Below are 144179 nucleotides of genomic sequence, written 5' to 3' on the forward strand. Positions count from 1 at the left end.
GTAAAGCTGTGGGTACCGGGCGTGAGTCGTGCTTCGGTAGCTCAGTTGGTAGAGCACTTGCCCGCGAAAGGCAAAGGTCCCGAGTTCGAGTCTCGGTTGGGCACACAGTTCAAAAATGGTTCAAATGGCTCTGAGCACTATGGGACTCAACTGCTGAGGTCATTAGTCCCCTAGAACTTAGAACTAGTTAAACCTAACTAACCTAAGGACATCACAAACATCCATGCCCGAGGCAGGATTCGAACCTGCGACCGTAGCGGTCTTGCGGTTCCAGACTGCAGCGCCTTTAACCGCACGGCCACTTCGGCCGGCTGGGCACACAGTTTTAATCTGCCAGGAAGTTTCACTCCTAGCAGTGTCGAAACCAGGTTAATTTGTTAATAATAGTGACCGAATGCTGATTTTCTTTCAATTGGAAAAGAGAATAAAGTTAAGAAAATCACGCCCGATGCTCAAGGTCATTCATAAACAGCGAAATTTTAATAATCGATAAACATTTCTCTTTCATTACTTTGTGAGGACTGTGGGCAAGAAGGATTTTAGAAAAGCTTTGAAATTATACGTAAGGTTTGTTGGAAGTCGCCAACGTCCTTGCCGTAGTGTTAACGCCGGTGTCCGTCAGATCACCGCAGTTAAACGCTGTCGGGTTGGGCTAGCAGTTGGATGGGTGACCATCCGGTCTGCCGAGCGCTGTAGGCAAGCGGGGTGCACTCAGCCCTTTTGAGGCAAACTGAGGAGCTACTTGATTGAGAATTAGTGGCTGCGGTCTCGGAAACTGACATTCGGCCGGGACCACATGCCCCTCCATATCCGCCCAGTGACGCCTATGGGCTAAGGATGACACGACGTCCGGTCGGTACCGTTGGGCCTTCGTGGCCTGTTCGGGAGGAGTTTTAGTTTTTTGTTGGAAGTCTCTAAGTGCTTTTATTCTTAAATACTGAATCAGTACCTCAGCACCGTGACTTAGATTTCCTCAAAAGATGTACACAAATTCTAAGTTAAACTTATTGTGTTAAACTGTCAAAGTATGACTATACTTCTTAACGAGTAGATTATGGCAGCAGTTCAAATCTTTAAATACTATCAGTATTTACGAGGAGGTGCTGAAAACCAACGCCTCAAAATTTTTTATGTGAAAGCTTTTAAAACTTTTTTCAAACAAAATAAATTTTATTAACGTTCTGCTTTTTATTCTTCATGTCTACACATCGGGTCATTGCACATTGTCATCAGTAATACACTGGTGTCCAAAATTACAGCAACAAACAGTTATTTCCCCGACCTGTGTCTAATACACGATATGCAGACTGTCAACCAGATGTCCGTACAATAGTATTCAAACGAAAGACTGCATACAGGTCAACGGACAACCATGTCAACGATGACGTCAGTGCACTTATGAAACGAGGTAGTGTTTGCCGGGTAGTCCTACATCCATATTCGCTGTGTACACAGTCACAGACGGTGCAGTATGGCACAGAGAAGATGCCTAGCAGACTCTCTGCAGTAGAAGGCCGTACAAAGAAAGGAAGCCGGACAGTTGCAAGCTGATGTGGCCCGATGTCTTAACGTGATCATTTGTCTTGTTCCTCGGATGTGGCAACAGTTTATAGAGGCCGGAAGAATATCGCAAAGACCAAGGTAGGGCCGACCACGTGTGATTTCCGAACAGAGACCCGTTATTAGGCTGTAAGGATACGATAGTACTGCCTTAGCACTGCACGGCAACTGACCTGTGAGCCTGCAGCATTCACTGGACATGTTGTATCGAGACAAACGGAGCGCAGAAGGCTTCGGCAGTGCTGCCTTAATTGTCGGAGACCGGCTGTGTATTTTCTTCGGACGCGTATTCACAGAAGGGAACGTCTGGAGTGGAGTCATCAACATGTCACATGGACGGTCGAACACTATTGTTTTCACAGATGAGCCTCGATTTAGTTTGGAGAGTGATTCTCGATGCATTCGCATCTGGAGGCAACGTGGAACACGATTCCGGAATCGAAACACTGTGGAAAGAGCCCGATAGCAAGGAGGATCCCTAATGGTGTGGTCAGGGATTATGTTCATCACTCGAACCACTCTTCATGAATCTGTACGGGTGAATCGGTAAGGTTTAACTGCTGTCAGGTAACGTGACAGGCTCTTGGGACCTCGTTTGCGGTTGTTGCGATGTGCCGTGGGCGCAGACTTCATACTGATGGACTATGATGCTCGACCTCATAGAGTATAGGTGGTTGATGTTTTCTTGGAAACGGAAGATATCGCACGCATGGCGTGGTCTGCTCGCTCTCACCATTTGAATCCCATAGGGAGATAGTTTGCATCACGTCAACATCCGCTAACCAATCTCCAAGACTGCGAACAACTCTGTAGGAAGAATGGGCTTTACTTCGTCAACAGGAGACTGATGATATCATTCACAGCATACCCCGTCGTCGTGAGGCCTGAATTGAGAGATGAACCAGTTGTCGGAATATATGTGCAAATCGGTTAAGCTGGAAAAAGCGAAGGGTATTTTTGTATGCCGTTATGCATTTTGCAGTTGTTAACGTTTTGTGTTCTTTACATTGTTTCTACTTTACTATCACTTGTTTAAATAGTTTTGTAGAAAAATAAACCCAACGTTCCAAAATTTCCGTTTGTTGCTTTAATTTTGGACACCAGTGTATATTCTCCCTCACTATTTACAACAGTATGCCAACACTGGGGTAATTTTTAGACTCTGCGACTGTAGAATTAACATGGTCTTTAGGCGAATAACTCGGTGAGCCATGCTCGAAGCACATTTCCATCCGGAAAAGAAGTTCCTTGAAGGTTGTTCGACAGAGAGCCGGAAAAGTGAAAATCTGAGGGCGGAAGACGATGATGATGATGATGATTATTAGTGTTTTAGGGCGCACAACAGCGAGGTTATCAGCGCCCGTTCCCAAAAGTTCAATTCAGAGCCGAATTGTGAGAGAATGGGTATTGTTCAAATTGCAAGATTGGACACAGCACATCAAAACTGGGAGATAAAACTAAAAATAAAATAGCAGTACAAACAGGTAAAAATAATTAACGGTGGCTGAGTGACCACTTACAAAGAATGGGTGACCCAACCACTGGACAGCACATTAAGACTTCAATCCCAATATTTTGGGAAGAAGGCCAGACATCACACAAAAACGTAAAACTCTACCGACACTCGCCTCATTATTAGTTAAAAGAGAGGGTAGGTCTGGTGGGAAACTGAAATCTTCCCTCAAACCCGCATATAAAACACACTCAGTTAAAATATGTCGTATCGACAGCTCTGTCCCACATGTCTGACATGTTGGTGGCTCCTCACGACGTAACAGAAAACCTTGTGTCAAAGGACAATGTCCTATTCTAAGCCGTGTAAGGGCTACTTCCTCAGCGCGTCGTTGTCGGAAGGAGGTGAGCCACGGTCGGACAGAGTCCTTCACCGCTCGCAACTTATTATCCCTCGCGTCCAGCCACTGACCCTCCCACCAACGCATGACCTTCCGAGTCACGAAAGACGTAATGGCCTGCAGGGGGACGGAACAGCGAGCAGGAGGTGGGATGGAGCAAGCCTTCTTGGCAGCCGCATCTGCAAGTTCATTTCCAGGAACCCCTATGTGCCCTGGAACCCAGCAGAAAATTACATCCTTACCCTGCTGTTGCAAGAGCAGGAGTGCGTCCTGCACCTCTTGCACCATCCGATCTGCTGGGTACATCTGTTCAAGAGCGTGTAGAGCACTTAGGGATTCGGAGCAGATGATGAATTTCGTGCCACGATGTCGGCGCATATGCTGTAATGCTTGCAGAATGGCAAACAGTTCTGCATAGTAAACTGAGAACTGCTCTGGGAGCCCTATCCGATGGACAGTATCGGGAAACACAGCAGAGCAGCCCATAAAATCCCCCTGTTTAGACCCATCCGTGTAAACAGTAATAAAATCGGAATGACGAGACAAGGTGAATAAGATGGGTGCGGAATGTCTTCCTAACCTAATTCTTGCATAATGTTTTTTGTCAGTTTAGGAGAATGTATGCGGACATTATCGTGCAGTAACATCACTTCACGTAATCTTTCTGGCCGTCGTTCTTGGGTTGCGTCTGCAAGACGTCCCAGTTGTTCACAGTAAATGTCAACAGTGTTGGTTATACCTCGGGGAAGCAATTCCTAGCACAGCACACCGTCGCTGTTCCATCAGATACATAATATTTTCTTTTGCGCATGCGTGCAGGTCCTTGTACAGGTAATTGGTCCTTTGTTTCGTCGCAGCCATTCCTTTCTCATCAAAAATGGTTCAAATGGCTCTAAGCACCATGCGACTTAACTTCTGAGGTAATCAGTCGCCTAGAACTTAGAACTAATTAAACCTAACTAACCTAAGGACATCACACACATCCATGCCCGAGGCAGGATTCGAACCTGCGACCGTAGCGGTCGCTCGGCTCCAGACTGTAGTGCCTAGAACCGCATGGCCACTCCGGCCGGCCATGTCTTATCCTTTTGTTAGTATAAAGATGACATTTATCGTCACTAGTAACGGGACATGATAGGAATGGTCGGTGTTGTTCACCAGCCAATTAACGAGCAAACAGATATGCACTTGTGGCCATACAATGATTTTTGTGATTCTGATTTAGAGCAGGTGGCACTCATTCGACTTATTTTCGAGCCTTCCCCATTGCATGCAAATGTTTCACAATGGTATAATGGTAAGAGCGCATCACCTTTGCTAGTTCCTGAGTAATATGACGTCGATAATTGTAGATTAATGTCTTCCTGAACGGGGACAGTCACTAGTGTAAAAACGATTATTTAGGAAACGAGAAAACAATTTTCTTACCTTGCACTAACCAATGGCAATATCTCCAAACAGGGCGCAAATTTTTCTGGATGTCTCCCCTGCTGTCCCCCCTCTACTGAACTCAAGCAGAAGAATATGTCGGAAATGTTTCGATTTTTCCAGCTTGCACTCCATTTTCTAGATTCATCAGCTCCACTCACTATTTTCGGATGAAAAAATGACAATCTGTAAACTCAAATAGCAACAGTGGACTACAAATGAAAAATGACAATCGATAAATTAACCCATAGCAACGGGAATTCAAAACAAAAACGCTACGAACTTATGCACCAATCTAAACATTGCTGCTCTCTGCCTCTAGAGGAATCCGAATTGTAGCTTGTAACTCGGCAGTGTGTGAGAAACAGCATGCTGTATTCGAGTTTCGAATTCGAAGGATTCGTCCTAACACTGGGCACCCTCTTCTTCAGCATCACAAAGCCAGACCACACCCGAGCGCTTCGACATCGGCAAAAATTCGACGCCTTCACTGTCACCTACCATCCTCCATTCAATCCTGAATAGGCCACATCCGATTTTATTCTGTTTCCAAAGAATCTTCGAGAACGCCACACGGGTAGTGAAGGAGCAGTGCAAGCAAAGGTGAGGTTGTGGCTCCGTCAACGAGGTCAAACATTCTACAGTGACGGAATAGTCGAACTGGTCTCTGGTTGGGAAAAATGTATTCGTCTCGAGGGTAACTTTGTTGAAAAAGGCATATGTAGACACGAAGAGAAAAAGTGTAGAATGTTAATTAGGTTTTCTTGATGTAAGTATACCGTATTTACAACTGACTGAGGGAACCACAAGTAGAACCCTTACCATTTAAGGAGCATAAATTAACTGCTATGCCAGTCATTTAACACAAATAAACTACTGAATGTCTGTTACTATAGGCTATCCGTCTTGAGCTGGCTGCAATTTAATTTAAATGGATTACACCAGACTCGTTTCTCTTCTATTTGTAAAGCATCTCTCGTGGTTATTCTGCAAATTGGGTACGTTCGTTTGTACACTTTTGGTTATTTTAGTTTAAAAACAGAATTTTGTTTATAAAGTTGGTGTGTAAGTTACTTACGCTGTTTCTTTAAATATTCTGCTTGTTCCCTCCTTGCTACAAACACCGTAAAGTAACTTGCACACCCACTTTATAAACAAAACCTCTTTTTAGCCTAAAACATCCAAAAATGTACAAACGTATGTTTCCTATTTGGAGAATAACCATGGAAGATGCTTTATAGATAAAAGTGAAACTTTTCTGATGTAATTCTTTTCAATCAAACTGCAATCAGGTCAAGACGGATAACCTATAGTGACAGATTGTAACAGCCGCTGCAGAAGATTGCCACGGAAACAAACGTACTATTGAACGTCTACGAAAAAGCGCAAGCACTGTCCTATAATAATCATCCTATAATATTCTATAATATCTTCAAGAAGAATATAATAATTCCAATCTCAAAGAAAGCAGGTGTTGACAGATGTGAAAATTACCGAACTATCCGTTTAATATTTCAAATAACTTCCGGGAATTCAGCCAGGTAACACTTTCAGCGACCGCCGATATTTCGGCGGGAGAACACCCCGCCATTTTCAAGGCAAACTGCAACGGACAGGCGGCGTGCATGCAAATTTAATACCTCGGTTCTGCGACAGAAGCAGGAAAGATAACACACACACTGAACACTAGTGCCACCAAAGATGACCAAAGTCAGAGCTATCGATAGTGAGACTATGAATTCACAGGTGAGGCAGCACTGACTCTGTTCCTCTGTTTTTTGACAAGGGAGAGAGCCGGATTCCAAACAGAGTTTAAACAGAAACCTCCATCCCTGTTAACGAGGTTGCTCGCTAGTTTAATCTCAACTGCCTCCTTAATGACACTGTCCCTATAGCTGGACGTGCATGCCAATATCTCGGTGTTATTATATAACATGGGGTGACCAGTATCCAAGCAATGTTCGGCAATAGCAGATCTATTTGGCTGCTGTAATCGTGTGTGCCGTTTATGCTCAGTACATCTGTCCTCCACGGTCCTGATAGTTTGACCAATATATGCCATACCGCAGCTACAGGGAATACGATACACACCTGCCTTACGCAGGTGTGTATCGTATTCCCTGTAGCTGCGGTATGGCATATATTGGTCAAACTATCAGGACCGTGGAGGACAGATGTACTGAGCATAAACGGCACACACGATTACAGCAGCCAAATAGATCTGCTATTGCCGAACATTGCTTGGATACTGGTCACCCCATGTTATATAATAACACCGAGATATTGGCATGCACGTCCAGCTATTGGGACAGTGTCATTAAGGAGGCAGTTGAGATTAAACTAGCGAGCAACCTCGTTAACAGGGATGGAGGTTTCTGTTTAAACTCTGTTTGGAATCCGGCTCTCTCCCTTGTCAAAAAACAGAGGAACAGAGTCAGTGCTGCCTCACCTGTGAATTCATAGTCTCACTATCGATAGCTCTGACTTTGGTCATCTTTGGTGGCACTAGTGTTCAGTGTGTGTGTTATCTTTCCTGCTTCTGTCGCAGAACCGAGGTATTAAATTTGCATGCACGCCGCCTGTCCGTTGCAGTTTGCCTTGAAAATGGCGGGGTGTTCTCCCGCCGAAATATCGGCGGTCGCTGAAAGTGTTACCTGGCTGAATTCCCGGAAGTTATTTGAAAGTTGTATACGCCAGGAGAAACTCAGGTCTCATATCCGTTTAATAAGTCACAGCTGCAAAATACTAACACGAATTCTTTACAGACGAATGGAAAAACTGGTAGAAGCGGACCTCGGGGAAGATCAGTTTGGATTCCGTAGAAATATTGGAACACGTGAGGCAATACTGACCTTAAGACTTAACTTAGAAGAAAGTTTAAGGAAAGGCAAACCTACGCATCTAGCATTTTTAGACTTAGAGAAAGATTTTGACAATGTTGACTGGAATACTCTCTTCCAAATTCTAAAGGTGGCAGGGGTAAAATACAGGGAGCGAAAGACTATTTACAATTTGTACAGAAACCAGATGGCAGTTATAAGAGTCGATGTGCATGAAAGGGATGCAGTGGTTGGGAAGGGAGTGAGACAGGGTTGTAGCTGCTCCCCGATGTTATTCAATCTGTATATTGAGCAAGCAGTAAAGGAAACAAAAGAAAAATTAGGAGTAGGTATTTAAATCCATGGACAAGAAATAAAAACTTTGCGGTTCGCCGCTGACATTTTAATTCTGTCAGAGACAGCAAAGGACTTGGAAGAGCAGTTGAACGGAATGGACATTGTCTTGAAAGGAGAATATAAGATGAACATCAACAAAAGCAAAACGAGGATCACGGAATGTAGTCGAATTAAGTCGGGTGATGCTGAGGGAATTAGATTAGGAAATGAGACACTTAAAGTAGTAAAGGAGTTTTTCTATTTGGGGAGCTAAATAACTGATGATGGTCGAAGTAGAGAGGAAATAAAATGTAGACTGGCAATGGCAAGGAAAGCGTTTCTGAAGAAGAGAAATTTGTTAACATCGAGTATAGATTTAAGTGTCAGGAAGTCGTTTCTGAAAGTATTTGTATGGAGTGTAGCCATGTATGGAAGTGAAACATGCACGATAAATAGTTTGGACAAGAAGAGAATAGAAGCTTTTGAAATGTGGTGCTACAGAAGAATGCTGAAGATTAGATGGGTAGATCACATAACTAATGAGGAGGTATTGAATAGAATTGGGGAGAAGAGGAGTTTGTGGCACAACTTGACTAGAAGAAGGGATCGGTTGGTAGGAGATGTTCTGAGGCATCAAGGGATCACAAATTTAGCATTGAAGGGCAGCTTGGGGGGTAAAAACCGTAGAGGGAGACCAAGAGGTGAATACACTAAGCAGATTCAGAAGGATGTAGGTTGCAGTAGGTACTGGGAGATGAAGAAACTTGCACAGGATAGGGTAGCATGGAGAGCTGCATCAAACCAGTCTCAGGACTGAAGACCACAACAACAACAACAATAATCTATCCGTTAAAGCAGCTAGGCCGTTTAATAGTGGTCAAAAAAGAACAAGAGCTTTATATACTAACCCCCTCGTTCAAAATCTATGTCAGAAATTAATTGTTGAAGACACAACACCAAAAATGGAATGAGCTAAGGAATGGATGTGCCGTACAGCAGCACTGCAGCAGTCACTTCAGATATACTGCTGGCGTCATGTTCAGCACATCTGCAACACGCGACATGCCTGACGCAAGTGATCTTCGAACTCGTCGTCTCCGGTCAGGGTCGCGCAACCTGTGGCTGCGGCAGCCAATCGGGAACCACCGCTACTTCACTTCACTGAAGTCTTTGCTACAATTTGTATGTCAACTGTAAGTCGGAAAAAAGTAAAATGTCTCTTCAAACGACTAGCTGAAAGATATTACCTGTTAGCACTGAGCCTTGTAAACCTTTTTGTTGCAATTGGTCCAAGCACTCCAGAGTTATTCTTTGTCATCTTTTTACCTATATCAACATTCTTAGGGGTAAATGCCATCTGGAGAATCAGCGTTCATTGCAGGAACCTGGAACATTGTGTATTTGGCACAGTTGTTTCCAATAGTTTTTCATTGTTAGCTGCTTCACATTCCAATTGTTCTCCTAACAGTGTTAAGGCTGTCATACACAAATAGCACATTTTTCTAGAGAGTAAGTTGTATGGTCAGATTTAGTCAAAACTGTTCAATGTGTCAACGACTGCTGTTTATGTCACCTAGCAGTTCACATCTCAGTAACCTCTATAAATTTGTCTCATCTAAAAAAAGCTTATTGCAAATTTAATTGGAAAGATGAAAATCATGGTATCACCACCAATGTTGCAATGTAGCTTTATTTTTCTTTGCCAAGAATGTAAGTAACCATAAAGTAGTGTCCTATCAAATTTACAACATCAGTGTATTGTCACATTTATGATACCAATGTCTTGTCACATCTTCGTAGTAAGGACACTATGCACAGTTCAAGTGCCAGCTTGTGATTCGTTCATTTCGTATTTATGCAGTTACTAGTGTACTTTCGGCACCAAGAGAGAAAGCTTCACGGCATCGGCTACGGCAGGTGAGTTGGGCATTTAACTCTATAGTGCTACTTTACTTGGTCACCAACGCTGCTATGGCGATTGCCTCGCACCACTTCAACTGGCTCTTTCTCTTAACTGAAATGCTTCGCTACTTTGCAAGTTATAACTATACCTCTGTGAGTGTCAGAGCACAGTTGTTATTAGTTTTATAAACAGTGGACCTACAGTGTCATGATTTGCCGCGAAATTGTACTTCACAGTACGCTAACCTACTTCCTCATCCAGTCGGCCGTGGCAACGCTTTTCTGCCGCTCGTAGTTTGGCCAGAAGGTTCGGTTGCAGCGTATGAGAGGACGCGACAGAACTACGAGGCAGCACGACACGCAAGAGCTTACCCGGCTGATCCAAATACTGACGACATCAGCTGGAGATCGCCGCCTCGGTTGATGAAGTGGACAAGCGTGAATCACACCGCCGACACCAGGTACCAGTGCGATGGCCAAGATTGCCCTTATGATCAAAGTAGAATGGGATATGTCAACCAACGGGACAGGGAGGTACCACTACTTGTTCAGCCACAGTCACAAGCCTCAGGGCTAGCCCCGAACGAGCCATATGGCGGTGACAGTCCTGCTGTGCTTGTATGGGTTTGCTTTGGATGTATCACAGCAGACCAAAGCTGTCGTCGCGGGTCACTGTAGAAGGAGGCCAGAGGGTTGATTGGTGGGCAGCACCGAGACACGTGTTGCAGCCAGCAACGTCGCTTGCCGCAGAGCTGGACAGCGTGCAGCCTGTAACATCATAACGGTCAATACAAGGCAAGGCCAAGCCTCCGTGTTTCATCGCCAACCGGTAGGGTGGACCGTGTCCCCTCGCTGTGGCCACAGAAGACGGCAACCACATCCAGTGATGGGGAACAGTAGAGATCTGTTATGGCTGTAGTGTGCTGCGCACTAGGAATGTGCTTTGGTCGTCTACAGTGGTTGGAGGGCAGCTGACATGTTCTCAGGACGATGTTACTGTGCGACGTTACTAAACTTATGGAAAGCAGCCAGTGCCTAGGCCATGTATTCGAGTATGACACTTCCACTACAGGTGTGTTGTAGTTCGGCTGGAGATCGCCGCCTCGGTTGATGAAGTGGACAAGCGTGAATCACACCGCCGACACCAGGTACCAGTGCGATGGCCAAGATTGCCCTTATGATCAAAGTAGAATGGGATATGTCAACCAACGGGACAGGGAGGTACCACTACTTGTTCAGCCACAGTCACAAGCCTCAGGGCTAGCCCCGAACGAGCCATATGGCGGTGACAGTCCTGCTGTGCTTGTATGGGTTTGCTTTGGATGTATCACAGCAGACCAAAGCTGTCGTCGCGGGTCACTGTAGAAGGAGGCCAGAGGGTTGATTGGTGGGCAGCACCGAGACACGTGTTGCAGCCAGCAACGTCGCTTGCCGCAGAGCTGGACAGCGTGCAGCCTGTTACATCATAACGGTCAATACAAGGCAAGGCCAAGCCATCGTGTTTCATCGCCAACCGGTAGGGTGGACCGTGTCCCCTCGCTGTGGCCACAGAAGACGGCAACCACATCCAGTGATGGGGAACAGTAGAGATCTGTTATGGCTGTAGTGTGCTGCGCACTAGGAATGTGCTTTGGTCGTCTACAGTGGTTGGAGGGCAGCTGACATGTTCTCAGGACGATGTTACTGTGCGACGTTACTAAACTTATGGAAAGCAGCCAGTGCCTAGGCCATGTATTCGAGTATGACACTTCCACTACAGGTGTGTTGTAGTTCGGCTGGAGATCGCCGCCTCGGTTGATGAAGTGGACAAGCGTGAATCACACCGCCGACACCAGGTACCAGTGCGATGGCCAAGATTGCCCTTATGATCAAAGTAGAATGGGATATGTCAACCAACGGGACAGGGAGGTACCACTACTTGTTCAGCCACAGTCACAAGCCTCAGGGCTAGCCCCGAACGAGCCATATGGCGGTGACAGTCCTGCTGTGCTTGTATGGGATTGCTTTGGATGTATCACAGCAGACCAAAGCTGTCGTCGCGGGCCACTGTAGAAGGAGGCCAGAGGGTTGATTGGTGGGCAGCACCGAGACACGTGTTGCAGCCAGCAACGTCGCTTGCCGCAGAGCTGGACAGCGTGCAGCCTGTAACATCATAACGGTCAATACAAGGCAAGGCCAAGCCTTCGTGTTTCATCGCCAACCGGTAGGGTGGACCGTGTCCCCTCGCTGTGGCCACAGAAGACGGCAACCACATCCAGTGATGGGGAACAGTAGAGATCTGTTATGGCTGTAGTGTGCTGCGCACTAGGAATGTGCTTTGGTCGTCTACAGTGGTTGGAGGGCAGCTGACATGTTCTCAGGACGATGTTACTGTGCGACGTTACTAAACTTATGGAAAGCAGCCAGTGCCTAGGCCATGTATTCGAGTATGACACTTCCACTACAGGTGTGTTGTAGTTCGGCTGGAGATCGCCGCCTCGGTTGATGAAGTGGACAAGCGTGAATCACACCGCCGACACCAGGTACCAGTGCGATGGCCAAGATTGCCCTTATGAGCAAAGTTTAATGGGATATGTCAACCAACAGGACAGGGAGGTACCACTACTTGTTCAGCCACAGTCACAAGCCTCAGGGCTAGCCCCGAACGAGCCATATGGCGGTGACAGTCCTGCTGTGCTTGTATGGGTTTGCTTTGGGTGTGGCACAGCAGACTAAAGCTGTCGTCGCGGGCCACTGTAGAAGGAGGCCAGAGGGTTGATTGGTGGGCAGCACCGAGACACGTGTTGCAGCCAGCAACGTCGCTTGCCGCAGAGCTGGACAGCGTGCAGCCTGTTACATCATAACGGTCAATACAAGGCAAGGCCAAGCCTTCGTGTTTCATCGCCAACCGGTAGGGTGGACCGTGTCCCCTCGCTGTGGCCACAGAAGACGGCAACCACATCCAGTGATGGGGAACAGTAGAGATCTGTTATGGCTGTAGTGTGCTGCGCACTAGGAATGTGCTTTGGTCGTCTACAGTGGTTGGAGGGCAGCTGACATGTTCTCAGGACGATGTTACTGTGCGACGTTACTAAACTTATGGAAAGCAGCCAGTGCCTAGGCCATGTATTCGAGTATGACACTTCCACTACAGGTGTGTTGTAGTTCGGCTGGAGATCGCCGCCTCGGTTGATGAAGTGGACAAGCGTGAATCACACCGCCGACACCAGGTACCAGTGCGATGGCCAAGATTGCCCTTATGATCAAAGTAGAATGGGATATGTCAACCAACGGGACAGGGAGGTACCACTACTTGTTCAGCCACAGTCACAAGCCTCAGGGCTAGCCCCGAACGAGCCATATGGCGGTGACAGTCCTGCTGTGCTTGTATGGGTTTGCTTTGGATGTATCACAGCAGACTAAAGCTGTCGTCGCGGGCCACTGTAGAAGGAGGCCAGAGGGTTGATTGGTGGGCAGCACCGAGACACGTGTTGCAGCCAGCAACGTCGCTTGCCGCAGAGCTGGACAGCGTGCAGCCTGTTAACATCATAACGGTCAATACAAGGCAAGGCCAAGCCTCCGTGTTTCATCGCCAACCGGGAGGGTGGACCGTGTCTCCTCGCTGTGGCCACAGAAGACGGCAACCACATCCAGTGATGGGGTACAGTGGAGATCTGTTATGGCTGTAGTGTGCTGCGCACTAGGAATGTGCTTTGGTCGTCTACAGTGGTTGGAGGGCAGCTGACATGTTCTCAGGACGATGTTACTGTGCGACGTTACTAAACTTATGGAAAGCAGCCAGTGCCTAGGCCATGTATTCGAGTATGACACTTCCACTACAGGTGTGTTGTAGTTCGGCTGGAGATCGCCGCCTCGGTTGATGAAGTGGACAAGCGTGAATCACACCGCCGACACCAGGTACCAGTGCGATGGCCAAGATTGCCCTTATGATCAAAGTAGAATGGGATATGTCAACCAACGGGACAGGGAGGTACCACTACTTGTTCAGCCACAGTCACAAGCCTCAGGGCTAGCCCCGAACGAGCCATATGGCGGTGACAGTCCTGCTGTGCTTGTATGGGTTTGCTTTGGATGTATCACAGCAGACTAAAGCTGTCGTCGCGGGCCACTGTAGAAGGAGGCCAGAGGGTTGATTGGTGGGCAGCACCGAGACACGTGTTGCAGCCAGCAACGTCGCTTGCCGCAGAGCTGGACAGCGTGCAGCCTGTTAACATCATAACGGTCAATACAAGGCAAGGCCAAGCCTCCGTGTTTCATCGCCAACCGGGAGGGTGGACCGTGTCTCCTCGCTGTGGCCACAGAAGACGGCAACCACATCCAGTGATGGGGAACAGTGGAGATCTGTTATGGCTGTAGTGTGCTGCGCACTAGGAATGTGCTTTGGTCGTCTACAGTGGTTGGAGGGCAGCTGACATGTTCTCAGGACGATGTTACTGTGCGACGTTACTAAACTTATGGAAAGCAGCCAGTGCCTAGGCCATGTATTCGAGTATGACACTTCCACTACAGGTGTGTTGTAGTTCGGCTGGAGATCGCCGCCTCGGTTGATGAAGTGGACAAGCGTGAATCACACCGCCGACACCAGGTACCAGTGCGATGGCCAAGATTGCCCTTATGATCAAAGTAGAATGGGATATGTCAACCAACGGGACAGGGAGGTACCACTACTTGTTCAGCCACAGTCACAAGCCTCAGGGCTAGCCCCGAACGAGCCATATGGCGGTGACAGTCCTGCTGTGCTTGTATGGGTTTGCTTTGGATGTATCACAGCAGACTAAAGCTGTCGTCGCGGGCCACTGTAGAAGGAGGCCAGAGGGTTGATTGGTGGGCAGCACCGAGACACGTGTTGCAGCCAGCAACGTCGCTTGCCGCAGAGCTGGACAGCGTGCAGCCTGTTAACATCATAACGGTCAATACAAGGCAAGGCCAAGCCTCCGTGTTTCATCGCCAACCGGGAGGGAGGACCGTGTCTCCTCGCTGTGGCCACAGAAGACGGCAACCACATCCAGTGATGGGGAACAGTGGAGATCTGTTATGGCTGTAGTGTGCTGCGCACTAGGAATGTGCTTTGGTCGTCTACAGTGGTTGGAGGGCAGCTGACATGTTCTCAGGACGATGTTACTGTGCGACGTTACCAAACCTATGGAAAGCAGCCACTGCCTAGGCCATGTATTCGAGTATGACACTTCCACTACAGGTGTGTTGTAGTTCGGCGTAGCCGTGAGTGTGCTGGAGTGTACATTCTGTATTGTGTTGTACTCCTACACCGAGGACGTATTCAGGAACGTACAGAGTTCTGTAATGTGTTTTGTAATCATGCTGACGGCGTGTTCAATTTTTGTGCATCGCTGTATGTTTTCTCAATTTCATGTTTATTTTTCTTATCTAGAGACTAGGACCTAGCCACCGATTGAATTTTGAACAGAAATTATCGCCAATGACGGGCGAAGACTTCCAGTACGAAGTCAGCCTCGTTCTGCCAACATTGTCAAATAGGGCGGAGGAAAGGACAGAGATTCGAGGCCCTCTCTTACTCTTGCGGTGGGAAATTGCCTCTAAAAGGCATGAGTCAGCAGTGAGCAACAGCATTAGGATGCAGAGGGCAATGGAAACCACTGCATCCAAAGGAAGTTTGGGCTGTAACTGAAAAAAAATGTATCATGAAGAACTCTCGATTGGCAAAAGATACCGGAAAAGTCCAGCATTCGGATAACCGGGGGGGGGGGGGGGGGGGGGAATTGCAAAAGGGTTGCTGGCCATGGGAAAGACGTGGAATAACCAACTAGAGGTTAACATTATACAAGTCGGAGAGCTGAATGTCAGAAATGTGAACGTAGGCTACGTACTGTGGGGTCAGTGAAGTGAAATGGAAAGAAAATGTGGATTTTTTTCCGTCACCTCCTCCATCTGCGCTGTTCGATGCTGTTGCGCATTGTGATCCACAAAAATGAAGTCACGGCCGAATGCACATCTGATATAAAGTACACAGTATGAGGAAGGAGTGTAATGTTACAAAGGCGTTGATCAGTGAGTGTAACAAGTTCAAAGATTTGGAGGTCAGTACACCAATGCGTTCCTATAACATAACACATCGGCCACTAAAACTTTATAACAAAGAAAGAAATAAGTATGTGTTAGACCACCTGGAGCTGTTCTAAATCTGAAAAGCTGATACGAACTTGGTAAACAGCCGCATTAGCTTAGACAACAACTATATTGCTCTTAGAAGAACCAACGCAGATCCGTTGTATTTGTGAAACTCCTGTCGATAAATTAGAAGTGGCCGCCGCCTGCAATGACTTACTTCGGCATGTCACCTACTTCAGGCGGGATCCTGCCTCTTGTAGCGGCTCAATCATCCCACGTTGTTCGCCCGGCCTGCCAAGAAAATGTGCTCAGCCTCCAGGGAGTCGTATCGCAGGTGGAACCGCGCCAGTGTGGCAGACGCGTAGCCTGCGGTACGTGCCCAGACGTCCGAACAGGCGACTGCCGGCCCGTAAACATTCGCACGGAATTCTGACGCTACTGTTAAGGGGCAAGCAGTGGACGCCTCGCTGTACTTTGCGAGAAAACGTGTCACGATCGTCATACAAACATCATCACTGTCAAGAGCTCTGTTACTATTGCAAACTAACGCACTCGCGTCAGTAGTGACACATGTGGCGCCCTTCTATAAGAACTTGCAGGATTAAAGTACTTAACACTGCTACAAAGTATCGTTGTGTGTACTTGTAAATCAGCCTCGGTGTTACCGTGCTGTCCTCACTATCCCATATTTGTGTAATTCAGTATTCAGCAACACTTATATTGGCGTAACTGTGCAGTTCATAACTTGCCGTGCCCAAGTAATGGAAGTTGTAAGAGATGCTGGAAGTGATCCCCTTGAACTTGAAGTCACAGTTGCACACACTCTGCACGTTCTTGAAGACGTTGTGCAGAACATCGGGAATGATGTTCCGAATGTGACGTGTCAGTGCAGCTTAGAGTCCTTGTATTGTGTGCGGATTGCCTTCATAGAAATTTCCCTTCAACGTACCCAATAGAAACTAATCCGGTGGGGCCAAGTCGGGTGCACTAGAGGCCAGTCCTCGAGAAATGATGCGGTCACCGAAGATGTTCTCAAAAAAGTTCATCGCCATGTGTAGTGTCCTGAAAGAAGATTGTCCTAACGATGCGTTAACAAGTCACGGTGCACCAAACACCAACCTTTTGATTATGCAGTGGGGACCATTTAAATTCATGCGGATTCTCCGTAGTCCACACAAGACTACTCTGCCTGTTCACGTAACCAGAGAGGTGAAACAATGCCTCATCCGTGAAACACATTGTGTCAAAAATCCCCTCACCACGGTCCTGCAGGGAGGGCAGAAACCAGTCGCAAAAGTTCACACGCGCCGGGCGAATCGGTGTCTCTCTGTTTATGAACGACCGACATTTTGTACAGATACATGGACAGTGGCTTCCGGAGAATCTGGTGAGCGGAACCCAAGAACACGTGGGCTTGGTGAGCCTGTCTCTAAACGATTTCTTAGGACTTTGCAGCATCATGTCTTACACCTCCACTACCTTCTCTTCGGATGTGGATGTGGATGGCCTGCCAGTTTTTGGGGCATTATGAACGCTTCCTGTCTTTCGAAACTCAGTGGTGAGGTTCTGTATAGCCTTGCGGTTAGGCATCTTCACTCCTGGGAACTTTGCTGCCATTGGGGCCTCTATGCTGAGGTAAATTTGTCTCCATTGCTGAACACATGCTCCACAAGAAACACTCTTTGTTCAGTCGTCAGCATGATGACCTGGATCACAATGATGTTACGCAAAGCGTTGGTCTCCAGTCAAACCGGATCTGCGAACAAATACAAATACTTGGTAAAATATGGTTCAAATATGTTAAACAATGAAGAACGTTGTATTAATAATTGACAATCACATCAATCATTAGTTAGCACATCACAACATGGTACTGCATAGTTACTTTCTGAACACCCGGTGTAAGCAGTCTCTAATCTTGTGCATGCTACATCTATTCTGTTACAGCGCTGTTCACAATACAGCCTCCAACGTCGCAGTATGCAGCTGCACGAGAGATGAGGGCTCCTTACTTTTAATGCAGCGTTATTTAAGCAACATTTCTCAAAGTAATCAATAGTCAATAGTCAAATGACCTGAATCTGGAATTTAAAAACCAAAAGTTCTTTCTGTTGCAATAAATAACTAAATATTTTCACAGTTTTCTAGAAGAATTTACTTTTGTCACTTTATAAGTTTTCATGTGAAGAGAGAGATTGCTCTACTTAATGTGAAGTTACAGGACTGTACCGAAAAGAGGTTATGTCAACTGCAGAACAAGCATGTAGCTGCTTTTCAGATTACCCTTATTGCTCCTTACTCAATACCAGAAGAAACACTAAACCCGGATTCCTTGCTCCAATTTTCTCGCCTTTATTACGGCCCCAGGCGAGGCGTAAGCCTTTGTGTCGTGCAGTCATCACGGGTACACAAGTAGGACTTCAGCCCCGAAAGCCCTTATCGATTATGTTGCGTTGAATTGTTCGCATGCTGACACTTGTTGATGGTCCAGCATTGAAATCTGCAGCTATTTGCAGAGGGGTTGCACTCCTGTGACGTTGAGAGATTCGCTTTAGCTATCGTTGGTCCCGTTCTAGCTGGATCTTTTTCCGGCCGCACAGGTGTCGGAGATTTGACTGTTTTATCGTATTCCTGATATTCACGGTCCACTCGTGAAGCGGTCGTACGTTAAAATCCCCACTTCATCACTATCCCGGGGTGAGATGCTGTGTCCCATCGCTCGTGCACCGACTGCAACACCAAGTTCAGACTCACTTAAACCTTCATACCTGCCGTTGCAGCAGCAATAAACGATCTAACAACTGCGCCAGACACTTGCTGTCTTATGTAGCAGCACCGTATTCTGTCTGTTTACATATCTCTGTATTTGAATACGCATGCATATACCAATTTCAATGGCTCTCAATGTAGTCCACATTAAGAGCCACTAGGTCCTCCGTCACGCCTATCCTGAATGGCCTCGTTGATGTCGGTGTATTTCAGAACAGCCCCTCGACGGGGAGAAAATTCTGGGGGAAGAAATCCCCAGCTGCAGTAAATTTTAATGTCAGTATCGAAGTTGTAAATGAGACGAATTTAACATTGTTTCACTCTTCAAAATCCGTTTAGTAGTTTCGGAGGAATTAGAACATTGACAACATCGAATTTATCTGTTTACAAGATGGAGCTGATAGGTGTGTAATGAAGAGGTTCACCCTGCTACACCGAGCTTTCACGTCAACCCGATACGGATGTACAGCTTGACGCAGGTACAGGGTGTTTCAAAAATGACCGGTATATTTGAAACGGCAATAAAAACTAAACGAGCAGCGATAGAAATACACCGTTTGTTGCAATATGCTTGGGACAACAGTACATTTTCAGGCAGACAAACTTTCGAAATTACAGTAGTTACAATTTTCAACAACAGATGGCGCTGCGGTCTGGGAAACTCTATAGTACGATATTTTCCACATAACCACCATGCGTAGCAATAATATGGCGTAGTCTCTGAATGAAATTACCCGAAACCTTTGACAACGTGTCTGGCGGAATGGCTTCACATGCAGATGAGATGTACTGATTCAGCTGTTCAATTGTTTCTGGATTCTGGCGGTACACCTGGTCTTTCAAGTGTCCCCACAGAAAGAAGTCACAGGGGTTCATGTCTGGCGAATAGGGAGGCCAATCCACGCCGCCTCCTGTATGTTTCGGATAGCTCAAAGCAATCACACGATCATAGAAATATTCATTCAGGAAATTAAAGACGTCGGCCGTGCGATGTGGCCGGGCACCATCTTGCATAAACCACGAGGTGTTCGCAGTGTCGTCTAAGGCAGTTTGTACCGCCACAAATTCACGAAGAATGTCCAGATAGCGTGATGCAGTAATCGTTTCGGATCTGAAAAGACATGGCGGCCCAGACCAGAACTTTTTGAGGATGCAGGGACGATGGGACTGCAACATGGGGCTTTTCGGTTCCCCATATGCGCCAGTTCTGTTTATTGACGAAGCCGTCCAGGTAAAAATAAGCTTCGTCAGTAAACCAAATGCTGCCCACATGAATATCGCCGTCATCAATCCTGTGCACTATATCGTTAGCGAATGTCTCTCGTGCAGCAATGGTAGCGGCGCTGAGGGGTTGCCGCGTTTGAATTTTGTATGGATAGAGGTGTAAACTCTGGCGCATGAGACGATACGTGGACGTTGGCGTCATTTGGACCGCAGCTGCAACACGGCGAACGGAAACCCGAGGCCGCTGTTGGTCATCTGCTGCACTAGCTGCGCGTTGCCCTCTGTGGTTGCCGTACGCGGTCGCCCTACCTTTCCAGCACGTTCATCCGTCACGTTCCCAGTCCGTTGAAATTTTTCAAACAGATCCTTTATTGTATCGCTTTTCGGTCCTTTGGTTACATTAAACCTCCGTTGAAAACTTCGTCTTGTTGCAACAACACTGTGTTCTAGGCGGTGGAATTCCAACACCAGAAAAATCCTCGGTTCTAAGGAATAAACCATGTTGTCTACAGCACACTTGCACGTTGTGAACAGCACACGCTTACAGCAGAAAGACGACGTACAGAATGGCGCACCCACAGACTGCGTTGTCTTCTATATCTTTCACATCACTTGCAGCGCCATCTGTTGTTGAAAATTGTAACTACTGTAATTTCTAAAGTTTGTCTGCCTCAAAATGTACTGTTGTCCCAAGCATATTGCAACAAACGGTGTATTTCTATCGCTGCTCGTTTAGTTTTTATTGCCGTTTCAAATATACCGGTCATTTTTGAAACACCCTGTATTAGCGTCAACTTAAAAAAGCGGAGTAGTAGAGGAAGATTTAATTTTGGCTGATACTAATCACTGGAGCTCGGATTTACATGCACTTTGAAGTATAAATTCATGCATGCATCTATGCACTTTATATATGATACGTAAGCTCTAACACTATTAAAGAGTGCATAAAAAATAAAATTTGCCATTCACCATCAACTATTTTGTCTTCTTCTCAATTCTGATATATATATACACATATATATATATATATATATATATATATATATATATATATATATATATATATATATATACGAGTTCACCCAAAAGTATGTTAACATTTGAAAATGCACCAACTCATGGTACAAAGCAGGAACAAAACTAGAACGTAAATCTGGTGCCTGAAGTGACACGCGCTTTTATTGAAAGAAAAACCGAGTGGAAAAACTGGCCAACAGATGACGATGGACAGCAGCACGTAACTGACGCCGCCTGGGAATAGTGGGAGGAGCGAGGTACCCCAGTATGTTACCGAACCCCTTTATCCATAGTCTCGCTCATAAACACCTGCTGGTAGGTACGGCTTTTATGCAGGATGGCGCTCAATCCCGTATTCATAAACGTGTGATTGATATCTTGCGCACATAGTTTGATGAAGATCGGTTGCTGAGCCGCCACATAGGTCATGCTAGACCTCCCGGGTCACGGTACCTCAATGCTTGTCTGTAGTGATTGTATGGTTACCCGAAATCGCAGGTCTACTGCGATCATCTGACCTCATTAGGGATGCTAAAAGACAACATCCAACGGCAATTTCTTGCCATACCTCCTGATATGCTGCACAGCATTGTCCCTCGACTACAGGTATTATTGATGACTGACTACCGACATGCTGAGCATTTATTATAAAGAACATTGTTTTTTAAAAAAAAAATCAATTATTATGCTAATTATAGCATTTATATCAAATGAAGGGCCCTCTGTTGGTCATTTGATGCACGTCTCTGGTTTCATTAGAACCCCATGTAATTTCAAGCATTTATATCAGTTTTCTCATCTCAACCTACATGGTTCCGTGAAGTACTGAACTTTCAAATGTTGTCGGACTTTTGGTCACACCTGATTTAAGCATTAGGTTCTTTTTGTTGCAATAAATAACTAAATATTTTCACAGTTTTCTGTCACTTAATATGTTTTCATGTGACGAGAAAGATTGCTCTACTTCATGTGGCTTTACAGAACAGAACCGAAAAGGGGTTATGTCAACTGAAGAATAAGCATGTAGCTGCTTTTCAGATTACTCTTTTAGCACCTTACTCACTTACAGAAGAAACACTAAACTAGGATTCCTCGCTCCAATTTTCTCGTTTCCATTACGAAGTTATTTTTCTATTTCTCTTCGTATGTCTCTGGTGACATTGCGAGGTGCCGGGGCTAGCAGTGTATTTATCACTAAATTCTACTAGAATCCACATATGTAAATAATGCTCTAAGCCCCCCCTATTCTAACTCCAACTTTTGCTGTTGCACAAGGATAAAAAAAATACGCGAACTGACTCTAATCAACCCTGCCAGTGGAGTAGAAGAGAGTTTGGCACCTGCAATAATTTAATTTGATAAATAAGTTAAATAAACAAAGGTTTCATTAGCATAGTGAGGAATGATAGGGTTGCTCTATCGATTAACAGAATGAAAGTTCTGTCCAAAATAACAATATGATTTATTACGACTAAGCACAAAATAATAAACAAAGACACATGAATTCTAATTTATGATACATTAAATTGGCTCAAATTGGAAACACAAACAAACGCTGTGAAGGTGAAGTTGTCCCTAAACTAGATCGTGAGGTTTAAGACGAAGTGGTATGTGGAGCCAATTCCTTGCCACTCAAATCTCAAGAGAGACACACAGCTAACCCAACAGTAATTGCTGCTACTCAAGACAGAACAAAGTTAGAAAAGGATGAACAGGCGCGCTCTGCTGAGCTCTGATTATCACCTAGGAAAATCCCTATCTGCCGGTGCTGCGGACATACATTACCAAACTGTCTTCTTAACTGCCCGAAACACGATCTGGCGTCCCGCAGGCGAGGGCTGGTTGCTTCGACGTCCTCGACCGAAAAACGACTGCCGACTGCCTACAAGAGCACCCATACAGGCCGAACACCGAACATTCCCGCCCCCACGACAGTGGCCGTGGTTAAACGTTCCAATCAGCAACTCGAAAACCGGCGGAAATTCCACTCCATTGCCGGAGCACTACCATTCCACCAATGGAGATTCTTGGCGCCAATTTCTGTGCTGATTTTGCTACGTCACGGCGCTATGCCCTGAGCAAACCAATCACCGTTACTATTTTGCAGAAAGTGCGGGAATTTTCCCGCCACAACTGCCTGGGTACACAAGTCATTCCCACGCCTCGCTGGTAGCCCGCCAGAAAGTGTTTTCGCTAAGTTTCTCCGAAGTAACGGAACCTCTAGCTCAGCCGCTACTTCACACCCCAGCGGGCGTGTCTCTTGACAATGTCGGCGTCTGCAAAGCATTCACTCGACTGCCTCACACACGTCGGCTTAACCCGCCTGTCACCGGACCACCCGGGTGACGAGAGACGCTGCGTGGGAAGTCCGCGTGTGAAGGAATAGCGACTTCCCACCGCATGCAATTAGAGAGGAGAATCGTAAGATAGAAATATGAGAGGGGGCTCATGCCACCTCTCAACATATGCTTCGTATACTTTCGGGGCAGATGCTACATGCACCCCATTTTCTTCCAGATGTGTGATTTTAGATAATAGTTTACTAAAATAGTTCTTAATAAAGGCTAATTTACACTGGAGACTCTTCTAATTGGATGCACTAGCTGCAGTAGTGATACTTGTTGCTTCGTTTTTGTCCATCACAGGGAGAATCTTTTCACATCCTCTAAATGATCACTGTAATATAGGTCTGTCCATGTTCCCCAACCGTCGAGGATTAGCTCTTAGAGTAAAGGAGTATCTTGCGTCATATGAATAAATAATTTCACTCTTTATGACGCCTTCAAAAATATTTTTCTTCGGAGTAAATTACGCCATTTACTTGTGGAAAATTGGCTCGAATTTTCACTGCCAGCCGGTGAAGAGCTTATGCTAAACAAATCTTAAGAACTACCTTAGGTGAACATATTTCAAAACTCTTGGTGACCTTAATCACCTATTCTGCTGCATCTGTAACTCGAAACAAAGCTTTGTTCGTATATCGTAATGTCAGCGTTAGAATTATCATGCTCAAAACAAAGTTTGTTGCTGCATAAAGAACTAATACCTTTTTCCTAATTCTGTTTGTCTGCTATTTTAAATATGTAAACTACTAATAGTCTGCTTTACTTTCCTACCTAGAGGCATTGGAAGATCAGGTCGTGTCGTCGGTGTGCTACTGAAACCTGTTTTGAAATGATAAGTAACAATAACTTCATTGTGTTTTATTTCGAAAAATTTCATCTAACCCTTTTGGCTACTAAACGATGAAACCTCTCTAGGCATGTGTCAGTCTGTTAAATTAGTTGGAACTGATCAGCTTGGTGACGTAACGACCGTGCGCCATAAGAGCGTTATCGTTTATATTATAAAGTACGTTATGGGTACGTGCAGTTTGTAATTTTAACGAAATCCGATCATCATTTCTATAATTACAGAAATCATTCCCTTGCACTGAAACCTATCACGAAACACGGTTTTGTGTCACCAATATCCCCCACTTTTTAACGACGGCTTCTGAGCCAGAGAGGCAGATGCTTTAGTTTCACAAAGAGAACTGGTATTTAATTAATTTAAAGTGTTACACGCAACTGGGGAATTTTCATTCTTTTCAACTCATTAATTGTAAACCCTACGTGAAGTATTTTCATTATTCTCTAGTTGTCTTCAAGGTTTTATTTCCTTCCTTCAAAACATTTAAAAAAAATCCATCGCTGTCGGAAGGAGGTAACATTACAAACTATGAACAAAATATTTCCTCATTTTTTTAGTGGCACACAAAACACGTTATGCAGCACAAAGAACGCTAGCAATGGTTGAATGGTTTTTCTCTTCTAGTAGCCTCGGGACAATGAGATGTGGTGTTCCTGATTCAGGTTCAGTCATTTTTCCCACTACGACGTTGGCAAAAAATCTCCCACACGCGTCGGATATTTCATCTACATACCACAGCAAGTTTGAGTCGCTGATATCATCTATTATTTCTTGTATTACCTGAAAAGAATTATTTGATTGAATATTAATAAAGTTCATGAGTGTAATTTGGAGGTCTCACTTTTTGATGGAGCATGTTTAAATAAATATATAAAAAAAGTTGCTTGATCTTAAGCCATACTGAATTATGCTCTGTGGCACTAGAGGCCGCAGATAGTTTTATGTTTCCATTTTCAATATTTTTGTCTAGTGCATTTGAAAGGTTTAAACAATTGACAAGTTTGTTTGAATCTCAAAACATTGGAGGGGGTCGGGGTAGTTGACGCAAAAAATAATTTCATTGAATAAATTTTAAAATTCACCTCTTCACAAACTTTGCAAAGATAGTTTTTCTTTTTTGTTGATTCGTCAGGATTATTTCGTTCGAATATTTTTCCAGGAACATTCGAAATTCAAAATAATTTAACTTAATCAAAGGGATGTTGACTGAAGCTGCTGCTTTGCAAATATCTTTCGAAAAATTATCATTTCCACTTCTGTTCGCAGAATCTGCTGCTGGTAAGGTTGTTTGGACCTTAAAGACATTCTTGTTGATTGTGTTTCTAAGAGCAGTTGTTTATAAACGTGTAATCTGGAAATATTTGTCGCAGGGCACCAATAACAGTGGTATAAACATAATATGAGTGTATTTAGTTAAATAAACACGAATCGAGCAGTGATCCAGAAAGTTTAGAATAAATTTCCTTATTGCCTAACAGTGTGCGCGACTGCTACGGTCGCAGGTTCGAATCCTGCCTCGGGCATGGATGTGTGTGATCTCCTTAGGTTAGTTAGGTTTAAGTAGTTCTAAGTTCTAGGGGACTGATTACCGGCTATTGTAATAGACGTTTACACCCTTTGGTGCAGGGATTTCTCGATAGACTGAAGAGATTTCTTCTGTACCATTTCACATGTTACAACAACTCGTTGTTTCAAATCCTCTTAAGGCGTCATAGTTTAGAATATAACTCATCATTAACGCACAAAACGCAGAAAAAATGTTCACTGGAATAAAATCAGGTGAAAGTGCTGCTCATTCGATGAGGCTTTCGGGTTCCCTACAGAGACTAGCAAAGAGCTGGGTGAGCGCTTTCGTAGCCGACATCAAACTTCCAGCCTGCCATCGATCGTGCTAGTACACACACGTCTATGTATTTGGAGAGCTATGTATTTCTAGGACCAGCGGTAGTGTTCAAAGTAAAGCTGTTCATATCTCTTCGCCATCAAAGTATCTTCAATGAAGTAAGCATCAATAAGATTCGATAAAATAATCCAGCATCAAACATTCACACTCATCTGCCTCTGAAGTTCAGTCTCCCTGGATAATCGAGGATTGTGACGCTCAGTAATGCATTACACTCAACTTTGCATGGTTTGTAAACGTAACTTTACACTTGGAGAGAGTTCTTTGAAGAATGAACCTCTCCTACTGTTGCACATTAGAAACGAGCTATAGAATTCCATACGCCTTTTGCAAACTCGCTGGTTAAGTGACACATACGTTGAGGGGACAGTGCTCATGGGACAGCGATACGCACGTGTACACATGGTGGCAGTAGCGCGCAAACAACGTATAAAAGGGCATTGCTTTGGTGGAGCTGTCATTTGTACCCAGGAGGGTCGTGTGAAAAGCTCCCAAACTCGATTATGACACGGCGACGGGAATTAACAGACTCTGAACGCGGAATGGTAGACACATGGGACATTCAGGTTTGGAAATCGTTAGAAAATTCTATATTCCGAGATCCACACTGTTAGGTTTAAATGGCTCTGAGCACTGTGGGACTTAACATCTGTGGTCATCAGTCCCCTAGAACTTAGAACCACTTAAACCTAACTAACCTAAGGAGATCACACACATCCATGCCCGAGGCAGGATTCGAACCTGCGACCGTAGCAGTCGCGCGCACTGTTAGGCGTGTTTTGAAAATCCCATTACCTCGCACCACGCAACGCAGTGGTCAACGGCCTTCAATTAACGATCGAGAGCTGTGGCGTTTCCGTAGAGGTGTCAGGGCTGGCAGACAACTAAGACTGCATGAAATAACAGCAGAAATCAATGTGGGACGTACGGCGAACGTACCCGTTATTACAGTGCGATAAAAGCTGGCGTTAATGGCCTATGGCAGAAGGCGACCGACACAAGTGCCTTTACCAACAGCACGACATCGCCTTCAGCACTTCTCCTGGCCTTAGACTTATTGAAAATCGTGTCTCGGCTTAAGTTGGTAAGAGCTGAATGTAGGGCTCGAGTGCTGCGCAGAACCCACGAAGCCAAGGACCTAAATTGCCTGTGCGGCCGATCCCGGCGGAGGTTCGAGTCCTCCCTCGGGCAAGGGTGTGTGTGTTTTTCCTTAGGATAATTTAGTTTAAGTAGTGTGTAAGCTTATGGACTGATGAACTTAGCATTTAAGTCCCATAAGATTTCACACACATTTGAACATATTTGAACCTAAGTTGCAACAAGGCACTTTGCATGCTGGTGAACGCTCCATAACGATATGGACTTTGTTTGCACGGAATGTACTGGGCTCTCTGGTCCAACAGAACAGATCATTGACTGGAATGATTACGTTTGGCTACTTGGAGACCATCTGCAGCCATTGGTGGACTTCATGATCTCAAACATGTAAACGAGCCGCAGTTGTTCACGTTTGGTATGAACAACATTCTCGAGAGTTCCAGCGAATGATTCGACCATCCAGATCGCCGGACATGAATCATATTCATTATTTATGGGCTGTAATCGAGAGGTCAGATCGTGCGGAAGCTTCTGCATTGCCAACACTTCCGCAGTTATGGTCGGGTATAGCGCCAGTATGGCTCCGTATTATTGTAGGAGACATCCCACGAGTTGTTCATGCCACGTCGAGATGTCACACTTCGCCGGACAGAAGAATGTACGACACGATGATAAGAGGTTAACATGACTTTTGTTATCTCAGTGTAATATTAATGGCTGCAGTTCACGCGCAAAATGCGAACAACCCTGTACTGAGTTATTTCACTGATAATTTCTCCACAGTTGCAAAATACTAACACGAATTCTTTACAGACGATTGGAAAAACTAGTAGAAGCCGACCTCGGGGAAGATCAGTTTGGATTCCGTAGAAATACTGGAACACGTGAGGCAATACTGACCTCACGACTTATCTTAGAAGAAAGATTAAGGAAAGGCAAACCTACGTTTCTAGCATTTGTAGACTTAGAGAAAGCTTTTGACAATGTTGACTGGAATAATCTCTTTCAAATTCTAAAGGTGGCAGGAGTAAAATACAGGGAGCGAAAGCCTATTTACAATTTGTACAGAAACCAGATGGCAGTTATAAGAGTCGAGGGACATGAAAGGGAAGCAGTGGTTGGGAAGGGAGTAAGACAGGGTTGTAGCCTCTCCCCGATGTTATTCAATCTGTATATTGAGCAAGCAGTATAGGAAACAAAAGAAAAATTCGGTGTAGTTATTAAAATCCATGGAGAAGAAATAAAAACTTTGAGGTTCGCCGATGACATTGTAATTCTGTCAGAGACAGCAAAGGACTTGGAAGAGCAGTTGAAAGGAATGGATGATATCTTGAAGGGAGGATATAAGATGAACATCAACAAAAGCAAAACGAGGATCATGGAATGTAGTCGAATTAAGTCGGGTGATGTTGAGGGTATTAGATTAGGAAATGATACACTTAAAGTAGTAAAGGAGTTTTGCTATTTGGGGAGCAAAATAACTGATGATGGTCGAAGTAGAGAGGATATAAAATGTAGACTGGCAATGGCAAGGAAAGCGTTCCTGAAGAAGAGAAATTTGTTAACATCGAGTATAGATTTAAGTGTCAGGAAGTCATTTCTGGAAGTATTTGTATGGAGTGTAGCCATGTATGGAAGTGAAACATGGACGGTAAATAGTTTGGACAAGAAGAGAATAGAAGCTTTCGAAATGTGGTGATACAGGAGAATGCTGAAGATTAGATGGGTAGATCACATAACTAATGAGGAGGTACTGAATAGGATTGGGGAGAAGAGGAGTTTGTGGCACAACTTGTCCAGAAGAAGGGATCGGTTGGTAGGACATATTCTGAGGCATCAAGGGACCACAAATTTAGCATTGGAGGGCTGCGTGGAGGGTACAAATCGTAGAGGGAGACCAAGAGATGAGTACACTAAGCAGATTCGGAAGGATGTAGGTTGCAGTAAGTACTGGGAGATGAAGAAGCTTGCACAGGATAGAGTAGCATGGAGAGCTGCATCAAACCAGTCTCAGGACTGAAGACCACAACAACAACAACAACAGATAACGTATGGCGTAGGAACAACTGCTACCAGATCAACTATTTAGTTGCATAGCATTAAAGAGCCCTCTGAATAAAGAGTTTTGGCTCATTCGCTGTATTGTCATTCTTGTCGGACACCATCTATCAGGATATATTTGTGTGTAGAATTCAAGTGCTCTCTCCGTGTTCCTTCTACGTTTTCCGTAAAGAAATAGCATTTTAGGTTCTCTTGGTTTATGAAAGAAATTTATTACTTCAATGTAAACAGCACTTGTACTACAAGAACGGCACGTAGAGAATAAAAGCTAAGTTTCCTCTCTGTCCCTCACACACCAGTAAGGCGGTCTCCATATTGTCCGATGTCTCGTACATCGAGGGCGCAACTGACATGGGATACCTCCTAACACCTTGCCGGACCTCCTCTTGCCCGCCGTAGTGCAGCAACTCGACGTGGCCTGGTCCCAACAAATCGTCGAAAGTCCGCTGCAGACATACTCAGCCCTATAGAAGTCCGTAATTGCGAAAGTGTTGCAGGTGTAGGAATTTGTGCACAAACTGACGTCTCGATTATGTTCCGCAAATGTTCGTTGGGATTCATATCGTGATAATTCGCTCGAATTATTCAGAATTTTCTTCGAGCCAGTCACGAACAACTGTGGCTCAGTGGCACGGCGCTCTATCGTCCATACAAATTTACATCGTTGTTGTCTGGAAACATGAATTCCTCGAATGGCTGAAGATGGTCTCCAGGTAGCCGAAAATATTTCCAATCAATGATCTGTTCAGTTTGACCAGAGGGCAAAGTCAGTTCGATGAAAACACAGCCACCACCAGCCTGCACAGTGCTTTATTGATAACTTGCGTCCATGGCTTCGCTGGGTCTGCACCACACTCGAACCTTACCATCCGCTCTTACCAGCTGAAGCTGGGACTCATCTGACCATGTCACGGTTTTACAGTCACCTAGGGTCCAAACGGTATCGTCACGAGCATAGGAGATTCGCAGCATGCGATGTCGTGCTGTTAGCAGAGGAACACTCTTCGGTTGTCTGCTGCCATTGCTCATTAAGGCTGCATTACGCCGCACTGTCCTATCGCATACGTTCGTCGTACTTTCCACTTTGGCCGGCCGCTGGTGGCCCAGCGGTTCTGACGCTGCAGTCTGGAACCGCGCGACCGCTACGGTCGCAGGTTCGAATCCTGCCTCGGGCATGGATGTGTGTGTTGTCCTTAGGTTAGTTAGGTTTAAGTAGTTCTACGTTCTAGGGGACTTATGACCTCAGCAGTTGAGTCCCATACTGCTCGGAGCCATTTGAACCATTTTTTTTCCACTTTGATTTCTTCCGGTATTTCACGCGGTCTAACTTTCCAGTTAGCACTGACAATACGCAAACACAACAGCTCTCGTCCGTTTAGTAAAGGAGATATAGCCACTGCGTTGTCTGTGGTGAGAGGCAATGCCTGAAATTTAGTATTCGCGGTACACTCTTGACACTGCGGATTTCGGAATATTTGCATTCCCTAACGATGTCCGAAATGGAATGTCCAACGCGTCTAGGTCGAACTACCATTCTGCGTTCAGAGTCAGTTAACTGCTGTCGTGTGGCCATAATCACGTCAGATCATTTCCTTATGAAGCACCTAAGTAAAATTCTCAGCTCAGCTAGTGGACTTTCGTTTTATAGTGTACTCGTTATTACCGCCATTTGTACACGTGCATCGAACTATCCCATGACTTTTGTCGCCTTAGTGTATATGGTTAACTGGGTATGAAAGCAAGAGCTTCTGCCGGTCGCGGTGGCCAAGCGGTTCTAGGCGCTTCAGTCCGGAACCGTGCGACTGCTACGGTCGCAGGTTCGAGTCCTGCCTCGGGCATGGATGTCTGTGATGTCCTTAGGTTGGTTAGGTTTGAGTAGTTCTAAGTTCTAGTGGACTGGTGACCTCAGATGTTGCGTCCCATAGTGCTCAGAGCCAAGAGCTTCTGTATAAGACAGTAAACGATTTCGTGATCAAAACAGATGAAATCTAAGTTATGAATACTGTTATTACTACGAAACTAGCAACCAGAAGAAGGAAATCCGTCGGCTATCTTATATAATTACGATACTGGCAACTGAAATTACTGTAGTGTGATCTGAAAAAGTAAAGTTGATACCGGTACATCTATAACACTAGTCAACAGCCATTTTACATCTGGGATGTGATACATCAACTCCGAATATACCTTTCAAAATGTTCTAGCCCGTACCACTGAGTTTTTCAGGCTTTTATTTTTCGTATTCAGTATATTGCTTTTTGCTGTTCTTCTGTTTTGATGTTTAATTGTTCGTTTTGGAACTGCAGAGGAGAGCTAGAAGATCTACAAATCGTCAGTAAATGGTTGGTGTGGTAATTCAGTGGTGTGAAAGAGATCCTCAGTGAGTGTTTCCTGCGAAAGATAGTGCAACGTTTTTGTGTTTAACACTTACACTACGAAAAATGCCAACTAGTAAATCTTGTTCCTGTCTAAACGACTCCGACAATTTTTGTTATGTGTGTGGGAAATTCACTCCAAAAGCCCATAGAAAACCAATCATTGATTTTGTTAAGAAGGCATATAATTTGTATTTTGATTGTCCTGTTGGTGATCAAGATAAAAATGTTGCACCTCATATTACCTGCATAACCTATAGTACAACCTTAACCGAGTGATTGAAAGAAAAATAACGAGCCATGCCATTCGCTGTTCCGATGGTGTGGTGCGAGCGTCATGAGCATTATTCAAACTGTTACTTCTGTCTTACAGATATTTCGGGCCATTCAAGCAAAACCAGACATAAAATAAAGTATCCAGATGTATCTCCAGTGCATTTGCCTGTACCCCATCATGAGAGTTAGCTTGTTCCTCTGTGTAACTTGAAAGCCACGGAACCCACCACCATGTCAAGTGAATCAGAAAGTATTGAAGATACACAAGACCACTGCCCTCAATATCATGACACTTCGCCTCAGCTCGTTAATCAAAGATTAACAGGTGCGCCGGCCGCTGTGGTCGAGCGGTTCTAGGCGCTTCAGTCCAGAACCGCGAGCTGCTTCGGTCGCAGGTTCCAGTCCTGCCTCGGGCATGGATGTGTGTGATGTCCTTAGGTTAGGTATAATTAATTCTAAGTCTAGAACACTCATGACATCAGATGTTGAGTCCCACAGTGCTTAGAGCCATTTGAACCATCAATAGGTGCTTCCTTCGCTCAATATTTCGATATACAGAATTCAGTGTGCGTATGTAAAGATGTCAATGGTCTGATGATGCAGCTAGGTGTACAACATAATCCACAGGAGTGACGACTATTTATTGACTCGAGTGAAACCAGCTTGAAAGCAGTACTACTTCATAATGGGAATGCAATTTTATCGGTACCTTCGGCATACGCTGTACACATGAAATAAACTTATGAAACCATGGCTTTGCTGCTAGAGGCAATAAAATATAAGGGTCAAGAACGGCAGCTTTGCTGTGATTTAAAAGTTTTTGCACTCCTTACAGGTTTACAGGCTGGATTCACGAAATACTGCTGCTTTTTGTGCGTTTGGGATAGGCGTGACACCAAGAACCGCTATACAGTCAGGGAATGGCCCATAAGGAAGTCATATGTTCCTGGAAACGTAAATGTGAACAATACCCCATTGGTTGATCGCGATAAAATGTTTTTACTTGCCCTTCATATCAAGTTGGGCCTTATCAAGAACTTAGTAGAAGCTCTGGATAAAGAAGGTGAGGCCTTCAGTCATTGAAAAGAAAAGTTTTCCAAATTAAGTGAGGCAAAGCTGAAAGAGGGTGTATTTGTTCGACCACAAATAAGAAAATTCCAGGCAGATCCAACCTTTGATACCAAATTCACAGATATCCAGTTAGCTGCTTAGTCTACTTTTAAAACAATTGTGAAGTGCTTTTTAGGTAACAGGAAAGACAAAAATTATGTTACCATTGCGAATGATCTGTTTGACAACTATAAGAACATGGGGTGTAGAATGTCGCTTAAAATTCACTTTTTACATTCTCACGTTGATTTCTTCCCGGAAAATTTGGGAGCTGTAAACGCTGAGCATGGTGAACGCTTTCACCAAGACATTCTTACCATGGAACACAGTTAACAAGGCCATTGGAACCCTTCGATAATGGCTGACTACTGCTGGGGTCTTCTTAGGAAGAGTGATGAAACGGCAAACAAAAGAAGAGTTCCGTCGTCGCATTTTACAAAAACCAAAGATGATTAAAGTTGAAAATATCTTCTGAACTAATTTAGACATTTTATTGGCATCGTTCACTTGTATACGTACAAAATAGTGTTGATTTCAGATGTTCTGAATGTGTAATTTTGTTAGACTTAATTGTGTCAAATTTCGCTATTACCATTTTTTATTTTATTCTGTATCTAGGAAATGTGACGTCATAGAGAAGAACTGATTTTACCAGTGTATTCAGCACGCCAAAATTAGGTAAATACACCCATCTAAAAACCAGATGCAGAAAAAAGTTTAATTTCAAAAAATGGTTCAAATGGCTCTGAGCACTATGGGACTCAACTGCTGTGGTCATAAGTCCCCTAGAACTTAGAACAGCACACAACACCCAGCCATCACGAGGCAGAGAAAATCCCTGACCCCGCCGGGAATCGAACCCGGGAAAAGTTTAATTTGGTTAACTAGTGTAATTACTACAGCTACGCAAATTAAATATGTGTCTCTTGGTGAGAAGCTTCTCGCAATTCTTGTCGGCGGAAACATAATATCGTTCATGAACGGTTCCGAAAGCATTTCTGGTTACTAGCTTAGCTAAATTTGCCTAGAAACACGGTGTCCCAATTTGACCACCCCAAATAGATTTTTGTCCAGAAGCAAAATAAAAATGTATGAAGCAAATATTGTTTAGCTAATAGCAGGCATTAACCATTATAATTTCCCTTGTTGTAACATTTTTCCTTACGAAGACATGAACAGCAGCAGTACGTCGTGTTTACGAAGCACCCAATATTTTTTATTCGGTAACCAAAATTCCTGTTCTCAAGACGTGTCCTGAAACGTATCACAGTATATCGTTCACGTAGACACGACGTTGTTAGAAAAGTAACACAAAACTGAGGCCGGCCGCAGTGGTAGAGCGGTTTAGTCGCTTCAGTTTGGAACCGCGCGACCGTTACGGTCGCAGGTTTGAATACTGCCTCGGGTACGGATGTGTGTGATGTGCTTAAGTTAGTTAGGTTTATGTAATTCTAAGTTCAAGGGCTTAAGTTCCATAGTGCTCAGAGCTATTTGAAGCATTTGAACAAACCTGAATTTGTCTCTCCTGTTCTAACACGCAGTGCTAGTACCAGTTGTAGCATCGCAGCTTGTCAGTACTGTCGGAGCTGGCGCCTCGAAGATTTCTGCGCCTCGAACCTCCAGGCCGCCGACCATTGAAGACCGTCAGGAGGTCGTTACAAGCGGCAAGTGGGCACATGGGGGCAAGTCTTGTCCTTCAGGATTACTTATAGTTTTTACTTGGTGCCGAACGTTACACCGAGCTGTTGACAGCTAGCTCTATCGGCAAACATTCAGTATACTTACAAGGGAACATCCCCATCGCACCCCCCTCAGATTTAGTTATAAGTTGGCACAGTGGATAGGCCTTGAAAAACTGAACACAGATCAATCGAGAAAACAGGAAGAAGTTATGTGGAACTATGAAAAAATAAGCAAAATATACAAACTGAGTAGTCCAAGTGTAAGATATCCAACATCAAGGACGTTGCAAGCTGAAGAGCGCCGTGGTCCCGTGGTTAGAGTGATCAACTGCGAAACGAGAGGTCCTTGGTTCGAGTCCTCCCTCGAGTAAAAATTTTACTTACTTTATTTTCGTAAAGTTACGATCTGACCGTTCATTCATTGACGTCTCTGTTCACTGTAATAAGTTTAGTGTCTGTGTTTTGCGACCGCACCACAAAACCGTGCGATTAGTAGACGAAAGGACGTGCCTCTCCAATAGGAACCGAAAACATTTGATCCCAAATTCATAGGTCAACCGATTCCTCCACAGGAAAACACGTCTGAAATATTCTATAGGACACTGGTGGGGGCATGTGCGTCACATGACAGGAATATGTTGTCGACCCACCTAACTTGCACACTTGGTGAATGGGTAAAAAGATTCTTCTACCTTGGCCGATTTAGGTTTTCTTGTTGATGTGATAATCACTCCCAAAAAAGTGATGAAAACATAAGAGTTTGTAACATAAACGGCAACAAATGAATGCAACAGTTTCACAGTCGCACAGTTTTCCCTGTGCTCTGTCAAAACATACGTTTTTAACGTTTTCAAGTTTTTCCGTGTGTAGACCGTCAAATCTTGCATGTGTCCAAGCAAATCTGAACATGTCCTGGAATTTTGGAGAGCAAAGTTGATCATGTCTGAGTGCGTGAACTTTGATAATTGTCTGAAAATAAAAAATTAAAACTTTTCACTCGAGGGAGGATTGAACCAGGGACCTTCCGTTCCGTAGCTGCTCACGGGACCACGGTGCTCCTCAGTGTACAGGTACCTTAATGTGACATATGTTGCACACGGACTACTCAGTTTGTATATTTTGCTTAATTTTTTCATAGTTCCATACAACTTCTTCCTGTTTTCTCGATTGATCTGTGGTCAGTTTTTCATGGCCTATCCCTGTGCCAACTTATAACTAAATATGAGGGGGGTGCGATGGGGAGGTTCCCTTGTTAGATGCAAGCCCGTGTCGTGCCTTGCCTATAGTTAGCCACGCCTGCCACAGGCTGTCAACAGTGTAGCATTTCTTCACCGATAAGTTGAGTGTACTATATTTATTTAGAGTGCGCATGAGCCAACTTTCCTTGCATGCCCAGATTCTTACGGCAACTGATCCTTTGTTCACCTTCCACCCACTTACCGTTTGCTGTGAGGACATGAAATTTGACTCCTCGGAAAATAACGGCTACCAACTTGCATCGTAATACCCGGGGTAATGTAACTCGTCCACTTGTGGAATTTGACGAGAGAAATGAACACCGATTGTTCAGTTACGTGAATCCACACGTCCACACACGACAACCTGAAATGGAGATTAACATTGCCAAAACTATTGCACATCTCACACTGACAAGTCACCAGTTCCAGTTTTATAATATACAATTACACAAGGAATTGCGCTTGGATGTTTCCCAGAAATGTGTATAACGGTTCAAAAGTCTCCGAGCACCATGGCACTTAGTATCTGAGGTCATCAGTCCCCTAGAACTTAGAACTACTTAAACCTAACTAACCTAAGGACATCACACGCATCCATGCCCGACGCAGGATTCGAACTTGCGACCATAGCGGTCACGTGGTTCCAGACTGAATCGCTAAGAACCGCTCGGCGACACTGGTCGGCAAAATGTGTATAATTCAGTCAGTGTGCACAGAAGAAATTCATCTCCACCCAGAGCTTCATCTCCTATATTCTTTTTACCGATGAATGTTCCCCCTCAAACCGTTCTAGGCGCTTCAGTCCGGAACCACGTTGCTGCTACGGTCGCAGGTTCGAATCCTTCTTCGGGCATGGATGTGTGTGATGTCCTTAGGTTATTTAGGTTTAAGTAGTTGTAGGTATAGATTAGGAAATGAGACACTTAAAGTAGTAAAGGAGTTTTGCTATTTGGGGAGCAAAATAACTGATGATAGTCGAAGTAGAGAGGATATAAAATGTAGACTGGCAATGGCAAGGAAAGCGTTTCTGAAGAGGAGAAATTTGTTAACATCGAGTATAGATTTAAGTGTCAGGAAGTCATTTCTGAAAGTATTTGTATGGAGTGTAGCTATGTATGGAAGTGAAACATGGACGATAAATAGTTTGGACAAGAAGAGAATAGAAGCTTTCGAAATGTGGTGCTACAGAAGAATGCTGAAGATTAGATGGGTAGATCACATAACTAATTAGGAAGTATTGAATAGGATTGGGGAGAAGAGAAGTTTGTGGCACAACTTGACCAGAAGAAGGGATCGGTTGGTAGGACATGTTCTGAGGCATCAAGGGATCACCAATTTAGTATTGGAGGGCAGCGTGGAGGGTAAAAATCGTAGAGGGAGACGAAGAGATGAATACACTAAGCAAATTCTGAAGGATGTAGGTTGCAGTAGGTACTGGGAGATGAAAAAGCGTGCACAGGATAGAGTAGCATGGAGAGCTGCATCAAACCAGTCTCAGGACTGAAGACCATAACAACAACAAGTATAGGGGACTGATGCCCTCAAATGTTAAGTCCCATAGTGCTTAGAGCCATTTGAACCATTCGCCTCAAACAAACAGAGGTAAATCCAAAACACGTGCATTAGTAGTTCAGCGAAAACGCACGATGGATTACGCAAGTGGAACATCAGCGTCAATGTAGATTTAATGTCTGGTGTGGGATGCTTATTACCACAATTTTAGCCCTTATTTCACCAACGGTTACCTAAACGACAGGGCGTACTTACCTTTCTTACAAAAGTTCTTCTTCTTTCTCTGTATGAACTGCCGATAAGCAACAAAATGCTTACGTGGTACGAACGCGCTGCATATTCAGTACATAAGACTTTTTGTAAACACAGTGTTTTGCACCGAAGGTATCCTGCCAGATCGATTGGTCACGGAACAGAATAAAATTTACTTTAGTTATGAGAGTGAACCGATTGTTCTGTACTGACAAGTTACTGTGTAACTCCAATATATGATCTGAAGATAGGCAGCTAGTCTTAAACCGGTCATTGAAAATAAAAAAATAGCGATCAAAGACTAAAATGCCATATTTTTACTGAAAGAATAAGTCTTTTATTTAGTTGCACAGACAGATCACATCTCCAAGTAAAGAAGTAATACAAACGTATTACAGATCACATCTATAAATAGAAGAAAGCGACATGCATATGGCATAGAAAGAATAAGTCTTTCATTTACTTGCACAGGCAGATCACATCTCCAAGACTAGAATAATAGCGAAATGGTGATGATCTGCCGATTTACATAGTGTCATTCTTGAGTAGTAAAAAAAAATATTTGAATAATTTTGGTGTAGCTGTCCCTCACTTTGAGAGTGTCACATGTGTTTTCTTTCCCGATGAAAAGTAAAAGACCGATTTCCGTTGTTACTTGATGTCAGATGAATAATGAAATGGGTACTCGTCCTTTGGGCTCATACCACCTACACAGGATATACTGAAAGTTGAAAGTATTGCTGAAATAAAAGAGAAAATGTATTCGACATGCAATGGATGAGACAAGTAGAGTATACGAAAAGCTGTTACAGTGCAATCGTGATGCATGGCAGCACACTCTTTGCTACACACAGTACGTTTGTATTACGTCACATCCTAATAATGGCTACATTATTTAAAAGTAAAAGCGCGAGAAGATAATTATGGAACGGCTCGTAGTACACAACCAGTCCAGCCAGGAGTTTGTGCGAAGGAATGTTTCATGACTTTGCCTCTCTTTGTGAGCGGCGGCGCGGAGAGGGCTGGTTTGCAAGTCTGCAGCGGCGCGCGCCGCTGTTTGCCGTGAGTGATGCGCCGGGCCCAGTGTGGCGTGCAGTGGAGACGGCGCCGCTGAATATTTCAGCCGCCTGGAGGGCCGCGGGTTGTCGTCCCGCTGTACACCGGCCTGCAGCAAAGCGCGCCAGAACAATGGCGGACAACCGAGGCGCCGGCCCACTCCGGCGCTCGGCCAGTGCCCGGCGAAGGGGTGGGCGGCGCGGCCCGCACGGTCAGCGGGAGCCGGCCGGCCGCCCTTGGCAACAGGTCGCGAGCGCTGCACGCCGGTGTGTGCACGTAATCGAGTTCACGCTGCCGTTCCCAATTCCGTTTCCCAGTTCCCTCTCAAAGTCGTGCAAGGGCACGTATTCAGCAGTGAAACGTTGCACATCACACAGTGATATCTCACTTTTCGTGACGGTCGCGATGCTTAAAATACATCATGGATTTGATGGGGCTGTTATTTGATAAAAATCTTTAATTCTTTGCTTCTGGCCACTTTCGGCCACACGTCCATTATCGTCATGTGTGTAAGATTATTCACAGCTGGATATCAAAAACTGTAAAACCAGCAATTACAGCAAATAGTGAAATATTCTTCACTTGTGTGGGAATATTGTCCGTAACTGCTTTACAATACTTGAAGGTATTTTCGTTCTGCCGTTGCAGCTACAAAAAACGCGTGTCTCCTTTTTTTCACCTGACGCATCCGTTTGATTTCTTATCTACATCGCGAAATGCCGTCTGCTAGCACATCGCTGATGTTTTTCTTCTGTATACACTGATAGTTGTGGTCTAATGTATAGTTGCTCTGCAGCATTCTTCTTTTTTATGTTTTTCTCAGCACAATTATTCTCATACGATTTATTTCAATTAAAACTAATACATATTAGTTGAACTTACATTAGTAAGGACTAATGTACCATCGCCGTTTTTAGAATTGTCGGCATAGATCCATGTGTCAAAAATAAAATATAGCCATAGAATTAGGGTTTGTCACGTAAATATAAAATAGCTCATGGATCTTGCAAAGCTCACAACCGACTGAGTGTAATCGGCGAGCGTAGCTGATCTGAAAACAGGGCAGGTGGCGCTCGTGCCGAGAAACATGTGCCAATTGGCGTACAAAGGCAACGTGTAATTTATCAGTATTAATAACGTCCTTAGGTAGAGTTTCAATGAAAAGGAAGGAAATTAACACTGTCTTTATAACAGTATGGGAGCATTGATACACATAATTTAGTTACACTGTATATCAAAAAAGGCAGGTTGCGCTAACGCAGAGAAACTTAGGCTTAGTGGCGTATACAGCCAAAATATATAAAAATTACATTACTATATTAGTGAAGCCCACAAACGGTATACATGTGAGAACTTTAAAATTGACAATAATGGCTCTTGTCAAGAAAGAATTATGAACACTGATACACGATCCTGTTAACACATATTCACAGGAGAAACACAATTTTTTAGAGCCAGGCAAAATCACATAAGGGCCGATGTAGTAGCAAACATGCATCGTCACAAAATCACCATTACATAAGGGGTAGTGAGCTTAAAGCACTGAAGGTGCATCGTAGCTTCTTCAGGAAATAAACCACTAAGGTTACCAGCATTAATGTTCTACTGTAAACAGTGCAGGTTTAAAACCTTCGAAAAATTGTCTACAAGCAAGGTTCAACTGGTCGTTCAGTATATTACCGTCCTTCAGCTCAAGATGTTTGAAAATTTGTATCTCTTCCCACAGATCTAATCTACGCCCTTTGTCTTCTCTGTGTAGGATAACAGTGTCTTCTAAATGTGCTGGCGTATGACTGGCTATCAGGAGGTGTTCAGAAAAAGTAGAATTGTGTATATTCGCTCCTTTTTTACCTAATAGGTGTTCTTTATATCTTTGTTTTCACCGCTCTAGCGCGCTGTTGTATGTGATTGCTAAGTATGGAGTTATTGCATCACCGTACCCTGAAAGGAACCAAATTGGTATACAGTCTGGACCGTAAGACTTACTTTTATCAGTTGATTTTAAGTTACTTTTACTACTCCGGAGGTATCTACTTTTAAGCTACTCATGGTGGCAGCTGGTTTTGATTCGAATTTAGGAATATTTACTTCCTCTTCTCCGGTGGAGGAATCTCGGAAGGCTATATTTAATAACTCTGCTTTAGCAGCACTGTCGTCGATAGTGTTTCTATTTCTATCGCGCAGAGAAAGCATCGGTGCATACTATCAGAATGTCTTTGGATTTTCTGCTAGGTTAGAGAGAAAGTTTCCTTGTGTAGATTATTATAAGCATGTCACATTGAGTGCCGCGCTGGTACTGGTTAAGCTTAAGTTAAGAGCTTACTTCATGTGCGGAAACGTACAGATTTCCCGCTACACGTAAATTACCACAACACCCGTTGCTCTCTGATTACTTCTGCTTGTCGCCTGGGTCCACTTATAGGTAGGGCTCGATCTGATGATTTCCGATTGGAACAGTGATATAGTGCCTCCATACACTGTTCCAGAACACACGATCACCAATCTCTGGTCCTCCCGGATCCGCCGCAGCCTGAACCCGTACCAATCGGTCTTCCACGGATGCCACAGGGCTTGGATGCCACAGCTGGTCCTGAAGACCTCGGACAACACATGAAAAATGAGGTAGGGCGTCGTGTTGGAATCACATGTTCTGATGCACATGCAGTGGCACATCTTCCAAGAGCTCATGCAGTACGCTATCAAGGAATCCCAAGTACACGGTACCAGTCAGATCTGAAGGATGAAGGTATGGTCCAGTCACACATCCATCCCAGGACCCTGCCCAAATGTTCATACCGTACCGTTCCTGAAACCGATGGGGTCGGGAGTGGGGAGGGGGTAGGATGGGGGGGAGGGAGTACTGGGGGAGTGGAGGGACGCAGAATGAACTTTACATCATCCCAGACACAACTGTTGTGGAAATAGAGATCCCCTTCCCTGGTGAACTTGGCTTCATCCTTCAAAAGGACCTACCGTGGGAAGTCGGGTTTGTTTACACATTGATGCAAGAATCACCTGTAGATACGGGCTCATGACGCAACATCCTGTGGTGGCTTTGTTGTGTTACGGGTGTAGCTACAGTTTAGGCAGAACACCTGACAGTTTGTTGATCCACATTCATACTACTTGCTATATTTCCTGGTACTCGTCATCGCGTTCTCTTCCACTGCACGGAGTACAGCCTCCTAAAGCACTGGCGTGCGACACCGCCATGGAGCACCACAGTTGACGCTGTTGGTGGTGAAAGTACTCGTTTCTGATCCCCCGTGGTACAATACTGCAAAGAGGGATGTCTGGTGGAGTGGGAAACACTTCAGATACAACTGACGGGCATTGAACCGAACTTAGCCATATGACAATATCATGTCGGTGTATTTCGCAAATGAGTAATTCGCTATTGTCAACGGCAAAACAATAAAAATGATATATACGTCCAGTTTCCATTCTGTACTGTAGTGGCTGATTAGTACTGTATAACACCGCAGTATGAACAAAGACAACAGGCACAAAGGCAAGGACATACCACTCTGGGCAAGTCGCAACTGAATGGCATGTAAAGGAACCTGTATTGGGATTAGCACATCAGGTGATCGGTGAATGATATACATGATACCCTAAACAGAGGTGCCGGAAACGCATGAGATCTGAGAGTGTGTTGTGGTATTCAGCGAGTAGCGGGAATACGGTACGTTTCAGTACATGAGTTCCTATGATAAACTTAACCGTCCTGGTCCCTACTCAAATGGTTCAAATGGCTCTGAGCACTATGGGACTTAACATCTGAGGTCATCAGTCCCCTAGAACTTAGAACTACTTAAACCTAACTAACCTAAGGACATCACACACATCCATGCCCGAGGCAGGATTCGAAACTGCGACCGTAGCGGTCGCGCGGATCCAGACTGAAGCGCCTAGAACCGCTCCGCCACGTCCCTACTCAATTCTTTAACGTCTGGAAATATAATTTAGTTACAAGACAAACTCTGTAGGGCAGAAAACGCAACCTTTTGAGTCACGTTACTACACGCCAGCCGCTTGGAACGCTAGTATCGGTTCTGATGTCCAAAGTTTACTTAACTCGAATAACGTATGTGTTACTTCACTAGAGCATATAGCGCCAAACGGTCTTCGCCACAGTACCCAATGCTTTGCCGTCCTGAAACCATAAGGGTCTCAACAGAGGCTCTTACAATATGATTTCTGACAACTAAAATCCATTTCATGATAAACAGAGCCAAAGGTGGCATTTGTGGGCGAAACTGTGAAGTCCTTTAATAATGGCAACATTTACATACACTGTCTGATCAAAAATATCCGGACACCTGGCTGAAAATGACTTACAAGTTCGTTGCGCCCTCCACCGGTAATTCTGGAATTCAATATGGTGTTGACCCATACTTAGCTTTGATGACAGCTTCCACTCTCGCAGGAGTACGTTCAATCAGGTGCTGGTTTTATGTTTAATCAAGAATATTTTCAACAGATTGACGGTGTCATCATGGGTAGCCCCCGTCTCCTTTGGTGGCCAACTTTTTATGGAGAATTTTGAGGCGAGAGCGCTTGAATCAGCTGCCCTGAAACCAACATTTTTTGGGGGGTATGTGGATGACACTTTCATAGTGTCGCCTCATGGAGAAGATAAATTAAAGGAGTTTCTTTATCACCTTAACTCCATGCATAGAAACATCCGGTTCACCATGGAAATAGAGAAAGATGGTTGTTTGCCTTTCTTGGATGTCCTGTTTCGAAGGAAGAATGATGGCTCTCTAGGGCATTCAGTTTACCGGAAACCCACTCATACTTATTTGTACCTGCAAGCATCGAGTTGCCATCACCCATCACAAACCATGAGTTTGCTTAAAACACTTGTTCATAGAGCTCATACTGTCTCAGATCTAGATAGCTTACCTCAAGAAGTCGACCATCTAAAGACAGTATTCAGCGAAAATGGGTATTCCATCCGACAGATTAACGGGGCACTAACAGTTAAAACCAAGAAGGAGGAAGTGAATGGAGAACATACCGGAACAATCTTTAGCTTTTCTTCCCCTCGTTGGCAGCACTTCGTTTAAAATAGCAAGAATCCTCGGAAAATTTCAGGTAACAGTGGTTTTCCGTCCACCATCGAATATGTCGGACCTTGTGGGATCAGTTAAGGACAATCTGTTACTACGAAAGGCCGGAATGTACAAGATACCGTGTCAACGTGGTATGGCTTACATAGGTCAAACCACACGCACTGTGAAAGAACGCTGCGCTGAACATTAACGTTACACCCGCCTTTTGCAGCCAAGCAAGTCCGCTATTGCTGAACATTGTATTTCTACTGGACATTCAATGGAGTATGAGAAGACAATGATTTTGTCCACAGCAACGTCTTTCTGGGACTCCATTATTAAAGAATCCGTAGAAATACGACTGGCGGAAAATCTGTTAAACCGTGACAGTGGCTACCAGCTGGACAGTGCATGGAATCCCATCATCTCCACGATTTGCTCAAATCGAAGACGACAGAGTGCGCCGACGGCCGTGGCAAACAGCAACGCAGAGGGCGACTGAGTTCCGCTATTCCACCAGCGAGGGCGCTGCCGGCGGGCAGTGTGGTTCATCTATCAAGTTTTCGACACATGCGCAGAATAGTAACAGTACGCTATATGTTGCGGACGGATGAATTTTTCACCAGTCTGCGACGGCTCACCTGAAGATGACTGGCAGGTGCCCAGTTGAAATATCGTGCAAAGTATTGAACGACGACCGGCTGCAAGCCCGAAATTTGTTTGAACAGGTGCTGGTAGGTTTCTTGGGGAATAGCAGCCCATTCTTCACTTCACAGAGGACAGCTGTCGATGTCGGTCGGTGAAGCCTTGCACGAAGTTCCAAAACATCCCAAACATGTTTTATAGGATTCAGGTCAAGGCTCTGTGCAGGCCAGTCCATTAAAGGGACGTTTTAACATACAACCACTCTGCCACAGGCCGTGCATTATGAACAGGTGCTCGATCTGGTTGAAAGATGTAGTCGCCATCCCCGATTTGCAGTGGGTAGCAAGAAGGTGCTTACAACATCAATGTAGGCCTGTGCTGTGATAGTGCCACCCAAAACAACAAGAAGTGTAAGCCTCCTCCATGAAAAACACGACCACAGCGTAACACCACAGATTTCGAATTTTACTGTTGGCACTACACATGCTAGCAGATGACTTTAATCGGGCATTCACCAACCCACACCCTGCCATCGGATAGCCACATTGTGAACCGTGATTCGTCGCTCCATATAACGTGTTTCCACTGTTTAATCGTCCATTGTTAAAGGTCCTTACACCAAGCGAGGTGTCGTTTGCCATTTACCTGCGTAATGTGTGGCTTATGAGCAGCCGCTAGATCATGAAATCCAAGTTTTCTCACCTCACGCCCAAGTGTGATAGTACTTGCAGTGGATTCTGAAGCAGTTTGGAATTTCTGTGTGATGGTCTGGATAGATGTCTGTCTATCACACGTTACGACCATCTTTAGGTGTCGGCGGTCTCTGTCAGTCAACAGACGAGGTTGGCCTGTACGCTTTTGTGCTATATTTGCCCCTTCACATTTCCACTTCACTGTCACATCGGAAACAGTGGACAGGGATGTTTAGGAGTGTGGAAATGTCGCGTACAGACGTATGACACAAGTGACACCCAATCACCTGACCACGTTCGAAGTCCGTGAGTTCCGCGAAGCACCCCATTCTGCTCTCTCACGATGTCTAATGACTACTGAGGTCGCCGATAAGGAGTACCTGGCAGTAGGTGGCAGCACAATGCACCTAATAGGAAAAACGTATGTTTTTGGGGGTGTCCGGATACTTTTGATCACATACTGTAGCTTAAATGCTATAGATGTGTAACTGACCGTTCTCACACGAAACAAGGGATTTAGTCTTGAAAAATTAATGGTAGAGAGTGCCACAGATGATAATTAAAAGGTGATGTTGAAACTCACTGAATTGGTCGATGAAACTGCATATCCCATTTCTCTATCAACAAAATTGTCAACAGCCATCCACAGACTTGAGCTATTCTTCCGAATTAATACCAGATTCGACAAAATCGATTTACTCACATTTGTGGACGAAAATGTGAGCCTTCTTATGTAGATGATGGTTTTCCCCACAAGCCCTTCAATCCTTATTTTAGATACTTTCGAAATTATTTGTACAAAAGGCTACAAAGTCAAGAATAACATCACATAAGACTAAAGTTAACAAGCCCTTCAATCCTTATTTTAGATACTTTCGAAATTATTTGTACAAAAGGCTACAAAGTCAAGAATAACATCACATAAGACTAAAGTTAACTTCACCCAAACAGACCATGAAGACCTAAAGGTACCGACTGGCCGCCGTGTCATCCTCAGCCCACAGACGTCACTGGATGCGGATATGGAGGAGCATGTCGTCAGCACAAATGGTTCAAATGGCTCTGAGCACTATGGGACTCAACTGCTGAGGTCATTAGTCCCCTAGAACTTAGAACTAGTTAAACCGAACTAACCTAAGGACATCACAAACATCCATGCCCGAGGCAGGATTCGAACCTGCGACCGTAGCGGTCCTGCGGTTCCAGACTGCAGCGCCTTTAACCGCACGGCCACTTCGGCCGGCTGTCGTCAGCACACCGCGCCCCAAGCCGTATGTCAGTTTACGAGAACGGAGACGCTACTTCTCAATCAAGCAGCTCCTTAGTTTGAATCACAAGTGCTGAGTGCACCCCGCTTGGTAACAGCGCTCCGCAGACCGGATGGTCACCCATCCAAGTGCTAGCCCAGCCCGACAGCGCTTAACTTCGGTGATCTGACGGGAACCAGTGTTACCACTGCGGCGAGGCTGTCGGCACGTCACAGAACAGTACGAAGATAATTATAATTATTCTTAGAACAACGAATATTACGTTCTTATAAATGACAAGCCGAATGCCACATTTACGTTTTGGTATTTCACCTTTTAAATTAACAAAATTTTGCCGAAAAATATATAAGGGCCGATGAAAAAGTTTGCTTTCGAAGGTCGAACAGTCCAGAATCGGATTACCAACCAGGCAAAATAGCCTTGAGCATTGAGGTTGAAGGTAGCCGGCGACAAAACACCGTGTCCTCCTGTATGAAGAAATCCAATGCTACCTGCTGCTCATTCTCGTCCGATAGGAGTCGTTGACCCTTGAAGGACTTTCTAAGGGACCGAAGGCGTGATAATCCCTTGGGAGAGATAAGGTCTTCCAGGCGGCTGCTCGAGTCACCCAGTCAAGTTGGCGTAACTTCTGCGTTATGATGTTTGCGATTATGGGGTCCTGCGTTATTATGAAGCAGCAGCACCCCTTGTCGCACGATACCACAATGGTGGTTTTCGACAGACGTCCTGCTCCATACCCGATCTTCATTCTGTGGTGGATGCCTACCGGTGTACAAGATTAAGAGAAGATTAATAGTGCGTTGTTCCTGTTTGGACTCATTTGGTAACAGCATCACAATCGTGATGTGCGTCGGAAACACACAGAGGCCACACTAATCCCTCACATGCATGTCAGTACTTAGACACTGACACGTAGCAGCTATTTGCACGGCAACAGAGTTTTATAGCAAGTTTTATTCCGTTAGGTTGAGCTGTATTGGAGGCTGGCAATAAAGCCTGCAGCCCCAGCCGTTGTGTAGTCGGCTGCTGGCGCCATAATGCCATATGTCGCAGTGTGCGGACCGTGAGAACCGCTCTGTGTGGAGCGTACTAAGATCACTTATTCATCTCACCTAAGAAAGAAAATAACTACGAAAAACATGATTTTTTTGTTCTCAAATTTGGTATAGGAACTTTTATAATTTAGAAGAACTGTAAATTTTTCATGGGGATAATTTTAATAGTTTTGAAAATATAAAAACCTATCAAAAAAAGTACTTAACCGAAACTTAGTAAAGTAAATTCAGATAGGAATCATGACAGTTAAAGTTTCTTTGTTATTTGAAAACAATAACAGCGCTCTCAGTGGGCACAAGTTATTTTTAAGGAATTTTGATTCTTAACTTGTAATAATTTTGCTTTCGTAAGGAAAATAATAGTTTAAAAGTTGATATTTATATTTTGTGTTAGGGTGGGAGCAGATGAGAGTGAATGTGAGTGTGTATGATGGGATATACGTCAAATTTCAATTTTATAGTATATTACACCATCCGTAACTAGCAAAGTGTTACGTAACCAGGACGTCCTGAAAACGGTGAATCCCCCTAACTGGTAGATGACGTATGTCTAGGAGCGTTTGCCGGCCGAAGTGGCCGTGTGGTTAAAGGCGCTGCAGTCTGGAACCGCAAGACCGCTACGGTCGCAGGTTCGAATCCTGCCTCGGGCATGGATGTTTGTGATGTCCTTAGGTTAGTTCGGTTTAACTAGTTCTAAGTTCTAGGGGACTAACGACCTCAGCAGTTGAGTCCCATAGTGCTCAGAGCCATTTGAACCATCTAGGAGCGTTTGCTTTCGTAATAAGGCAGCCAGAAAGATAGTAAGAGGATACATACTAGTAAAGTGTATTTCAAGCATAGTTTTCTTCTAATTTTCGTTTGGTTTGGTTTTGTGGAACGTTTTGTGAATTTTGCAGTATGAAACGAAGTAGAAGCATCAGCAAATGCTGATTGTAGTAAAGAGGTTTGCGCGCAAAATTGATCATGAAAGATTAATCTGATTGGATGATCACTTTGAGCAAACAATGAGAGAAAAGTCTTTCCAGCGTAATTGAATGAGTTTTATGCCCTGTGAGCGACGGCATTCGGGCAGTCGTGGACTCGCTGTCGGACGAGATCATGTTAAATGTGCCCAGAAACATTATCTGTAAGATGAAGAAATGACGGTTAAATCGCGCTCGGCTTATATCGCCGTGCTAGCAGATGCAATTACGGACATGTCGGTAAAGTTTTGAGAGCTTTTGGAATGTTGGTTGCAGAATAAACCGCGTGTGAAACTATCGGCCTTTGCGAGTATTCTGCGTGGCGTGTTCCGTATGCAAGTACCGAACATTTTGCCGAGCATATTCTTTCGAAGAGTCCACTGAAAAGGACCGAATGTAAACTCGTTTTGTAAGAGAGTATTGCCTGTGTGAATCTAGTAATATTTCGCGTTATAGTTGGCACGTTTCTAACTGTCTTACGTGTGATATAAGCTGCACGAGCAACTAGTAGATGTACTACCCACGTAAATGTGTGCTTGGTGACACTATAAATGAAAAGGACCGTAATAAAACATCAGTATCCACAAACAAACATTTTCAATGAAGGCAGGAAGCACCCACTTTGCCTGCTACTAATAGAGATTTACAGGTTCATCTTGTTATTTGAAATACGCGGACTTTGCAATCGTAAGTATAAGCGGTGGTTGTCTTCAACGCTGCTTTCCTCATCGTCTATATACTACCAACGAATGCAGAGCAACGGGTGGTGAATGGACGCTATACTGAGGTAGGTAGATATCAACAATTAAATCACAATGCAGTGTGACAACCCCTCCCCGCCGCAACACCTGGATCTATGTCTCGCTGTGTTGTACACTATTGGCCATTAAAATTGCTACACCAAGAAGAAATGCAGGTGACAACGGCTATCCATTGGACGAATATATTATACTAGAACTGACATGTGATTGCATTTTCACGCAATTTGGGTGCATAGATCCTGAAAAATCAGTACCCAGATCAATCACCTCTGGCCGTAATAACGGCCTTCATACGCCTGGGCATTGAGTCAAACAGAGCTTGGATGGCGTGTACAGGTACAGCTGCCCATGCAGCTTCAACAACACGATACCACGGTTCATCAACAGTAGTGATTGGCGTATTGTGACGAGCCAGTTGCTCGGCCACCTTTGACCGGACGTTTTCAGTTGGTGAGAGATCTGGAGAATGTGCTGGCCAGGGCAGCAGTCGAACGTTTTCTGTATCCAGAAAGGCCTGTACAGGAGCTGTAACATGCGGTCGTGAATTATCCTGCTGAAATGTAGAGTTTCGCTGGGATCAAATGAAGGGTAGAGCCACGGGTCGTAACACATCTGAAATGTAACGTTTACTGTTCAAAGTGCTGTCAATGCGAACAAGACGTGACCGTGACGTGTAACCAATGGCACCCCATACCATCACGCCGGGAGACATGCCAGTATGCCAATGACGAACACACGCTTCCAATGTGCGTTCACCGCGTTGTCGCCAAACACGGATACCACCACCAGGATGCTGTAAACAGAACCTGAATTCATCCGAAAAAACGACGTTTTGCCATTCGTGCACCCAAGTTCGTCGGCGCTCTGTGATGCAGCGTGAAGGGTAACCGCAGCCATCGTGTCCGAGATGATAGTCCATGCTGCTGCAAACATAGTCGAATTGTTCGTGCAGATGGTTGTTGTCTTGCAAACGACCCCATCTGTTGACTCAGTGATCGAGACGTGGCTCCACGATCCGTTACAGCCATGCGGATAAGATGCCTGTCATCTCGACTGCTACTGATACGAGGCCGTTGGGGTCCAGCACAGCGTTCTGTTTTACCCTCCGGAAACCACCGATTCCATATTCTGCTAACAGCCATTGGATCTCGACCAACGCGATCAGCAGTGTCGCGATACGATAAACCGCAGTCGCGATAGGCTACGATCCGACCTTTATCAAAGTCGGAAACGTGATGGTACACATTTCTCCTCCTTACACGAGGCATCACAACAAAGTTTCAACAGGCAACGCCGGTCAACTGGTGTTTGTGTATGAGAAATCGGTTGGAAACTTTCCTTATGTCAGGACGTTGTAGGTGTCACCACCAGCGCCAACCTTGTGTGAATGCTCTGAAAAGGTAATCATTTGCATATCACAGCATCTTCTTCCTGTCGGTTAAATTTCGCGTCTGTAGCACGTCATCTTCGTGGTGTAGCAATTTTAATGGCATATGGTGTATATACGTTGCAGCAACGTGCTCAAACAGAAACAAAGCGATCGCAGCATCCGACTTTTAAAACTGACATGGCCCTACGTCGATGTCTTGTCTGCTTTGGCTACCTGCGGACGCTGTCTGAAGTTGAAGCTGCACAACAACTTTAACTAGCTGAGAACGGATTATCTGTACTGATGTATCTTGTAGTGGACGAAGCATTAACTAACACCATTTTAACGTCTGTTTGTCTAAATGCTGCAGAATAATATGTCCGTCGAATACACTGGGAAGAGCGGGCCATGGCAACATATATCAAGTGCCTTCCGACATGTTCTACCCACTCTCTGTAGTAGAGAACTTCTTAGTGCCTGCATACCTGCGAATCACAGTCAATCCTAAGTGGGTGTATCTTTAATGTTACCAAGGTAGCATATGGAATTTTCAGGGTTTCGTCTCGTCTGTTCGCTCTTTTTGTACTCACTATTGTTTACGTTCTAACTCCGATGGAGTCTGCAGAGTGATGCGGAGACGCTGGCGCCAGAAAAAAAAAATAGGATTTTTAAGTTCCAGCGAACACTTAGAGAAACAGCATTAGCAGTGGATAAAATTGTATCAGGCAGCTCGCCGTGGGTTGCCGAGCGCCGCTCCGGCACCACGGGTGGCCCTGTTCCAGACGTTCATTGGATTACGGCTAGAGCTCTGCAAAATCAAAAAGAATGAGCCCGTAATGGATTTAGCAAACATCAGACCGCGCGGCCTAGTAATCCAATTACGATCGCTCATTGGGCGTGCAAATGGCGGCGGTCCAGCGAGGTGAGAGCGAGTGGCGTGGCGGGTTCGCGCAACTGGCGAGGACGAGCTGCAGCAGCGATTAATGGCGGAGAACACAGCAGGCAATGGACAGCGTTCTGTAAGGGCCACCATTCACAGCGTCAGACCGCAATGTATTTAAAAATTATAGAAATTTTTGTAAAATTTTGCTACCAAAAAATGATGGATTGATTTCAAGACCGAAGATTTGTCACATGGAGCGCTCTGTCTCTATGCTTACAAGGCTCATTTGAACCAGTCTTTGTATTCGCTCCATTACCAAATTGACAATTACCAGATGCCACACCTTTATCTTTTTGAGTCATCGCTCTTCTCACAGGTATGATGCTGCCCGCCACGTATTCTCTAAAACAAATGGTTCAAATGGCTCTGAGCACTATGGGACTTAAAATCTATGGTCATCAGTCCCCTAGAACTTAGAACTACTTAAACCTAACTAACCTAAGGACAGCACACAACACCCAGTCATCACGAGGCAGAGAAAATCCCTGATCCCGCCGGGAATCGAACCCGGGAACCCGGGTGCAGGAAGCGACAACGCTACCGCACGACGACGAGCTGCGGACACACGAATTCTCAACTTCGCCAGTCTCTTGATTTCAAAAACGCACTCCCACCCAATTTCTTCAGTTATTTGCTAGATGTATAAAAATTCCTGTCTTCCCCTACAGTTTTTACCCTTCACAGCTCCCTCTAATACCATGGAAATTATTGAGTGATGCCTTAACACATGTACTACTGTAGGGAAGCAGCCTACTCACGCTGTAGTAAATTCACATGTCTTTCCATTGTGTGCCAGCCAGTCTGCTGTAACTAGCTCTGACGTCATAAATGTTGCGCAATACCTTAAAAATCAAGCAAATGACCTAAAACCTTTCTAGCATGTCAGGAATAATACTAAATTAATGTGTGTTGAATATCAGTTCGATAACTTAAGCCATCTCCGAAATTTGGACGTTTTTCTGTAAAAATCATGGGCGCAACAGAAAAGAGCTAGAGACTTCAAAATTTATATTTAGATTAATCTTTCATAATGATTTAATAAAAACAGTACTTTGGATTTCACAAATTAAGATTTTAGTGGAAATTCATGATTTTCTGGTTTTCGTCTCAAAACTGAAGGAAGCAAGGTAGATTAAGTAGGCTAGTAAATAAGGCTAGGATGTTTAGATTTAAATAGGTTGGAGGTCCGCTATGACTATGAAGATGTGAAAAGTTTCTGTGGAATACCTACAAAATTATAGCGATAGCGGATCTCAAAAGGGACAGTTCAGAGCTCATCTGCTGTGTGCAGTGCAATTAAATTAATTCTCTCGCCCACAATACTTAACTTAGCCACGTCAAAATTTTATTATCAATACTTAACTGCGTGCTGAATGCACATTTAAATTAAGAGCTTCGTCGGCTATCAGCAAAAGAAGCTATAATTTATTATGTAACTTGAAGTGGTGCGTTACTAGCCCAGCGGCTAGTCGGGAGAGCCGATTTGATCAGGCGTTCCCTTAGCCGTCCGCACCGCGGCTTTATATATAAGAGCGCTGCGCGAGGAAGGCAAGGCCCCAGTTCTCTCCAGACGCTGAATAACACGCCATCTGTGTCGGGAGCCGCGTCGCGTCGGTATCACTGCTAAAAACAGCCTCGGGTGCCGTATTAAGTTACTAGAGATACGTATTTTCACGTGCCGTCGCGGGACAGACATTCTACCAATTATTTAGCGTGGCGTTTGATGAAATACTCTCATCAAATTATGGCGAGCATTCTTTTTAACATTTAATTCGGACATTTATAGTTGCATCAGCGCATTAGACTCTGAACTGCTCTGTTAGTTAGGTTGTAGGGATACTTGTGTTTTTTATTTGTGACTTTGAGAATATACTCAACCATTTTGGAAAATCGTTTTTGATTAGAAATCCCGGACAATCTCCTAATCCCTCAGAGCTATAAGCTGCAGCTATAATGGGATTCTCAGATGAAGTGGGCACTAGGAACTCTAATTACAGGCTTCACGTTTTGTTAAATCACTTTCTGGGTGCCTAAAAAGTAAATAGAGAGCCAGTGTTGAGAATGGCGAAAGACAGCATTAACATTCTAATAGCCAGAAACTGATTCAACAAACAAACATTTATACTGCAGCAACAATATATTCCCTCCAACAAACCCGCCGCCCCACATATGGTGCATCGGCCGGGAAATCAACTAAGTGAAAGTGATTTTTAACTATTCGGATTCGCGAGTGGAATGCGACACGCAGCTGAGTAATAGAACAGTGAAAGTGTTACGTGTGCATGTGGACGACGCAATTGGATTAACAACGCATCTGGATTGACGGAGCTGGCACTGAGTCTAGCGGTGCTGCCGGCATCGCGAGAAGCCAGTTTTGCCGTACCGCAGTCGTCCGCCGCAGGAGCCATAGCCGCGCCTGCAATTACGGGCCACACAAACACACAACAGCCGTCGGAGCGCCGTCTGCAGTTCAACGTGCCACGTCAAATCAGTAATCCTGGTACGCCGCGCTGGCAACGCCATACGTCGTGCGGAAGGAACTAAGTTAAGTGAAAAGCTGTTAAAAATTTTAGTAACCTGCACTAAAAGACTGTCGGCGATGGAACCGCCAAAAGAAACCGAGTTTAAACTTAAATTAGAACCTATGTCTGTTGAGGGAATTGTAAATCCAGACAATGGTTCAAGTGTAAATATGCATGGAAGTAGTAATGTTAAGGTGAAATATGAAGTATTGTCGCCTGACAGTAGTGTTCAAAGGGGCCATGATTCAATAATAGAGACCCCAGTAGTAAAGCAGAAAGCAGAAATTGTAAATTTATTGGATGATAGTTTCTCTGATGAATTAATAATGAAACAGTCATCAGAGATAGTAGAGTTTAAGAAGGAGAAGTTAGATATAACTGATCAATCTGCAGTTTCATGTAGTTTTGATGATTCTGGTATTGGAGCTAGTTTTTCGTCACCTAAGTGTGATAAAAAGCCAGCTAGTGAGCAACCCAAATATGCTGGGGCTGTTGATCTAAATGTTATATTACAAGCAATAGCTGCCAGTCAAACAAATTTTAATATGCGGTTTGAGGCAATGGACAATAAATTAGAATCCAATAATGCTGAATTAAAGTCTGAAATAAGTGAACAGGTCAAAAGCAGTAATGCTGAATTAAAGTCTGAAATAACTGAGGTCAAAAACAGTAATGCTGAATTAAAGTCTGAGATTGTAGCCAGCCAAACTAATTTTAATAAACGATTGGAGGAAATGGACAACACCTTCAAGGCTGGTTGTAATAAATTGAAAGAGGATCTAGACAGTTTGAATTATAAAATTGATTACAATCATGAGGATATTAAGAAAAAGGTTGCTCAACAATTTTCAGAAATGTATAAAACAGTAAAATCCGAAGTTGCTGAGGTTCGCAAAGACTTCCAAATGGAAGATGCGAAGATGGAGCACACGTTAACAGAAAAGATCGAGGCGGAGTCTGAACTGTGCTCAGATAGATTTAAAGATGTAAATATAAAAATAAACATGTGTCAAGCAGACGTAGATGCAATCAAAACTGATTCTACTCATATTGTACAAAGAGTAGATAATGTTGAGATGAAAGTAGAAAATATTAATACTAACATGGCTAACCTTGAGAGTAAAGTAGCTTCAGTAACTTCTGGTAATGGTAGTATACCACAAGTTGTAGCTGCAAACGCCGCTTTTATCGGGTGTCGGCAGTTCTTGCGGTTCGATCCAGATAAAAATATCCACTCGCTAGATTTCTGGAACGATTTTGAAGATGTGATTCCACCAACTTGGTCTGAACGAGAGAAAATCTCATTTATTAGAAGCCATTTAGCAGGTGACGCCATGCGTTGGTCAGCTGATGTTATGTTGAAATGTAAAACATTAGCGGAGTTTAAAACAACTTTCATTAATGAGTATTGGTCTAGCAATAAGCAAAATGAAGTGTTGAGAGAATTTTGGAGTGGAAAACGCTTCAATGCAGGCAAGGAATCCATTAAAGAGTTTGCTAGATCATGGATTTCACGTTTGTCACATTTGGACGAAAAGCTGAAACCTGAAATGATTATACTAGGTCTTGAAGCCAAACTGCCATGGTATTGGCAAACTAGAATTATATCTGCCCCTAGAGACAATCTGGATAGTTTCATTGAATATTTGGAACGAGTAGAACGTGTTGCTGCCAATGAGGAGCAAGCACGTAATAACAGAAATGCCAATAACAATAATAGTAATTTTAGGAACGAGCAAAATGGCAATGTAAACATCAGAACAGTAGGTGTTCGCCATCCTAGGAGAGGTAGGAATTGGGGAATTAATTATCAGAACCAACAATGGCATCCAAATGACAGTAATGTTGTTCCAAACAGAATTATGCAGGTAAACAACAGTGCAGAAGGTAATGCTATGCCAGCTAACTATAATGAAACTAAAGGAAACAGCAGTAGGCCGAGGCAGGAAAACTATTTCCCGTCTATGAGGACACTGGCGCTCACCAGGCGGTTACTTTTCCTAAGCCAGTAGTTAAGGGAATTGGTAAGACAGATCAGAATACTCAAACTGAACATGTAGATGAAGAGTCGGTAGCACCTAAGGATACAACAGAAATATTAGATCACTCACAGTATTTGATAGATACCGTGTTAGAGACGCTTTCTAAGTGGGAAGAGCAAGAGAAGGCGCAGCAGTGTAACGATAGGGAAGAGCTACAAAATACTGAATTGTCAGGTGAAGAAGCAGAAGAAATTCATGCTTATATTTACGATGAGGATGATGTGCTCGTATCTAAAGTGCCTGTGCAGGATGTTGATAATGTACTAATAGATTTAGGACAGGAGGTAAGTGAGAATGTAGAGGGTAGGCTGTTGGGGGTCGATGAACCCAGTAGCTGTGACCAGTTGTCACTTGAGAAGGAAACCGACGATAATGGTGAAAGTGGTTTAGCTGTAACTAATGTTATGCCCGGTCTGGAGGCGCAGAATCGCTCAGACTACAGTAATTTGGGTTATATTCAGCAAACTAAATGTAATGAAGTCGTGCGGTGTTTCGATTTAAAATTAATAGACCGACTGGAAAAGGCAGCTGAAAATGTAATTCAGGAAACCCCTACACACTGTGACCTAAATGTAATGAAGACAGATGTTGATCACTTTAGTTGGAGACAAATCCAAAAGGAATTATTAGATGAATTTGAGGAACCACCTGTACAACCTAGAATAAGCCACCCTATAATAATAGTGAATATGTTGGGTATCAATGTACGTTGTCTCTTAGACAGTGGAAGTGAGGTGAGTGCAATATCTCAGTCCTTCTTTGATGCATTACCGGGTAAAGACAAGATTACAGTAATGAGGGTATCAGGACTAAGAATAAATGGTGCTACTGGCAAGGTGTCAAAAACAGTAAAGCCAGAAGCTTTACTGCCCTTTAACATTAATGGTAATTTAATTGATCATCCATGTTTAATTGTAAACAATCTCAGTATTGAAGTTTTAATTGGCATAGATTTCTTGTCAAAATGTCAGAGTGTTGTTGACTTTGAAAGAAGCCAGTTAAAAATGGTCTTGCCAATAACCGGAGTAATTATAGTACCTTTTAGTGATAAACATGTAGTAACTGATGATGAAACTTGGGAGCTGCCTATACGAGTTCTGAAAAATAGGAGGTATTGGGACGAGGATGTTAATCTTAGTACAAGTAAGCTAAACACAGAAGAAGAAGCAATTATTTTGGACAAAATAGAAGCTAAATTGCAGGAAATCGATAAGATTTCAGCCAATCAAAAGGAAGAACTGAGACAGGTTCTAAAAAGGCATCATAAAGTATTTTCAGATCGACGTGGCGTGGTCAAATGTTATGAATGAATGCTGTAGGGAGGAGGTTGTTCTGTAACCTCTACACAGTGTGGCAGCTGTGCAGTCCCAGCTGTGTGAGATCTTCTTTCCTTTTCAGGTCTCACTCATTCTTCATCTCTCCTGTCCACAAAAATTTCGACCCCTTCTTTCCATTACACATTAAATTTTCCGAAGGCTAATGAATGCTGTAGGGAGGAGGTTGTTCTATAACCTCTACACAGTGTGGCAGCTGTGCAGTCCCAGCTGTGTGAGATCTTCTTTCCCATTTCAGGTCTCACTCACTCTTCATCTTTCCTGTCCACAAAAAATTTCGATATCTTCTCTCCAACACAAAAATTTTCCGTCATGACTATCAAGCCATGAGTTATGTAACCATTCTATCTACCGATCAGTGAAGAAAAATACCTAATGTGACAAACCTAATAGTGACAAACAATAGAGAAGTATGATGTAATTAAGATACAAATGTATTTGAGTAACAATTATGTATAGAACCCTGGAAAAATAGTAAGTACAAAGTGTTGTTTCATTGGAAATGGTCCCACAATAATATTTTAAAAAGGATGTACAAATTCATGTACAAGCAGTATCTGAAGTGGCAGTGAAACCTATTGTATGCTGTGGAGCTAACTAATTAACAGTAAAAGAGATTGCTTCGTGTTATGAGAAATATGCAGACAAGTTGTAAGAATAAACTCACCTGGTGTAGCAAGGAATGGCAGTGAAATAGAATTGAACAGTGTTTGTGGTTGAGACGTGAAGGACACGTCCCTGAAGTATTTATAAGGTTGGAGCTAGCCATTATTTTGGTGTAGTGTGTGAGAGGATACACCTACACGTATTGAGGTTATGAGTTGGAGGCGTGAATGCAACCATAGGTACACTTATGTTAGATGAGACACAGCAGCTCATGGTGTCCTATAGGTTTAAGGAAATTAGCATTACGCTCGTCCATAATTACTTGATGCACTTTAGTGGTAGGTCTGAGAGAGACTACCTGTGGTTTCAGCGTCCGATCGAGTGGAAATGGATTGCCACGTGAGCAAACTGATCAGCTGCAATACACTAAAGATATGAAATAAATGTGCTATCGTATGCTTTAAATGTTAATGGAGTGAGTGTTAAATAAGTAATACACTAGCAGAGTAAATTGAATAACATACTGACAGACGTGAAACATTATTATAGCTCAGCATAAATACACTTCACTGAAGTAAGTACTAATTGCAGATGTGGAACTGACAACAGCAGAGGACTAATGAACACTCACAACTGTACTAATACCAAAAGTTACTCACATGTACAAAGAAGCTGAGAAAACAACCACTAATCATACTCATACTATCTCTAAGAATAAGGTAATCAAAGATGAGTCAGTTAAGTGCTTAAAATACAAATGTATCAGGAATGTACCGAGCATTGGTTCAGTGTTCCGGCCCAGAAATAATAAATTCAGATTAAATATGATTTATGATTGTATGCCTTAGGAGCATAAATTTTCTCTAGTACATGACTAAAGGCGTTTTGAGCAATTTCCTTAACGATTTTATGACAATTAAGTAACCGCGAGAGTAATACTGAAAAAGTTCTGTTAACTTTGTTCCAGCAACATATTAAAGGATAAAATGTATATATCCCCATTTCATTGTGACCCACCCTTAGATGTTAAGTGAACAGAGTCTGAGGCACTCTTTTTGTTTGTTCTAAAGGACAAACCAGATAATGGCAGCCTGGTAGATGCGTGAAAGCGTGGAGTGACTTGGACACCACTCACAGTGACCTCTCCCCTTTCCCCATGTAATTTAGAGAGAACATGAAGGACGCACACCATAGCAACTTCCCCTCCTCTACCCTTGTGAATGGATGTGTAGGACGCCAGCCAAAGCGGCTACAACCACGTGTGTAAAAATTAGTTGTGAACTTTTCTTTCAGGTTTAGAAAAGACTGCTAAGAGATAATCATCTGTTTATGTATCATGTTATTTTCTTTGAATTTGTGTACGTAAAAATGTATTTAATGGATCTAAGATTTTCATAATTTTTTAATTTGAAAGTGTTTGTTTGTCTAAGGCAATATGTATGCCAAAATATTTCATTGACTTTGCTTAAAATTTTGAGTAATGACATTGTTTTAAAAGGCAGTGAACATGCCCACAATTTAAATAATTAATGTAGGTAATCAGTTATCTTTTAATGTTTCTACACATTTACATTTCAATTTTGATTTTTAATAGGGAGTTAAACTGTATTCTTGCTTCCCTTTTTGTAATTAATTTTTTTTTCATTCATTAACATTCATAAACAAAAAAATTTAAGTAGAGGGTGATGTAGGGAAGCAGCCTACTCACGCTGTAGTAAATTCACATGTCTTTCCATTGTGTGCCAGCCAGTCTGCTGTAGCTAGCTCTGACGTCATAAATGTTGCGCAATACCTTAAAAATCAAGCAAATGACCTAAAACTTTTCTAGCATGTCAGGAATAATACTAAATTAATGTGTGATGAATATCAGTTCGATAACTTAAGCCATTTCCGAAATTTGGACATTTTTCTGTAAAAATCATGGGCGCAACAGAAAAGAGCTAGAGACTTCAAAATTTATATTTAGATTCATCTTTCATAATGATTTAATAAAAACAGTACTTTGGATTTCACAAATTAAGATTTTAGTGGAAATTCATGATTTTCTGGTTTTCGTCTCAAAACTGAAGGAAGCAAGGTAGATTAAGTAGGCTAGTAAATAAGGCTAGGATGTTTAGATTTAAATAGGTTGGAGGTCCGCTATGACTATGAAGATGTGAAAAGTTTCTGTGGAATACCTATAAAATTATAGCGATAGCGGATCTCAAAAGGGACAGTTCAGAGCTCATCTGCTGTGTGCAGTGCAATTAAATTAATTCTCTCGCCCACAATACTTAACTTAGCCACGTCAAAATTTTATTATCAATACTTAACTGCGTGCTGAATGCACATTTAAATTAAGAGCTTCGTCGGCCATCAGCAAAAGAAGCTATAATTTATTATGTAACTTGAAGTGGTGCGTTACTAGCCCAGCGGCTAGTCGGGAGAGCCGATTTGATCAGGCGTTCCCTTAGCCGTCCGCACCGCGGCTTTATATATAAGAGCGCTGCGCGAGGAAGGCAAGGCCCCAGTTCTCTCCAGACGCTGAATAACACGCCATCTGTGTCGGGAGCCGCGTCGCGTCGGTATCACTGCTAAAAACAGCCTCGGGTGCCGTATTAAGTTACTAGAGATACGCGGAACCATGAAATCATTTCAAGTGAAGTGTTAATTCTGGGATGATTTTCATTATCTAGCCTCAGTTTGCGTATTGTCGTATTTTCACGTGCCGTCGCGGGACAGACATTCTACCAATTATTTAGCGTGGCGTTTGATGAAATACTCTCATCAAATTATGGCGAGCATTCTTTTTAACATTTAATTCGGACATTTACAGTTGCATCAGCGCATTAGACTCTGAACTGCTCTGTTAGTTAGGTTGTAGGGATACTTGTGTTTTTTATTTGTGACTTTGAGAATATACTCAACCATTTTGGAAAATCGTTTTTGATTAGAAATCCCGGACAATCTCCTAATCCCTCAGAGCTATAAGCTGCAGCTATAATGGGATTCTCAGATGAAGTGGGCACTAGGAACTCTAATTACAGGCTTCACGTTTTGTTAAATCACTTTCTGGGTGCCTAAAAAGTAAATAGAGAGCAAGTGTTGAGAACGGCGAAAGACAGCATTAACAACATTCTAATAGCCAGAAACTGATTCAACAAACAAACATTTATACTGCAGCAACAATATTTTCAATTCAAACAAAAACCGCCGCCCCACACTACCTTCCTGTTGTTCTTGTCACTTATCCTGTACTTCCCTTACTTCGTCGATTCTGTGAAGAACATCCTCGTTACTTGTCTTATCAGTCCACTCGATTTTCATCTTTATACGATTCTCTTGTGTTGCGGTTTTCCGCACTGCCCGTGATTCACAACCGTACAATGCCCCAGCTGTCGTCTGTTACACATATCCACAGCAGTGAGTTTGGTATTTAGCTTCTCCTGTGTTTTCCTTGTAGTATATTTTGTAACGTATGTGCATCAAATTCTGAAGGTGGCAGGGGCAAAATACAGGGGGTGAAAGGCTATTTACAATTTTTACAGGAACCAGATGGCAGTTATGAGTCGAGGGGCATGAAAGGGAGTGAGACAGGGTTCTAGCCTCTCCCCGATGTTATTCAATCTGTATATTGAGTAAGCAGTAAAGGAAACAAAAGAAAAATTCGGAGTAGGAATTAAAATCCATGGAGAAGAAATAGAAACTTTGAGGTCCGCCGACGACATTGTAATTCTGTCAGAGACAGCAAAGGACCTGGATGAGCAGCTGAACGGAATGGACAGTGTCTTGAAAGGAGGATATAAGATGAACATCAACAAAAGCAAAACGAGGATAATGGAACGGAGTCGAATTAAATCGGGTGATGCAGCGGGAATTAGATTAGGAAATGAGACGCTTAAAGTAGTCAAGGAGTTTTGCTATTCGGGGGGCAAAATAACTAATGATGGTCGAAGTAGAGTTGATATAAAATGTACACTGGCAATGACAAGGGAAGCGTTTCTGAAGAAGAGAAATTTGTTAACGTCGAGTATAGATTTGTCAAGAAGTCCTTTCTGAAAGTAATTCTGTAGCCTTGTATGGAAGTGAAACGTGGACGATAAATAGTTTAGACAAGAAAAGAATAGAAGCTTTCGAAATGTGATGCTACAGAAGAATGCTGAAGATGAGATGGTTAGATCACATAACTAATGAGGACGTATTGAACAGAATTGGAGAGAAGAGAAATTCAACTTGACTAGAAGAAGGGATCGGTAGGCAGGGTATATTCTGAGGCATCAAGGGATCACCAGTTCAATATTGGAGGGCAGCGCGGAGAGTAAAAATCGTAGAGGGAGACCAAGAAATGAATACACTAAACAGATTCAGAAGGGCCTAGGTTGCAGTAGGTACTGGGAGATGAAGAAGCTTGCACAGGATAGAGCAGCATGGATAGCTGCATCAAAGCAGTCTCTGGACTGAAGACCACAACAACAACAACAACAAAATGCAACCAATACCTAACATAGATACAACAAATTAAGAGGCACCCACATTCCTTGCTCATACTGTGGCATCAAGCAGTCAGGCCTGCAAGATGAATGGTCTGTTAAGCGAGTGGACTCATTCTTATTTATCGAGTAACATGTACTCTAGTACTCACAATTAAGTTACAAGTTATTCTCCTGTTTGAATATTACGCAACGGGTACAGAAACGCACATCTGACTATTAGTAATTTACACCACTCTGACTGTTCACTACGCACTGGCAATACCACATTTTCTTTCTTATTTAACGGCTTTGATCAACACGTGGCCATCGCACTGAATATGAATGGCGCACACATTATAAATTCTGGATATCGTGACAACATACTATTCGAAGGAAAAGGCCACCAATCTTTCTCTTTTCACTATCTTATTTATTCCGATAATTCCGATAAATTCTATAACACAAACACACAAATTCTATAACCTACAACAATAACACATGAGAAATTCTGCCCAGTGGGCATGGCTTTACATTGGTGATTCTCTATCTTACGGTCTCGTAATTATTTAACGCTACAGTGCACTTTCTGGATAGGATGGTGGATCGTTTTCTATATCTCACACTTCGACTCTCACACCCATCATTACGAAAATTTCCTCCAGACCGAGCGGTACAAAAAGGAACATGCATAACCCACTGCCTCTGAAACTATCTTGTTACTCTCCCATGCCAACCACACATACTTAAATTTCCTGAAATACATCACACTGGCAACATACAATACAATGAATAGTCACAACGCTATAATCACATCACTTTCAGCTTTCCCACTTCAGTTAGTATTTATCCCAGTTTCACACGACACTGCCCCACTTCGTAATTTTTCTTTCCTACTATGAACTCTGGAGGATATATGCACGTCTTCCTGTGCAATGCAAGCCAAGTGGCGTTTCTGGATAGTCAGCTGACTCATCTTGCTTTTCTCTCAGAGTATTATAGTTTGAATCAAGAGTCACACGGAAACATAACACGCAAAGTAATATTAAGAACATATTCATCACACACGCGAGTCCTCAACTGATACCATGGACGAGTACTTCTCTTTATCCTTTGTCTCATACACAGATTGAGACTCACACAGTACTCACCACGTGGAAGTACTCGCCTCTAATTTCAAGTCCTGCAGACACCATTTCTCAAATTTTTCCAACTTATAGTACACACGCTGGTAATTCAGCTTAACTTAAGCAACTCGGAAGTATTTCAACTTATTGCTACACGTGGTTTCATTGTGACCGTTGGTCACTTCCGAAGATTACTACGATGCCCTTAATATTACCTGCCTGACATTTAATTCTCCCCACAAAAGTTTCTGAAATAGAGAAATAATTATTCCAAACTACACTTAAGTATTTCACATGCATAACATGTCTCCACTCTTTTTTCTTTACGGAGCACACCTAAGACAGGTCTTACCAACACAAGATCCAGCGGCAGAGTGCTGAAACATGGCCGTTCTTCAGGTCAGCTCGCACATCCGTCGCGGTGGGGGAGCACCTTGCTACCGTATTGGTCAGCCACATTTCAGGCGCTCAAAGCTCAGATAAATTTCATCTCTTTGGTTCCACCAAAGGTGACCAAAGGATCGTCTCAAAGATGATCATATATTCACATTCACTATCTGCGGTTGACCATACATTCATTCATTTCACAGATCTCACCAAACTGGATGTAGGGATTTATTTTGTGGGAGTGCACATGTGATCAATTAAATAAATTGTCATTCTTTCCCACACTTGTATCCGGCGTCGCTGTATTAATTGAAATTGTGTTATTATTAGAAAAAATATGTTGTACTGACAAGAATAACGAAGAATGTTGTACCTATTTTCAATGTCGGGTGGTACTGTACTCTTTCAAAATATTGCCTATGTTCGTCTGTGAAACTGGACTCGATAAGCAACCAGAGCTATCAGTAAACGGAGTTTAACCAGCACAACACTGTGTGCGTGTTGTATGAGTGCTAGTTTCACTGTTACTTAAGCCCTCAACAGATCGTTACACGAAAAACTTAAAAATAACATTTGGCTAAGCTATCTGACTGCGTTTTTGAACAAGAATTTACAAGTGATACAGAGTCTGACTTGTGCAACGGGATTTACTGGAATAGAGTACATGACATGTTGAGGTGTATCAGTATCTCTGTTTTGGCTCTAAGTTTTACACTCACCACTTTAGATAACTGCCGTTTTCTATGTGGTTTACAGCAGTGCGCAGCAGCATGCAGCATCAGAGGCTAAAGTTTATTGTTCCTAAGAATGAATTTAATTAAAAGGATTTTTATTGGGTTTTGTTAAGTGCTAAATCACTTTTGAGAAGGTATTTCATTAATGAAGTCTATTTATTACTTCATAATCATCATGCACCATTATTAATAATAACAATGACAAGTGACATATGTGTCAATAATGGCTGCGTGCCAGATTAATCAATTATTTCAATTTCAAAGTTACATTAACATTTAGTAACCACAGCATATTTTTAGATGTGGAGAATAATTATTATTATTTCGAGGATAAGGAGGCTTCTTTAACTGACAAGCAAAACATGAGATTATTGCAAACTCGGACTAACAATCACGAGCCTAACCCTGCAATTGCTTTCGCGCTATGTTTGCGAATTTTACCCTGAATTCCATCTTCAAGCGTAGTTAAGCCATCATCTAAATCTCTCCTGGCTATATAAATGAAATCAGACCTTGAGTGGTAAGATCTTCTATCACCGACGTGAGGGCAGTGTGACACTTATGTCTCTGAGATCTCGACCGATACTACTACTCCACTCTCACAGACAGACCTCGTCTCAGAACATTGCCTAGAATCGCGCTCCCATGTTTCGCTCTCAGATTGTTACTATCGATATCTGAGTGCTTACACAAAGCAAAGACTAGCGTTAAGTTGGATGTATTGTTTTATGTAATGGGGAGTTCTGACACACACCGCACAACTTCTTAAACTTAGTGCGCGGTTTTCTGTTTGAGAGGTGTAATCTCATGTTTTCTAAGTGTGAATTCATTCAGTTTGTAGATCAGTAGTTGCTGATATTTTTGTTTTTGTTTTAGTGAGCCAGTGAGAGCCTCAAATATCGCCTGTTCATCATTCTGCAGAGGAAAGTTACGTATTTAGCTCTCGGCGTGTTTTCCTAGCAGTAACTTTCCAAAAATTTTCGTGCGTGTTTTTTCTGTTTCACAAGTTTCATGTCGCGTTCGTAACTGTAAGCGTAAATCCAGGGAGTTTGTAGCCCATTTTCTATACGTCAGGAGCGTAGCAAGTTGCCTGTGTAGGTTTCTGTCTGCTTTTACAGTTAACTTCTTCAGTTACTCTTCCAAGGATGGGTAGGATGTGTGCATGCTGTGTGCGGACGCAGGGGCAGGAACAACTGGCTGTAGTTCTCGAAATGTTGGATGCCCTTTTGACTACCATCAATCACCTTCAGGCTGCTGCTCCGAGTGTACCGGTGGCGGAGAATCTGGAGTGTCGCATAGAATACCTCCGCTGTCTCTTGTTTCGACCACTGGCACCTCCTAACGTACCGGATGCTGCGGATCCACCCTCACAGCATGGCGAGACTTTCGCGTCGCTTAATACTGAGGGATAGTGTGGATGCTGGCCGTCAGGTGTCGCCTATTCTCCCGTGCGTAGAGGTGGACCAAACGGTTATTCTGGAGTTACCTTTATCAAGGTTCCAGTTATTCTTTGATAACCGTTATTTTAAACGGTTATCAATAACTGCCAAGTTATTTTTCACTACCGAATACCGAATACTCTGACGGTGTTACAGTTAAATAACATAGTTGGAATCCATCAATTTAGTTATCAGTATAACTGCGAGTAGTGCGAAAAGGCAGGAATGTCGTATGAATCGTGTCATAACCTTATCTAATTAACTCCTTGTACAGTTCAGGTGATGTTGGAACGATTATTACTGTTTCATATTATATGTATCTAGGTTATCGTTCACTATTAGAAATATTATCTTCGCAGCTGCAACAGACAATACGCGCAACTTCGCCACGGCACTATTTAAGTAAAATGTTAACAACGTGCGTTTTTAAATATGAAGTAATATGTAAACTGAATACTGTAGGCTAAATTCGAAGCTTAATTTCTTGTGCTGCTCACTTAATAGAGTAAGTGTACAGCCTTGTAATACAACAAAAAAATATACGTGATGTGACAGATGCGTTTACTCTTGTCCTGTACAAGATAGTCCTGTTGGAGAAAGTGTGGGTACGCTAATCCATGTTTTATTTGAGATTTGGAAAACCCGATTTCTCCACCTACAGCATGTGTATAACATATGAAGACATGTAAATCGAATAGGTTGGTAGTGTTACATTTCTGGGACTACAACTCGATAGTAAATTCAGTTGGGAAGGGCAAACCACAGAACTGATTAAGCGCCTAAACAAGTCTGTATTTGCAGTGAGAACGATGTCAGATGTAGGAGACATACGTGTAAAAAAGCTTACATACTTTCATTCTATTGTTTCATAAGGGATCATATTCTGGGGCAACTCATCAAACGGAGCAAAAGCTTTTGGCATGTAAAAGTGTGTAATAAAAACCGTTTGTGGTATAAATTTAAGAACATAATGTAGGAAACTGTTCGAGGAACGTCGTATTCTAACCACTGCTTCCTAGTATATTTATTTCTCAATGAAATTTGTTGCAAGTATTTCCATCCAATAGCTCAATACATATCAATAATAGAAATAGGAACAGCAGTCTATATTAAGAACTAAAATCACTTACCTTGGTCCAAAAAGGGGTCCAATATTCACCAACACGCATTTTCAATAAACTGCCAGCAAGTCAGCAACCATTAAAAACTTGGTTTCAGATGAGGCACAGTTTACAGTGTTTGAAAGCCTTTTTAAGATAGAAGTATCCGATTCCACCCGTCTGCTTTGACCCATGACGCCATCAATATAGCGGATATGGCTATTCTAAGTGTCTTCTATGACGTCCATACACACGGCAACAAACACGAAGATAGATATAAATAAGACAAAAACATCTCCCTCCAAAAACACAATCAAACTAACGGGACAACCGCGGGAAGTTGGGGGTTTTAGGGTGAGGATAAGCTGAATATAACAGTAAAAGAAACACCCACCACGATCCCAAAACACAAAATAACGAACAAAAAGAAAAACACAATTACAACATTCCGCTACCCAAAAAAAATCTACAACACTTCCCTTCAACTATCGTCTGAGAGGTGTTTGGAGGTATCCCGGTCAGGCTGAACGTCTTAGACGCACTGTCCAGCGAGTGCAACTACGTGAAGGTACCCTGCTGTTTTGGGGTGGCAATATTTGGGGCCGACATCCATACGGCGTTCGTGGTCATGGAAGGTGCCGTAACGGCTGTACATACGTGAATGCTATCCTCCGACGGACAGTGCAATTTCACCAGCATATTGGCGAGTCAATCGTCTTCATGGACGGCAATTCGCGTCCCCATCGTGCACATCTTGTGAATGACTTCGTTCAGGATAACGGCATCGCTCGACTAGAGCAGCCAGCATGTTCTCCAGACATGAACTCCATCGAACACGGCTGGGATAGATTGAAAAGGGCTGTTTATCGACGACGTGACACCTCAACTCTGAGCGATCTACGTCGAATCGCAGTTGAGGAGTGCGACAGTGTGGACTATCAGTGCCTTGATGAACTTTTGGATAGTATGCCACGACGAATACAGGCATGCATCAATACAAGAGGATGTGTTACTGGGTATGAGGTTGAAAGGTCTCTGTTGGATTCCTTTCATGTTAATTTCTTAAATCTGTTGTCATTTACGGCATAAATTCCACTTCTGAATTTACTGTGGCGTTTCTGACTATCTGGGAGGAGACTGAGTAGTGGAACGTGTTACTTTTACATATAAACAAGAACGATCTGTCACACTACTACACTTTAAAACACAGTTTATATGTAATTCATGTCACACAGTCTCATACGGAACCTACATCCGCTTTCTTTTGTATGCTGTATATGATAAGATACTGTCATCCCCCTTCCCTTCTGTGTGAGAGGATGAATGAGCAAATGTATTTATAGTTGCATGCTGGATGGTAGCAGACAAGCCTGTCTGGTAGAGAACAGTAGGACGAACGTCGGAACAGGTACCTACGCTTTCTAAAAGCAAAGAGGTTTCTATCCTTAGTATGGTGCTGTCTGTCCCTTGTCATGTTGGTATAGGAAGCTGCCTCTCTGGTCACTTCCGTTTTGTATCTGGAAGCACCCTTGGTAGGGTCCACAGGCAGTCTGTCTGCGGCGAGCGTCTGAAGTGGAAGATCTCCGGCTAAGCGCGTGTCTGCTAAGTCCATAGGACAATGGATTTCTTAAGATCAGCCTAACTGAAAATTTAATCACCTTTATTTCAGGTTTATCTCTAAAATATCTAATGTCATCTTAAATTGCAACGCAGTGTAATTCGACTGTGAAGTTCAGAATACATTCCGGTAGTTGCTTTGTCACTACTTTGTGAGTAAAGTGGAACCACGTGTTGATCAGTAACTTTAACTAAGTTCATCAATCTTAAATGCGAATGTGCGTGAGATTATAACGTCTCGTCTTGACAATATTTTTCAATATAGCAACTTTTCTTTGTGTTCAACCCCCGTGGGGTGTACTTTGTGAGACCAGTACCACGTGCTTATACAATTGTTTGACCCATCAGGTTAATAGTAAGACGATAGTAACCAGTTCGAGGTTTTTCTTTTGTAAATTGCTTTTTGATCTAATTTATTTTAATTATCAAAATTATTGTGGAGTTACACTCTTTGTGTAAACCAAGTTGACCACGTGAAGCATGTGGTGTAATCATCAAAGTAGCCCTCAGCTATTCTTTTCGGGAAGATTTCACAGAGAGTTAGTATGAATTTAGTATACCTGTGTGTGGTAATTACATGATGGACAGGATTGTGCTACGAAAGTAACTTCTTTGGGTGAAAATTGAATCGTTTGGTTGTGGTTAATTTTCTCTTGCATATGTTTCAACGTTCTTCGTGTGTTATTTTATGAATGCAGTGTTGTATGCAGTCTCCCAATCTTTGCTCCATATTTGATGTGTTCCGTAAGATTACAATCTCACATTTTCACAATCCTAAATAAGGCACCAGTTTAGTTATGAATCAAGTTTAAGATGCTGACTTACTTTACTTTACTTTTCCGTGTCCGGAAACTACAATTTGTTTGCCCAATATTGGGCAATGTCCAATGCTTCTTCTTTAGCCAGCCATAGATCGTCGAGGGTGCATCTGTGCGGGCAGGCTGGGCATTGTAGGAGATTTTCCTTGTCCTGTCGAGTGCCGCAGTCGCATTTGTCGTCATTTTCGTCCAACAAACCCCATTTGGATTAGATTTCACAGGAGCCACCCCAGTTCTGATGCGGTTAAGCATTCTCCAGGTTTTCCAATCACCAGAAACGCCACTTGGTGGGTCCTCTCTTAGTGGATAGTAGATGGGGGGCTCATCTAAGGCGCAACTTAGGAAACGGCGTCTGGATTTGAGTCTGCTGGGGCCACACTCTAGGACAAATATTGAGTGACGAGCATCAAAGGTTTGTTTTAGCTTCTCGGTATGTTCATGGGCTTTCCTACGTGAGTCAGGGTTTGTGAAACCTGCGGCCCTGTAAAGATTTTCTATGGGGGTTGGTTTCATGCAGCCTGTCACTATCCTGCATGTTTCATTCAAGCTAATATCTACCTTTTTTGCGTGGGCGGATCTGCACCATACCGGGCAGGCATATTCGGCAGTTGAGAAGCACAAAGCTTGGGCTGAAGTTCTGACCACGGTAGGTTTGGCACCCCATTTGCTGTTGGACAGCTTTCTTATTAGGGAATTTCGTGCTTATACTTTTTTGCGTGTTTTTTCGCAATGATATTTGTATGTCAATGTTCTGTCCAGCACGACGCCAAGGTAGGTGGGAGTATCTGTGTGTTCTAGTAATGTCCCATCCCAGGTAACATTGAGCCTGTACTTTGCCTGCCTCGAGTTCAGATGGAATGCACTCACTTGAGTTTTGGAGGGGTTGGGTTTTAGAGAATTCTTTTTGTAGTAGGTTGACATTATAGAAAGGGCGGTTTCTAGTTTCTCCTCGATGGCTTCAAACCTGTTGCCTTGAACTGTTATTGCCAGGTCGTCTGCATATACAAAAGATTTGGTTTTATCTGGAGTTGGTTGGTCATTTGTATATATGTTGAATAGGATTGGCGCCAACACGCTCCCTTGGGCGAGCCCATTTTTCTGATTCCACCATCGACTCCTTTACCCTTCAAGCATTACGAAGAACTGTCTATTTTGGAGCAGGGATTCGATTATCTTGACTAGGTGGTAGCCTTTCAGGGTCTCGTAGATTTTATGCAATAGTGTCCGGTGATGTACTGTATCACAGGCGGAACTTAGGTCGACTAGTGCCAGCCCGGTGATTAGTTTATTCTCAAACCCATCCTCGATATGTTCCGTCAATGCTAGAATTTGACTGGTACAGGACTTTCCAGGTCTGAAACCTGCTTGGTGTGGAATTAGCTTCGAGTCAACGGTCTTCTCTATTCTGTTGAGGATCAATCTTTCATAGAGCTTAAACAGATGGCAGAGAAGGGTTATGGATCGATAGCTCTTCGGAGACTCTGGGTCCTTCCCGGGTTTAAGGAGAGCCACCACTTTTTACTTCCTCCACAGTTTCGGGATTTGAAAGGTTTCACGGCACACGTTAAAAAGTCCAAGTATCCAGTCCCTGGCGCCAAGGCCGAAGTTTTTAATCTGTTCCACGCAAATATCATGAAACCGAGCGGTTTTCCCATTCTTCATGATATTTATGCCATTGTTCAACTCTCTCATGCTAAATGGTTTCTGGAAGTTGGTGTTTTCCGTTGGCAGTAGGCGTGTGATTTTAGTTTTCTGACGTTTGAACTTGCCGTTTAGAAGGAGTTGGTTGGCCACCTGGTTTGGAGTTACGTTGGCCGAGGCCTTGCTTAGCCTTGGGTCACCATCCAGTTTCTTAATCAGGTTCCAGGCTATTTTGCTACTGTGGGACATATCCATTCTTTCTAGGGTTGCTATCCACTTCTTCTCGCGTGCCTCGCTGAGGGCTGACATTAAAGCTGTGCCACAGGTGATGGTTTCGTCGCTGAATGGGTCTTCCGCGAACAATACTTGTTACTTCTCGAGAATGCCCTTTGAGGCATTTGAGAGCCCTGGGATATAGTGTTGTCTGCAACCCCTAGGAATATATTGTCTGGATACCTTTCGCAAAGTCTCAACAAAGGTAAGGTAATTATTTGGTGTTGGGGTCAGACTGGCTAGTTCCTCATCCAGCGCTTGGGAATATTCTGACCACCTAGCCTTTTTAAAGTTGAATCTCCTACGGAAAGGTATTTTGGTTGTTTGGATTGTTGAGTAGACTTGGATTCCAATATGTCGATGTTGTGTCTTTGGGATTGCATCATATACTCTTTTGCAGTAGGTGTCATAGATGTTCCGGCTGACGAAGCAAATGTCGGGATTGTAACCTCGCTTCCAAATTTTGCTGTTGAAGGAGCAGGGGAGCTTGGGGTCGTGGAGAAGTGAGAGGTTATTTGCCTCAGCCCATTGTTCTAGCAGCTGACCATTGGCGTCTGTCTCGTCGTAGCCCCAGGTGGTGCTGTGGCTGTTAAAGTCGCCCACAACGAAGTGTGTCCTTTGGTTGTTGAAGCTTTCAGGCGTTGAAGTGTGTAAGTTCTGGCCGGGGGGTTTATATACGGAGCATATTGTAAATGATCCACTCTCTATCGCTAACACTTCAGTGTTGTTGGTGGTTGTCTTACTCGTGGAAGAGAGCGGCATCTCTGGTCTAGTAAATATTGCGCTCCCATACCTTCTGTGAGGTGCTTCTACTGCTAAGCGCATTCCCTTGATATTGGGTCTGTTTGCTGTTTCACCTCTATGCGTTTCCTGCAGGCACAGTACGTCCCACTTTTCTGATCGGCATAGTTGCGATATTACATCCTCCTTATTCTTGGTAATTCCCTCGACATTCAGGCTGACGATCGTCAGGGTTGGCCCTGAAGAGGACCTGTTTTTGTTTTTGGCTTTTGATTGCATTGGTTTCCGGTGGGAGAAGGTTTGGCCGTTGTCACATTGGGCAACGTTTCCGGGGAGCGCCGGCATTTTACTTTCTTCTATGTAGCATGTAAGTAAAATGCACACGTGGAGGCACCTTCCTTGCTCCCCAATGCTGAAATTTCAATGATCAATGTTACAATAAATTTCCAAATATAAACTGATTTATTTCTTTTTATTTAAATTCTCTTTTTATATATATAAATCACCGGTTGTCGTATGACTATTAAAAGATTATAATTAATGTTAGTCTGGTTGGGAATTTGGTAAGCTGGACTAGATACCTGGTGAAACAGTTGCGCAGTAATGCCAGGTTAACTTTCCCAGACAGCTCACAGCTTTTAACCCGCTTTTATTGTCTATCAGCACCACTTTCATAGCCAATTAAAGCAACAACATTACAAGGTACCGGTGCGTAGAGCAATCTGACCACCACCTCTGAATGCCACGCTGTATGGTGGTACAACATGCAATGTGTGGCTTTCATGAGGAATAAAAGGTGCGGAAATGATGTTTCATCTCTATTCCAATCTAAACAGGTTCCGGAACTCTCGGAGCCGAGGTGTTGCAAAACATTTTTTGATGTGTGTAGCTGGTGGTGACTTTAACCTACCCTCGATAGGTTGACGATAGTGCATGTTTAAATCCAGAGGTACCGTACGCATGAAATATTATCCGAATTGTGCTAAACGCATTGTCTGAAAATTATTTTGAGCAATTAGTTCATGAGCCCACGTGAGTAGTAAACAGTTGTGAAAACACACTTTACCTCTTAGCAACAGATAATCCAGAGATAATAGCGAGCATCAGGAATTAGTGAACTGAAAATTATTTCGAACAATTAGTTCATGAGCCCACGTGAGTAGTAAACAGTTGTGAAAACACACTCGACCTCTTAGCAACAGATAATCCAAAGATAATAGCGAGCATCAGGAATTAGTGAACACAGGATTGTCATAGCGAGACTGAATATTGTAACCTCCAAATCCTCCATGAATAAAGGAAAATGTTTCCATTCAAAAAAGCAGATAAAAATTCACTTGACGCGTTCCTGATAGACAATCTCCACCAATTCCAAATTAACAGTGTAATTGTAGAGCAGATGTGGCTTACATTCAAAGAAATAGTATCGACGGCAATTGAGAGATTTGTACTAGATAAATTAACAAACGACGCAGCTAATACCCCTTGGTACACGAAAGGGTCAGATCACTGTCGCAGAAACAAAGAAAAAACGATGCCAAATTTTAACGGAAGCAAAATCTCCAAGATGGGGGATCTTATACGGAACATCTAAATTTAGCGTGGACTTCAAAGCGTGGTGGTTATAATAGTTTCCACTACGGAACTTTGTCTCGAAACCTGGCAGAGAATCCACAGAGATTCTGGTCATAAATGAAGTATGCTAGTAGCAAGCTACAATCGACGCCTTCTCTACGCGAAAGCAATGGAAATACTATCGACAACAGTGCTGCTAAAGCGGAACTACTATACACAGCCCTTCGAAATGCCTTCACCATACAAGACGAAGTAAATATTGTGAAAGCCGCTCGGGATTAGCCGAGCGGTCTAGGGCGCTGCAGTCATGGACTGTGCGCTTGGTCCCGGCGGAGGATAGCATCCTCCCTCTGGCATGGGTGTGTGTGTTTGTCCTTACGATAATTTAGGTTAAATAGTGTGTAAGCTTAGGGACTGATGACCTTAGCAGTTAAGTCCCACAAGATTTCAAACACATTTGAACATTTTGAAATATTGTGTGAATTCCTATGGGACCAACTGCTAAGGTCATCGGTCCCTAGACTTACACACTACTTAAACTAACTTATGCTAAGAACAACACACACACCCATGCCCGAGGGAGGACTTGAACCTCCGGCGGTAGAAGTAAATATTCCAGAATTCGTATCAAGAACAGCTCCCACCATAAACAGATATCCTCGGAGAAGTGAAGCAACTTAAATAATTTAATAAAAGCAAGTCTCCCGGTCCAGACTATATACCAATTAGGTTCCTTCCAGAGTATGCTGATACAGTAGCTCCATACTTAACGATCATATACAACCGCTCGCTTGACGAAAGATCTGTACCCAAAGATTGGAAAGTTGCACAGGTCACACCAATATTCTAAAAGGGTAGTAGGATATTCAGTTAAATTACAGGCCCATATCATTAACGTCAATTTGCAGCAGGATTTTGGAACATATACTATGTTTCAAAATTATGGATTACCTCGAAGACAACGGCCTATTGACACACAGTCAATACGGATGTAAAAAACATCGTTCTTGTGAAACACAACTAGCTCTTCACTTACGCGAAGTGTTGAGTACTACTGACAAGGGATCTCAAATTGATTCCGTATTTCTAGATTTCCAGAAGGCTTTTAATATTGTACCACACAAGCGGCTTGCATTGAAACTACGTGCGTGTGGAATGTTGTCTCAGTTATGTGACTGGATTCGTGAATTCCTGTCAGAGAGGATACAGTTCGCAGTAATTGAAGGGAAGAAATCGAGGAAAACAGAAGTGATTTCTGGCGTTCCCCCAAGGATTTATTACAGACCCTCTGCTGTTCTTTATCTACATTATCGATTTAGGATACAATCTCAGCTACCGTCTTAGGTTGTTTTCAGACGATGGTGTCGTTTATTATCTAGTGATGTCATCAGAAAGTCAAAACAAACCACCATTTAGAAAAGTTACTGGGCTGGTGCAAAAATTGGCAATGGACTGTAAATAATGAAAAGTGTGAGATGATCGACGTGAGTGCTAAAAGGAGTTTGTTAAATTTCCGTTACACGTTAAATCAGTCTAATCTGAAGGTCGTAAATTCAACTAAATACCTAGGATCACAAACTGCGACATAATCGCGTGTACAAACAGTGATCCAATACTATAAAATGCTTTTTTATTCCAGTCTCTGATCACAAATGTATTATTTAGACGATGACCGTTTTCAGTCTGTAATGACCATCTTCAGATCTTTTTTACACCATGTCCTACAGTGATACTGCCATAATGGCAGCGTCGAAACATATAAATATAATCAGCATCTATGTGACGATGCTATGCAGATTATATTTATATGTTTCGACGCTGCCATTATGGCAGTATCACTGTAGGACATGGTGTAAAAAAGATCTGAAGATGGTCATTACAGACTGTCACCGGTCATCATCTAAGGAATTCATTTGTGATCAGAGACTGGAATAAAAAATACCTAGGAATTAAAATAACGAACAACTTAAACTGGAAAGAACACAAAGAAAATGTTGTCGCTAAGGCAAACCAAAGACAGCATTTTGTTGGCTGAACACTTAAAAAACGTAACAGATCTGCTACAGAGATTGCCGTCCTCCTTTAGAATACTGCTGCGCGGTCTGGGATCATTACCAGACGGGATTAACGAAGCACGTCGAGAAACTTCATAGAAGAGCAGCTCTTTTGTTGTTGTTGTTTGTTGTGTCTTCAGTCCTGAGACTGGTTTGATGCAGCTCTCCATGCTACTCTATCCTGTGCAAGCTTCTTCATCTCCCAGTACCTACTGCAACCTACATCCTTCTGAATCTGCTTAGTGTATCCATCTCTTGGTCTTCCTCTACGATTTTTACCCTCCACGCTGCCCTCCAATGCTAAATTTGTGATCCCTTGATGCCTCAAAACATGTCCTACCAACCGATCCCTTCTTCTAGTCAAGTTGTGCCACAAATTTCTCTTCTCCCCAATCCTATTCAATACCTCCTCATTAGTTACGTGATCTACCCACCTTATCTTCAGCATTCTTCTGTAGCACCACATTTCAAAAGCTTCTATTCTCTTCTTGTCCAAACTATTTATCGTCCATGTTTCACTTCCATACATGGCTACACTCCATACAAATACTTTCAGAAAAGACTTCCTGACACTTAAATCAAGACTCGATGTTAACAAATTTCTCTTCTTCAGAAACGATTTCCTTGCCATTGCCAGTCTACATTTTATATCCTCTCTACTTCGACTATCATCAGTTATTTTACTCCCTAAATAGCAAAACTCCTTTACTACTTTAAGTGTCTCATTTCCTAATCTAATCCCCTCAGCATCAGTCGATTTAATTTGACTACATTCCATTACCCTCGTTTTGCTTTTGTTGATGTTCATCTTATATCCTCCTTTCAAGACAATGTCCATTCCGTTCAACTGCTCTTCCAAGTCCTTTGCTGTCTCTGACAGAATTACAATGTCATCGGCGAACCTCAAAGTTTTTACTTATTCTCCATAATTTTAATACCTACTCCGAATTTTTCTTTTGTTTCCTTCACTGCTTGCTCAATATACAGATTGAATAACATCGGGGAGAGGCTACAACCCTGTCTCACTCCCTTCCCAACCACTGCTTCCCTTTCATGTCCCTCGACTCTTATAACTGCCATCTGGTTTCTGTACAAATTGTAAATAGCCTTTCGCTCCCTGTATTTTACCCCTGCCACCTTCAGAATTTGAAAGAGAGTATTCCAGTTAACGTTGTCAAAAGCTTTCTCTAAGTCTACAAATGCTAGAAATGTAGGTTTGCCTTTTCTTAATCTTTCTTCAAAGATAAGTCTTAATGTTAGTATTGCCTCACGTGTTGTAACATTTCTACGGAATCCAAACTGATCTTCCCCGAGGTCCGCTTCTACCAGTTTTTCCATTCGTCTGTAAAGAATTCGCATTAGTATTTTGCAGCTGTGACTTATTAAACTGATAGTTCGGTAATTTTCACATCTGTCTCTTTTGTATTTTCCCGAAATACTGGAGGTAATGTCACTGACGTGATACAGGATTTGTGTTGGACATCATTAAGCTAAGGCGTTTTTCGTTGCTGCGGAATCTTCTCACGAAATTTCCATCACCAACTATCCCCTCCGAATGCGAAAATATTTTGTTGACACTGACCTATATAAAGAGAAACAATTATGGTAATAAAATAAGGGAAATGAGAGCTCCCAGGGAAAGATATAGATACTCGTTCTTTCTACGGTTGTACGATATTGGCATAATAGTGAATTATTTTGAAGGTAGCTCGATAAACCTTCTGCGAAGCACTTAATTGTGATTTGCAGAGTATCCATGTAGTTATAGATGTAGATCTTACGTTATATACTGTTTGCAGCGGTTTGTCATCAACAGTGTAACTGTGCGGCAGTGGATATCTTTTCCTATGTATGCGAAATATGTTACATTTATTTACGTTCAGGGTCAACTGCCAGAGCTGCATCTTTCTTCAATTCCCTGGATGTCATTCTGCAGATCTTTACTATCTTCTGGCATTGCAACTTTGTTGTACACAACCGGATCATCTGTGAAAAGCCTTAAAGAGCACCCGACGCTTTTTGCTATATTGCCCCGATAGCTGAATGGTCAGCCTGACGGACTGCCGTCCTAAGGGGCCCGGGTTCGATTGGCGGCTGGGTCGGGGATTTTCTCCTCTCAGGGGCTGGGTGTTGTGTTGCCTTCATCATCATTTCACACCCATCCAGCGCGCAGGTCGCCCAATCTGTCGTCGAATGTAATAAGACCTGCACCAAGGCGACCGGACCTGCCCCGTAAGGGGCCTCCCAGCCAATGACACCATCCTCTCACTTCACTTCCACTAGTTCATTTATATATATATTGTAAACGGTAACGGTCCTACCACACATCCTTGGGGTACCTTTACACCTGTCGATTTTGTTCCGTTAAGAGCGATGTTTTGAGTTCTATCTGCAAGGAAGTCTTGAATCCAGTCGTACATCTGCTCCGATATTCGATAAGCTCACATTTTGTCACTAAACTGCGTTGCAGGAAAGTTACAAACGCCTTCCTGAAGTCAAGGTACACGGCATAAACCTGAGAGCCATTGCGTACGGCGTTGTGGATCCCATGGGCGAACACAGTGAGCTGAGTTTCCCAGAGCCTCTGTTTGCTGAATCCATGTTGATTTTTATCTCGGAGATTTTAATTCTCCAGAAAATCATAATTCTTGAGCATAAATTTGTTCCATAACTGTACAAGGCTCATCTTCAGAACGTTGTATCCCTCGATGTCAAATGAATTTTCGAAATACGTCACTGCGCTGTACGTTGATTAGGCAGGAAACTTCCTGTGTTGATTACTGTATTTGCCTGTGTGAGAGAATACGCGTAATGACTCAGCTTGAAATAATCCTTCGAAGCATTATGAAAAGACTGAAAGATGAGCACAAGCCGCGCCGTGTCTCCCACATCCGCTGAGAAGCACTTGTCCTTGTATTACACAGGGATGCAGGTAGCTACCCTGTGGTGAAATGGGTGCTGAGGAAGGTATATGCAAAGCTTGGACGAAAATAGGGAAGCATCACGAGAAATTGAAGCTCGAACATAATACAGATTGTAGCTGAGCCTGCAGGTTGCGCTGTTGTATTTGACCACGGATGGTACCTGTACAATGCCCTCAATACAAGTGTCAGGCTTGTTCCGAACAGTGTTGTATGTAGTTGTGAGTTTATTATGTCAGAACTAAGTGACTTCGAACGTGGGGAAGTTCTTTGGGCTCGATTGATGGGTGCTTCCGTAACCATGATCGCCGAGGCGTTTGCTATTTCAAGAACCATCATATCGAAGACCTCTACCGCATACAGGGAAAGCGGAAAATCATCATCCGCTAAGTCACAGATGGTTACCGAAGACGATTCTCACGAAATAAAAGAGGACAACAACGCAAAAGTCACTGCAGTACTGAATGTAGCATTCACGAACACCGTCAGAGTCAGAACAACACGAAGGGAGCTCCATAAGTTGGGAACTGCAGGGCGAGTTGGAATTCCAAAATCACTCATCAGTGATCCCCATTCCAGTAACAGTGAAACGTCATCCGATGCCATAAAAACCGTACTACGGAGCTACGAAATAAAGTTTCTTTGTCAGATGGATCTTATTGTACATAGTTCCCAGCGTTCGGTCGAGTTAACGTTCAAAGAGTAATACACGGCGTGGATTCGGTGACGATTCGGACAACCTTATCGCCATGATCCATGAGCTCCATGGGTGCTCTGCAAGCTTGCACTACTTTTAAGGATTATGTGACTATTTTGGCTGACCAGTCTATTTCACGGTACAGTAGAGTCTCGATAGTTCGAGTCTCGATAGTTCGAGTTTCCAATAATCCGAGCCTCTTAAAAAAATATAAAAAAGGTTACAACGATCTACTTCTTTTTTTTTACTGATATGATAAATAATGAAAACATAATTGCAAAAGATAGATAAGGAGAGTACAGCTCAGTGACAAAGCAGACAACAATGCAATCAACACCGACGATTAGCTCGCTGCCCTGTTGCACGAACATCTGCTGTCAGGATGGCACGAAATACCGCGACTGCTGGCGGCTGCTACCGATCAAAGCTGGGGAGTTCATACGCTGCTGTAGTTCCCAGTACCTGTACTGTACAGTGCTGTGTGTCGTTTCGTTTGTTGACTGTGTGTTCCGTTGTACACCTTACAAATATGAGTGCTGTAACAAAAAAGAGGAAATTTGTGCCTTTGTATCTAAAATTAGAAGCACTAAGACGACTTGACAAAGGAAAAACAATAAAAAAACTTCCAGAATGAGATTTTCACTCTGCAGCGGAGTGTGCGCTGATATGAAACTTCCTGGCAGATTAAAACTGTGTGCCCGACCGAGAATCGAACTCGGGACCTTTGCCTTTCGCGGGCAAGTGCTCTACCAACTGAGCTACCGAAGAACGACTCACGCCCGGTCCTCTCAGCTTTACTTCTGCCAGTATCTCGTCTCCTACCTTCCAAACTTTACAGAAGCTCTCCTGCGAACCATGCAGAACTAGCACTCCTGAAAGAAAGGATATTGCGGAGACATGGCTTAGCCACAGCCTGGGGGATGTTTCCAGAATGAGATTTTCACTCTGCAGCGGAGTGTGCGCTGATATGAAACTTCCTGGCAGATTAAAACTGTGTGCCCGCCCGAGACTCGAACTCTGGACCTTTGCCTTTCGCGGGCAAGTGCTTGCTCTGGAATATGGTGTCTGCGAAGTTACTGTTGGTGACTGGCGAAGAAACCGACTTAAATTGGAACAGTTTTCTTCACAGAAATGCTCACACGAATCTCTCAGTCGAAGAAGGATAAAGAAGTCAGACTTCGAAAAAACAAGTGAGGAATTGTTCATGTTGTTTATCCAACAGAGACAGAATGGTGCTTCGATTTCTGGCACAATCTTGCAAGAAAAAGCTTTGTTTTTCAGAAACCAGCTGCAGAAAGGAGATGACAAATTGGCCGCTAGTGTGGGCTGGCTCGACAAGTGGAAGAAGAGGTATGGAATGCGTCAACTAGACATATGTGGAGAAAAACTCTCTGGTGACGCTCAGGCCGTTTCAAAATTTATCGTCGAGTTAAAAAAATTATAACTGACGAAAATTTGACTAATGAACAAATATAGAACAGTGACAAAACTGGGCAAAATTTTAAAATGTTACCAGCGAGAATACTTGCTTCTTGTGAAGAAAAAAGTGCTCCTGGCAAAAAGCAAAGAGCGGCCCACAGTTATGGCAGCTTCAAATGCAACAGGAAACAACAAACTAAAACTAGTTGTGATTGGAAAGTCTGCCAAGCCAAGAGCATTCAAGAGTGTATCCATCTCAGCTCTTCTGGTTGTCTATACACATCAGAATAATGCCTGGATGAATCAGGAAATCTTCAAGAACTGGTTTTTAACTCATTTGTACCTGATTGCAAGAATTTTTTAAAAGAAAGGGGACTGCCATGCAAAGCAATTTTGCTCTTGGATAATGCGTCCTCACATCCAAGTGCAGGAGAACTGCAGTATGACGGTATCCGCGCCTTGTTTTTCCCACCAAACGTTACCTGTCTAATTCAGCCCATGGATCAGGGGTTTGTGGAATGTCTAAAAAAAAGTATCGACGGCGATTGCTACAGTCAATCTTGCATTCCGAAGATAACGAAAGCATTGTAGGATCTTTGAAGAAAGTGACTTTGAAGGACGTCGTGTACTGGATTAGCGAATATTGGAGAGAAATAAAGTCAGACACAATTTCTAAGTCATGGAGGAAAATTCTACAGGAAAGTATGCCAGACACAGAAACTGAAGATTTAGCAGATGAGGATCATCAACCATTGTGTAATTTAATCAGAAGATTGTCAGGGTGTGAAGAGGCAGAAGAAGTGGAAGTAGGCGATTGGTTAAATTCGGACGAGCAGTTGGAAGTGACAGACTCTTCTATAATTGACATGGTTAACATTCCATCGCAGTGTGAGAGTGACGAGGATGACGAGGCAGAGGCTGCACCGATGACGAGTCACACCGATGGCTAAGCTGCTCTCGAGGCCGCCATAAGCTACGTGGAACAACAGCCTGGGGCGACGCCAACTGACCTACTCCTCCTGAGACGGTGGCGTGAAATTGCCGCGAGGAAACGTTGCAGCTTCACTAAACAAAAGACACTTTACTATTACTTGTCTAAATAAGTAGTTATTGTTATTCTACCAACGCAAATGCATGTGCAAATACTTTTATTTTAATAAAGTTCATATTTTGACCTGTATTACTTACAATATCATATTTCTTTTTCCCTTTAAAATTTCGATAGTCCGAGTTTTCGATATTTCGAGGTGGTTCCGGTCCCGTTCACCTCGAACTATCGAGACTCTACTGTACAACGTCTGTCCCCAATTGTGATGCAGTGTTACAAGATGACTGTACCCGGTTGACGCAAGACTGGTTTTGTGAGTACAACGATATCCTATAGTACCTCCCTTGGCCACCACAGTCACCAAACCTCAACATTATTGAGTCTTTGTGATCTACTATTGAGAAAAGTTTACGTGATCAGGAGCTCCATCAACGTTGCCTGAAACTGCACTATTTTACAGGAAGAACCCTACAAGTCTCCCACGAAAACAGTATAGGACCTGTATTCATCCATTTGGAGACCATTGAAATCTGTTTGGAATGGCTGTGTAACTACATACGCCAGATTAGGATGTTCCAAGTTTTTTTTCTCCCACGCTCTTTACATTCAGAGAGTTTCGAACTCTTTGCATCAAATGTCTAGAGGTGACAGATCGTGGCAATTAGAACACCGTGCATTGGAGACAAAATGTTCATTTAGTCTTTCCAGCGATGCTACCCGCTGTTTAGTTTTTGCCGGTCATGTGACGACCTTATTCCATTTAATTTGCGGGGTTCACTAGCAAGATGTGCTGCATGCTACCTATACTAGTTATTTCCAACATGATAACTTAAAGAAAAAATGTCTCTAAGCCGATAAAGATATTTTAGTATCGAATCAGCAACTTTAATTTTGTTGAGCCTAACCCCTTTCATACCGAGCTGATGTCTGGATTATGGACAACACACATTAGGCATACGCACGTTTCAGAGTGCCTATGCCCGCCGCCACTCAGGGGCGTAGCCGAAACCGAACACTGCTAAGCGTTTCCGAGAAGCGTAAACGAACTTTTTATATATTACAAAGCTGTTCCACATGACGTGACCTGATATCTGTAGACGTGTGGTCGTGTGATGCCAAGACTTTCACAAGCGCTAGATGTATACAGGGAGAGCACAAAAGAACTTCATATTTTCAAAAACTAATACATACGAATCGGTATAACTTATTTGCTTCAAACATTATCTTGCTATTATAGTGTCTTTGGAATTTTTTAATATGGCGTCTCTAGAACGATTTTGCACGTTACAGGGACACGGTATGTGCTTCTCGAGCCACATGGCAAATGTCGAATGATATCCATATCCTTTCCACGTCGATTGTGATATTCTACCTCAGCTGCTGTTAACTGTCACAGCTGTGGTAGGGATTTTGGCTAGTGTGGGACACAATGTCTTCCACGTAACGACAAAAAAAAATGAGGATGATCGTGGTACGCTTCTGCTCCACATCCGACCATCGATCAGCACCTGCACTGCATAGCTATCGCCCAAGCAGGTGGATGTTTAGGCGTTCCATACAACCAAGTGGAAATGTGGAGCTGTATCGTCTGCTTGCAAAATGAAATTTTAGAAATATTCTTGCAATTGAGGTACAAACCACAAAGAAAGCTTGTCGGGGTAACAAAAGCCAGTGAAGGTTTTCTCCGTGAAAAATAAGGGCCCATAAATCTAATACCTCGATAATGCGCAGAACGCTTTGACCTTTCGCGAATGTCGGTCGTGTTCAATAGAAAAATGAAGTTCCCGATTCCCTGAGACGAACACTGCGCCGTAATTTTACCGTTATTGTTAACTGTTGCTTAGTCGCTAAAGGTTAACATCTCTGATGTGTCGTTGTCATTGGCCATTCTTGACAGCGTCTGGGAGTATACGTCAGATCGTACAACGCAATGTAATGGAGTCAGTGCCTGGTGTGACAGCAGTCTGTACTACATCTACATCTACATCTACATGATTACTCTGCAATTCACATTTAAGTGCTTGACAGAGGGTTTATCGAACCACAATCATACTATCTCTTTACCATTCCACTCCCGAACAGCGCGCGGGAAAAACGAACACCTAAACCTTTCTGTTCGAGCCGTGATTTCTCTTATTTTATTTTGATGATCATTCCTACCTATGTAGGTTGGCCTCAACAAAATATTTTCGCATTCGGAAGAGAAAGCTGGTGACTGAAATTTCGTAAATAGATCTCTCCGCGACGAAAAACGTCTTTGCTTTAATGACTTCCATCCCAACTCGGCGTATCATATGTACCACACTCTCTCCCCTATTACGTGATAATACAAAACGAGCTGCCCTTTCTCGCACCCGTTCGAAGTCCTCCGTCAATCCCACGTGGTAAGGATCCCACACCGCGCAGAAATATTCTAACAGAGGACGAACGAGTGTAGTGTAAGCTGTCTCTTTAGTGGACTTGTTACATCTTCTGTCCTGCCAATGAAATGCAACCTTTGGCTCGCCTTCCACACAATATTATCAATGTGGTCTTTCCAACTGAAGTTGTTCGTAATTTTTACTCCCAGGTACTTAGTTGAATTGACAGCCTTAGAATTGTACTATTTATCGAGTAATCGAATTCCAACGGATTTCTTTTGGAACTCATGTGGATCACCTCACACTTTTCGTTATTTAGCGTCAACTGCCACCTGCCACACCATACAGCAATCTTTTCTAAATCGCTTTGCAACTGATACAGGTCTTTGGATGACCTTACTTGACGGTAAATTACAGCATCATCTGCGAACATCCTAAGAGAACTGCTCAGATTGTCACACAGGTAATTTATATAGATCAGGAGCAGCAGAGGTCCCCGGACGCTTCCCTGGGGAACACCTGATATCACTTCAGTTTTACTCGATGATTTGCCGTCTATTACTACGAACTGCGACCTTCCTGACAGGAAATCACGAGTCCAGTCGCACAACTGAGACGATACCCCGTAGGCGCGCAACTTGATTAGAAGTCGGTTCTGAGGAACGGTGTCGAAAGCTTTCCGGAAATCTAGAAATACGGAATCAACTTGAGATCCCCTGTCAATAACGGCCATTACTTCGTGCGAATAAAGAGTTGGCTGCGTTGCACAAGAACGATGTTTTCTGAAGCCATGCTGGTTACGTATCAATAGATCGTTCCCTTCGAGGTGATTCATAATGTTTGAGTACAGTATATGCTCCAAAACCCTACTGCAAACCGACGTCAATGATATAGGTCTGTAGTTCGATGGATTACTCCTACTACCCTTCGTAAACACTGGTGCGACCTGCGCAATTTCCCAATCTGTAGGTAGAGATCTATCTTCATTTGCAAGTGTTTACGCAGGGTGTTGAAAACGATTGTTTATTGGATCTGTAGCCCACACGAAGCTCTACATTTCTGTGATCTTCACTGTTAGAACGCCGTCTGCATTTTGTTCAGAGGATGGAGCCCTTCTCTTGAAATTGTATGTACCAGGCACAAGTGGAGTCCCGGACAGGTGGCTCCTTGTGAAAGTGTGTGCGATATGCAGCTTGAACAGCAGTTATCGACTCCATTTTTGATAACTGGAGTACACTCCAGCTCTTTTGTAGTGATTTAATTGCCGTTTCCTATACTAGCGCTCTCTGACGCAACAAAAGAAATGTGTCTACATGGAAAATAACTTCCCGAATTGCTCCATTAATAGGTCTTCTACACAATTGTAAAATGAACTTTTCGCTCCACCCTCCCTTATCACGCCATATAGATCCTCGAACGCGATGCACTCTACCTAGCGTTTCGCATCCGCTTACCCTCCCTCACCCGCATCCTCTACCAACCTATAAAGTTCCCCTCCCTCCACTTCCATCTTGAACACTTTCGAATATCCTACGTTACCCGTAAACTCGACACTACCCACCCCCCAAATTTTCAGGTGATCTTCCGTCGTGCCTCTATCACCACATTCCTACAACTATACACCTCCGCACACTCCACACCATCTCCCAACAAGACTTTAATCACCTTACCTTGCATGTCTATCAAATCCGCTGTGATATATACCCATCCTCCCAGATTTAAGAGAATCCACCTCACCATCCGTCCAGGGCTCCCTGCCTTTCCACTCCTCTCCAACCACATCCTAAGGCTTGGTCCGAAACGGCATCTCTCCTCCCTCCACCGACTTCCTCCTCTAAACATCTGTCTACACAGATATCCCCTTTCTCACTTTCCCAAGTAATACGTTCAAGTGATCTCCTCTTCCTGGAAGTCTAGGCACAATCATCACTTCACTCATCTATGTATCTATTCTACTCCTGCCAGTTATGCTAACGTCCCTCTGGCTCTTATCTTTCGTGAAACATTCATTTGCCATTTCATTTGTGTCAGTCTTTAAATTAATCAACAAATTAGCATTTTATATTTTAAATTATGCAACTGAAACTAAGTCTTTTTATTATGTCAAATATTCATTTTGTCAGTTGCCGTGTCCAATTTTGAAATTTTTACTCTCATATGGCAGAAGAGTGGCGACTGGCATCCACGGACAGTCCACTCCCATCCTTATGGACGACCGGAATGAAATGACAACAAAGAAAAGAAAATATGATTAGGATAAGAATTGAGGCAAATAGGTTACACAATTTTATTTGCGTGAATGTTTGGGAGTGTAGTTCGTAGCTCATGTTGCAGCACTTAGCAGTGCTGCCAGTAGATCGGAGGGCTGGGGTTCAATGCGCGGTCCGTTCAGAGACTTTATCTTGTCGGAGACTAGGTCTTTTGCTGTCGTAACCATCAGTACACCAGAATCGACGCTGAACTCGCCAAAATGGCATCAAATGAAAAAGATGTTGGAACTTTGTGCACACCCTGTACAATATGTCTAAAAAAAAAAGAACCCCTTGCAATCTTAATGCAACAATATCATACAATTAATATTTTAGTATTTTGAATTAACCTACACTTCAGCAGTGAGTATACCCAAAACTGTTTCAGATTGCAATGAAAAACTTGACACACACACATCATTTCTGCTCTCTAACCACCCTCATAATAAATACAGTTGCTATAATGACCAATATAAGATCATTCCTGAAGTTGTTCAATTCGCTATACTACCGCATATTTTTTTTACCAAATTTCCTTTAGCTTTTTCTCGATATGTATGTAATTTGAACATGCTCTTAGTAAAAAGACTTCATGTCACTCTTAATTACGGAAGATAGGTTTCCAGGTGCGAGAGGACGTTTCATAGCTCTAGCATAAAGACACACAACAATTAAAATTAGTTTCTACGCTTTCATTTTTAATTTTAATTGTATTAGTAGCAGCAATTTTTGAGAGAACCTATTTCTTTGGCTGCTATACACGATAATGGAACTGAGAACAAATGAATGACCAATAATCGATGTCCATAACGGACATTAAGCGTTTTAAATTGTTCCTCTTCATCGAAGGTCTAACTTAAATCGTCACTGTTTTAAAAACACGTTTTACTTAGCAGCTCACTCTGAAACCACTCTCTGCTTGTTCAGTGACAGATGTGATTTCGGGAAAAAAAGTCACGTTACCGTGATACGCTTGACGTAGCAGCCCATTTTCGTTGCGAGAAGGGAGAACATAATGGCCAGCATTGGAAAATTTCCTCTTTTAAAGAGTCGCAATAAGCTGGTAAATACTGCTGTAATTGTTAATTCATTCGATTTCACGTCAGAGTTAACTAGAGTAGTCCGCTGAATGCGCAGCGCACGTTGTTTAATTTTAAAGCCTTCAAATATATATCGGCAGCTCGGATTCAGCAATTTTTATTTCCCAACAGCAATTACGTCACTGGGTTAATCCCACGAGGCTAAATCCGTTTGTGTGTTATGCGACACATTAAATTCATAACATTCATCTAATAATAACATACATAAAAGGAAGCTGTATTAGACTGCTAGAAATGAAGGGAAGATACACACGAACTCACTCGAGTGGATTAGTGAGTACAACTAATTTACTGACGAAAATTTATTATAAAAATTTACCTTATTCTCTTTTAGCTTTCTCCTGTGGCAACAACAACGAACAATTGATCGCGCCACACTGACGATGAGAAGGTCAGTATCATTAGATGGCTTGAAGTTAAAGGTAGATTGAACTTTTTTCCACGTATCTAATAATATTAGCATTGTATTTCTATTCGCAGAGTTCAAAGCTCTTCTGATTACTTCCCTCTAACAGAGTTATCTTCGAGGTCTTCGAATTACTGAGAAGTAACGGTACACATGTTGTAGGGAAGCAGCCTACTCACGCTGTAGTAAATTCACATCAGTCTTTCCATTGTGTGCCAGCCAGTCCGCTGTAACTAGCTCCGACGTCATAAATATTGCGCAATACTTTAAAAATCAAGTAAATAATCTAAAATGTTTCTAGCATGTCAGGAGTAATACTAAATTAATATGTGTTGAATATCAGTTCGATAACTTTAACCATTTTCGAAATTTGGACGTTTTTCTGTAAAAATAATTGGCGCAACAGAAAAGAGCTAGAGAATTAAAAACTCAGATTTTGATTCATTTTTCATAATTATTTAATAAAAACAGTACTTTGGAATTCACAAATTAAAATTTTAGTGGAAATTAATGATTTTCTGGTTTTCGTCTTAAAACTTAAGGATGCAAGATAGATTAAGTAGGCTAATAAATAAGGCTAGGATGTTTATATTTAAGTAGGTTGGAGATCCGCTATAACTATGAAGATGTGAGAAGTTTCATTTGAATACCTATAAAACTATAGCGATAGCGTATCTCCAAAGGGCCAGTTCAGAGCTCGTCTACTGCGTGCAGTGTAATTAAATTAATTCTCTCGCCCAAAATATTTAACTTAGCCACGTCAAACTTTTATTATGATTACTCTCCTGTGTGTTGAATGCTCATTTAAATTAAGAGCTTCATCGGCCATCAGCAAAAGAAGCTATGATTTATTCGGTAACTTAATGTGGTGCATTACTAGCCCAACGGCTAGTCGGGAGAGCCGATTTGATCAGGCGTTCCCTTAACCGTCCACACCGCGGCTTTATATATAAGAACGCTGCGTGAGGAAGCAAGGCCCCAGTTCTCTCCAGACGCTGAATAGCACGCCATATGTGTCGGGAGTCGCGTCGCGTCGGTATCATTGCTACAAACAGCCTCGGATGTTGTATTACGTTACTCGGGATACGCGTAACCATGAAATCATTTTCGAGTGAAGTGTTAATTCTGGGATGATTTTAATTATCTAGCTTCAGTTTGCGTATGTCGTATTTTCACGTGCCGCCGCGGGACAAACATTCTACCATTATTTAGCGTGGCGTTTGATGAAACTAATCATCAAATTATGGCGAGCATTGATTTAAATATTTAATTTGGACAGTTATAGTTGCATCAGCGCATTACACTCTGTACTGCTCTGTTAGTTAGATTGTGTGGATTATTTTGTTTTCATCTGTGACTTTCAGAATACAGAACGTTTTTATTTCACGACCGTTTTTGATTATAAATCCCGGACAATCTCCTAATTCCTCAGAGCTATAAGCTGTAACTATAAGTGTATTCTCAGATGAAGTGGGCACTAGGAATTCTAATTACAGGCTTCACGTTTTGCTAATCACTTTCTGGTTGCCAATATTGTAGTTAGAGAGCCAGTGTTGAGAACGGCGAAAGACAGCATAAATAACATTCTAAATAATAGGAACTGGTTTAACATTCTACAAACCTCACATTTATAGAAACAACATAAAATTGACATAATTCCACCCGCCGCCCAACATATGGTGAATCGGCCGGGAAATGCAGTGTTTCTACATTCAAACATATACAAATTTTATATAACAGCAACAATATTTTCCTACCCGCCGCCCCACAACGTATTCAGCCATTTGACCTTCATTCCTCCAGAAAGAAACCATCCAGCTGCTCCACATATTAAACGAACAAGCGATACGAATTTATTGTAATGCTATCAACCCACCACATATTCACTCGCTGCCTCGGTCTTTTCTTTCCTATTCAACAGAGAGCTTCCTTTGGACACGTACCGTCCATTAGTTTATCTACATGTCACACTGACCTCCATTTCTTTTGTTGCGTTTTCTGTTTCAGTCTGTTCTGTGATCCATCTGCATGTTTCCAAGTTTCTCTTAATGATTTTCGGTGTGCGTGTCTTCTTTACAATCTTCTGTTACTTAATATTTTCCATATCTGCAGACCTTGTCTTATTTTCATTTGTGAAAACTGGAAAAAAGGCCGTATTGGTCATGATGATTGCATTGATAACAATAAATGAGGGAAACAACCAGCAAAGCAATGGCAGGGCAACAACATATTAATGCGTAGTCGATCAAAACCCTTGCTTGTGTACTGTATAGAATGCGCCTACTCTCCTTCGACTGCTCAACATAGCTTTGTCCTTTAATGTGGCAAGGCTGTTGATCCGACCTACAGTCAACGGGTAGTATCACATCTTTAGTGAACAATCCATCCACTGCCGTGTTTGGCTGACGAAAGGTGACACACTTTAAGGACTCATTTCTGTACTGGTAAACCGTTGCACAACCATACAGCAAGGTAATTAGTTTCTTATTAATGTGAACAGTGTCGTTTCTTTTGTGGCCAGGTAGTTTGTTGCTCTTACAAGGGAACCTCCCCATCGCACCCCCCTCAAATTTAGTTATTAATTAACACAATGGATAGGCCTTGAAAAACTGAACACAGATCAATCGAGAAAACAAGAAGAAGTTGTGTGGAACTATGAAAAAATAAGCAAAATACACAAACTGAGTAGTCCATGTGCAAGATAGGCAACATCAAGGAGAATATGAGCTGAGAAGCGCCGTGGTCCTGTGGTTAGAGTGAGCAGCTGCTCCTTCGAGTGAAAATTTTACTTTCTTTGTTTTCGCAAAGTTACGATCTGTCCGTTAATTCACTGACGTTTCTGTTCACTGTAATAAGTTTAGTGTCTGTGTTTTGCGACCGGGCCGCAAAACCGCGCAATTAGAAGACAAAAGAACGTGCCTTTCCAATAGGAACCGAAAACATTTGATCGCAAGGTCATAGGTCAACCGATTCCTCCACAGGAAAACACGTCTGATATATTCTATACTACACTGATGCCGGTATGTGCGTCACATGACAGGAATATGTTGTCGACCCACCTAATTTGCACACTTGGCGAATGGGTAAAAGATTCTTCTACCCTGCCCGATTTAGGTTTTCTTGTGGATGTGATAATCACTCCCAAAAAAGTGATGAAAACATAAGAGTTTGTCACATAAACTGCAACAAACGAATGAAACAGTTCCAGAGTCGCACAGTTTTCCCTGTGCTCTGTCAAAACATATGTTTTTTACGTTTTCAAATGTTTCTGTGTGTAGACCGTCAAATACTGCCTATGTCCAAGCAATTCTGGACATGTGCTGGAATTTTGGAGAGCGAAATTGATTATGTGTGAGTGCCTGAACTTTGATAATTTTCTGAAAATAAAAAATTTAACATTTCACTCGAGAAAAGACTTGAACCAAGGACCTTTCGTTCCGCTGCTGCTCACGGTAACCACGGGACCACGGCGCTCGTAAGCTCACACTCTCCTTGATGTTGCCTACGTTGCGCATGGACTACTCAGTTTGTATATTTTGCTTTTTTTTTTTTTTTTTTTCATAGTCCCACACAACTTCTTCCTGATTTCTCGATTGATCTGTGTTCAGTTTTTCAAGGCCTATCCCCGTGCCAACTTGTAACTAAATCTGAGGGGGGTGCGATGGGGAGGTTCCCTTGTTAGTAGCACAGTGCATTCCATATTTAGAGGTTTTTGCATTATCATAACTTCATCTCTTTATTTGTTTTATAGTGGTATAACGTTTAAATTTTAATGCATGGAATACCAATGTCAGCAAAAATAGAACAAGTATAATAAAAAGTAGAATCATGTGAGACAATGCAAAATGAATGCCTGGGATATTAGAAATAGTAAATGAGTTGTATTATTTGTGCATCAAAAGAAGTGACAATGGCCCATGTTGAGGGGATACAAAATGCGCGTTGGAAATAGCAAGAAAAGCTTTTATAATTAACAGAGATATGTTAACACAGAATTTAAATTTAAATTTTAGGAAGTGTTTTCCGAAGATATTTCGAGTATAGTTTTATACAGAAGCGAAATCTGGATGATAAACAGTTAAGACAAAATGAGATTATTCTAACGTGGCCCTACAAGAGAATACCGAAGATTACGTGGGTATTTCGTGTAACTAAAGAAGAGCTACTGGATTTAAATGAAGAGAATAGCTGAGCAAAAGAAGGGATCGATTGATAAGACATAATCTGAAGCTTTAAGGAATAGTCAGTCCGGCAGTGCCGGGAAGTGTGGCCGGAAAAATTGTAGAGGAACACGAGAGGATGTGTACAGTACTGGAAGCAGTTACGCAGAGATGAAGAGACGTGCACAGGATAAATTATGGTGGCTAGGCGCATCATAACAATCTTCGAACAGAAGATCACATAAACAACAACGTCAGTGATAACTTCGCCGAGTAACTTTTGATGAGGAAGAAAGTGTGGGGCGAGGGGACGGGGGAGGTAGAAGGCGGACGTGTGAGTTATGACCAGTCACCAGTCAGACCATTCTACAAAGCTGTTACTCCTTTGCGTTACTAGACTATAATCAACGGGTCAGGTGGAATCGTACGTGGCCCGCCTCCAAACAGTTGCGTTCTTCAAGTAATTTCTCAAAATCCTTGTGGGGTTGATTGAAAAACTTTTCGGTATCGGAATAACAATGATTTTATGCATAATGGATATGAGATTATAACTGTAACAGTCAGACACCTACTTACGAATTTCGAGGTTCAAGCGTTCATCATCAGAACTGATGATGATAAAGGCTTGGCCGTCTACAAGTGTAAGTTCTATTGTTTTTTAACTGTTAATAGGTGATTGAGCCGACATTTTAACACTGACCGAAGCAACAAACACTTCTATGCAGTAGCAGGGACCAAATACGGGTCTTCCCGGTGGGAGTCAACTATTGCCGCAGGCTGTTTAACTACATTAATGATGGTCTGAACGATCCCCAGCTATGTCTACATATAGCGAGTGAAGGGATGTTTTCAACTCCGCTTGTCATTCGTAGTAGGTAGCAACAATATACCCAGACACTCCAAGTCGCTAATGAAACTGGGTGACTTGAGTGCAACTCTGGACTCGGAAGCATCAAAGGAAGAATTCTAAGCGTTTAAATGCGGGCTGGAGACTCCTGAGGAACTCCAGAAAGTGTCGCGCAGGAATGGCAGCTGTTGTCACTGCGTCACCGGGAACAAAGGGGAACGATTACACCGAAATAACTGCACCACACCGGTCTGTCGCCGGAAGCGTCCGAAATAACGCTGCGCTCTTTGATGCACCAGCTGCGCTCGTGACAAAGTGACGTGTTCGAGGGAACAGTAACGAGCTTCCTTTCTAGAAATTGGAATGTTCGGCATCTGAAATTGCTTCCTTCTGCTTTCCTTGCGTCAAATTAATGATACGAATTAAGAAACGTTAAACGAGGTTCCAAGAAGAGAAGTCTCACAAGACACAATGACACTGTTTAAATCTTCACAGTTTGTATCTCAAGAAGTCGTTCCATAGATCAGTTGTTATATTCCCACTGACCTCCAATGCTTGTTAATGGAAGAAGAAGTTAAAGTATGCTAATGCCATATCATTTTACACACGTGTGCTGATACTATCAAGATGTCACTCTATTCTGTCATTCATCGTTAATTATATGATCTAAATTGATAAATAATTCAATTCCGTAATATAGAAAATTGTAACAAACTGCAATTCATGGCCATATCGAAAGAATTTGGAACACCTCAAAGCAAAATTGAAAAGAGAAGAAGAATATTGTTTGTTGTATATATACTTTGGTGCTGTTACAGCATCTTATTGACATTAGAGTATTTCGGACACTCTCACCAGCTGGTAGAATGAAGACGTTCATTTAATTTGTAGAACATTATGCTGAAATAGTCATCATTAAAATGATACTGACAAGATGAAAAGTTTCTAGGAGTACTAGAATTTCGAACAAGAGCTAATTAACTCCTTTAGGGACACATGGAAAAGGCTTCACACATTAGTAGAAACATGAAGCGTTTTTAACTCTAATATGAAATTCGAATTTGGATTTTTAGAAGAAAGAGACAAATTGATGTACCCTGAGCAGGCAGTCACAAAAATATGTAAGTTATTGGAGATTAGATTTCGACTATAACATAGTCATCATCGGTACATTACCAAAGAAAAGGAAGGAAGATTGAGTTTAACGTCCCGTCGATGTCGTGATCATTAGACGGAGCACAAGGTCAGATTCTGACAAGGATGGGGAAGGAAAGGGGTCGTGCTCTTTCAGAGGAACCATCCCGGCACTTGCGTGGAGTGATTTAGGTAAATTACGGATAACCTAAATCTGGATGGCTGGACGCCTATTTGAACCGTCGCCCTCCCGAGCCCGAGTCCGTTGTGCTAACCACTCTGTCAGAGCGCAAACATGACACTAACCTTTACACGTAAAAGGCAAATTACGGATTTTTGTGACTGATTTCTGTCCTCTAAATATAAATACTCTACGGTCGTTGCGCACACTGGCAGCAAATGGATTCCAACTTGGTCGTACATCCCCGTTCTCGTTTCGTTGGAGGTTGAAGAGGTACGACAGCTCATTTTAGATGACATAAGCATTCATCTCTCAGCCAGGGGATATCTGTATAGTCAGAGTAATTACCTGAACGGAGGTCGAAACTAGAACTGTTGAATGACGTTAATTGTTTTACAAAAATGTTGCATTGTACAGTATCAGAGGCAACCCGTTAAATATTAGTAGTAACTTTCAAACCCAATGGTGCCCACCAGCGCTTTAGACCCACTTGTCTTAGCTTACATTCCTATTCAATTAATAAACGTTACAGATAACCAAGTACTCAAACCTAGAGTCAATCAAAGAATCTACGCTCTTAGAATATTTTCACCCAGAACCAAACTCCTGACCAACTGCGAAAAATATTTTAAACTTTCTGAGTGCAAGGATAACCTGTTGTACTCGTTTTCTGTTGATCATGGTTATAATAAATTACATCTGCATCTACATCTACATAGACACTCTGCAAATCATATTTAAGTGTCTGGCAGAGGGTTCATCGAATCACCTTCACAATTCTCTATTATTCAAAACCCGTACAGCGCCCGGGGAGAATGAACACTTATATCTTTCCGTACGAGCTCTGATTTCCCTTATTTTATCGTGGTGATCGTTCCTCCCTATGTAGGTCGGTGTCAACAAAATATTTTCGCATTCGGAGGAGAAAGTTGGTGATTGGATTTTCGTGAGAAGGTTCCGTCGCAACGAAAAACGGCTTTCTTTTAATGATGTCCACACCAAATCCTATATCATTTATGTGACACCGTCTCCCATATTTCGCGATAATACAAAACGTGCTGCCTTTCTTCCAACTTTTTCGATGTACACAGTCAATCTCATGTGATAAGGATCCCACACGAGGCAGCAGTATTCTAAAAGAGGACGGACAAGCGTAGTGCAGGCAGTGTCCTTTGAAGGTCTGTTACATTTTCTAAGTATCCTGCCCATAAAACGCAGTTTTTGTTTAGCCTTCCCCACATTTCCTATGTGTTCCTTCCAATTTAAGTTGTTCGTAATTGTAATACCTAGGTATTTAGTTGAATTTACGGCTTTTACATTCGACTGATTTATCGTGTAACCGAAGTTTAACGGGTTCCTTTTAGCACTTATGTGGATGACCTCACACTTTTCGTCATTCAGGGTCAACTTCCACTTTACGCACCACTGATATGTTTTCTAAATCTTTTGCAGTTTGTTTTGATTCCTGATGACATTATTAGCCGATAAACGACATCGTCATCTGCAAAAAACCGAAGACGGCTGCTCAGATTGCCTCCCAAGTCGTATATATAGATAATGAACGGCAAAGGGCCCATAACACTACCTTGGAGAACGCCAGATATCACTTCTGTTTTACTCGATGACTTTCCGTCAATTACTACGAACTAAGTGCTCTCTGACAGGAAATCACAAAATCCAGTCACATAAATGAGACGATATTCCATAAGCACGCAATTTCACTACCAGCCGCTTGTGTGGTACAGTCTCAAAAGCCTTCCGGAAATGCAGAAATACGGAATCGATCTGAAATCTATCGTCAATAGCACTCAACACTTCATATGAATAAAGAGCTAGTTGTGTTTCACAGGAACGATGTTTACTAAACCCATGTTGACTGTGTATCAATAGACCGTTTTCTTCCAGATAATTCATGATGTTCGAACACAATATATGTTCCAAAATCCTGTTGCGTATCGACGTTAACGATATGGGCTTGTAATTTAGTGGATTACTCCTACTACCTTTCTTGAATATTGGTGTGACATGTGCAACTTTCCAGTCTTTGGGTTGGGATCTTTCGTGTATATGATTGTTAAGAATGGATCTAATGCATCAGCAAACTGCGAACGGAACGTAATTGGTATACAGTCTGGACCACAAGACTTGCTTTTATTAAGTGATTGACGTTGCTTCACTGTTCCGAGGATATTTACTTCTACGTTACTCATGTTGGCAGCTGTTCTCGATTCGAATTCTGGAATATTTACTTCGTCTTCTTTTGTGAAGGCATTTCGGAAGGCTGTGTTTAGTAACTCTCATTTGGCAGCCCTGTCTTCGATAGTATCTCCATTGGTATCGCGCAAAGAAGGCATTCATTGTTTCTTGCCGCTAACATACTTTGTGATTTTCATTACTCCAGAAAAATCTAAGTATGATTTTTCATCGAATGCAGGGAAGATTCCATTCCTCATTCTTGACCATCTGAGTTAGTACCAAACCTACAATGACCATTCCAGGCTACAGTTTTATGCTCTAGTCATTACACAGTCCTTAGCCCCAATTAGAACGTTACTATGAGACAGCTCATTGACTGCGCTAATTACAAAAAGTATCATTACAGTTACTGTCATTTACAGAGCTACCGAAATCTTAATAACGATACAGAAAGTGAGTTTGGTCTTACTCTCTGTATTAGTTTTACATTGTACAGGTCTGTGTCGTAACCAATGGGAATGCGATTCAAATGGCTCTGAGCACTATAGGACTCAACATCTGTGGTCATAAGTCCCCTAGAACTTAGAACTACTTAAACCTAACTAACCTAAGGCCATCACACACATCCACGCCCGAGGCAGGATTCGAACCTGCGACCGTAGCAGTCGCGCGGTTCCTGACTGAGCGCCTAGAACCGCTAGACCACCGCGGCCGGCAATGGGAATGCGAATAGCGTTATGCCTGACATTAAGAAATTTATTTTAGGAAGTATATTCAATACGGGAGAATGACTTACTTCGTTTTACTTTTACGGGCTTCTCCATCCTTCAGTAGATGCTCTGTATTCCCATTCGCTAGATTTCAAGATCGTGGTAGTCCTCTTCTTTCAGGTCTCGCTTCCCCATTATTCCAATCACTCCTAGCTCTCCATGATGATCCCAGCTGTCCACGCTGACTCCTTCACCGCAGTGATCTCTCCGGGATTGGTTTTGTGCTTGTTCCATTCGCCTTATACGCCAAACCAATAATGAGTTCTTTTCTCTTCCACACCCTTTAACTCCATATTTTTTTCATTTCTTCCCCTCTCCGTTCTGGATGTCCTGACTGCCGTCCTTCTTCCATCCATCTTTGTTGCCTGTACTGTACTTCACTTCCACTCCCGCAGGTACTATGCTTCTGCACCAATGTTTGTATACATTCCACTGTTGTTTGCAGAATCTTCTTCTTTGTTTCTTTTGACATTGGCCTGATCCGTAGAACTCTATTTGGCATCTTAATTGCTTCTCTTGCCTGATACTACAGTCGACATCTGATTAGCAGCTTGCCAACGAAAAGATAATTGATCCTAAGTATTTAATCTGCTGTATAGCTTTAACAGTTCCTTGAGGCACTACTATATCTCTTCCATCTCCTCCCACTATTAGATGATTTGCCCATGTTTATTCTAAGCCCATCTCGTTGAAATACAGCTTACTTGTTCATTGGCAAATAAGAATGAGCAGATAGTACAGAATCAGTAGACAGTGTAATGCAGGAAAGTAATCAGCATAGCACCTCACAACTGATTTCACCTTTCCAATGTACACTACTGGCCATAAAATTGCTACACCAAGAAGAAATGCAGATGATAAACGGTTATTCATTGGATATTAAACTGGAACTGACATGTGAGAACATTTTCACTCAATTTGGGTGCATAGATCCTGAGAAATAACTACCCAGAACAACCAACTCTGGCCGTAATAACGGCCTTGATACGCTTGGGGATTGAGTCAAACAGAGCTTCGATGGCGTGTACAGGTACAGCTGCCCATGCAGCTTCAACACGATACCACAGTTCATCAAGAGTAGTGACTGGCGTATTGTGACGAGCCAGTTGCTCGGCCACTATTGACCAGATGTTTTCAGTTGGTGAGAGATCAGGAGAATGTGCTGGCCAGGGCAGCAGTCGAACATTTTCTGTATCCAGAAAGGCCCGTACAGGACCTGCAACATGCGGTCGTGCATTATCCTGCTGAAATGTAGGGTTTCTCAGGGATCGAATGAAGGGTAGAGCCACGGCTCGTAACACATCTGAAATGTAACGTCCACTGTTCAAAGTGCCGTCAATGGGAGCAAGAGGCGACCGAGACCAATGGCACCCCATACAATCTCGCCGGGTGATACGCCAGTATGGCGATGACGAATACACACTTCCAATGTGCGTTCACCGTGATGTCACCTAACACGGATGCGACCATCACGATGCTGTAAACAGAAACTGGATTCATCTGAAAAAATGACGTTTTGCCATTCGTGCACCCAGGTTCGCCCTTGCAGCCGCTCCTGTCTGTGATGCAGCGTCAAGGGAAACCGCAGCCATGGTATCCGAGCTGATAGTCCATGCTGCTGCAAACGTCGTCGAACTGTTCGTGCAGATGGTTGTTGTCTTGCAAACGTCCCCGTCTGTTGACTCAGGGATCGAGACGTGGCTGCACGATCCGTTACAGCCACGCGGACAAGATGCCTGTCATCTCGACTGCTAGTGATACGAGGGCGTTGGGATCCAGCACGGGGTTCCATATTACCCTACTGAACCCACCGAGTCCGTATTCTGCTAACAGTCATTGGATCTCGGCGATAAACCGCAGTCGCGATAGGCTACAATCAGACCTTCATCAATGCCGGAAACGTGATGGTACGCATTTCTCCTCCTTACACGAAGCATCAAAACAACGTTTCACCAGGCAACGCCGGTCAACTTCTGTTTGTGTATGATACATCTATTGGAAACTTTCCTCATGTCAGCACGTTGTAGGTGTCGCCACCGGCGCCAACCTTGTGTGAATGCTCTATAAGCTAATCATTTGCGTATCACAGAATCATCTTCGCGTCGGTTAAATTTCGCGTCTGTAGCACGTCATCTTGGTGGTGTAGCAATTTTAATGGCCAGTAGTGTGTATTTGTTATGAGCCGTGCCGGCTCGCATAGATTAATCAATCGCTAGATCGTGATAGCGGGGCACGATCTTTGGTGTTTCTCCATATTCGGAGTTGTTGGTAAACGGCCTTTGCAGAGTACCGACCTCATCCCGCGAAGTCGGTGTTTTTGGCTGACTATAGTTGCGATGGGACTCTGGGAATTTGTCTGTGCCGAGCGATTGGAGTTTTTGAGTCCCATTTCACTACCGATTCACCAAATATTTAGGTGCGATTCTTACTGTGGCTTCTCGCTTTGTTTTTTTAACGTCATAGTGCTGCGACTAGTTTCTTCTTCCCGGTAGGCCTGTTTTGTTTGCTGTTTACTCTTGTTCGTGCCGAAAGAACTGAAGTTTACCCTTATGGAACAAACTCGGTTTAATTACCGACGTTAGTTGCAACTGTTTGAGAAAAGTGTGGAAATTTTGTGGTCTGTGTTACAGAGCTAGTGGAAGTACATTAATCACAATTGCCGGTTTAAATCTGTCATGTTTCGAGTGGCTTACCGTGTACCATATCGAGGGCTGAACTGTGTGTTGTTCTTCCTTTAAAGTACAGTGAAGTCTAACTTAACCATAGTGTCTTTCACTGTAATCATTTTAGTTATGCATTTGCTAAATATTTTAGTGGGGTTAGTCCTATTTGATGAGAGCGCCTTTTCATTGTAATCATTTCTGTTAAGCATTTATAAACATGTTAATGGAGTGAGTCTAATTTAATCAGAGTGCCTTCTCACTTCAATCATTTTAGTTCAGTATTTGTAAAACCTTCTTTGTGGAGTTGTTAGTTGACCCACCCTAAGATTTTCTACAGTAAATTATGCTGATATAAAAATGTGGTTCTCTACTGTAGTTGTTATGGGCAACCTGGTGAACTAAGTTTGATATCTAAGCTTCAGTTGCTTTGCCATTTGAAATAGCGAAGTTTACGTCAGTAAGAGCTACCCAATTCGTTACTTATGACTAAACTTCCTTCCGTTTTAAAATAGAGTGTAATGAATGTTCCTGCTGCATAACTAGTACGGTTTGCCAATAAATTTTGGGGCACGTAAGCCATATTGGTTTTCTCAATCCAGTTATCAGAGTGCTGCCCAGTTGTTAAATGCTTCGTTGCTTATAACCATATCCGCTAATTGGCTAGATGTTTGTTTATTTATTTATGTTTGGCTCTTGGATGGTAATATAGTGAAATATATGGCACACTTTGTAAAGTAGTGCACTGTTACTAGTTTCCTAAGGATAGTTTTTAGTCTGTTGCAGTTCACAATGTACAGGACGTGCTTCATCCACCAGCACATCCGTGGGTGGTGAGTTCACACCACCCACCATGTCTGTCGGGTTATCCCGCCTGTCGCGTGGCTGGACTGTATCTGAATAACTTCTTCTGGTTCTGAATCAGTGTCACCAACGGACGTAATGCATTGCTTATGTCACTACTTACGTTACTAATATTGTTAACAAATCTACTGCAGTCATTTAAGACATTATGTTTAAAAGTTAACTGAAAATTTTTAAAAATGTTAAGATTTTGATTAATAATACGCAGCTTGGCTGAATTCAGATATTTGTTAATGTTTGACAGATTGATTAGTTTGTTTTAAAGCTCTTTTGCTGACGTCAGTTGCTGATCTCATTTTCTGGTGAATTTTCGACAAGTTGTTTGATTTCTTACTCCTTTTTAAAGCTATTTTACTGACGTCATAAGTTACTGACATTTATTTAAACAAATGATTATGCATAATTTCAACTGTGAACACTGCTTTCTTCCCTCATGGCAAACTCGTATCGCTCAACAGGGTATTCAGCTACTTTAGGGTACCTTGGCCCGTTTCGTGTACTGCATATGTATTTCAAACAGGGCCGGCGATATACTGCTGCTCCAAGTCCTTTAAATATTTGGAAGGTCTCACTCAACTTTCTACTTGACTGTGTACGATTGCTAGTATATTCTCTGAATTAGGGACATTTGCTGTGCTTCTACAGTATATAGTCCATCGCTTGCAGTAGTGCGTTGGTGGATTAAAATCCATTTTTCTAAATCCGCGAATATTAAGTGTGCTTACTAACCATTCTCACTTATTTGCCTAAGGCTAAAATTATGATCGGTGCCAGATATTCCAAGCGTAAAACGTGCCTGGTCTTCTCGCATCTTTTACTCAGCCTCATTCCCCAACCTGTTTTTCACGAAAAAAAATTTTGCTGATGGCTGCCATAATGTTTATTCTCCAACAGCTATTTGGGTGCTTCTCGTTTCCTTATTTGTAGACAGCATATATGTGTAAAACACACCGCCCCTTTGGTGTTTCCTCTCCCCCCCACAATATGAACAATTTACGTATAAGTCTCATACTTCCAAAATTTCATTGCAGCTTCTCCCGATCCACTGGCCTTACCATTTCTTTCCTTTTCGAGCACCTCTTTTACTGCTTCCTCTAATATAGGTTTTGTGTTACCTAATGTATTGTTTAAGGAAAGACGAGATACGCTTGAAGTTTTCTAAGGCTGTAGATATAGCAATAAGAACAGTTCAGCAGGCAATACAGTTGAAGAGAAGTGGACGTCTCTAGAAAGGGCAATCTCAGAATCTGTAAAGAAAAACATAGGTACAATGAAGGTAACTGTAAAGAAACCAATGATAACAGAAGAAATACTTCGGCTGATCGATGAAAGCAGGAAGTACAAAAATGTTCAGGGAAATTCATGTATACAAAAATACAAGTCGCTGAGGAACGAAATTACTAAAAGGTCCAGGGAAGCTAAGATGAAATGTCTCCCTGAGAAATGTGAAGAAATCGAAAAAGATATGATAGTCGGAAGGACTGACTCAGCAAATAGGAAAGTCGAAACAGTCTTAGGTGAAATTAAAAGCAAAGGTGGTAGCATCAAGAGTGCAATTGGAATTCCATTGTTAAATGCAGAGGAGAGGTGGGAAGAGTACACTGAAGGCCTCTATGAGGGGGAAGATTCATCTGAAGTGCTAGAGCAAGAAACAGGAATCTATACAGAAAAAATAGGGCATTCAGTATTAGAACCAAAGTTTAAAGGAGCTTAGGAGGACTTTAGATCAAATAAGGCAGAAGGGTTCGATAACACTCCATCAGAATTTCTAAAATAATCAGGGGAAGTGGCACAAAAACGACGATTCAAGTAGGTGTGTAGAATGCATGAGACTGGCAAAATACCGTCTGACTTTCGGAAAAATATCATTCACTCAATTTCGAAGACTGAAGAGCTGAAAATTACGAGAATTATCGGACAATCAGCTTAACAGCTCATTCATCCAAGTTTCTGACAAGAATAATTAGAGAAGAGTGGAAAAGAAAAGCGCGTCTGACCCTACTCTTATACGTCCAACAAGCCACGGCGAGCACGTCCCGCGTGCACCTGGAAGGATTTCAGCGACGAACCATTAACGCAGAATATGGGGCACTGGAACCGACACCAAATGAGACTGCGGCCCCACGTCTTGATCTGCTCCTCGGCCAACTTAGTTGTTCACGGTGTATCAGGCCGCCAGGCACGTCCTCTGGCCAAAGATGAATAAAACTGAGAGCGTGACACAACCTGTCGATGCGCATCGGTGCTCACATTCCATGTTGCACAAATCAGAGTCCTTGTTCTTAACCAGAGTCGATCCCTTTCATGCATCCAGCCTTATTTTGTTTGGGAAACGTAACAAAATCACTTTTTACTGGAATGGGGTGCCGAAACCTCACCTCCCCCCTCTCCACTGGTACAAAGCCAAGCCTCAGGGTTTCTCCCCTTCACTGTGACAAAGACTCCCCTGCCCCCATAACTAATACTGCTATGTACTTCCTCTCCCTACATAATCTGAGCAATTTACATATAGGCGTAAATAACACCATCTGAGGGGGGGGGGGCGGACCATGCTTCCACAGGTGTATTACAGCTCCTCCCGATCCACTTGCCTTTCCATTTCTTGCCTTCTGGAGCATTTCCTTTACTTCTTCCTCTAATGTAGGTTCTGAAAGGAAAAAACTAGATTGGAAGAGGTAAAGGTGGGTAGTTTGTTATGAGACACGCTTTGTCTGGCTCCTCTGCAGGATGCTTGCACAGCATGGGAGCCCCGACAGTAACTACGCAGACGCCGGTGTAGCTTTCTGCTTGACTGAAACACGTAAACCCTCTCTCCTACGCGGACACTTCCATTTCAAGGCGGTATTTCCTCGAGAGTTAGTGAAATGACATGTTACGAAATACTTTACAGCTCATCTCATTTTGGGACGATGCAAATTTCTAGACATATGCAGTCTTCCAAGAGATGACAAAAAAGTATTTCTGGCTGGATGCGCATTACTTGTTCATTGCAAAGCAGATAGATACAATAATAAAGTTTGAGTGAATGTAGCTTTATGAGTTACCACCGAAACATAATTCAGATTCTAGATACACATTAGGAACACAAACTACAACAGACTTCGATTAGAGGAGCTATTATGGTGAGACCGTACAAGATAAGAAATGGTGATCCATGTCATGTGCCGTAAAGGTCATCATTTACATCTACATCAACATGGATAGTCTGTAAATCACATATAAGTTCCTGGCTGAGGGTTCATCGAACCAACTTCACAATAATTCTCTATTGTTCCAGTCGGGTACAGAGCGATGGAAAGACGAACACCTATAGCCTTCCGTGCGAGGTCTGATCTCCCTTATTTTATTACGATGATCGTTTTTCCCTTTGTAGGTTGGCGTCAACAAAACATTTTCGCATTCGGAGGACAAAGTTAGTGACTGAGATTTCGTGACAAGATTCCGCAGCAACCATAAACACCTTTGTTTTAATTATGTCCACGCCAAATCCTGTATCATTTTATGAGTGTCTCCCCTACTTCGCGATAATACAAAACGTGCTGCCTTTCTTTGAACTTTCTCGATGTACTCCGTCAACCCTATCTGGTAAGGGTCCCACACCGCGCAGCAGTATTATAAAAAAGGACAAGTGTGGTGTAGGCAGTCTCTTTAGTAGATCTGTTGCATTTTCTAAGTGTCCTGCCAATAAAACGCAGTCAATGGTTAGCCTTGGCCACAACATCTTCTGTGTGTTCCTTCCAATTTAAGTTGTTCGTAATTGTAATTCCTAGGTATTTAGGTGATTTTATGGCCTTCAGATTAGATTGATTTATCATGTAACCGAAGTTTAGCGGATTCCTTTAAGCACTCATGTGGATGACCTCAAACTTTTCGCTATTTAGGGTCAATTGTCAATTTTGCCAGTATACAGATATTCTTTTTAGTCGTCCGGCAATTTGTTTCGAATTCCTGATGACTTTAATAGCCGATAAACGACAGCATCATCTACAAACAACCAAAGATGGCTGCTCAGATTATCTCCTGAATCGTATACAGATAAGGAACAGCAAAGGGCCTATAACATTACATTGGGAAATGCCAGAAATCACTTCTGTTTTAGTCGATGATTATCTGTCAACTACTATGAACTATGACTTCTGACAGGAAATCACGAATCCATTACATAACTGAGACGCAGTTTCACTACTGGTCCCATGTGTGGTATAGTGTCAAAAACCTTCTCGAAATCTGGAAACACGGAATCAATTTGAAATCCTTTGTCAACTTCGTGTGTGTAAAGGGCTAGTTGTGTTTCACAAGAACGATGTTTTCTAAATGCGTGTTCACTGTATCAATAGACCATTGTGTTCGAGGTAATGCATAATCTTCGAATAGAATGCATGTTCCAAAATGTTGCTGCGTATCGACGTTAATGATATGGGCCTCTAATTTAGTGGGTTACCTTTTTCAGTATTGGTGTCACCTGTGCAATTTTCCAGAGTTTGGATACCGATTGCTCGCCGAGCGAACGGTTGTATATGATTGTTTAGTATGGAACTAGGGTTTCAGCATACTCTGAAAGGAATCTAACTGGTATACAGTCTGTACCGAAAGACTTGCTTCTGTCAAGTAATTGAAGTTGCTTCACTACTCAGAGGATATCTACTTCTACGTTTCTTGTTTTGGCAGCTGTTCTTGGTTCGAATTCTGGAATATTTACTTCGCCTTCTGTGGCGAAGGATTTTCGGCTGTGTTTAGTTACTCTGCTTTGGCAGCACCGTCTTCGATAGTATGTCAATCGCTATCGCGCAGACAAGGAATTGATTGTATCTTGCCCCTAGCATACTTCACATACGACCAGAATCTCTTTGGATCTTCTGCCATGTTTCGAGAGAAATTTATGTTGTGGAAACTATTATAACCATCTCACATTGGAGGCCGTGCTAAATTTCGAGCTTCTGTAAAAGATCGCCAATCTTGGAGATTTTGGTTTCGTTTAAACTTGGCATGTTTGTTATCGTTGTTTCTGCAACAGTATTCTGACCCGGTTTACGTACCAAGGGGCATCAACTGGAGACATAGAACGATACACTTCATTTGGGGAAACGGAAGAGAGGACAGCATCTGCAAACGTAGCGGAAGGCTCTTCTAACAATCGAAAGCTGATTTGTTGCAAACTGCAGCAGAACGATACACTTGATTTGGGGAATCGGAAGAGAGGACAGCATCTGAAAACGTAGCAAAAAGCTCTTCTAGCCATCGCCAGCTGATTTGTTGCAAACTGCAGCAGATCACGGCATTCGTAACGTTCTGTACTACTGAGTGCAGAATATGGTGAGAAACAGCGGATTGGGCGAGCAAGTTAGGAGAATTGTCAAGTGTCTGTAGGATAGTTGTCAGGGTCGACTTTGGTCTGCAATCTTGTGCTTTTCTCGAGTTGTAGGGAAGCAGCCTACTCACGCTGTAGTAAATTCACATCAGTTTCCACTGTGTGCCAGCCAGTCTGCTGTAACTAGCTCTGACGTCATAAATGTTGCGCAATACCTTAACAATCAAGCAAATGACCTAAAACTTTTCTAGCATGGCAGAAATAATACTAAATTAATGTGTGTTGAATATCAGTTCGATAACTTTAACCATTTTCGAAATTTGGACGTTTTTCTGTAAAAATCATTGGCGCAACAGAAAAGAGCTAGAGACTTCAAAATTTATATTTAGATTCATCTTTCATAATGATTTAATAAAAACAGTACTTTGGATTTCACAAATTAAGATTTTAGTGGAAATTCATGATTTTCTGGTTTTCGTCTCAAAATTGAAGGAAGCAAGATAGATTAAGTAGGCTAGTAATTAATGCTAGGATGTTTAGATTTAAATAGGTTGGAGGTCCGCTATGACTAGGAAGATGTGTGAAGTTTCTTTTGAATACCTATAAAATTATAGCGATAGCGGATCTCAAAAGGGACAGTTCAGAGCTCATCTGCTGCGTGCAGTGTAATTAAATTAATTCTCTCGCCCTAAATATTTAACTTAGCCACGTCAAAATTTCATTATCAATACTTACCTGCGTGCTGAATGCACAGTTAAATTCAGAGCTTAATCGGCCATCAGCAAAAGAAGCTATAATTTATTATGTAACTTGAAGTGGTGCGTTACTAGCCCAGCGGCTAGTCGGGAGAGCCGATTTGATCAGGCGTTCCCTTAGCCGTCCCCACCGCAGCTTTATATATAAGAGCGCTGCGCGAGGATGGAAGGCCCCAGTTCTCTCATGACGCTGAATGACACGCCATCTGTGTCGGCAGTCGCGTCGCGTCGGTATCACTGCGACAAACAGCCTCGGGTGCCGTATTAAGTTACTAGAGATACGCGGAACCATGAAATAATCTCAAGTGAAGTGTTAATTCTGGGATGATTTTCATTATCTAGCCTCAGTTTGCGTATTGTAGTATTTTCACGTGCCGTCGCGGGACAGACATTCTACCGATTATTTAGCGTGGCGTTTGATGAAATATTTTCATCAAATTATGGCGAGCATTCTTTTAACATTTAATTCGGACATTTATAGTTGCATCAGCGCATTAGACTCTGAACTGCTCTGTTAGTTAGATTGTAGGGATACTTGTGTTTTTTATTTGTGGCCTTGAGAATATACTCAACTATTTTGGAAAGTCGTTTTTGATTAGAAATCCCGGACAATCTCCTAATTCCTCAGAGCTATAAGCTGCAGCTATAATGGGACTCTCAGATGAAGTGGGCACTAGGAACTCTAATTACAGGCTTCACGTTTTGTTAAATCACTTTCTGGGGGCTAAAAAGGAATTAGAGACCAGTGTTGAGAATGGCGAAAGACAGCATTAGCAACATTCTAAAAGCCAGAAACTGATTCAATATGCAAACATTTGAACAGCAATTATTATATTTCCCTTCTTACTCGCCGCCCCACATATGGTGCATCGGCCGGGAAATCAACTAAGTGAAAGTGATTTTTAACTATTCGGATTCGCGAGTGAAATGCGACACGCAGCTGAGTAATAGAACAGTGAAAGTGTTACGTGTGCCTGTGGACGACGCAATTGGATTAACAACGCATCTGGATTGACGGAGCTGGCACTGAGTCTAGCGGTGCTGCCGGCATCGCGAGAAGCCAGTTTCGCCGTACCGCAGTCGTCCGATGGAGCAGCCGGAATCGCACCTGCAGTTACGGGCCACGCAAACACACAAGAACCGTCGGAGTGCCGTCTGCGGTTCAACGTGCCACGTCGCATCAGTAATCCTGGTACGCCGCGCCGGCAACGCCATACGTCGTGCAGAAGTAAATAAGTTAAGTGAAACGCTGTTAAAAATTTTACTAACCTGCACTAAAAGACTATCGGCGATGAAACTGCCAAAAGAAACTGAGTTTAAACTTAAATTAGAACCTATGTCTGTTGAGGGAACTGTAAATCCAGACAACGGTTCAAGTATAAACATGCATGAAAGTAGTAATGTTAAGGTGAAATGTGAAGTATTGTCTCCTGACAGTAGTGTGCGAAGGGTCAATGATTCAATAATAGAGACCCCTGTAGTAAAGCAGAAAGTAGAAATTGTAAATTTATTGGATGATAGTTTCTCTGATGAATTAAAAATGAAACAGTCATCAGAGACGGTAGAGTTTAAGAAGGAGAAGTTAGATATGACTAATCAATCTGAAGTTTCATTTAGTTTTAATGATTCGGGTATTGGAGCTAGTTTTTCGTCACCTGAGTGTGATAAAAAGCCAGCTAGTAAGCAACCCAAAGATGCTGGGGCTGTTGATCTAAATGTTATATTACAAGCAATAGCTGCCAGTAATGCTAAAATGACTGCTGATTTAAAATCTGATATAATTGAGGTAAATAACAGGATTGTGGCCAGCCAAACAAATTTTAATAAACGGTTTGAGGCAATGGACAATAAATTAGAATCCAACAATGCTGAATTAAAGTATGAGATTGTAGCCAGCCAAACTAATTTTAATAAACGATTGGAGGAAATGGACAATACCTTCAAGGCTGGTTGCAATAAGTTGAAAGAGGATCTAGACAGTTTGAATTATAAAATTGATTACAATCATGAGGATATTAAGAAAAAGGTTGCGCAACAGTTTTCTGAAATGTATAAAACAGTTAAATCCGAAGTTGCTGAGGTTCGCATAGACTTCCAAATGGAAGATGCGAAGCTGGAGCACAAGTTAACAGAAAAGATCGAGGCGGAATCTGAACTGTGCTCAGATAGGTTTAAAGATGTTAATATAAAAATAAACATAGATGCAATCAAAACTGATACTACTCATATTGTACAAAGAGTAGATAATGTTGAGATGAAAGTAGAAAATATCAGTACTAACATTGCTAACATTGAGAGTAAAGTAGCTTCAGTAACTTCTGGTAATGGTAGTATACAACAAATTGTAGCTGCAAACGCCGATTTTATCGGGTGTCGGCAGGTCTTGCGGTTCGATCCAGATAAAAATATCCACCCGCTAGATTTCTGGAACGATTTTGAAGATGTGATTCCACCAACTTGGTCTGAACGAGAGAAAATCTCATTTATTAGAAGCCGTTTAGCAGGTGACGCCATGCGTTGGTCAGCTGATGTTATGTTGAAGTGTAAAACATTAGCGGAATTTAAAACAGCTTTCATTAATGAGTATTGGTCTAGCAATAAGCAAAATGAAGTGTTGAGAGAATTTTGGAGTGGAAAACGCTTCAATGCAGGCAAGGAATCAATTAAAGAGTTTGCTAGGTCATGGATCTCACGTTTGTCACATTTGGCGGAAAAGCTAAAACCGGAAATGATTATACTAGGTCTTGAAGCCAAACTGCCATGGTATTGGCAAACTAGAATTATATCTGCCCCTAGAGACAATCTGGATCGTTTCATTGAGTATCTGGAACGTGTAGAACGTGTTGCTGCCAATGAGGAGCAAGCACGTAATAACAGAAATGCTAATAACAATAGTAGTAATTTTAGGAACGAGCAAAATGGCAATGTAAACATCAGAACAGTAGGTGTTCGCCATCCTAAATGAGGTAGGAATTGGGGAAATAATTATCAGAACCAACAATGGCATCTAAATGACAGTAATGTTGTTCCAAACAGAAATATGCATGTAAACAACAGTATGGAAAGCAATGCTATGCCAGCTAACTATAATGAAACTAAAGGAAACAGCAGTAGGCCGAGGCAGGAAAACTAGTTCCCGTCTATGAGGACACTGGCGCTCACCAGGCGGTTACTTTTCCTAAGCCAGTAGTTAAGGGAATTGGTAAGACAGATCAGAATACTCAAACTGAACATGTAGATGAAGAGTCGGTAGCACCTAAGGATACAACAGAAATATTAGATCACTCACAGTATTTGATAGATACCGTGTTAGAGACGCTTTCTAAGTGGGAAGAGAAAGAGAAGGAGCAGCTGTGGAACGATAGGGAAGAGCTACAAAATATTGAATTGTCAGGTGAAGAAGCAGAAGAAATTCATGCTTATATTTACGATGAAGATGATGTGCTCATTGTCTAAAGTGTCTGTGCAGGATGTCGATAATGTACTAATAGATTTAGGACAGGAGATAAGTGACAATGTAGAGGGTAGGCTGTTGGGGGTCGATGAACCCGGTAGCTGTGACCAGTTGTCACTTGAGAAGGAAACCGACGATAATGGTGAAAATGGTTTAGCTGTAACTAATGTTATGCCCGGTCTGGAGGCGCAGAATCGCTCAGACTACAGTAATTTGGGTCATGTTCAGCAAACTAAATGTAATGAAGTCGTGCGGTGTTTCGATTTAAAATTAATAGACCGACTGGAAAAGGCAGCTGAAAATGTAATTCAGGAAACCCCTACACACTGTGACCTAAATGTAATGAAGACAGATGTTGATCACTTTAGTTGGAGACAAATCAAAAAGGAACTATTAGATGAAATTGAGGAACCACCTGTACAACCTAGAATAAGCCACCCTATAATAATAGTGAATATGTTGGGTATCAATGTACATTGTCTCTTAGACAGTGGAAGTGAGGTGAGTGCAATATCTCAGTCCTTCTTTGATGCATTACCTGGTAAAGACAAGCTTACAGTAATGAGGGTATCAGGACTAAGAATAATTGGTGCTACTGGCAAGGTGTCAAAAACGGTAAAGCAAGAAGCTTTACTGCCCTTTAACATTAATGGTAATTTGATTGATCATCCATGTTTAATTGTAAACAATCTCAGTATTGAGGTTTTAATTGGCATAGATTTCTTGTCAAAATATCAGAGTGTTGTTGACTTTGAATGAAGCCAGTTAAAAATGGTCTTGCCAATAACCGGAGTAATTATAGTACCTTTTAGTGATAAACATGAAGTAACTGATGATGAAACTTGGGAGCTGCCTATACGAGTTCTGAAAAAGAGGAGGTATTGGGACGAAGGTGTTAATCTTAGTACAAGTAAGCTAAACACAGAAGAAGAAGAAGCAATTATTTTGGACAAAATAGAGGCTAAATTGCAGGAGATTGATAAGATTTCAGCCAATCAGAAGGAAGAACTGAGACAGGTTCTAAAAAGGTATCATAAAGTATTATCAGATCGACGGGGCAGATTCATAGGTAGCCAATGAATGCTGTAGGGAGGAGGTTGTTCTGTAACCTCTACACAGTGTAGCAGCTGTGCAGTCCCAGCTGTGTGAGATCTTCTTTCCATTTCAGGTCTCACTCACTCTTCATCTTTCCTATCTACAAAAATTTCGACCCCTTCTTTCCAATATAAAGTTTTTTGAAGCCAATGAATGCTGTAGTGAGGAGGTTGTTCTGTAACCTCTACACAGTGTGGCAGCTGTGCAGTCCCAGCTGTGTGAGATCTTCTTTCCCATTTCAGGTCTCACTCAATCTTCATCTTTCCTATCCCCAAAAATTTCGACCTCTTCTTTAAAACAAATTAAATTTTCCGGTATGACTATTAAGCCAGCATTCAATTAATGAATGCTGTAGGGAGGAGGTTGTTCTGTAACCTCTACACAGTGTGGTAGCTGTGCAGTCCCAGCTGTGTGAGATCTTCTTTCCCATTTCAGGTCTCACTCATTCTTCATCTTTCCTATCTACAAAAATTTCGACCTTTTCTTTCCAACATTAAATTTTCCGGTATGAATATCAAGCCATGAGTATGTAACCATTCTATCTACCGATTTTGAAGAAAAATACCTAATGTGACAAACCTAACAGTGACAAACAATAGAGAAGTATGATGTAATTAAGATAAAATGTATTTGAGTAACAAGTATGTATAGTACCCTGGTAATATAGTAAATACAAAGTGTTGTTTTACTGGAAACGGTCCACCAACAGTAATTTAAAGAGATATATGAATTCGTGTACAAACAGGATCTGAAGTGGAAGTGAAACTTAGTGTATGCTGTAGAGCTAACTAATAAATAGTAAGAGAGATTACTTAGTGTTATGAAAAATATGCAGATAATTTGTAAGAATAAACTCACCTTGTGTAGCAAGGAATGGCAGTGAAATAGAATTGAGCAGTGTTTGTGGTAGAGACGTGAAGGACACGTCCCTGAACTATTTATAAGGTTGGAGCTGGCCGTTATTTTGGTGTAGTGTGTGACAGGATACACCTACGTGTATTGAGATTATGAGTTGGAGGCGTGAATGCGACCATAGGTACCCTTATGTTAGATGAGACAGAGCAGCTCATGGTGTCCTATAGGTTTAAGGAAAATAGCATTACGCTCGTCCATAATTACTTGATGCATTTTAGTGGTAGGTCGAGAGAGACTACCTGTGGTTTCAGCGTCCGATCGAGTGGAAATGGATTGCCACGTGAGCAAACTAATCAGCTGCAATACACTATGAATATGAAATAAATGTGCTATCCTATGCTTGAAATATTAATAGAGTAAGTGTTAAATAAGTACATACACTAGCAAAGTAAATAAGTAACATAATGGCAGACGTAAAACATTATTTTAGCTCAGCATAAATACACTTCGATGAAGTAAGTACCCAACTGCAGATGTGGAACTGACACAACAGCAGAGGACCAATAAGTGGATTTAGTAGTCAACTAAACGTAGTGTGGTTTGAACACTCACAACTGTACTATTACCAAAAGTTACTCACATGTACAAAGAAGCTGAGAAAACAACCACTAATCATACTCATACTGTCTCTAAGAATAAGATAATCAAGGATGAGTCAGTTAAGTGCTTAAAATACAAATGTATCAGGAATGTACCAAGCATTGGTTCAGTGTTCCGGCCCAGAAATAATAAATTCAGATTAAATATGATTTATGATTGTATGCCTTAGGAGCATAAATTTTCTCTAGTACATGACTAAAGGCGTTTTGAGCCATTTGTTTAACGATTTTATGACAATTAAGTAACCGCGAGAGTAATACTGAAAAAGTTCTGTTAACTTTGTTCCAGCAACATATTGAAGGATAAAATGTATATATCCCCATTTCATTGTGACCCACCCTCAGATATTAAGTGAACAGAGTCTGAGGCACTCTTTTTGTTTGTTCTACAGGACAAACCAGATAATGGCAGCCTGGTAGCTGCGTGAAAGCGTGGAGTGACTTGGACACAACTCACAGTGACCCCTCCCCTTTCCCCATGTAATTTAGAGTGATCGAGAAGGACGCACACCATAGCAACTTCCCCTCCTCTACCCTTGTAAATGGAAGTGTAGGACGCCAGCCAAAGCGGCTACAACCACGTGTGTAAAAATTATGTGTGAACTTTTCTTTCAGGTTTAGAAAAGACTGCTAAGAGATAATCATCTGTTTATGTATCATGTTATTTTCTTTGAATTTGTGTATGTAAAAATGTATTTAATGTATTTAATGGATCTAAGATTTTCATAATTTTTCAATTTGTATGTGTTTGTTTGTCTAAGGCAATATGTATGCCAAAATATTTCATGGACTTTGCTTAAAATTTTGAGTAATGACATTGTTTAAAAGGCAGTGAACATGCCCACAATTTAAATAATTAATGTAGGTAATCAGTTTTCTTTAATGTTTCTACATGTTTACATTTCAATTTTGATTTTTCATAGGAAGTTACGTTTACTCTTGCTTCCCTTTTTTGTAATTAAATTTTTTTTTCATTCATTAACATTCATAAAACAAAAAATTTAAGTAGAGGGTGATGTAGGGAAGCAGCCTACTCACGCTGTAGTAAATTCACATCAGTTTCCATTGTGTGCCAGCCAGTCTGCTGTAACTAGCTCTGACGTCATAAATGTTGCGCAATACCTTAAAAATCAAGCACATGACCTAAAACTTTTCTAGCATGTCAGAAATAATACTAAATTAATGTGTGTTGAATATCAGTTCGATAACTTAAGCCATTTCCGAAATTTGGACGTTTTTCTGTAAAAATCATTGGCGCAACAGAAAAGAGCTAGAGACTTCAAAATTTATATTTAGATTCATCTTTCATAATGATTTAAAAAAAACAGTACTTTGGATTTCACAAATTAAGATTTTAGTGGAAATTCATGATTTTCTGGTTTTCGTCTCAAAATTGAAGGAAGCAAGATAGATTAAGTAGGCTAGTAATTAAGGCTAGGATGTTTAGACTTAAATAGGTTGGAGGTCCGCTATGACTAGGAAGATGTGTGAAGTTTCTTTTGAATACCTATAAAATTATAGCGATAGCGGATCTCAAAAGGGACAGTTCAGAGCTCATCTGCTGCGTGCAGTGTAATTAAATTAATTCTCTCGCCCTAAATATTTAACTTAGCCACGTCAAAATTTCATTATCAATACTTACCTGCGTGCTGAATGCACAGTTAAATTCAGAGCTTAATCGGCCATCAGCAAAAGAAGCTATAATTTATTATGTAACTTGAAGTGGTGCGTTACTAGCCCAGCGGCTAGTCGGGAGAGCCGATTTGATCAGGCGTTCCCTTAGCCGTCCGCACCGCGGCTTTATATATAAGAGCGCTGCGCGAGGAAGGAAGGCCCCAGTTCTCTCATGACGCTGAATGGCACGCCATCTGTGTCAGCAGTCGCGTCGCGTCGGTATCACTGCGACAAACAGCCTCGGGTGCCGTATTAAGTTACTAGAGATACGCGGAACCATGAAATAATTTCAAGTGAAGTGTTAATTCTGGGATGATTTTCATTATCTAGCCTCAGTTTGCGTATTGTAGTATTTTCATGTGCCGTCGCGGGACAGACATTCTACCAATTATTTAGCGTGGCGTTTGATGAAATATTTTCATCAAATTATGGCGAGCATTCTTTTAACATTTAATTCGGACATTTATAGTTGCATCAGCGCATTAGACTCTGAACTGCTCTGTTAGTTAGATTGTAGGGATACTTGTGTTTTTTATTTGTGGCTTTGAGAATATACTCAACTATTTTGGAAAGTCGTTTTTGATTAGAAATCCCGGACAATCTCCTAATTCCTCAGAGCTATAAGCTGCAGCTATAATGGGACTCTCAGATGAAGTGGGCACTAGGAACTCTAATTACAGGCTTCACGTTTTGTTAAATCACTTTCTGGGGGCTAAAAAGGAATTAGAGAGCCAGTGTGGAGAACGGCGAAAGACAGCATTAGCAACATTCTAAAAGCCAGAAACTGATTCAACATGCAAACATTTGAACAGCAATTATTATATTTCCCTTCTTACTCGCCGCCCCACAGAGTGACTCGGTATTTGCATGTAAGCATTCATTGTTTTCGTGGATTTAGGCAATCCTTGGGTGCCCAATGTAGATTTGTCTTCCCATAATTCATTCGTAGATTACGGTTTTATCCAATTCGGCTAAAGTATCCAGTTTTTGCCTGGACAGACAAGTGTTAGATATTTTTTTTAATATCGAGTTGAGCCTCTAAGGACTGCGTGGTAACAACCAATTTCTTTTTAGTGTCTAGGTCTTGTTCTTGTTCCTGCTTTGACTTCCTGCCAGTATCTTCTTAGCCTAACAAGAAGTGCCTGGTTATGATCTTCGGACAAAGGTCTTCTCTGTCTTTTGGACGTTGGTGCCATTTTAAAATCTAGGTAGTTGTTCATCAATCTTTTAAATTTGTTCCTGTCAGAAATTTCTCTCGCTGAGATACCAATCTGCCTAAGATCTTTTCACATTCTTCGAACCATCTCGGCCCTCTTTTCTTATATTGGATGAAACTCCATATGATTTTTGTTAGTCGGTCACCAACCATTGCGCAGTGGTTAGACACTGGACTCGCATTCGGGAGGACGACGGTTCAATCCCGCGTCCGGCCATCCTGATTTAGGTTTTCCGTGATTTCCCTAAATCGCTCCAGGCAAATGCCGGGATGGTTCCTTTCAAAGGGCACGGCCGACTTCCTTCCCCGTCCTTCCCTAATCCGATGAGACCGATGACCTCGCTGTCTGGTCTCCTTCCCCAAACCAACCAACCAACCAACCATCCTCATGAGATGACCGTAAAGTAACAATCGACTCTTCTTAACAGATGCTGTGATGGGTTCTGTCTTGCTGTACAAGTCCTCATTTGCTCTCATTCGCAATTGTCCGTCAACCCATCTATTACCTAGGACTTTCCTCAATATCGTACGCTCTCGCTTTTCCGTCCGCTCAGCTTGATATTGTCTATTCACGATCAAAGTTTCGGACGCATATAACCCCTTAGGTTTTACAACTGCATTATAATCTCGGAACTTGGTCCCTATACTCGTAGACTTTTGCTGTAGGTATTCTTTGTCAGTTGGTATGCTTGGTCCAACTTCCTCTTCCTGACATTAATTGCTCCTTCTTCTAATCCATTCTCCTGGATGACTTCACCGAGGTACCTGAAATTCTTAACTCATCCGATTTCTCCCAGATTGGTAATCATCTCTCCGCGTCGCCATTGGTGTTAGATTAATATTGTCCCACGTTATAACTGTCAACTTTCGTATCCTCTTCATATCTATCTTCACATCGAATAGATTCTGCAATAATTTCTTATACGTGCAGACATTAACAGGGAAATGTGAAACCAACAGGAATTTACGTGGACCATTGTTTGATTTCACGGTTGGATGATAAACCTGTTTGTTACATTTTATGTGGTGCGACACCTTATGTTTCCTAGTGGTGTTCCCTTGTCTATCGGTTATCGATTGCGCAGGATCTTTTATTAAACGCATATGAGCACGGTGGAAGTGATCTGCGTGTGCGGAAGACAACTGACGCTGGTCATTCTGACATCCACTGTGGTATGCCAAAAGCTCAACTATACCCTTAAATAAAATTACTGTTTTGTCGGTATGGTAGCAGTGAAAGCAGAACTGGTCGGTCGATAGTACTCCATGACTTCGAACATGGAGTATTCGTTGGATGTCACCTGAGAAACGGATCCGTCAGGTATGTTTCTACCCTTCTGATGCCACGAAGTGAACTAGTGGTGATATGACTCTGAAATGTAAATGCGAAGGAGTACCCATACAGCTAAACCAAGACCACCCAGTCCTTCTACGCCAGCCGTTGTGGCCGGGCGATTCTAGGCACTTCAGTCCAGAATTGCTCGACTGCTACGGTCGCAGGTTCCAATCCTGCCTCGGGCATGGCTGTGTGTGATGTCCTTAGGTTAGTTAGGTTTAAGTAGTTCTACGTCTAGGGGACTGATGACCTCAGATGTTAAGTCCCATAGTGCTCAGAGCCAGTCCTTCTACTGACACACGGGAACTGTAGAGCGTTACAGAAGGTGATTGTAAAATATCATATGAAATCAATGCAGGGAACCACTCGCGACTTGGAAAGTTTCAGCAGCTATGAGGGAACAGAATGAGATTTTCACTCTGCAGCGGAGTATGCGCTGATATGAAACTTCCTGGCAGATTAAAACTGTGTGTCCGACCGAGACTCGAACTCGGGACCTTAGCCTTTCGCGGGAAAGTGCTCTTACCAACTGAGCTACCGAAGCACGACTAACGCTGATATGAAACTTCCTGGCAGATTAAAACCGTGTGTCCGACCGAGACTCGAACTCGGGACCTTTGCCTTTCGCGGGCAAGTGCTCTTACCAACTGAGCTACCGAAGCACGACTCACACCCGGTACTCACAGCTTTACTTCTGCCAGTACCTCGTCTCCTACCTTCCAAACTTTACAGAAGCTCTCCTGCGAACCTTGCAGAACTAGCACTCCTGAAAGAAAGGATATTGCGGAGACATGGCTTAGCCACAGCCTGGGGGATGTTTCCAGAATGAGATTTTCACTCTGCAGCGGAGTGTGCGCTGATATGAAACTTCCTGGCAGATTAAAACTGTGTGTCCGACCGAGACTCGAACTCGGGACCTTTGCCTTTCGCGGGCAAGTGCTCTTACCAACTGAGCCACCGAAGCACGACTCACACCCGGTACTCACAGCTTTACTTCTGCCAGTACCTCGTCTCCTACCTTCCAAATTTTTCAGAAGCTCTCCTGCGAACCTTGCAGAAGTAGCACTCCTGAAAGAAAGGATATTGGAGAGACATGGCTTAGCCACAGCCTGGGGGATGTTTCCAGAATGAGATTTTCACTCTGCAGCGGAGTGTGCGCTGATATGAAACTTCCTGGCAGATTAAAACTGTGTGTCCGACCGAGACTCGATATCGGGACCTTTGCCTTTCGCGGGCAAGTGCTCTTACCAACTGAGCTACCGAAGCACGACTCACACCCGGTACTCACAGCTTTACTTCTTCCAGTACCTCGTCTCCTACCTTCCAAATTTTTCAGAAGCTCTCCTGCGAACCTTGCAGAACTAGCACTCCTGAAAGAAAGGATATTGCGGAGACATGGCTTAGCCACAGCCTGGGGGATGTTTCCAGAATGAGATTTTCACTCTGCAGCGGAGTGTGCGCTGATATGAAACTTCCTGGCAGATTAAAACTTTGTGTCCGACCGAGACTCGAACTCGGGACCTTTGCCTTTCGCGGGCAAGTGCTCTTACCAACTGAGCCACCGAAGCACGACTCACGCCCGGTACTCACAGCTTTACACTCCGCTTCAGAGTGAAAATCTCATTCTGGAAACATCCCCCAGGCTGTGGCTAAGCCATGTCTCCGCAATATCCTTTCTTTCAGGAGTGCTAGTTCTGCAAGGTTCGCAGGAGAGATTCTGTAAAGTTTGGAAGGTAGGAGACGAGGTACTGGCAGAAGTAAAGCTGTGAGTACCGGGCGTGAGTCGTGCTTCGGTAGCTCAGTCGGTAAGAGCACTTGCCCGCGAAAGGCAAAGGTCCCGAGTTCGAGTCTCGGTCGGACACACAGTTTTAATCTGCCAGGAAGTTTCATATCAACGCACACTCCGCTGCAGAGTGAAAATCTCATTCTGGAAACATCCCACAGGCTGTGGCTAAGCCATGTCTCCGCAATATCCTTTCTTTCAGGAGTGCTAGTTCTGCAAGGTTAGCAGGAGAGCTTCTGTAAAGTTTGGAAGGTAGGAGACGAGGTACTGGCAGAAGTAAAACTGTGAGTACCGGGCGTGAGTCGTGCTTCGGTAGCTCAGTTGGTAAGAGCACTTGCCCGCGAAAGGCAAAGGTCCCGAGTTCGAGTCTCGGTCGGACACACAGTTTTAATCTGCCAGGAAGTTTCATATGAGGGAACAGTTTGTTCCATCTCATTACAATTAGTTCTTTGTTGCATTATATTGAATATTCGTTCATCTTTTTTTTAGTATAAATAGTGTGATATCTCGAGTGAAGAAGTGGACTTCTTGTTTATTTTATTCAATTAACAATTACATAAATGCACTTCCTTCCCCTAATCCTACTATGTTGCCTTGAGATGATAACTTTTGGGTTTGTATTAAGAGTTCGTGTGCTGGTAGTGCCAAGGCAGAGATGTGGTCACCCTGTAGGTCGGTTAGTGCCAACCTAAGCCTGGAGTACAGACAGAGATGATGCATCTGTTTGTCAGGGTGTAGTCCGGGGTTGGCAACAGGTCCCCCTCCCCTCCATGTAAGGGAACGGCCGTTGAGAGCCGGCATGATAGTCACTCTTGGGATAGCGGCTGAACTGAGCGGACGGAATCGAGGCAATCTCCGTCTTTGCCGCCAATTTCACCGTGGGATGAGGTATTATGGTTTACACTGTTACTAATCTGGGCTTTTTCAGAATTGAAATAGTTAGCGTGTCGTTACGGCCATTCATTAATTTGTTTTTAGAAATTTTGCTTTTCAATTACAGTTTTCAGTTAGGGTTTCTTTTTCAGAGGCGAGCATGGGGGCTCGCGTTATCCCTTTGTAGTGCTACAATCATTTGGTGCCTTCAGCACACGAGAGCAGCAACAGACCTAAAAAAATTTAAAGTATCACTTTTAGAATCAGCATTTGTTTTGCAATGTTAAAGTAACCTGGGGCCTCACCTCCTAGTTAACACGTGGTCGTAACGGCTGATGAGTAATTAGGATGACGATTCCGTGTGAAACCTGGTAGGAGATGCGTGTGTGACATACTTAAGGTTCTAAGCGTGTGACGTAAAATTTTTCTACGCCATTTCATAAATTTTGTTCACAGTTCCTTTTTTACCCCCATTTGTAAGCAGCACGTCCTAACTACTTTGATAAAGAATAGGTTGACCGTGTGAATGATTGTATAGTACGGAAAGCAAGAACGAACAGAGGAGTGAGAACATAGAAATTAGCTGTTGGTATCGGTCAGCCACGTGGTGCCGAATTGCACTACCAGCGAGCTACCAGTTCGTTCTTGGAAGTTAGTTAAGGTGAGGATGCTTAGGTGTGCTGTTAATTGATTATTTGCCTGTGACGTATTTCACAGGATGCTTTACTTTTTAGAATTTACTTTCTTTTGTGAATATGGGAGATGTTTGTGTCTGCTTTGTTCCCCCGTCTTTTCCGTCAAAGAAAATTTTTGTTATTCGGTCCCAGTAGTAATCTTGGGTGCGAATTTCGATCACTGTCCCGGCAGATTGACCACAAGGGCAGCAACGTAGTACCATCCTCTTTCCCAGTGCTTAAGTAGAAGCGAGATGCCTGTTAGATTAAGCACCTTCAGTGCGAGACGAAACTAGGATATATTTCACTTGACTTTGTTTGCTGCAATCTTTAAATTAGTAAAGTTTTGGGTAATATAGTTAATAAATGTCATATTAAATTTTTTAAATTTCTATGATCTAGACAACAGATGACCTATAAACTGGACGTCATGGATTTAGTGGTCATTACAAACCCCAGTCCTGTGTCAAGAGCAATGCCATAAATTTAATGATCATTACAAACCGCAGTCCTGTCTAGAGAGCAATGTTACCAAAGAAGCGGTGTTCTTATAGATCATGATAGAGCGTGGCCTTTACTGTCTTGCCCACTTGGTTGTTTGAGCCCTCCCCCGCGTTATTCGTTGCGCGGTATTAACATAATCCTTCCGAGAAATGTATCAAGCGGGCAAGCACGTGTCAGTGAGGCGATTTGGCCACACACAGGTCTGGCACGCTCTAGCTCAGATAGAAGGAAACGGAGGATGAGAGATCCAAAAGGTAACGATGCATAACTAAAGAGAAGGAACCTTTCACAGCAGTCTAGCTATCTCTATAAATATGTGTAGGCAGTCAAGAACAATGGGCTGCAATGGTAGAACAGCTTTTGATAAGCTAAACGTTTCTGCAGTCAGTGCTAAACGACGCTTGAGGTAGTGGAGAGAGCGGCGCAACCAGAAACTGGACAGCTGGAAAGGAATGATCTGGAGTGACAAATCACGCTATATACACTGTTCCACTCAGATACAAGTGTTTGGGTCTGAGAAATGCCTGGAGAACGTTACCTGCCATAATGCGTATTGCCAAACAGTGAAGTAAGGACGAGATGCTCTTATGGTAATCAGATTGTCCTGTGATTCTTGTTGAGCTTCGAAAGGACTGGTTGGAATTGGGGACCAAGGTAGAAGGAAAGGAAAATGTGAGGAACAAATATACAACGACAAATAAGAAAAGTTTAGAATGTCACCAGTGGAGGCGCCAGGAGAAACGGAAACTGAAGATCTCGGAAGAAGAGCGGGAGAGGAGAAGAGAAAGAATAAAGAGGTTCTGGGAGAAGAAGAGGAAAATGCACTCCACGAAGGGGCTACCCGTGGTACTACAGAGGACGTAACGCAAGAAGAAGAGGAAGAAGAAGAAGATTGTCCTGTGGCTAGGGTGTGGTTCCCTTAATGCGCATTGTAAAACGCTGAATGTAAAAGGATCTCAACGAATTATACAGCATTCCGTACTTCGTGCGTACAGGTAAATTTTAGAGGCGATGATTGTGTCAGCATGCCAGTGCATCCTGTCATAAACCAGCATCCGTGACGCAGTGCTCCTTGGACAATAACATCCCTGAAATGGAGTGGCAAGCCCAGGGTTTCCAACTGAAAGCAACACAACACTTTCGGGATGAGTCAGAAGGTGTACTTCAGTCAGTCCCTATGGTAAAACTTCACTGCCTTATCTAGTTTCAGTTCATCAGGAAGAATGAACTGCAGCTCCACCAAAGACATTCAAACACTTCCCTGCAAGTTTACCCAGCGGAGTTCAAGACATCGTAGAGGTTAAGAGTTGGCGCATCCCACACAATGTCCACTAGTGCTGTCCGGACACATTGGTCTTTCTAGATGTTAATATCAAATGTCATGTGATCGCAGAACGATACTTTTAAAAACAGTATGGGTATGTACTGGTGAATAGACCACTAACGTTGGCAGGAAAAGTTTTTTTCTCGAAGGCAAAATATATTCCTGGTGTATCTTTCAGTGTTTATTTTTGTAAAAGAAACATATTTTGCGTACTTCGGAGTAAAGGTTGGAGAAGGGGGGGGGGGGTTTGAGGGAGGATGCCTGCTTCTTAAGCACACTGGACAATAGTGCGAAAGACTAAAGAAAAGAAGTCTGGACAGTTAGAATGCCAATAGTCGGTGTGAGAAACGTACTGTTCGATTAAAAGGTGTACCCAAAAACGTTTATACCTACACTGCACATAAAAAATCGTATTTTGAAACAATTTATTGAAGTTGTACCAAAAGAGGGCCATATTTTAAAGTATGTGGGAAGTAAGTTACCATTACTTTCAGGCGCTAAGATGTAAGCAGGATGTTTTCAGCAGCCCTGTCTTTCGGTAACTAATCACAGACAAAACATTTGAAGACGAAGTAAATGAAGTTTAAGGCTCTTCGATATCCAGTAAACAAATTGCCAACAATTTTCTTGCCCACTGCAAAGACATTAATTCGAGTTTTACTAAGAAACATGTCTGATAACCTCAGAGTATTGGATGCCTCAATGAGCTGGAAGCTGCACATTCTTGACTCCCGCTTCAGTTACTTTCTAAAAGATATAGATGTTACAAATTATGAACTGCTAGAAAGGTTTTTATCAAAACGTTGAACAGTTGTCACGGGGTGTACCAGGACCGAAGGGACGTTAACATGTAGCTGACTACTGCTGCATGCTTTACAGCGAATGTCTGAAGTCAGTGCTCAGAAGAAAACGCAATGCAGATGTGACTGGAAAGAGAAGGAAGATTTATGCCTTTTTGTCAGAGGTGAGAACATAATACTTCATTATAATGTTGGGACTTCCTTATTTCAGAATGTATCTTTAGGGTTCAGTACCTCAATGGTAAAAACTGAACTTTTACAGCATTACTTTTTTGTACTTCTTTTCCTCTGTCTGAATTTAAGACTCCAGTTTCTCAAGAACAAGGGATAGTAGCAATTAGTAATTTGTCTCACGTATTAAACTCTAAGGTCCCTTGTCGGTGTAAAACATTTAACCTTCTAAGTCAAAATGTACCCACATTATTGTTCCATATTTTCATACTCTCAAACTCTGTAGGGTACCTTCCGTTGACCTAGAATCATGAATAAAAGCAAGAAACAAGATTTCACATCACATGTAATGCAAAAATAACGATAGTTATTAATTTATAATAAGATGGTCGGAAGAACGAAAGAGAGAACACAGTGAACGTATGAAGAGAATTTGGGAAGAACGAAGAAAGAACAGGAAATCATGACTACTGAAGTTCAATCGCTCTCTCAAAAGGGAATAATCGAAAATAAATAAATATTTTTGGAGTTTTCTTCCTTCCTTGTACTGTGAGACCTAGCTTCTTGCCGGATTTCAAGAACCTAGGTTAACGGGAAGTACACTATTGATTCTAATGAGTGAGTTTGCGAGTATCTAAATGTGTTACATAAATTCAATTACCAGTTAACATAGCACGTTACTGTAACTCCAAAACAAATAAAATGTTATAATAATCTTGAACAATCAGGTTTTCCAAGATGACTGGCAATTCTAGCAATTCTTTTTAGACAGCTCTACGTTTTCATCCTCGAATATTGTAACATAAGCTGATTGGTTTCAGCATCTGATTTTACACATTATTTGGGGACTTTTAGTGTTGTAACAGGCATGAACATCTAATAACGTTACAAGATCCGATAAAGACAACGTAGATCCGTCGGGACCGATCATAGTGTATAAAGAATTGCTAGCGCTCTTGGCAAACCTGATTCTTCAAGAATAATGTAACGTTCAGATCGCTCCCAACGACTGACGCAGTGTCAAACATATATTAATAAAATGAACAAAAATTACGATAGTAATAGTGGTTCGAAATTACACAGAAAATATTCTCGAAAGGGACCTACTTACTGAACTAAGTTTGTACGGAACTCTCGGAGCGCGAGTCTTAGTTGCACTTATCCAGATTTGTTAACAGGGATTTTTAATGTGTGTTTTATGTATGAATTTTGTGATTGTTGACCATTTGTGAATATATCTACATCTACATCCATACCGGGCAAGCCACATGACGTTGTGTGGCGGAGGGTACCTCTATCGGTTCTCCCTTGTATTCAACCCTCGTATTGTTCGTGGAAGGAAAGATTAGCGGGCCGCTGGTGGCCGAGCGGTTCTGGCGCTACAGTCTGGAACCGCGCGACCGCTACGGTCGCAGGTTCGAATCCTGCCTCGGGCATGGATGTGTGTGTTGTCCTTAGGTTAGTTAGGTTTAAGTAGTTCTAAGTTCTAGGGGACTTATGACCTCAGCAGTTGAGTCCCATAGTGCTCAGAGCCATTTGAACCATTTTTGAAAGATTGTCGGTATGCCTCTGTGGGGGCTCTAATCTCTCTGATTTTATCCTCATGGTCTCTTCGCGAGATATACGTAGGAGGGAGCAATATACTGCTTGACTCCTCGGTGAAGGTATGTTCTCGAAACTTCAACAAAAGCCCGTACCGAGCTACTGGGCGTCTCTCCTGCAGAGTCTTCCACTGGAGTTTATCTATCATCTCCGTAACGCTTTCGCGATTACTAAATGATCCTGTAACGAAGCGCGCTACTCTCTGTTGGATCTTCTCTATCTCTTCTATCAACCCTATCTCGTACGGATCCCACATCAGTGAGCAGTATTGAAGCAGTGGGCCAACACGTGTACTGTAACCTACTTCCTTTGTTTTCGGACTGAATTTCCTTAGAATTCTTCCAATGAATCTCAGTCTGGCATCTGCTTCAAATGGCTCTGAGCACTATGGGACGCCCGCATCTCGTGGTCGTGCGGTAGCGTTCTCGCTTCCCACGCCCGGGTTCCCGGGTTCGATTCCCGGCGGGGTCAGGGATTTTCTCTGCCTCGTGATGGCTGGGTGTTGTGTGCTGTCCTTAGGTTAGTTAGGTTTAAGTAGTTCTAAGTTCTAGGGGACTGATGACCATTGATGTTAAGTCCCATAGTGCTCAGAGCCATTTGAACCATTTTTGAGCACTATGGGACTTAACCCCTAAGGTCACCAGTCCCCTAGAACTTAGAACTACTTAACCTAACTAATCTAAGGACTTCACACACATCCATACTCGAGGCAGGATTCGAACCTGCAACCGTAGCGGTCGCGCGGTTCGAGACTGTAGCGCCTAGAACCGCTCGGCCACTCCAGCCGGCGCACCTGCTTTACCGACGATTAATTTTATATGGTCATTCCATTTTAAATCACTCCTAATGCGTACTCCCAGATAATTTATGGAATTAACTGCTTCCAGTTGCTGACCTGCTATATTGTAGCTAAATGATAAAGGATCTTTCTTTCTATGTATTCGCAGCACATTACACTCGTCTATATTGAGATTCAATTGCCATTCCCTGCACCACGCGTCAATTCGTTGCATATCCTTCTGTATTTCAGTACAATTTTAAATTGTTACAACCTCTCGATATACTACAGCGTCAACCGCATAAAGCCTCAATAAACTACCGATGTTATCCACAAGGTCATTTATGTGTATTGTATATAGCAACGGTCCTACGACACTCCCCTGCGGCACACGTGCAATCACTCTTACTTCGGAAGTCTTCTCTCCATTGTGAATGGCATGCTGTGTTCTGTTATCTAGGAACTCTTCAGTCCAATCACACAATTGGTCAGATAGTCCATATGCTCGTACTTTGTTCATTAAACGACTGTGGGGAACTGTATCGAACTCCTTGCGGTAGTCAAGAAACACGGCATCTACCTTGGAACCCGTGTCTATGGCCCTCTGAGTCTCGTGGACGAATAGCGCGAGCTGGGTTTCACACGACCGTCTTTTTCGAAACCCTTGCTGATTCCTACAGAGTAGATTTCTAGTCTCCAGAAAAGTCATTATACTCGAACATAATACGTGTCCCAAAATTCTACAAATGATCGACGTTAGAGATATAGGTCTATAGTTCTGCACATGTGTTCGACGTCCCTTCTTGAAAACGGGGATGATCTGTGTCCTTTTCCAATCCTTTGGGACGCTACGGTGTTCTAGAGACCTACTGCACACTGCTGCAAGAAGGGGGGGGGGGGGGCAAGGGGAGGGCAAGTTCCTTCGCGTACTCTGTGTAAAATCGAACTGGTGTCCCATCAGGTCCGGCGGGCTTTCCTCTTTTGAGCGATTTTATTTTGTTTTTCTATCCCTCTGTCATCTATTTCGATATCAGAAAACTTACGTGACAGGCTGAAACCCTCAGAATACCAAAAACCATTATAAGCACAAAAATATTAAGAACAAGTCTCAAACTATAAATTTGTGCTCCTGTGGAACTACATAATGGCAGGATTTCCACACCATTATATTTGTCTATTAACGAGACTTTATGTAAGAGATAAGGGGTGCTGGGAACACACGGATGATATGCTGTCGAATATAGTGAGCGGAGCATTGAAGGAGCCGTATAATTAGTAGAGGTAGGAGGCGGGCCGTGCTGCGTGACGCGCGCACGTCACTGTGCAAGCGGGGTTGGCGGCCGTCCGGCAGTTGCTAATAGCGACCATTGTTCCTCAATCTGCGCGCTCACTTCGGACGGCTATCAGCTGGCGCGCGCGGCGGACAAGGGCGGCGGCGTTATCTGGGCGGCCGCCATTTCACACCCGCGTGGGCCGCGCCGTGGACGGCCTTTGTTCCGGCACCGCCTCTGACGCCACGTGCGGCGGCCGGCGCAGCGCTCGGACAGCCGCTGTCAGCCGCAAAATAACGCCGCGCCGCGCCGCGCCGCCCCCGTGGCTGTGCAGAAACACGGCGGTTGGCGCCGAGCGCCACTTGTTACCGGCCTGTCGGCACTGGCCACAGCACCGGTCCATGTTCACCTCCAGCCACTGAGCGAACGTCATACTCGCAACACCCGCTCCAACAGCGCGGTCACTACCAGCTGAAACGTTACCCATTTTTGTAACGAGGCCTACTGCGATTCAAACAAGTAGCAGCCCTCGACAATGAATCTGCATCTACATCTCCATATACAGGGTGTTACAAAAAGGTACGGCCAAACTTTCAGGAAACATTCCTCACACACAAATAGAGAAAAGATGTTATGTGGACATGTGTCCGGAAACGCTTAATTTCCATGTTACAGCTCATTTTAGTTTCGTCAGTATGTACTGCACTTCCTCGATTCACCGCCAGTTGGTCCAATTGAAGGAAATTAATATTGACTTCGGTGCTTGTGTTGACATGCGACTCATTACAAAATTGTTAAGGCTTTCGTGGCCACTTGTTGACAAACTGCCTATTGGCTTCTGTGTCGGGTTCTTCGGCCGACGTTCATCTAATGATTTTTCTGACGTTTCGCCAGCACGAGTGGCTGGCATTGTCAAAGCTTCACACTCCATTGCCGGTGGTGAACTGGAGCCGAGCTCGCGGCCGCAGACTATATGTACCTGGCGCGCCAACGTTCGAGGGCTTCTCCGCGGTCATTTCCGGTGTGGTTCTCCTCTTGCTACCTGCGACGGTCGTTCGCTGCAGTACGGGAAGCCAGGATCCGCTTACCTTAAGGCTTTCCTCTTTCTTGTTCAAACTGTTCGCGTGTTTTTGTATTTCTACGTGATAGTGCTTCTTTACAGCCAGAACTTCCGTGTCGGCGAATTTTATTACGTGGTCGGTCCCATTCAGTGCGTGCTCTGCCACGGCCAATTTCTCCACCTGCCCCAACCTGCAATGTCGCTTATGCTCTTTGATCCTCGTGTTATTGGATCGTCCAGTCATTCCGACATAAAGATAGGCGAAGGAGAAAAGAGACCCACTTGCAACGTCGGGAATATACCGTATACCATGCACATGCGGAAAAGTTTATGTCGGAATGACTGGACGATCCAGTAACACCAGGATCAAAGAGCATAAGCGACATTGCAGGTTGGGGCAGGTGGAGAAATCGGCCGTGGCAGAGCACGCACTGAATGAGACCGACCACGCAATAAAATTCGCCGACACGGAAGTTCTGGCTGTAGAGAAGCACTATCACACGCGCTTGTTCAGAGAAGCTGTAGAAATAAAAAAACTCGCCAACAGTTGGAACAAGAAAGAGGAAAGCCTTAAGGTAAACGGATCCTGGCTTCCCGTACTACAGAGAACGACCGTCGCAGGTAGCAAGAGGAGAACCGCACCGAAAATGACCGCGGAGAAGTTCTCGGACGTTGGCGCGCCAGGTACATGTAGTCTGCGGCCGCGAGCTCGGCTTCAGTTTACCACCGGCAATGGATGGTGAAGCTTTGACAATGCCAGCCACTCATGCTGGCGAAACGTCAGAAAAATCATTAGATGAACGTCGGCCGACGAACCCGGGACAGAACCGACTCATTGCTCTACAGTACGTAGCATCAACAGGTTAGTGTTCATCACGAACGTGGTTTTGCAGTCAGTGCAATGTTCACAAATGCAGAGTTGGCAGATGCCCATTTCATGTGTGGATTAGCACGGGGCAATAGCCGTGGCGCGGTACGTTTGTATCGAGACAGATTTCCGGAACGAAGGTGTCCCGACAGGAAGACGTTCGAAGCAATTGATCGGCGTCTTAGGGAGCACGGAACATTCCAGCCTATGAATCGCGACTGGGGAAGACCTAGAACGACGAGGACACCTGCAATGGACGAGGCAATTCTACGTGCAGTTGACGGTAACCCTCATGTCAGCGTCAGAGAAGTTGCTGCTGTAACAGGTAACGTTGACCACGTCACTGTATGGAGAGTGCTTCGGGAGAACCAGTTGTTTCCGAACCATGTACAGCGTGTACAGGCACTATCAGCAACTGATTGGCCTCCACGGGTACACTTCTGCGAATGGTTCATCCAACAATGTGTCAATCCTCATTTCCGTGCAAGTGTTCTCTTTGCGGATGAGGCTTCCTTCCAACGTGATCAAATTGTAAATTTTCACAATCAACATGCGTGGACTGACGAGAATCCGCACGCAATTGTGCAATCACGTCATCAACACAGATTTTCTGTGAACGTTTGGGCAGGCATTGTTGGTGATTTCTTGATTGGGCCCATGTTCTTCTAGAGTTCGCCTTACCTGTTACTTGTGTAATCCGATCATTCCATTTGAGATCATTTCGAATAGTCACACCCAGATACTTGACTGACGTTACCGCTTCGAAAGACTGATCACTTATTTTGTAGTCATACATTAATCGGGATTTTCGCCTTGTTGTAAGCAGCAGGTTACACTTACTAATATTGAGAGATAAGTGCCACTAATCGAAGACACGAAATGAAAAAGAATTATATATTAATGCCTTCGGCTGCTAACGGGCATTGATATGTATCAACGTGGACAGGGATCTCCTGCTTACATGGCAGACTCTCTATCTATCTGAGCCACAGAGGGCACAGAAGATAGTGCGACTGCAGGGACTATCTCGCGCACGCCTCCCGCGAAACCCACACACTACATTCGTAATGACCCTACCCAACACACTCATTACTGGTGGAAGACATTCTTACCTAGTCCTGTAAGAGTTCGGGTATTATGTGTGCATCTGCACAGAAGAAGAAGGTCATGGTCGGTATTGTCATAACTATATACTTACATGGATACGGTGTCCGTTCTTTCGGACATGTCTGAAAGAACAGACACCATATCCATATAAGTATATAAAATGAAAAATTCCTAAGTGCTACAATAAGAAAACTGAAGTTTTGTGTGAACTGGGATCTACATTCCTAATCCGTAACGTATAAAAGGCTCAAACTGCTACGAATCACAGTGTAGTAACCATCTTTCGCAGTTCTTCTTATTGCCTTCCTTGCTAAGAAAATTGGAGAGTATTCCACCTTATGCGAGACACCTTATAAAACGTCCCCTTTGAACAATTATACAAGACTATGCTTAAACTGACACACAATATTTTTAGCGCAACGCAATCTGACTTTCAAAAATCCCTACAAAAGAATGGCCCTGACTATAACATTAACCTATACCTTTCACAAATCACTTACCTCACAAAAATCTTCGTTACTCGAACTCCTGCAATACAGCGAGCGCCACTACTGCCAGCTAAATAAAAAATTCAAACTACGGAAGGCACTAACTACTGATAGGCATAGTTAGCAAATGAAAGATTTTGATAGAGAACAAACAATGTATTTACCTTAATAGTCATCAAAAGTCATAATATATATAGGAGTTCAAAACATCCATTCTTACAAATATCAAAACTCCGCCATTTCTCTCCCCACATCCACCACTGCTGGCGGCTCACCTCCAACTGCGCAACGCTACGCGCTGTTAACATCCAGCTGCCGCTGCCCAACACTACAATGGCAGACAACAATGCAAACTAGCCACAGACTGCACACAGCACAGCCAGTGATTTTCATACAGAGCGCTACGTAATGTTGCCAATAAGAAAACATAAACAGCCTACTTACATATCCTAGTTTTCTTTTCACCCAGATATGTTTATCTTAATTCGTTTTCTTCTCACATGAAGCTATAGGATGTTTATGCTAGTAGCTCTAGATTACTACGCAATCTACAGCTTGTCATAGTTTTTGATGTTGTCATGTGTTTGTTTTGAAACTTCCTGGCAGATTATAACTGTGTGCCGGCCCGAGACTCGGGACCTTTGCCTTTCGCGGGAAAGTGCTCTACCATCTGAGCTACCCGAGCACGACTCACGCTCCGTCCTCACAGCTTTACTTCTGCCAGTACCTCGTCACCTACCTTCCAAACTTTACAGAAGCTCTCCTGCGAACCCTGCAGAACTAGCACTCCTGAAAGAAAGGATATTGCGGAGACATGGCTTAGCCACAGGAGAGCTTCTGTAAAGTTTGGAAGGTAGGAGACGAGATACTGGCAGAAGTAAAACTGTAAATAGCTGGCGTGAGTCGTGCTTCGGTAGCTCAGATGGTAGAGCACTTGCCCGCGAAAGGCAAAGGTCCCGAGTTCGAGTCTCGGTCGGGCACACAGTTTTAATCTGCCAGGAAGTTTCATATCAGCGCACACTCCGCTGCAGAGTGAAAATCTCATTCTGGAAGCCTGGGGTAGGTTTCCAGAATGAGATTTTCACTCTGCAGCGGAGTGTGCTGTGATATGAAACTTCCTGGCAGATTAAAACAGTGTGTTTGTTTTGTTTGTGTGGAAGAAACATGCCTATTTCTACTGATTTTGTACATACAGATGCATTTCCTGCCGTTTCTTCGGCAAGCAAAACGTAATGGCGACAAAAACTCTGTGCTTGGCTAACAAATCAAAGGGAGTGCACCTGTGTCGACAAAAGCGCAAGAAATATGCGTGTTTCCTCCATAAAAACAAAACGAAGACAGCACAACATCAAAAATTATGACAAGCCTTAGACTGAGTAGTAGACCTAGAGCTATTAGCGTAAACATTTATAACTTCATGTGAGAACGAAAATAAATAAATACACTGAAAATAGCACAAAAGGTGCTGAAACATTCTCCAGTGGAATTGTAGTACAAATGTAGTACCAAATGTAGTCAACAGATGGACTATGGGTTAACATCCTCTGCTGTTAACATAATATGAAAGGCTCTATGTTCCGCGCACTTATTCCTCAGTGTTAGATAAAATGGCAAAAATTTTGAAGAGAGTAGGTATTTGATGAATGGAATACCCTGCCCGTCCCCCCTACTGAAATCCCATCGACTAAGAGTGGAATGTATTCGGGAGGCGTAATGCAGCACGTCGCCATCCACCAAGAACCATCCAGCAGTTATCAACCGCCATAGTGGAGGAGAGGACCACCCTACAACCAAGAACTCCTTGCCAACCTTCTGGCCAGCATGGGAGTACGTTGAATGGCATGTATTTCCGTCTGTGCTAATCACACACTCTATTATGAACCATGTCTCGCCTATTCTAATGTCCGCAGAACCATCATAAATCGCGGATGAGTTCTGTGTAGTTATTGCCTTTGAATAAAAGTGCCATTTCTTTTCGCCTCATTGCATATTTCTTTCAGTTACCTCGAGTTCTATACGGTAGCAACTCTTTCTATACATAATCCGAGTTTCATCGAGCTAGGTTGCTTGGCAGCGACAAATAATTCGAAAACTACACTTGTCTGTATGTTTCACACAGCAGTGTAATATACGCAGTGCTCTGTTGTGTGTACACCAACTAATGACTGGTTATCGAAGATAGGACAGAGAGAAATATATTTCATAGAGAGTTGCACTACAATACTGCGCTTGGTAATCCGAAAAAATGGGCAGAGAAAATCGGAAGCATCATTAAATTTCTTTATTTAAGTTTGCAATTTCTGGTTACCATTCAAAATAGATGACTATAAAGTGCGTGAGTGCATGTTAAATACAGTCATTTGGACAACAGCTACACTCATGCTCATAAATTAAGGATAATTGCAGAATGTGGTGCCACAAAACGTGGCACTACAGAAAACTGGCGCTAATAGCAAAGGCACATAGGGAACACACACGACACAGATCTGTAAGTCCACGGTATTGGTGATAAGTTGAGAAAACCGTCCCGAAACACATGTGCTACAAAACGCCACTGTTTCCTGCTCATGTACCGCGACATAAATATGGGATATGATCACCACGCACAAGTACACAGGTTGCACAACGGGTTGGCATACTCTGGATCAGGTGGCCGAGTAGCTGCTGGGGTATAGTCTCCCTTTCTTGCACCAGGGCATCTCGGAGCTCCTGAAGTGGACTAGAGGTTTGAAGACGCGCAGCGATAAGGTCGACCGAGAGCATCCCAGACGTTCTCGATGGAGTTTAGGACTGGAGAACAGGCAGGCCTCTCCATTCGCCTGATATCTTCTGTTTCAAGGTTCTCCTCCACGATGGCAGCTCGGTGGGGCCGTGCGTTATCATCCATCAGGAGGAAAGTGGGACCCACTGCACCCTGAAAAGGCGGACATACTGGAGCAAAATGACGTCCCGATGCACCTGACCTGTTACAGTTCCTCTGTCAAAGATATGCAGGGGTGTATGTGCACCAATTATAAACTCATACAGGTCTCTTTCAAGGACATTAACGTGTTGGTATCAAGTTCCTGGTTCACGCCAGATGAAAACCCGGTGAGAATCATTGTTCAGACTGTAAGGTGTCAGGCAAATCCAACACCTTACATGGAAACCCTGACATGATAAGCAAATCCAGCAGTATGTCACATAGCTCCGAATAAATCGTGACATTAAATTAACCAAAGTAATACGATTAACGAGTGAGCAAATGGAATACCACAGAATAACACAAGAATGCCTAAATGCATGTCATACCTTCCCACCGTGAAACAGACGCAGTTCCGAGGGGAGAAACGACAACAGAAGCCGAGAGTAGAACCGTGTTAAGCAAGAAGGCCCTACGATAAGGGACGGACACCCACGTCACCAGCCAACCGCCAGGACCAACCCCAGCCCATGTTAAAGATAGAGCCTTCCAGAAGAACAGTACAGGTCTTACGATAACACTAAAAGGGCCACACCAGCTGCAAGTTTTAGCGTGAGACTTTTTCGCGTCTCTGTTACTTTTCAAACGTTAAAAACGTTGCCCCACCACAAAAGTATAACGTTTCTCATTGGATAGACAGACTTTTTGTAGGTGGAGCTTAAGGTTAACATTGAGACCCTGATTGGTCAGATGAAAACTCAGCCAGATTGTTTTTTTTTAAACCAGCTTCGGTAAATGGTAGTAAGGAGAAGTTAGGGGAGAGTCGCTTCCGAGACGGCGAGCTGTATGGAGCTGCGCCGCCCGCCACCCCCTGACGCTGCCTAACCAATGACAAGATAATGAACGCACGTGATGCCGCATAACAGCGCATAAAGCTTCACTCAGAACCGCAGAAGTCTCATCTGTTACACCCCCTTTTTCCGTAATACTAGTGTCGATCGTCAACTTAAGCACATGGTATTCAAATTTGCTATGTAAGTTAAAATCTTAAACGAGATGATTTTTCTGTTATATAATTATTGAGAAGCCACATCAGCCACTGTAATTTACCACAAGTTAGATAAGTAATTAAAGATAATTGAGGGTCACTTTAGACCATTTTGATAGTTTTCTCTTTTGTGAAACTTAATTTAAATCTAGATTATAGATGTGATATGGCATAGGTCATCCTTCGATCCATTGTAGAACTAGGAAACCCGTTCAGGGAATATTCGTTCGCATTGTTGTTGAACGCAGTTGGTTTTTATCATCTTGTATTAAAACATTTCCTTTTTCCAATAGTGTAATTTACAAACAATGGTTTGTGAGTAGAATAAAATTTTCAATGGTTAACTCAACTGATTTTTCGACGTTATTTTACCAGCTAACTAAAAATAGGAAAGCCTTGAACCCCTTCCACTAAATTTAGTTAGTATTAAGATTCTATTACAGGGAGTGAAGTGGAGCTGAAGCTGAAATCATTATTTGGTTATATCATCGCTAGTCTCACTGAACTCTTCTGAACTCTACATGTCATGTGTGGTCTGGCGTCTCCTTACCAGCAACAGGTCCCAGTTTCAAACTAGTAAATTCCATAAAAAAACACGCTCAGAGCGTCGTTGCGCGAAAGTGGTAGGGAGACACGGCTTAGAACAAACAGATACCACGCAGAATGTTAGAAGACTGTACCTAGACTCGTCTGTGAATACAACCTGGGACCACTGTTCCAATGACCATGTACTGTGTTGACACCAGGCTTCACGGGCTCTCGTGTGACTAGGGGTCAGTGGAACGCAACTTTTCAGGTCTCCGGGCGAACAAACCATGTCTGTTCAGTCGTCTGTAGACTGTGTGTCTGGAGACAACTTTTCCATTGGCATCGGTAAGGTCCCGACAAGGCTACCTGCAGTACCCCGTGGCCGTCTGCCGGCACTGATGGTGAGATATCGGTCTTCTTGTGGTGTTGTGTACTCTGGACGTCCCGTACTGTAGCGCCTGGACACTTTTCCTGTCTGCTAGAATCGTTGCCATAATCTTGAGATCACAGTTGGAAGGACACGGAGGGCCCGTGCTACGACCTGCTGTGTTTGACCAGCCCCCAGTCGTCCTAATATTCTACCCCTCATAACGTCGTCAATATGTGTTCTTTGGGCGATTTTCAACACACAGTCACCATTAGCACGTCTGAAAACGTCTACACACTTACTCACTGCACTGTACTCTGACTTGCACCAACACACCTCTGCGAATGTGGACTGCTGCTAGCGCCACCGTGCGACGACCGCAGGTCAAATGCACCGTATGGTCATACTCCGAGGTGATTTGAACCCGCAAACCGCTCACCAGAGCGTTGTTTCACCATGTATCAGCATTATCCTTAATTTATGAGCATGATTGTAGTATCAAAGGTTTATATTCTCCTACACGTATCACACATTTTTTGAATATTAGACGGAAAGTGATAAATAAGCATGCAGTATTTGCGAGACTGGTATAGGTAGATCTACAAAATTAGGTGCTCCTGCCTTTTGTATAGATGGCGCATCTCATTTTTTAGTAATTGACACAGGACGACTTACGCCCGACAGAAACTAAAATGGGATTGATGCACTTTATGGTGCGCTGATACTTGGGATCGGCATAACAGCCGATACCATGATCCTAAATGAACAAATTTAGGAACAGCCCCACACTATATTTCTACAGCTGAAGGGTCACCGACGGGAGTAACGTCCGGCGTGTGACAGGAAAGACTTGTTCATATTCTGTGCACTGCTCGTCCGAAATATTCCGTGTCTTATTTTATTCTTGGCGTATAAACGACATCAGCGTACTGAATGCAGGGTCAGTTTGAACTAACAGCTGCAACTAACCCTTGTACATAGGACAAGTCAGTTGTTAGCATGCAGTGTTACGCAGTGGACGTCCAACAGTAGTGAGTCAACGTTATAAAACGCAATGGAACTGCGTCTATGATTCGAGCGTTCTCACCAGTGTTATGAAAAAGAGACTGCTGAACAAAAACAGTGACTCTTGGATGCCTGCCGTGACTTGACTGAAATGCAAACAAGGGCAATTATTGTCTGTAAAAAAGTTGTCACGGGTGACGTGACTTTGTGTTATCAATACGAACCTGTCACAGAACGACACAGTGCAGAAATTTGCATGAAGGGTCGACGATTTTGTGCCGTATATCGAAATTTTCCGCAAAGTTGGGTACTTATCGATTTTGTGCCTCTGTGATGGAATCGCTGGTTGTGTAGAACCTCTTTGCCAGAGAGCCTTGTGGTGCGAATGTCATCCGCGAGGCGGTGTGGCTCGGGCGGGGGAGGCATCTTGAGTTAGCAGCAGCACGAGGAAGTTGGCGAGTGGGGCCCAGTGCTGGGAGCAGTCCATTTGTGCTAGAAAACGACTTGGCCGCATTTGGAGTGAAAGTGCGGCCTAGTTGTACTTAGAGCTGTTGTTCGGAAGGTGTAATTTGCAAAGAAGCTCTCCTCTTTTATTACATCGGAGACACTTTATGTCACTTCTAAATTCAACGGTAGGCTCAGTTTGTTCACTTGCGAAAGCTTGTACTTGCTTGTTAAAGAGATTTATTTCCCCGTTCTTGCGTTACGTGTCACTAGACCCAAACTGCCCAATGTGCAAGGCTAATTGATATAATTCAATAAATGTCTGTGGTTTAGCGCAAAGTATCGTTCTTTATCTGTCTTCTCCCCCAGGACCCTCAATTATATTTCCTATCGCATCGCTCTTCGATATTTCTACACACCGCGCCGACAGTGCTACTCGGATTTCCTCGATATATTGAGACAAATTCTCCGAACTCCGTTGCACACAATGTACATGAGAATTTATACGTTCATATCGTGCTCACTCTTGTAGCGGATTCCTCAAATTTGTCTTCTAAAATTTTCATTAATGGCTTGAATGATCGCTCTTTGAAGTTTCCCTACACCTGTAGGACACATCATGTGCAACCCTACTACGTCAGGCACTTGCAAAGCCTCGCTCAAATTTTGTAACCACGCTGTAAACCATGATAACTGCACAATTTGTTCATTAGTATCTATTGGAAAATCTGATGTAGCTGCAAACAGATCGGAAAAAGGATTGGATAGTTTATTATACATTTCATAGTCCCTGCACCAATACCCACTCTATTACTATCACTGACCATTTCACTCGCTTGACCAGAGCCATGCATGCCTTCCCTCCCCCTCATTTCGTTTCCAAGGTTAGCAAACTACTTTGTAACTGTACTTTTATTACTTTATTCCGCAAATACTGCATAAGCACTTTCTGTTTGCAGTCAACAACTAACTTCCGCACTGTCGCTTGCTACAAAAAGTGCCCGCTTACGGTCTATCCGATGACATATGCGGTTGGATAGAAAGTTTTCTGACAGACAGGAAGCAGTATGTCGTCCTGAACGTTGTGACTTCAACAGAAACAAGCGTAACGTCAGGTGTGCCCCAGGGCAGTGTAATAGGTCCTCTGCTTTTTACGATTTACATACACGATCTGGTTGATGGTATTGACAGCGGCATTAGACTGTTTTCCGATGATGCTGTAGTCTACAGGAAAGTAGCATCACACGAAAGTTGTGAACAAATCAATGAGCATTGGCAGAAAATAAATGCGTTGTGTAATGACTGGCAGTTATCTCTTAATATTAGTAAGTGTAACGTACTGCGTATAACAAGACGAAGATCCCCATTAGTGTACGAGTACAAAATAAGTGCCTAGTCTTTGGAAGCGGCAACGTCCGTCAAGTATCTGGGTGTGACTATTCGAAATGATCTCAAATGGAATGATCAGATTAAACAAGTAACAGGTAAGGTGAATTATAGATTGCGGTTTATTGTTAGAATCCTGAAGCGATGCAGTCCTTCAAAAAAGGAAATAGCTTATAATATGTTAGTTCGTCCAGTCTTGGAGTACTGTCCGTCTGAATGGGACCCTTACCTGTTGAGTCTGATTCAGGAGATTGAGAAGGTCCCAAGAAGAGCGGCAAGATTCGTGACTGGTACATTTAGCCATCGTGAGAGCGTTACAAATCTCATAGAATGTGTGAAGTGGGTCACTCTTGAAGATAGACGGATCCCTAAACAGAGGGGGCTGCTCACTAAATTCCGAAACCCGCTCTTCACCGAGGATATAGAGCATATATTATTACCACCAACTTTCAAATCGCGCAATGATCACCATTCAAAGATAAGGGACATAAGAGCTCGTACTGAGGCGTTCAGACAGTCGTTTTTCCCTCGCGCGATCCTCGAGTGGAACAGAGGGGGGGGGGGGGGGGGGAGAAATACGACCTTGGCGCGAATTGTGCCCTCCGCCACCCACCGCTTGGTAGCTGGTGGGAAAACATGGCCACTTATACTGTACACCCTTTATACCACCCTCTACGGAATCACCGTCTGAATTGAGATATTTATGGAGGTTTAATATGAGTGTGTGTGTGTGTGTGGGGGGGGGGGGGGATGTTTCTTGCACAGTGATTCGTAAATTCTTTATTCTCGGTGACTTAACATCGGAAAAATTTAAATGGTCAAGGGTATTAACATCTGAGTTAGAACAAATTACCTTAGTATCCTGCATCAAAAATAGTTACTTGAGTCAAGAAGGAGAGAAAAGATGCACAATTAGCGATATCCTTGTATTCACCTGATCATAATGAAAGATGCATTTAAGATCGCAAAATGATGATCGGAACTTCGTGATAAATTAACCTACGTTTACACTGGATTTTTAAGTTGTTATGTCCCAAACCACAAGGAATCTTACAAGGAGTTGTTTATTTGGTGAATGGGAATTAGTATCAAATGTTGTGGTAATATGTGATATTTATTATTTGTAACTGCTTGAAATGAGGCCATTCTGTTACTGACAACTATAACGAAAGGTACGAAAAACGAGAGAGGGGAAGCAAAAATTATTTAATTTATACTCCTGATGAGAATTTGCAAAGCAATTCAGACAGATAAAGTACAAAATTAAAGAGTGTATTCTAGTAAATTCCAGGAAAGAGACTTAAGGATAGTCCTTTGAAGAGACGTAGTTAATGAAGACACGTTCCTAAACTTCTAAATTAACGGTGAAAATAAGTAAACGTGAGTAATGACCAAAGGAAGCCAAATATCTGTTACTCGTAACATGGGCGTTCTGGACTACGTCGGAAACCGAGAATATAAATTATCCAGAGTCAAAAGTTACCAAAGGGCAGGTAGCAATGCCGGTAAGTGCCAAAGACCACTCTAATGACTACCAAGAAAAGCTTAGTAAATTTTCTTTAATCAAATTACGATACGCAAGTAGTATAACATAGTGTATGTCGCAGCTAAGATTTTAACAGAAGCCTGATTGGTAGAAACGCCTACAGTATTAAAATGAGCTCTCTAACCGCACTGACAGATTTTAAGTACCATACTGAAACTATACATGGCTAGTCAGGAGGAAAGGTACATGCTTTGAGGGGTGATAGTACCAGTGATTCTGAACAAAAAACTTCATATAGACGTTTGCCCTATTTCGAATAGTTTCCGAGCTGGAACACATTTAATATCACTTTTGTACGTTTCTCTTGAGCAACTCGAAAGCCGCACCGTCCAGCGAAATCGTGTCACAGTACAAAATTAAACTATATTAAACTTCCTGCAGAAATGCTCTATTCATTTTTTTCTGTAGAACTAATGTTTTGTGCGAAGAGAGCGCGAGGATGTTGAAAAACTCGCTCGACACGCATGCGTTGTAGCTTACGTAGGTTTTGTAGGCCAATTTGAGGTTTACAATGTATCATAGTAGTGTAGAGCAAGTTGAGATACGGGACACTTGTGGTCTATCAAGTCGGGAAACTACGTCAAATTGGCCTACAAAAACTACGTAAGCTACAGCGCATGCGCGTCGAGTGAGTTTTTCAACATTCTCGCGCTCTCTTCGCACAAACCGTTGGTTCTAAAGAAAAAAAAATAGGAACTTCTGTGTAGGAAATTTAATATAGTTTGATTTTGTATTAAATGTTATACATAAAACTTTTATGAGAATTTCTGAGCTTTGAAAAGATACGAAAATTTGGAAAATTTTTATATGTAAGACTATTTCTAAAAGTTTTGCCTGTCTGTTTGTCTGTCTGAGCGCCCTAACCTCCAAAATTGCTAGACAAATTTTATTGGAGTTTTCACAGGTAACTTGAGCCTAGCTCGGGACAAAATACATGCTTTATTTTCTCAGAATCAGGTCACTGGAGAAAGAGTGCGTGAATTTAAAGATTTGGGGTTTAGCTAAAGTCAGTAGTTTGGATGTTTAGTCATCACAGCGTAGTACACAAAAGAATCAATACAGGACACTGTTAGCTTAGCTGTACACCAAAGAACCAATAGATGTCACTGTTAGCCTTTTTACCTCAGTGACAGAAGTAAATTCAGAAGTATTTGTCAGTGACAGAACTAAGCCCTGCAGTCTTATGTCTATGAATACAAACTCATATTGAATTTACTTGGCTAGCATATATGGATTTACTGATTTCGCTTAGTGTATAAAAAACTTAACGAATTTACTTTGTGTCTTTTAGTGGGTTTTATATATATTTGACTTTTTAGCCATGAAGAACTAATTAATTGAGTTGGCTTTGGAATTTGTGTGCTTATTTATTACCTTTTCATTTCGTTTAGTTTAAGAATAAAAGTACCTACGAAATGGTCGAGTCTTATTCAATATACTAGAATGGGTAAAACACTGAGGGCTTTGTGGTCTCAAGAATACAATGAAAATCATCAGGAAAGACTTGGTGGAGCTCAAGAACATCAGGCTTTAACTCGCTCTTTGGAAACATCTTCCAAAAGTAAGGTGTGGCGTGAGTCTGATCGAGCGTTTCCCGTTCCTGAGAAACAGTCACTCAATAGACAACTACCAAAGTTCTCAGCGTCTTAACATAAATCTGTCTTGATCTCTTGAAAGCTTCAAGAAGCGAGATGTGTGACTGAGCACTGGTCGTCAATACCACATGTTATTCTGAGCATCGGAAAGTTCTATCTAAAGAGAGTTATGACTGAACGCTGATCGGGAGCGCCATACATTGCCTCATGCCTTGGAATCTTCCATCGACATAGGATCCCAACATAGTTTTCAGCTTGTTCGTAAAGCTGTTTTATGGATACTCGAAAGCAGTGACCAATGTGTAGCTCAGCTAGCCGTTGTTGGTGCGTGGCATTCTTTATCTCATGTATCATAAGTGTTTACATAGCTTCAGGAATTGCCCAGGTATTTGTTTATAGATATGCCTGAGACTTGATGCACGTAAAATTTAATTATAACCAGTAAAGCTTTTTTGTATGCAACACTTGAAGTAGTGTAATTAAATTATATTAAGCAGTCTTGTGGTAGGATTGACCTGACACAATCCAAAGTTACACACACCTTCATGGCAATAAATTAAGGGATATTGTAGTGTACCTAAAACTGATCTATCTCATAAATGTGTGGACGGTGATCGTATCGAAATTGCAGTACATCACACCAGTCACATACATGATCAAACATACCAGCCACAGTTTCATTTGTGACACGGACATTATACATGCCACGATGCCCAAAATTGGGTCCTTTACCTGCACTAAAAAAAATTTTATTAGTTTTCTCTTGGGGCTTAACTCTAGCTTTAAAACTGAATATAGGGATTTGCTCGATGCAGCATATTTTCAAGCAGCGCATTCAGATTACCGTTGAGTTGTGGAAAGTTTTGGTCTCTAATATTTGCCTGTTCTTCATAAACAGAAATAAAATACAGGGTTATTCTAAATGATGGACCCATTTTCAAAAGTTGGTATGTATCCTAGTACAAATCCAAAATGAACATATTTTATACTAATGAAAAGAGGAAGTTTGAAAGTTTTTTGGCGGGCGGCGGTGTTGGTTTCAGAAGCGGCCGGTAGAGTTCGCGCGGCAACAGGGCCGTCATTCTGATTCACTATCAGTTGTGAGTGCGATGGCGACTGTGGAGTACACGATTTTCTGCGTTCTGGCTGCAAGAACTGTTATGGGAATCACGTGGACATGTTGGATCACTGGATGTTCCCTCAAGTTATGGAAGTTATGGAAGACTTCATTTTCCAATAGTAAGGAGCTCCGCCCCATTGCACCGTGATTTACGAGCCTCTCTGAATGACGCCCTTCATTAGAACTGGATCGATCGCAGGGGACTTGAGGACCTGGCTCTGAACTTCTGGCCACCGAGATCTCCTGATCTCACACCCTACGACTATTTCTTATGGGATTATGTGAAGGAAGTTGTTTACGTCCCGCCTCTACCAACCACACTGAACGATCTGCGGAACAGGACCACTGCTCCCGTGAACTCAGTAACAGCAGATATGGTTTCGCGTGTGTGGGACGAGTTTTGCTTCCGCGTCGATGTCTTCCGTGCAGCCAACCGTGGTCACGTTGAACATTTATAACATTTGTCACAATTCTAAACCACTGACCATTAAAATTGCTACACCAAGAAGAAATGCATATGATTAACAGGTATTCATTGGACAAATATACACTCCTGGAAATGGAAAAAAGAACACATTGACACCGGTGTGTCAGACCCACCATACTTGCTCCGGACACTGCGAGAGGGCTGTACAAGCAATGATCACACGCACGGCACAGCGGACACACCAGGAACCGCGGTGTTGGCCGTCGAATGGCGCTAGCTGCGCAGCATTTGTGCACCGCCGCCGTCAGTGTCAGCCAGTTTGCCGTGGCATACGGCGCTCCATCGCAGTCTTTAACACTGGTAGCATGCCGCGACAGCGTGGACGTGAACCGTATGTGCAGTTGACAGACTTTGAGCGAGGGCGTATAGTGGGCATGCGGGAGGCCGGGTGGACGTACCGCCGAATTGCTCAACACGTGGGGCGTGAGGTCTCCACAGTACATCGATGTTGTCGCCAGTGGTCGGCGGAAGGTGCACGTGCCCGTCGACCTGGGACCGGACCGCAGCGACGCACGGATGCACGCCAAGACCGTAGGATCCTACGCAGTGCCGTAGGGGACCGCACCGCCACTTCCCAGCAAATTAGGAACACTGTTGCTCCTGGGGTATCGGCGAGGACCATTCGCAACCGTCTCCATGAAGCTGGGCTACGGTCCCGCACACCGTTAGGCCGTCTTCCGCTCACGCCCCAACATCGTGCAGCCCGCCTCCAGTGGTGTCGCGACAGGCGTGAATGGAGGGACGAATGGAGACGTGTCGTCTTCAGCGATGAGAGTCGCTTCTGCCTTGGTGCCAATGATGGTCGTATGAGTGTTTGGCGCCGTGCAGGTGAGCGCCACAATCAGGACTGCATACGACCGAGGCACACAGGGCCAACACCCGGCATCATGGTGTGGGGAGCGATCTCCTACACTGGCCGTACACCACTGGTGATCGTCGAGGGGACACTGAATAGTGCACGGTACATCCAAACCGTCATCGAACGCATCGTTCTACCATTCCTAGACCGGCAAGGGAACTTGCTGTTCCAATAGGACAATGCACGTCCGCATGTATCCCGTGCCACCCAACGTGCTCTAGATGGTGTAAGTCAACTACCCTGGCCAGCAAGATCTCCGGATCTG

Source organism: Schistocerca nitens, chromosome 5 (assembly GCF_023898315.1).
Source record: "Schistocerca nitens isolate TAMUIC-IGC-003100 chromosome 5, iqSchNite1.1, whole genome shotgun sequence".
Classification (NCBI taxonomy): domain Eukaryota; kingdom Metazoa; phylum Arthropoda; class Insecta; order Orthoptera; family Acrididae; genus Schistocerca; species Schistocerca nitens.